The 116610-nt window shown below is 39.8% G+C and overlaps 1 protein-coding gene across 4 annotated transcripts; it reads left to right on the top strand.

Moving 5' to 3' along the window:
- The first annotated feature begins 1931 nt into the window (after nucleotides 1-1931).
- Nucleotides 1932-114256, top strand: LOC143880224 (TLC ATP/ADP transporter). Of its 4 annotated transcripts, XM_077383042.1 has the most exons (14): nucleotides 1934-2330; nucleotides 12453-12617; nucleotides 15697-15795; nucleotides 15900-16034; nucleotides 16176-16244; nucleotides 16321-16417; nucleotides 16529-16631; nucleotides 59938-60148; nucleotides 62494-62607; nucleotides 73418-73549; nucleotides 95781-95861; nucleotides 107113-107229; nucleotides 107382-107489; nucleotides 113691-114256. In XM_077383042.1, exons 1-13 carry the CDS (start codon nucleotides 2229-2231, stop codon nucleotides 107466-107468), a joined length of 1512 nt encoding a protein of 503 aa, XP_077239157.1. In that variant the 5' UTR covers nucleotides 1934-2228; the 3' UTR covers nucleotides 107469-107489; nucleotides 113691-114256. The 4 variants fall into 4 exon arrangements, with proteins under 4 accessions (XP_077239159.1, XP_077239158.1, XP_077239157.1 ...); XM_077383041.1 differs by lacking the exon at nucleotides 113691-114256 and having other exon boundaries at nucleotides 107382-107670; XM_077383044.1 differs by lacking the exons at nucleotides 62494-62607; nucleotides 113691-114256 and having other exon boundaries at nucleotides 1932-2330; nucleotides 107382-107670.
- Nucleotides 114257-116610: the final 2354 nt, after the last annotated feature.

Genomic DNA, 116610 nt, shown 5'->3' with positions numbered 1-116610 from the left:
ATCTTACACAGGCCTTGCCTCAAAAATCATCCCCCTATGATGATCCTAACCCTTTGAACCGTGGAGATATTTACGAAGTGTTGTCGTATTAGATTGGAGGGTTAGGATCATCCGATGGAGATGATTTTGTGGCACAACCTATATAGGTTGAGGCTCACAAATGAATTGTTTGGATCTTTCAACAAAGTGGCTCTAGTGAATTTCTAAAGAATATGTGTTATATGACGTATGTAGTGCCATATAATAGGGGGGCCTAGTGTTTATTACGTCCATTTGCAGGTGAGCCTATATTTTGGAAAATACAATGAAGCTGGCCTTGTTCTATGATCCATACCATTCAGGTGTTGGGCCCCATAGACTGTGCTGAAAGAATCATCTCCAGTGGATGATCCTAACCTTCTAATTTGTAGATAAACTATACCATATAGAAATCTCTGTAGATCAAAGTGTTAGAATCTGTTCAAACATCTAAACCGTAGTTGTTAGACTACAGTGTAAATGCATCGTCCCATGAAAATAATCTACATTGGATGATCCTAGTTCTTTGTTCTATAGAGATTTCTATATGGTATAGTTTATCTACAAATTAGAGGGTTAGGATCATACAAATAGAGAGGATTTTGGGGTACAGTCTAATAAGAAGCATTGGGCCCAACAACTAGGTGGTTTCAATCTTCGAACAAGGTGGGCTTCACTGTATTTTCCAAAATCTAGCCTCACCTACAAATTGATCGTAATACACACTGGCCCCACCTATTATATGTACACACAGGGGCGGAGCCAAGAATATGCTTTGTGGGGGTGCAAAAAATGGTAGTTGTAGCATGTTAGGGTCCACCATTTTGCACTTCCAATTTTGATAGATGGGCCCATCATCTCCCCTTAACCCACACTTAAGGTAGAGACAACAATTTTAACCCTCATATTTCAATGTAGCAGGGCCCACTATTTACACCTACTGTTTTGATGGGTGGGGCGCCACTATTTACATCTCATGTACCGTACTGAGTAAATCATCTCCATAGGATGATCCTAGCCATCTGATTGAACGGGTGATTCCATTTTAGATTGGAGGGTTAGGATCATCCTATGGAGATGATTTACGCGATGCATCCTATTTATGTTATGACCCAACAAATGAACAGTTCGGATCATCCTAGGAAGTGGGCCTGCAGTACTTTTTGAAAAATACTTGCATGTAATATATAAAATCTCATAGTTATGTATCTACCTAAGGTGGCATTATCTTAGCCGTTTATTTAGATTTTTAGTGAGAGAGAGAGTGAGAGAGATGGCTGGTTGCGAGGGTTAATTCCTATAATATAGGAGCTTTACACGATAGTGCTAATAGTATGAAGGATTAATTCCTGACTTTTAGGTATACACTTTACAAAAAGTTGCAAACCAACCTATTGACTTGGAAAAAATCCTCAATTTGAAGGGGCACCTTTAAGAAAATCCATAAATAACCTATCGACTAGGAAAAAAATCGGAATTTTAGGGGGGCAACTGCCCCCTATTGACCCCCTAATCCGCCCACTACACAGTTCATATAACGCATATTCTTTAGAGTGGGACCAAGGGCAATACACCGAGGTTGTGATGGCCAACAGTATCCACGGACAGATCACCATATGCGTGTGGTACCATCCCATTTTAGGTGATAGGTTTTTACTCCTTAGAAAAAAGTTCTTCAATTGATCAGATAAGATAATCTAAGAAGGGCAGTGATAAATTCACCCCCTGTTCACCTTTTAAAGCCCACAACAAGTTCTCTCTATCACAAACTGTACACACCCTCAAAACTTTGTGTCACAAATTTAACTTACCCTTACAACTCTATCTCTTCAGCCGGTTGTGAGCTTCACAACCGCTTAAAAGATACAAAGGGGGTGGGATAGGGAGGGAGGGAGGGCTTCACAATCAACCGGTTATACTGTTTACAGGAGGGTGAATTTATCCAAGAAAGGGGTGTAAATTTTGATTGTACGGTAGAGCCCACAAAATTTAAGGATCGAATCAAATTGCAGACCTTTGGCATGGACCCGGACTCTGCCTTCTCAGTACTTAGTGCAAGGCTCGAGACTTTGTTCAAATCCGTTCATTGACAAATGACAATGTCCTTCCTCCCCAATTGAGCCCTCTTTTTGCCAGCAGCAATGGAGGCCCCTGACAACAAAAAATTGGAATCGCCTTCTCTTTCCCGATCGAATTCTCCGTAGAGAAGAATGATAACACGATCTCGGGTGGAGGCGATCGTCTCCTCTATTGTGACCGTTCATCCTCACGAGATCTCCGCCCTAATCCATTCTTCTTCCTGCTTTTTCTTCGTAAGTCTCCTCTCCTTTCCGATTCTTTAATTTCTTCTTTCACTAATGCTATCTTCTCGACGAAGTTTCTGCTGAAGAAATTAATAGGCTTTTTATGCAAATGTGATTAATTTGTTTAGTCAGCTCAATTCCACGATTGACAACTAGAATTTTGCTTTTGTCCTTTCCCAATCCTTTTGTTTTGTTATTTTCTTTGCGTTTTGCATTTGATTCAGTTGAATGATTGAAGATTGCCACATCATTCAGTGACGTGGAAAGGTGCTACGCCGAAAATCAAGCTAGAGAGAGATGTTAGGAAACTAATTCGTTTCCTAACCTCCATTCTCATCTTTAAATATCAAGAGTTATCATTCCTAGATTATAGGATATCTTTTAGAAGTTTTATTTGTGGTAGGAATTAAATAAGGTAGTTGTCATTTACTGCTTCCTATTTTATAATATTTATTTGTAGTAAGAAGTCTTTTATTAGCAGGATTTTTAGGCATATAAACTTTTAAATAAACGGTTGAGAATCGGAAGAGGGGACGTTTTTGACTGAATAAAGAAATATTATGTTTTTATATGCAAAATAGGCCGTGAGCCTTCTTCTTTCCCTTTTGGGTTATGGTTTTATAAAAATTACAGATCAAAGGTGATAAAATTCTATTTGGTTTGTGGGTTTTGCGATTTCTTCTTCTTCTGCTCACATTAGTTTGGTATAAGAGCTCAGATTGACTCATGGCGTTTGTCGCAAAGAAGCGACTATCATGGCTCGTGGGCGTCATCAAGATCATCAAATCGATAGAGTTGAAGAATTAAGGATGCAAATCTATCAACTTGCGAAACGCGTAGCGCGTCTTGAAACTCGGAGAGGCTATAAGTCTCGGAAGATATCAATCCTTTTTATCAACGTGCTCCGCAGGGTGAGTCGTGTGAAAGGGAAATTCAGAACAGAACGGGTCCAAACTGAAGGTACGTAAATTTGGTCATCGAAGAATTTAACGAGTTAGTCGAATCGACAATTCTAAATGAACAACTGTGTTTTGACGACTACAATGATGATGAGGGTGACATGATCACTTGAAATGATTGTGGTGAAGCGTTGGTTACTCGACGTTCTACGAATAATCTTGTTATTGATAGGAGGAGTTGCGAGTATGTAGTGACACAAACGATGGATATTGTGTGCTATGAAACCACGAACGGAGAAGCAAAAGAAATTATATCTGACGGCATAGAGATCGAAGTGGAGGATAAATGGCAAAATATTAATTTTATTTCTTCATCAATTTTTGTGGATCCATTTTACTAGATTATACTTTGAAGACCACACTGGATGTTTATGACTTCAAGCCAGTTCAAGGTCAAGAAAAATTATCTTTTTGTCCTAAAGATTATGTAGAAGAATTTGATACTCTATATTTTCAAATGATTATCTAATGTGAGCGGAAAAAGAAGAAACCGCAAAACTCGCAAACCAAATAGAATTTTATCACCTTTGTCTATGATTTTTATAAAACCATAACCCAAAAGGGAAAGAAGAAGGCTCACGGCCTATATTTTGCATATAAAAACACAATATTTCTTTATTCAGTAAAAAACGTTCCCTCTTCCAATTCTCAATAGTCTATTTAAAAGTTTATATGCCTAAACCTGCTAATAAACGACTTCTAACTACTTCTAACTACTATAAAATAGGAAGCAGTAAATGACAACTACCTTATTTAATTAATACCACAAATAAAACTTCTAAAAAATATTCTATAATCTCGAGGGCAAAAAGATAATTTTTCTTGACCTTAAACTGGCTTGAAGTCATAAACATCCAGTGTAATCTTCAATTCATGATATAATAAAAATGGATCCACAAAAATTGATGAAGAATAAAATTAATATATCGCCATTTATCCCCACTTCGATCTCCATGCCATCAGATCTAAATTCTTTTACTTTTTCATTCGTGGTTTCATAGCACACAATAGCCATATCTTGTGTCATCACATCCTCACAACTTCCACTATCGAGGATAAGATTATTCGTACTACACCGACTAACCAACGCCTCGCCATGATCATTCCAAGTAATCATATCACCCTCATCATCATTACAGTAGTCAAAACACGGTTGTTCATTTAGAACCGTCGATTCAACCAACTCGTCAAACTCTTTGACCAAATCTAGATGTGCTTGTTCATCTAGAACCTTCAATGTAAACAACTCATCAAATTCCTTGTTGGGTTGATTAAGACCCATCCGATCTTGAACTTCCCATTTACCCGGCTCACCCGCAGAGCACGATGATCGAAAGGGTCAACACCTTTCGAGATGAGAGAGAATATTTTTATAGCCTCTCCGAGTTTCGAGACGTGCTACACGTTTCTTAAGTTGATGGATTTGCATTTAATTCTTCAACTTCATCGATTTGATGATCTTGATGAGGAGCACGAACACCTCTATCACGCCGACGATTGTTTGACATGGTAGTCGTCATTTCACACGACAAACGCCAAAATCAACCTTGGGCTTTGGTACCAAACTAATGCGAGCGGAAGAAGAAGAAATCGCAAATCCTACAAACCAAATAGAATTTTATCACCTTTGATCTATGATTTTTATAAAACCATAACCCAAAAGGGAAAGAGGAAGGCTCACGACCTATTTTGCATAAAAAAATATAATATTTTTTTATTTAGTAAAAAACGTCCCCTCTTCCGATTCTCAACCATCTATTTAAAAGTGTCCATGCCTAAAAGGCCTGCTAATAAAAGACTTCTAACTACTAATAAATACTATAAAATAGGAAGCAGTAAATGACAACTACCTTATTTAATTCCTACCACAAATAAAACTTCTAAAAGATATCCTATAATCTAGGAATGATAACTCTTTATATCTAGAAAGAAAAAGGAGGCGAAGTTGATTTTTTGGTCTTCTTCAGAGAGGCTCAACGCTTAGGGCTAGTAACTCATTCAGCATCCAAAAATTCTTCCGAGCCACTACATCCCTATCTGCACCTAGCTTCGGAAAATAAGAATGCGAGGGAGTCACTCGCTCGAAACTGTAAGGTAGGTATTAGAAGAAGCTCTGGATTATGGGGGGAGTGGCGCCTTAGGCCGTGCGCCTCACACCAGTCGGATTGGAAATGCCCAGGCCGCGAGTATAGAAATTTTGGAAATCGCTGCCTCTGTCAGAGGTGTTTGATGAGGCGAAAGGACGTAGCTCAAGGAAGGAGTCCCATAGAAGCTTCGTGTGATTTTACCCATATGATCGAACTTTATAGAGGCCCATCAGAAATTAGAATCCCGATGAAGCAGATTGAAGAGCGAACATTGGCTCTCAGAAGATGTTTGGTGGGATCAATGGCTAACAACAAATGGAGCCTGGAAAAGGTATGATAAGCGCCAAAAGTCTTTGGAATATGCCCCAATTACCAAAACCTTTCCACATTGGCCCATTTTTAGTCCGTTTCAGCTTTGAGTCGGAATCCCAAGCAAATTGGATTCTTGATAGAGGAAGCAACGTCTTTGGTGACTTCCTCTCTTTGTTGAAACCCTGGAACCCAATGCTCACATCTACTATGAAGGCTAGATGGATTAGATTCTACGATACCCCGCTACATGCATGGACCCCATCAACAACTGAGGCTTTGGGGAAGCAATTTGGGCAGGTAATCGAAGTTCAATTGACGGGCAACCACGATCATTGCATGAGTTATGCCTCTGCAAAAGTGTTATCCTCGAATGGAAATACCAGATTCCTTTCATCTGCCTTAAGGTAGGCTCAAGAAGCTTCATAATAAATATTGAGGAGGTAGAAGGGATGATAACTAATAAAAACCAGTGCCCATCAAACAAATAAGAAATTTCCAGTTTTCCTCAAGATGCAGAAGATAAGCTCAGTACCGGCATGCGATTGCCAAAGAATGATTTTGAGCAAAGGAAAAGCTTTTCCAGAAAAAGGAGTAAGAGAGGAAAAGAGCCGTTGGTGCAATCTTTTAAATTTGAACCAAGTTGGGTGTCACGGATCGAACCGCAGGAATCAAGGACTAGTACGAGGAGTCAAAAAAGAAAAACAGGAAAATCCAATCAAATGGATTTTCAGAGGGTATTAATACCCAGAATAGATGTCTTCCAAACGAAGGCTATCAGAATCGTTCCAAGGAAAGGAAATGATATGCAATCAGGACTTTTGATGGGCTCAAGGAAATTTAATGCGAGGCCCAAAAAGATAATAAGGAAAATTAATAGGGCCAAGGAGGACATGCGTCACTACCGAAGGAAACACGTCTCTTCGGTGTGGAATTCGATTAGTTGCCGTAACAGAGAAGTTTCTGTCTGGAGAGGTGGCATCCAACCACGGAAATATTGGCCTATTATTAGTCCTTTTCAGCTTTGAGTCGGAATCCCAAGCAAATTGGATTTTTGATCGAGGAAGCAACGTCTTTGTTGACTTCCTCTCTTCGTTGAAACTCTGAAACCCAATGCTCACCTCTACTATGAAGGCTAGATGGATTAGATTCTACGATATCCCGCTACATTCATGAACCCCATAAACAATTGAGGCTTTGGGGAAGCAATTTTAGCAGGTAATCGAAGTTCAATTGCATGAATTATGCCTCTACAAAAGTGTTCTCCTCGAAATGGAAATACCGGATTCCTTTCATCCGCCAAAGGTAGGCTCAAGAAGCTTCTTAATAAATACTGAGGAGGTGGAAGAAGGGATGATAACTAATGAAAATCAGTGCCCAACAAACAAAGAAGAAATTTCCAGTTTTCCTCAAGATGCGTAAGATAAGCTCAGTACCGGCATGCCATGGCCAAAGAAAAAATCATTCCGTGTGAGCAAAGGAAAAGCTTGTCCAGGAAAAGGAGTAAGGGAGGAAAAAGAGCGTTGGTGCAATCTTTTGAATTTGAACCAAGCTGGGTGTCACAGATCAAACCGTAGGAATCAGGGACTAGTACAGCGAGTCAAAAAAGAAAAACAGGAAAATCCAATCAAATGGATTTTCAGAGAGTATTAATACCCAGAATAAATGTCTTCCAAACGAAGGCTATCAGAATCGTTCCAAGGAAAGTAAAGGATATGCAATCAAGACTTTTGATGGGTTCGAGGAAATCTAATGAGAGCCCCAAAAAGATAATAATGAAAATTAATAGGGCTAAGGAGGGCATGCGTCACTACCGAAGGAAACGTGTCTCTTCAATGCAGAATTTGATTAGTTGCCGTAAAGGAGAAGTTTCCGTCTTGAGAGGTGGCATCCAACCCAAGAAATATTGGCCCATTATTAGTCCTTTTCAGCTTTGAGTTGGAATCCCAAGCAAATTGGATTCTTGATAGAGGAAGCAACGTCTTTGGTGACTTCCTCTCTTCGTTGAAACCCTGGAACCCAGGTAATCGAAGTTCAATTGACGGGCAAGCATGATCATTGCATGAATTATGCATTTGCAAAAGTGTTATCCTCGGAATGGAAATGGAAATACCAGATTCCTTTCATCCGCCTTAAGGTAGGCTCAAGAAGCTTCTTAATAAATACTGAGGAGGTAGAAGAAGGGATGATAACTAATGGAAACCAGTGCCCAGCAAACAAAGAAGAAATTTCCAGTTTTCCTCAAGATGCAGAATATAAGCTCAGTACCGGCATGCCCATAGTTGCCGGAAATTCCTTGGGCGGGTGGGAAACTCGTTTCCCTAAAACGCGTGTCTCGCGGGTGGGAAACTCGTTTCCCCTAAAACACGGGAAACGCGTTTCCGAAACATTTCAGAAACATGATAAAAAAATTGGACAAATATTTCCAAAATGCATGGGAAACATATGAGAAACTTCTGTAAATTATGTGTGAAACGCGTGATAAACGTATGGAACACTCGTAGAAAACGCATGTGAAATATGTAGGAAACATGTGTGGAACTTACAAAAATCATTTTGGAAAAAACACATCAAAAATTCTGGAATGGAAATTAAAAAAGAAAGCAATAGCAAATATTGTAATATAAATGAAAATAAGAAAAATTCAAATAGGTATTTGAAATTAACAAAATTTAAATATACAAAACCACGTATTTCGTATTTTCCTTGTGTTTAATGTGTGGTTTTTCTATCGTTTCTAAAACGCTTCTAATGTGTTTCCTAAGACGTTTCTCATATGATTTTCTATCGTTTTCTCGTTTCTCGTTTCCCCTGTATTCTTTTTCATGCGTTTCCCGTTTCCGTTTCACGTTTCGTTTCCCGAATTCGTTTCACACCCTGGTAACTATGGGCATGCCATTGCTAAAGAAAAAATCATTCCGTGTGAGCAAAGGAAAAGCTTTTCCAAGAAAAGGAGTAAGGGAGGAAAAAGAGCCGTTGGTGCAATTTTTTGAAATTGAACCAAGCCGGGTGTCATGGATCGAACCGCAAGAATCAGGGACTAGTACGGCGAGTCAAAAAGAAAAACAGGAAAATCCAATCAAATGGATTTTCAGAGAGTATTAATACCCAGAATAAAATGTCTTCCTAACGAAGGCTATTAGAATCGTTCTAAGGAAAGGAAAGGATATGCAATTTGGACTTTTGATGGGCTAAAGGAAATCTAATGAGAGCCCCAAAAAGATAATAAGGAAAATTAATAGGGCCAAGGAGGGCATGCGTCACTACTGAAGGAAACATGTCTCTTCGGTGCAGAATTCGATTAGTTGCTGTAAAGGAGAAGTTTCCGTCTTGAGAGGTGGCATCCAACCCGAGAAATGTCATCATTACCACAAACCTCCGTCGCTTCGGGCCACTAAAGGAGGTCTATCAATCTTTAAAAGGAAGCTTCTGGGTTGCCAAGAAACAGGAAAGAAGAAGAAAAAATTTCCTTCAATAGTTCAAAGTCTCATGGAAAACTCAAACTCTTCAGGTAAAGATAATGGGGAGGACAGAAAAGAGAAAAAGAAGATTGAATAAGGGAACCAGCAGACGAAAGTAAAAAATCACTTAGAATCAATGAGAGAAGGCCTTATGAAGGGACCCCAACACCAAGGGAAATAGAGATGGAAATCCTAAAGAAGGATTGGAAGCAATTCAAGGCAGACGCTGGAAAGAATATAGAAGAATTCTTTCTTCTAATTGGAATGAGAAATTTCAAAGAAATCTGTGTCCCAAAATACAAGCTTCCGTTTTTTTAAGAAAGCCTTAGAAGAAGAGAGAGGAAAGGAGGCAACGGTGGGTAGCCGAGCAAGGGGCGAGAGAGAGGGTTAAGGTAGTTTCTTTTGAGAAATTGATGATCTGCCGAGCTGAGGAGGATGTCAGCTCAATGGATGAGATGGCCGACTTTCTAGCAATAGGGGATGTTTTCGGGACAGGCCTAGAGGACCAACCCAACTCAACTCAACTCAACAAAGCCTTTGTCCCAAACTAGTTGGGGTCGGCTAAATGAATCCTGTAGAAAAATATCATGAAGAAGGTGAAAGGAATCTACTCGGCTCTAATCCTGGCTCTAGTTGGGTTCGTCTACGTGGAAGAACTAGCAGAGGAAAAAGGTAACAAAAAGGAAGAAGACAAAAGTCAGGGTCAGGAAAAGGGTGGGTCCCATGACCCCAGCAATTAGAAAATTTCCCCCCTCCTTTTGTTCTTGTAAATATCTTTTGGGTTTGGTCTTTTGTGCTTTATTTTGCTGTTTTTTGGCAATTCTATCTTTTGGTGAAAAATCCTCGCTGGGATCTTGAAGAGTTTCTTGATGGTTTTTGGGATTGGAAGGTTCAGACTACTGATTTTCTGAGGTGAAGGAGTTCCTCTGGAATAGAGGGAGTTTTTAGAAGGTTTGGTGTCTTTTTGTGAAGTTTCAATGCGATAGAATTTATTGGTTTCTTTCCATAGTCGAGGGGATGGATTTAGTTTTATTTAGAAGGTTTGATATTATCTGTAAGTTTTCCTCATCACAAGTCTAGAAGTCGTGCTTTAAAGTTCCCCAGGTAAAACCAATCGTTTTATTCCTTTATTGGCTTGAGAGACTCCGGTCTTTCGCTTGCGGAGGTACTTTTGCCTGGTGGCTTGTTTTTCTCTGATGGGCTGTGATGGAGCTCTGAAGTTTTCTCGATAGTTCGTTTTTATGTTCTGCTGTCTCATTGGTTCAGAAGGTCGATCTTTGTGCTTTCTAGGTGGGATGAATGATTGAGTCCTCTATAGGCTCTAGAAACCTTGGTCTTTTGCCTAGCGAGGTTTTTTTTCCAGAAAGCTTTCTAGCGGCTGTTTAAGTGGGAGCCTTAGTTCTTTTGTGAAGGAATATTTGGGTTGTTATTAGAATTTTTGGCAGTGACTTGTTAGCGAAGAAGGGGAGGTGAAGTTGGTTAGATGCTGTATGACATTATCCTGATCTTTTATTTTTGCTTGTCTTCATGGCTTAGAAGTATGATTCTAGCCATGCTTTATTGATGCTTTGTAACACTAGTCGGGACTTCTGGTCCCCAATGTACCTTTCACAATATCAATGAAAATTTTCTGTCAAATTTCAAAAAAAAAAAAAAAAAAAAACTCTTGATATCTAAAGACGAGAATGGAGATTAGGAAAGTAATTGGTTTCCTAACATCTCTCTCTAGCTTGATTTTCGGCATAGCACTTTTCCACGTCACTGAATGATGCGGCTGCGTCATTATCATTCTTCGATACTTCAAAAGTCGAGGAAGAGTTTTTCTGAATCATGGGAAAATGATGCTGACGAAAATAAGTAAGAACGTGCACTCTTTGAAGATTCAAATCCGAGGACGGATTTTCTCCAACCCGGGGAGTATGATGCAACCGCATCATTCAGGGCGAAAATCAAGCAAGAGAGAGATGTTAGGAAACCAATTCGCTTCCTTAATCTCCATTCTCATCTTTAGATATTAAGAGTTATCATTCCTAGAGTATAGGATATCTTTTAGAAGTTTTGTTTGTGGTAGGAATTAAATAAAGTAGTTGTCATTTACTGTTTCCTATTTTATAGTATTTATTAGTAGTTAGAAGTCTTTTATTAGCAGGACTTTTAGGCATGTAAACTTTTAAATAGACGGTTGGGAATTGGAAGAGGGGACGTTTTTAGCTGAATAAAAAAATATTGTGTTTTGGTATGCAAAATCAGCCGTAAGCCTTCTTCTTTCCCTTTGGGTTATGGTTTTATAAAAATCATAGATCAAAGGTGATAAAATTCTATTTTGTTTGTGGGTTTTGCGATTTCTTCTTCTTCCGCTTGCATTAAAGACAGTGGAATTGTATGAAAAAAATTGACCAGATGCTTCTTCTTGTATAATTGCTAAGAGCCTTATTACTAGTTGCTTTATGATTTTCACACCACTGCTATGGAACTTAATAGCTTCCCAGGCCTACTGAAATGCCAACTGAGTTTTTTCACTTTGGTCAATTATAATAGAGTCAGCTCTGGTTATCAGCACTATCCTTCAGTCGTATTATGCCAACTCAATTCTGAAATTTATCAAACTTGATATGGCAGCCTTTTTTGTTAATGTATAGAATCTTCTCCCTAATAAATGGTCATGCAACTCAATTTCAGCGGCTTGCATGTAAGGCCACCATCTTATCAATCAAAATTGATCTTTCAATAGCCAAGGATTGAAATGTCAAATTTTGTTGTTGGTTTCGGCCGAAATTATCCAACAGAGATAAAATTTCGGTTTTCATAAAATTTCCAGAAATTTCTGTTGAAATTTCAGTGATTTTGTTGGAAAATTTTCAAATTTTGGTTGGCATTTGTTAAATTTTGGTGGAAATTTTGTAAAAAGAATACCAAAATTTAATTTCAAGCAAAATTTTGCCGAAATCTTGTAATTTTCTGAATTCCGGTAAATTTCGTGTTGGCCGTGGCTGAAATCTGAAATTTTGTCCGACACGTTTCGCTTTTAAAACAATGTCAATAGCTACTTATTGTCCTACTTTTCAATCTTGATGTTGACATTGATGAGTAGATTGAATTTTTTGGAATTTCCTCTATGTAGATTTGCATTTGGTTAGCATGTTATGAGCTCTATCATTAGATTCATGTATTTCCTTTTGTGTTATTTCTTGATGAGTAATGTTCAGACTTTTATGATGTAACTGTGATGCTAGGTGTGGCTGCACCTTTTGTGGCCCATTGCTAATGAAATATTTTGCTTCATCTTTCCTTGTTTTTTGGGATTTCTTCCCACAGATTTTAAGTGCATACTTTGTCATCCTTCCATTACGGGATGAAGGCGCGATATCTTTAGGCCTAACCAACCTTCCTGAGCTCTTCGTGGGATCCTTGGTACTCACACTGATTGCTGCTCCTGTTTCAACAATCATCTTTTCACTGCCTAATCTTTCCAAAGGGAAGGTATGGCAAATAGTCTTTCTTGTTCTAAATTTTGTAAGTTGTGAATTGTGTGATATTCCATGAATTTGAAAGTTGATAGATTTATCCACATGATTTAGGTTTCTAGTTCACATGGTTGCATAGTTCTTGAAACAGTTCTAAACATGCAATTTTTTGAATCTATATTTTATTAAAAATCAAGGAAAGTACAAATGAAATTATGAGGCTCTTAGATAGGGCCATAAAAGGAAAAGGAAAGAAACAAAAACCACATAGATTACAAAATAGGCATGTAATGCTAAAATGCTCTTGCATACAGGAATGACCAAGGTTTTCTAATAAGCGTTCTCTTTATAACGAATGTGAGAATAAGGCATTAAGAAAACGCACAAATATAACGTCTATCTCATTAAACATGTAAAGAAACTTCAGGGACGGCTACGAGCTTTTTCTTTTCAACCAATTGATAGCTATCAAAGAATTGCCTTAAATCCAAGCCATTCAAGATGACATCAACCTCGAAATCAATCACTTGAACCTCACCACCAAAAATTGAAACTGCCAAAACCACAACCATAATTTTTTAATAATCAGAATAATCCCTCCAAATCCGGATTTCCGAGCTTCACCAAGGCCATCCATCACAAATAACTTCAATGCTTCTACCCAAATCTAGATGAAAGTCCTTAGAGGAGACCTGGCATCTAGTTATTTATATTCAAGACCATAATCTTAGCATACACCAATACTGCTACAAATGTTAATTTTTTAAGGTAATAGGAAAAATTCTATATTACTCCTCCCTCATATCATGGAGTCGTTTGCTCTATTTGCTGCTCCTTCATAAAGTTCTAAGCTCATGCCATGCTACTTTTGGTGAGATTCATTTTTATAATCCTCCAACCATATGGTCGTGAGATTAAGAGGGAGTCGTATGCCACTTATTAGATCTTTCCACCTCACATGAAGGCGGTGTCTAACAACACATGTCTTATGCAACCTTATGAGAAGCACTCTACTCAGCATAATCATAAGCTAGCATTGAATGTGCAACTTAGCACATCACCAATCGAGCCATTTGTAGAAGCTGTAACAAATGGAAGTAGATTGATGATATAAAAGAAGAGGTAGGTATTTTAAAAGATAGTAATGTTGTGGGATCCAAATGGGTGTATAAGACGAAGGTAAAATCTAATGGCACAATTGATAGATACAAAGCTAAAATAGTTATTAAGGATTATAACCAAGACTTAGTCTTAACTATGGAGAAACATTCAGTCCTATATTAATTATTGAAGGCCACTAAAATAAGATTAGTTTGCCATTTGTTAACTAATGTCATTGGTTGGAGGCATAATGAAATAGATGTTAAAAATGCATGGATACCTCAGGAACGAAGTTTACATGAACAACAAGAAGGATATGAGGAGGCACGCAGAGATACATATATGTGCAAAAGCCATTTATGGGTTGAAGGAAACCCCTAGAGCTTAGTTTGACAAGCTGAATCAAGCTGCTCATATAAGAGCATAATACGAGATAAGTGTATGTGACACTTCGTTATTTTCCAGGCATATCGAGTTTAGTTCTCATAGTAGTTTATGTTGATGATATTATCTTTGATGGGAATGATAATCTAAAAGTTTCTATGTTGAAAATTGGACTGAAAGAAAATTTTGATATGAAAGACTTGGGAGAACTTTACTATTTTCTTCATAATGAAGTGAAGAGAACAAAGAATGGAATGATTCTGACTTAGAAAAAAGTATGTTATGGTTCTACGTAGCAGATTTCAGATGTCTAAGTGCAAGTCCATTTCAATACCAACATTCTATAATATGAAGACTAGTAGTAGAGATGGTGAAAAGGTCGCATATCCTCATATGTAAATTAGTATGGTTGGTGCACTCCAGTACTTGATCTTTACCATGGTTTTAAATTTCGGCCGAAATACAGAAATTTTGTCTGGAAGTTTGGCCGGGACCAAAATTTAAAACCAAAACCGAAATTTAAAAATTTTAGCCGAAATTATAAGATTTACACCGAAATTTGCACAGAAATTTCGTTTTCGGCTGAGGCTGAAACCGAAATTTCAAACGTTGACCTTTATACAACCATCGCTTATTCAGTGAGTCAAGGGGTATTAGTTTATGCATAATTTGAGGCAAGAACATTTTCTAGCTGCAAAAAGAATTATGACGTAATTCATTCACTCTGTGTGAGAAGAAAGAAATCAAAGTAGAAGGATTCTAATATTGTGTGTGGGAGTTTGACTAATTCATTCACCTTTGTGTAAACACACTACTTTAAAGAAGTGCATTGAATGGTATCATTTTGTTTCTTTCCAATGACTCATTTTCCAACATTTATTTATCTTAAATTTGACACCTACTCCAAGACATTCATTTCTTTTCTTTTCATTTTTTGAAAAAAAAAACTGCATTTTTGTAACGATGCTTCTCCCTTGTCCTAAAAATGGGTAGGATCTGCACGTTTATCACTGATTTTGGATGCTTTAGCACTCAACTGAAGTTGCTTTGTCTCTCAATATTGTATATTCTCTAGTCTCTACTACTAGTCCAATAAAATATGAGAAGCAGCCCATCTCTTTCTGAAAGTAAAGTAATGCATAGAACTAATAATAAATGGGACGTTTGTTTGTCGTGAAGAATGGTTTCAGTCGCCCTTCATGTGGTTGGTTCTATTTATGACGTGTCCCCACTTTTATCTCCAATGTGGTTAGGGTAGTGAGCAATTTTTTTTTTTTTTTGGAAATGTTCCTAAGGTAGTGAACAATTGATCTATCAATTTGATCCTAGAATTAGAGAAAATCATTATATCTATTGTTTAAGATAACAATCACCTCTCAAACATGGTACCTTAGTTGCCTCTTTTATAATTATACTGAATAAAGTGAACATTTTTGAGAAGATCATTCTAGCTATTGTTTGAGATAACAATCAACTCTGAAACATGATAGTTTAGCTGCCTCTTTTATCATTATATTGAATAAAGTGAACAATTATAAGAGGATTCACTAACTGTTGCCACTGTGGATGTTGGTGTTTCATTGTGTGACTGGTGCTTCTGGAAATTTCAGGCTTTGGTTTTAATACACAGGTTTTTTAGTGTATCCCTTGTCGTATTTTTCATCCTATGGTATGCTTCCACAGCCGGCTATTCCCCTCTCACTTCCAAGGTAAGATTTGTATCTGGTGACGTATATGTTAGACTCAAGATTTTTTTTTGATCCATCCTTTGTGTGATAATTTCTTGTCATGTTCTGAATTTTGTGTGATATAGGATTCAGTTTCTCGCTCCTCCCTTGTTAAAGAGGACGGCAAGGTTGATGTTAGTGAAGGAAGTCCTGCCCATTCGGCAGGATGGGGTCAGCATGGGTGGTTTTATATTTCAGTTAGAATTGGTCTTTTCCTTTGGGTGCGACTCTATCATGCTTGACTGCTGAGTTATTCAGCATTTTACCATTTTCAATTGTCATTTTGATAATACCATTAAACAAAATATAGTCATTTTGATAATGTTGATCTTTTGACTCGAAATTTTTTTTCTCTTCTGAAGGTTGCGCTGCTTAATCTTATTACTATTTCTTCTACATGGGCTCGAATAATTGATGTAATGGACAATGAGGTTTGTATGCTGCCATATAGCATAAAGTGATAAAGAAATGGATTTCATGCAAAACTTAACTTTATTTTGTATGCAGTCTGGTTCAAGACTGTTTGGCTTTGTTGGTGCTGGTGCAACACTTGGGCAGCTTTTTGGATCATTATTTGCCGCAGGGATGGCTTGGTTAGGACCTTGTATGCGTGTTTTTTAATCAGAAGTTGTGATTTGTATAATATCTTTTGGTAATTGCTCCTTTAGGACATCCTGGTCAAGAGCAATTGATTTTAATATATACTTTCTCTCAGTTCTACTCGTCTTTGCTGCTCTCTTACTGTGGCTTGCCGCACAGTCATCAAAAGGAATTCGCCTCGATGTATGCCACGAGTTTGAAGAATTAGCTTTCATCAGGTACGTCTAAATGCTTACATTTAATTTGCAACATTTGGTCTTTAAAATGAACATAAATACCCGAGTGATATCTAAAATTTCTGCTTAATATAAATGAAGGGCAGGATTATTAGCAGACAGATTTATGGGGGTCATTTGCATCATTCTTTAGCTTTTTAATACTTCAAAGAATCAAACATCATAAAATGTAGTGCTCCTTCGGAACGAGGTCAATTTATCCTGTGATCCATGCACATCAGAGCATTTATGGTGAAAAGCGGGAAGCCTTTTTAGAACTGCCATGCCTATAATCTGGTGATAGGTATTAGTTAACAGGCGCGCTATGTGCAACAAAAGGCCTGCTGTGTGCAACAAAAGTGATTTTTCACAAGACTCACCAATCTGATTCATGTCATCTTTGGACTTTCAGACTTTGAATGAGTTATTACAATTAAGACTTAAATAACCTGCAGGAAAAGTTCAGCATATAATGATACAAGTTTGCACATTAGGCATGCAATTTGATATGTTCTGGATTTTTTAGCATTTTTCTTATCCAAAAGCAAAGATGATTCCTGTAAATAGTCATGCAGAAGAAACAATAATGATTTGTGTCAAACATTGAAACATTATATCAATGGGTATGAGCAAAAAGCCATGACATGGGCCTCAAGGTGGTAGGAATTTGGGTGCTGAGCCCAAGGAAGCAGGAATCTTTACTTGGATTGGGGAATCACGATTTCCTAGTTCTCGATTCGGAATCGGGAATCTTCTTGATTCCCCAAAAATTGGGAATCCCGATTCGAACGCGATTCCCACTCTATGGGAAACATATTTCCTATCTACCCTCCTTGTCTCTTGGTAGTCCTCTTCTCTTCTTTCTACCCTCTTTGTCTCTTGGCAGTCCTCTTTTATTTACATGTAAAGTTATTTAAAAGATTTATATTTAAATAAGGGAATACCCCCCCATTTGAATCTATTAAAAATAGTTTCAAGACCCAAATCTAAAAGGATAAAAAGTCAACTTTCCAGTTCTAGTACAAAATTCGAAAAAAACGGGTCGGGTCAAAATCTTAACTTCCAAACGATGGGGTATATATCCAATTTTAAAAATTCATAAATTCTATCATGTCCAGACATTATTAAATCTCAAAAGTCTGGTAAAAATCTCATAATTTGGTCTCTCGTTTTTTTTTATCTTGTCCGGCACTGGTCAACGCCACTGGTCAACACAGGCATTTCGGCTGATAGCGATTTTCCTTTAAGTAAATGTTGGATCTTTTAATAAAAAGAATTTTTTTTAATATTTGGTTGGTTCATATAATTATTTCTTATAGATTTTTAGTAATTTTTCATTTTTTTAAATATTTAACTATTACAAAAATTCTCCGACCCTTCACGCTTCCGGCCTCCGGCTTCCCATGTTCCTGAGAGCCTTCGCTTCCCGCTCTGGCAACCTTGGTTGAGCCCCTAATCTTTAGTCTTCTTATGAAAAACAACACATATGGTAAATAGTGCAAGGATATCACTTGTTAAAGTATAAAAGATAACTAACGCTTTTCTCCAACAACTTAAGCTTTTGGAGAAGTCGGTAAGTTTCTAACATGGTATCAGAGCCAAAGGTCTCGAGTTCAAACCTCCCGGATAGCAAAAATCCACATGCGATGGTTGGCCCAAAGTGGGACCACATGTGCCACGTGTTTGCCAAATGGGCCACACGTGCGGGGGAGTGTTAAAGTATAAAAGACCTTTCTCCAACAGCTTAAGCTTTTGGGGAAGTCGGTAAGTTTCAAACATCACTAAACAATTGATATCATCAGCTTGAAATCTAGATCTTTGGATGCTACATATCGCCTTTCTCCAACAGCTTAAGCTTTTGGAGAAGTCGGTAAGTTTCTAACATCGCTCAAACAATTGATATCATCAGCTTGAAATCTAGATCTTTTGATGCTGCTCTTATACCACTTTTAGATGTGCCAAGACCTTATGAAGAAAAAGTGACTAATTTTACCTCTACTAAATGTCACAAGAAAGGAAATCCATGCTTAATACCATCATAAAATGTTGTTTGGACAATAGGAGGATCTGAGAGTGAACAAACTTGAAGCGAAGGAATTAACCATCAATGGAAGTAATCATCATGCATAGATGTGCCGGCTGCAATAAGTGAGGGACTGTTATCAATAGTTTTCACATAAAATGCCATAACAGGAATGACTGGAGGGTATGAGACCCTAATGGCTATTTGATCTAACCTTAAAATTTTTTGTTGTATTATTCATGTTCCAATTATATTAGTTTTCATTTCTCTCTCTCTCTCTCTCTCTCTCTCTATATATATATATATATATATATATATATATATATATATATTGTAGAAAAACCGAGAAATACCTTCCCGACTATGGATCGAACACACGATGTGTTGCAAAAACGTCAAGAAACGATGCAAGAATTCAATTACACAAGAAACACAAGATTTTCGTGGTTTGGCAGTGCCTACGTCCACGGGGGGAAGATTTTCACAATTTTGGTCTAGTGTTACAAACTCTCTTCTTCGTGGCCAAGAAATACAAAGGAGAAAAAAACCCAAACCGTAACCCTAACTTGGTGCTTATATATCAATTCCACTATACGAAGAAATTTGCCGAAATACCCTTTAGAGGAAATCCGAAAATTAAATTTACTGAAATGCCTGCGTGTGCGTTGCTCACATTAGTCTGTTAGGGTCTTGCATAATGCCAGAATGCAAGACATCTGCACAACATATATGTATATATATAGGCACAACGATCACTAAGAAAATAAAAGAAAACTAAAAAATAAGAACCTTACTATCGATTTTCGAGATGCATCATTATATATATATATATATATATATATATATATATATATTATGTATATGTGTATGTACACACACACACACACACATACTGGTGGGACCACAATCACACGGGTTGAATGTTGATTTCTAAAATAAATAATGCAATAATCAAAATAAGAGTGGAAATATTAAAAATTGTATCTAAAATACAACAATTTCATTTCATCATAATAGAAAAAGTAGACATCGATGAATTACAAATTACAGGCTGAACCTCTAAGTTTGGAAAATACATGTGGTTGACATAAAAAAGGTACATGTCAACCAAAGGCAAAACTGAACCTCAAAAGTTTGGAAAATATCACATAAAAAATGAAAAAAACTACACATATAAGCAAAGCAAATAAAAAGCATCAAATTCTAACCAACCTTAAAAATTGGCTTTCTTGGGTTTGTGAGCCTAGTTGATCAGGGATTGGGATCCATGTTTACTCACCACAAAAGCATCACATTAATTTTCTCAACTGAACTGACAATGGAGAGAAACTGTTACCAAGATGAGCATGGAGATCAATGATCATCTTCTCCTCTGATTTTGATAATATTCAGCAAGAAATCTCCAAAAGGCTGTAGTTTTTTGTTTCCAAAGCCTTGAAATTCTCTGAGACGAAAGAAGTCTCCAAAAGATTGCCTTCCAGTTCCAGCTATATATCCCCCAACAATTATTATTATTTACTAACACATGTAACCACCCCCACTTCTAATCCATAAGTCTCTCAAACAAAGAAAGAAAAGAAGACAAACGATCATAACATGATTTCCTACAATGATAAGCTAAAACAATTGAACCAGACGGCACAGTGAACTATCCTTCCTCAAATTAGAGAGATAAATATGTTATTATTTAAAAAAATAACAACATAACTAACCCAAGAGAGAATACGAACTTACCATCAAGGATTCAGATAAAATTTTTGGAATGGAAATAGATGATCACAGAAAAAAGATAAAATGAATTGATATTTTGGGGCTAAGATATCATTATTGAAAGCAATTCCAAAAAAATACGAGTTAAATCAGAATTTTATAAATACATATAATTTTTGCAAAAAAGATCAAGCAAGCCAGAAAATAAAGAGATGGAAACTCAGGTATGGTTGCAAAAATGTTCAAGAAAGCAGGCGGTTGCAAAAAGGTTCTTTTTCCTTCAGAGTAGCCATTGAAATTCTGTGGTCTGGTTTGGGAGTGGGGAGTGGAGAGCGATTCTTCCTTTTTTGATCTGCTTGATTCACAACCATGAGAGAATTTGTAATGCAAAAAAACAAAACAAACGCACTAGCATCAATGAAGCTGCTGAATGCTATTCATATTGTTATCTGAAAAGAAGAAACGTAACTTACTAATTGTTGCTTCAGTCACTCACTTTCCTTGATACAATGATGATACTTCATCAGATGAGCCCCAAAATACCACTTTCACCATTATCTCTCTGAATCCCATAACATAGCAGTACCAAATCTATGGAAGCAGAGTGAAGGGATTTTTTTTAAAAAAAAAGAGGGAAAGAAAATCAAGCCATTGAAAAAAGGAGAAAGAAATCAACACATCAAAATCCCCCCAAGAGAAAAGAAGTTCCGAACGAAATTGAGTGAAAGGAAAATTCAATGATATAAGAAGAATACCAAGTGTCAAAATTACCAAAATGGTGCAGGATTTGTTGACCCTTTCATGATCTGCTGTGGGCATATTATTGAATGGCCGTCGGCCTCTTCACCTTCTCCGGCAATGTCGCCGGAGTTCCGGAATTGGGTCTTGAAATCCGGTCATTTCATCTTCTTCTCTACGCTCTCCATTGAAACCCTAACCCCATTTTCATCACTGCAAACCCTAACCCCATTTTTCATCGTTACAAACCCTATCTTCCTTAGCTATTAGATCTACCCTATACATCACTCCTCCATCCTCCGATCACCACCATACCTAACCTCCTCCACCATCCTCATCTCCTCTGCAATATCTTTCATTTCTCTTGCCAGCCACCATTAAAACCCACAATCTACATCAAACCCATTTTGATACCCTCCCATTTGTAGCCATTAAGACCCATCTTTCTATTAAATCCAGCCATTAAAACACTTCTTCTCCGGTAGATCTTTATTAAATGAAGTTCTTTTCATGTTTGTCTCCACGAATTTGGCTGCCAGGGTTCTAGCAAACGGCCTCGAGGCATGTGGAAGCCAGCTGCTATCTCTTTTTGCTTGGCATAAAGACTTTGTGTAGGGAGTGGAAGAAATTTGGGTTAATTTTTACTGAATTCTGTTACACGCTAGGGCTACCTCTACGGTGGAAGCTTTAGGAAAAATCTTTGGTCGGTTTTGGAAGTAAGAATGAAAGGAAGTCATGATCGTTGTATGAGCTTTGTGTCGGCTAAAATCCTAACCCCTAGATGGAAGTTATCTCACCCTTTTGAACAAATTCAGATATTGGGTGATTGCTTCACCATTCGAATTGAAATACCACAATTCTTAGAAAGCAATGAGCCCCAACTGGTTCAGCATAACACTGGCTCCCATAAAACGACAAGTTCGAACCCGATGAGTCCGTTGATTTTGCGGATTTTGGCTCCAGTGAGTGACCCACTTGTGGGCCAATCTCATGGTAGAAGGTTGCCGGTGATCCCGACAGTGGGAAATGGGTTACCGGCTGAGTGGAGGAATCCCTGCAGGTAGACCGTTGGGTCCTTGGGATCCTGCCATTCAAACTCAAATTTCAAATCCCCGTCAAAGAAAAAGGGCTGTGGTCCCAAGGCTCCCAAGGTTATGGATCCTTCAGGGGTTGATGATAAACTCTTGGGATCTGTATTAGCACCAAAAGGCGCGTGCGGGGAGGTGAGACCTTTTTATGATCAAGAATTAAAGCGAATTAGACAATCAAAATCTAATGGTCCTGATGGTTAGAAACCAAAGTGTAAGCCAAAGGGTTCCTATGGGTTAATCATTCACCTTACCTTCTTGTTTTGATGCTAGCAAACTAAATTGATTAGCATTTACGGACTAATGTGTTGCTTTGAGGTGTTGTGTTATATACATAATTTTCATGTCATAATCGTCATTACACAACTCTTCTCAACACATGGCTTGTGGATCAAGGATCAAAGGAACCAAGAGCTTGCACCTACATTGGAGACATCCTCATTTGAAGATGTTCAAGTTAAGAAGCTCATGATAAAGATCCCTCAAGCTACCTAGCAAGTGTCAAGAAGGAGCTTGGAGTTGAACATGCCATGGTGACTCCTCATGCACCTCTTAACATGATTTGAAGATTGGAGGAAGTCACAAGAGCCAAGACAAAGTTCAAGATGTTCACTCAAGCCGAAGAAGTCCATGGAAGTGCAAAGGAGTTGATACATTCCAAGAAGACTCATGGTATTCATTTTTAGAATGTATTTAGAGTCCTCTTGATTTTATGTTTAAATGCACTTTCAAAAGGTTTTCAAATGGTTTTAGCTTGATGTCTTCATGCCCCTCACCTCTGATGTTCATGTTCTCCGGCGTCAACGGGAACAGATTCGTGTCGTACACTATCTTGAGAGCCTAGGCCCAGAATTTACACATCTGCGCCATCAGATTCTTGGTTCTAGCGATATTCCTTCGTTGCGCGAGGTCTATTTTCGTGCCCAGCAGTGTGTTGGCGAGACCCCCTCCCGTCTTACTTCTGATAGTTCAGCTCTTGCCGCATATGATGGAGGTGGTGGTCCTCGTCCTTCCCGGGGTAGTGGTTCTTTTTCCTGGGCTCGTGGACGCAGTGGCCGTGGTGGTAGTGGGCATGGTCGTCCTTATTGCACCCACTGCCAGCGCAATGGCCATGTCATTGAGACTTATTATACGCTGCATCCAGAGCTTCGCCCGTCCCAATTAGCCCACCTCAGTGCCTCTGGTTCTTCTGACACAGTAGCCTCTACTTCTGCCTCTACTCCTGCTGACTCATTCTCCTTCACGAAGGTAGACTATGAGGAGCTCCAGTTTCTTCAACAGAGTGCCTCCCAGGTCACTGCAGGCTTTGCCCAGCCAGGTAGTTCACACACTATGTTACTCTCTAGCTCTGGGTCCTGGATTATTGACTCAGGAGCCTCAAACCATATGACTGGTAACTCATCACAGCTCTCTTCTTTTCGCTCCTTTCCATCTGAGTTTCAGTCTATTACTTTAGCTGATGGTTCCACTACGCCTATTACTGGTATTGGTACCACCTTTCCTTCACCTAATCTCCCTCTATCTGCAGTTTTGTGTGTACCTAAGTCTCCTTTTAGTTTATTATCTGTTAGCCAAATTACGAAAAATCTGTCGTGCTCTATCTCATTCTATCCTTCTTACTGTCTTTTTCAGGATCTTTCGACTGGGAGAACGATTGGATCGGGTCGTGAGGTGGATGGCCTGTACCATCTTGACTGCAACCCTTCTTCGTTAGCCTTACACAGTTCCGTGGATGCCTTTCAGTGGCACTGTCGACTGCGTCACCCCTCCCTTCAGCGTCTTCGACAGGCATCTTTAGTTCCTAGTTCTATTTCTCATTTTCATTTTCAGTCTTGTGAACTCGGGAAGCATTAGAGTGTCTTTCCCTTCCCGAGTCGCTACTAGGGTTGATAATTTATTTCAGTTAGTTCATTGCGATGTATGTGGACCTTCTCGGGTCGCGTCAAATAATGGATTCCAGTACTTTGTGGTTTTATTGATGATTACTCACGCATGACTTGGTTGTATCTTCTGAAAGACCCCTCTCAGGTCTTCTCTGCTTTTAAAATTTTCCATGATGAAATTAAAAATCAATTTAGTACTAATCTTAAATGCCTGCGTACTGATTATGCTCGTGAGTTTTTCTCTACAGCTGATGGCTTTTAGGACTATCTCTCTTCTCATGGCATCCTTCATCAATCATCCTGTGCATACACTTCGCAGCAGAATGGCGTCGCTGAAAGGAAACTGTGATATCTACTTGAGGTGGCTCGCACACTCTTTCAGATGCAGGTTCCTAAATTTTTTGGCCTGACGCCATTCTCACTGCTTGTTTCCTGTCCAACCGTCTTCCGTCTTCAGTGCTTCATGGTGATTCTCCATTTCACATAGTTTATCCACATCAGGACCCATTCCCAGTTACGCCGTGTGTCTTTGGCTGCGTGTGCTTTGTTCATCATTTGGGTCCTGGCCGGGATAAGCTGGATCCTCGTTCAGAACGGTGTGTTTTTCTGGGTTACTCTCGCACCTAGAAAGGATAACGTTGCTACAGTCCCCGTCTGCGCCGATGGTATGTATCAGCTGACGTCACATTTTCGAATCAGAACCATTATTTGGCTCTCCCTTTGGTCCTTCCCATGTCAGATCAGAACCTGAGGTGACTATTTCTCTTCCTGAGCTTTCTCCCATTCCTACTACTCCTATTGCACATCCTCCTGCTTGCCCTCCTGGACAGGTCGACTCGTGTGCTCCCAGGGTGGACCGTCCACCTGCTACAGTCCAATATAAACGTCGTCCACAGCAGTCACGTCCCTCGCACACCAAGAAATCGTCCTCACAGGCAGAGATCTTCTTACCCCCTCATCAGGTATCTGACTCTCCTATTGCTTCTCGTACTCTTTCCCATTCTACTGCTCACCTGCTTTCTAATTTCGTTTCTTATGATCGTCTAACTCTCCATTTTTAAAGCTTTGTCTTGTCTATGTCTTCTGCTGTGTTACCACAGTCTTTGGATGAGGCTCTCCTACACCCAGGCTGACGAGCTGCAATGGACCTTGAAATGGGCGCTCTTCAGTCCAACAGCACATGGGATCTTGTCTCTCTACCTGCCGGCGCTCGACCAATTGGCTGTCGATGGGTATTCTCCATTAAGTATCTTCCTGATGGCACGGTTGATCGACTGAAGGCACGTCTGGTGTTAAAGGGTTACACTCAGACATTCGGTGTAGACTACCATGAGACGTTTTTATCCAGTGGCGAAGATACCTTCTGTCCGTGTTCTACTCTCCCTCACCGTTAATAATGGTTGGCCTCTTCACCAACTAGATGTGAAGAACGCCTTTTTGCATGGCGACCTCCTTGAAGAGGTGTATATGGAGCAACCGCCAGGTTATGTTGCTCAGGGGGAGTTGTCCCCATCTGTCTGTCGCCTCAGAAAAGCGATTTATGGGTTAAAGCAGTCACCACGTGTTTGGTTTGGCAAATTTAGTGAGGCAGTTATGAGGTTTGGTCTCAAACAGTGTGCTGTAGATCACTCAGTATTCAGCTATCAGTCCTCAGCAGGATGCATTATGTTAATTGTATACGTCAATGACATCATTATTACAGGCAGTGACTCAGGGGGAATTCAAAAATTGAAAGTCTTATCTCTATCTCAGAGGAAGTATGTTCTTGATTTGCTAGAAGAGACAGGAAATCTTGGTGTGAAACCAGTAGCTGCACCCATGGATCCAAATGTGAAACTGGTTCCAGAAGAGGGTGATTTGTTGAAAGATCCTGGTAGGTATAGAAGACTTGTGGGCAAGCTCATATACCGTACTGTTACTCGTCCTGATATATCCTATGCCGTTGGGGTAGTTAGCCAGTACATGACCTCTCCTGGCACATCTCATTGGAACGCAGTGGTTCAAATTCTCAAGTATCTGAAGGGTGCTCCAGGGAAAGGATTACTATTCAAACGACATGGTCATACACAGATTGAGGGGTTCTCAAATGTTGATTGGGCTGGATCTCCTGCCGATAGGAGATCGACTACTGGGTATTGTACCTTTGTTGGAGGTAACCTGGTTTTGTGGAAAAGTAAGGAACATGATGTCATTGCGAAATCGAGTGCAGAGGCAAAATATAGAGCCATGGCGCATACTACGACTGAGATTATTTGGTTGAGGTCACTCTTAACTGAGATTGGTATTGGGTTTCCCTCTCCTTCACAGTTATATTGTGATAACAGGGCAGCCATCTATATTGCGACAAAACCTGTCTTCCATGAGAGAACTAAACATATCGAAGTCTACTGTCATTTCATTCGTCAGAGGATTCAGAAAGGGGAGATACGCGCTGTATTCACTCGTTCTGTAGAACAGTTGGCAGATATGTTACCAAAACCATTGAATAAATCCAAGCTGAGCGATATATGTAACAAGCTAGGAATGTATGATTTATACATTCCAGCTTGAGGGGGAGTGTTAGAATAAGCCTATAAGTCTATGGGCAGTTTGGTCATTGTACTTCTCTTTTCATTATTATTAATAAATGAGTGAGGGGGAGATGCCCAACTCACTTTCTCTTTCTCTTTCTCTCTAATTTCTCTTGCAACATGTATCATCAAAAGCGTTATCAAGTTCTCCCAAATTCGCTACAGGTTCTCCATTAAACAACTTATCGAAGTAACTTCTCCACCTCTCTTTAACCTCGTTTTCTTTTACTAACAATCTTTGATTCTCGTTTTGATTAACATTTTACATCTTTGATAACCGTACACACACCCAAAAATGTGTTTGAAAACCTATGACTTAAGCCCAAGACCATGGCCCAAAAGCCCCTAATTTTAAAGTTAAAAATGGAATTTCACACAGGGCCGGTCGACCGCGAGATAGAATCTGGAAGACTAGGACATCTCGAAATTTATCGGGCCAGTCGACTGCGAATTGATTTTCTTGTGATAGACTGAACCACTATAAATCTTGTCTTCATTATCTCTCTCTCTTCCTTTCCTTCTTTTGCACGTGTGGTGATTGGTAATCTCTAACCCTAACTTGTTTATGCTTTTAATGGAACAAGGGTTAGTAAATGCACTTGATTTAAATGTATAAACCCCAATTGCATTATAATATATATTTGAACAAGTTTAAGCTAAATGTGCATGGTTAGAAAGTCTAAACCCTAGCTCTTACTGATATACCTATTTGAACAAGGGTTAGACTAATTAGTGCTTAATTAAATTGATTAATTTTTAATCTTCCCTTAATTAACCCTAAAATTTCTAATTGACCAATTCACCCCCCTGTTGGGTTGTCACACCTGTATTTCATTTGATATCAAAGCTTAGGCTCTTAAAGTGATTTTTAACTTTAAAAATCTACAAGAGAAAAGATCTGTGACAATCCATATGGATTTTGAGAAAGGTCGATCCTCCCTAATTCCTCAATTCTTTGATGGAAGGAATTATGGAGCTTGGAAAGCACAAATGCTAGCCTATCTCAAATCCATAGATCATGACATTTTAGATGTCATTAAAGAGGGAATTTTTTTTTCAAGGAAATGCACTGAAGGTGAAATGAAATTATTTTCCTTGAACTCAATGGCAATGATTTTGTTGTGTTGTGGTTTAACTCCAAACATTTTTAACAATATTTCAAATTGCATCAATGCAAAAGATCTTTGGACTTCATTAGAAAACTTTTTTGAGAAAAATGTTTGTCTCTCTTCAAATGATAAATCTCTTAGTCTAAAAGAGACTTCAGAAAAATCTTTTGCAAAAGAAAGTTCTTTTAAACATTTTATTTCCGATTTGAAAATTCAAATTGAAAATTTGAAATTGGAAATAAATGTATGTTTGAAAAGAAATGAAAAATTTAATCAATTGAGCATATTTTTATTAAATAAAATTTTTGACTTATTTCAAAGACGCAATGCCTTTGAGGAAGAAATTAAAAGCCTTGAAATCACAAACATTGAATTAATTGAAAAATATAAACATGTTTGTGAAAATGAAGAACAAGAAAATAAAGAACTCTCAATTAAAAATCAAAGACTTCATGAAGAAAAAGATAACCATATTTCAAAGTCTTGTGATTCTAGTTGCTCATCATCTACCAATCATTACTCATGTAATTATTGTGGTAGATTTGGACATCACAATTATGAGTGTAAGCTTAGAATTGTGAAATCTAACAAGTTTGTTTGGATAAGAAAATGTTCACTCCCAGAAACAAACTTTGATGGAACCAAAGGGATTTGGGTTCCAAAAGAATCCCTCTAATCTAATTAGTGAATGAGTTAGTTTAGGGGCTTTGCTAAATGTTCATTTCATTCACATTCTTATTGGATACTTTAATTCACTGAATACTCTTTGTATCTAGTTTTCATGAGCTTAATGATATATCTTTTTATTTTTGAGCTTAGATACTCATCATCATTCATATTCTTAATAGTTTGTATCTTTGCTCTTTGTGCTTAAATGATCACATTTTTCTTTTTTTTGTGCTTTATTGAATATCTTTATTTGAAAAGCCTATCTAAGTGCAAATCACATCACTTGTGCACTTAACGTCCACAAAGTAAATCCACAATAGAAAATTCAATGTGAAAACCATATGTGTGCTTTCATGAAAATCAACCACCCTTTTTGCCCGTGAGTTCAATTTGATCTTTCAAGTTCATCACTTTCATTCTTGAACTCTATGTATGACAATTTTGGCATTTGCTAGATCTTGGTATATTTAACTTAGGTAGAATATCGTTTGTAGCAAGATTGAGTGTTAAAAGCCATGTTTAAAGAAATCTACTCAAATCCTTCTTAGACATCTCTTTGCCCTAGGTGAGTAAGTATGCTTATTACTATGCACCTAGTTGTTATTGTAACCCATTCTTATGTGCTTAATGATTATCATTAAATGGATAAAAAATCTTGATGGGTTAAATTGATGTGTTCTAAATATGCTTAAAATGAATATCCTCTCATGACTAAGATAAAACTATCTAGTCATGGTAGTTCATTTTGGAATGCATGTCTCCAAAGTGTTCATCACTTGACATTCCTTAGAAGTCCTTGGATTATTCTCTATTGTTCTAAATTAATATTTTTTTGTAGAGAATTGAAAATGTGTCTAGATTCAATTTATGAAACTCAGTTGAGTAAAATTGAAAATGTCTTAGGAATCTATTATCATTGTTGGGCAGCTACTCATTGTTGTGGTTATCATGTAACACATTGTGATGGGAACACTTGTATCCCACACATTTTGGTTTTCCATGGGCTTTTGCACTTTGTGCTTAAATGCCCTATCTTTATATGGTGGTTTGTGGATGTAGGCATAAATGTTTGGACCATGATTCTTGTGTCCAAACATGGTAGACTATCCATGAATGCTCTCACTTTCATGAGCCATGGATGTCTCACTTAGACATGGGATTCTATTGATCCCTCTTAAAATGTCTAAGTCCTATAGAAGTGTGCCTAAGTGATAATATATGTATATTCTATAGTTATTCTCTTTGTGATATTAGGTACATGGTAAAGATGATAAACTTAAATTTAAAAATCACTCAATTGGTACTCTTAGTCCTCTTACCTTGTAAGATGGAGAGTGTGCACTCATCTTTAATTAAAACACTATTTTCTTTGGCTTCTAGCCAACATCTTAACCATGATAAGCCATATGTGCTGTGTGTGTTATACATATATTATATGCACATATTTAGGGGGAGCATGGTTTGCTAGCTTGTCATCTCTTTTGGTATCATATGACTACCTATAGCAAATCATGCATTAGTGGCCCAAGGTTGTTTGAAAATCATTCACCTTTAAATCCCTTGGTGTCCCTTTGGTTGGATAGCCCTTTGGATTCATACACTGTATGAGTCACTTACAAAGGGTATGTCGTCCATCCATCTTATCATATGATGTTTGATGTGCATCACATATGATAAGTACACTCATGTGGAGTCACATTGCTCCATATGTGTTGTAGTTGTGATTTGTCTTATGCTTACATTTTGAGATCATCTCTCATTTTTGACAAAATCCCTTTGGCTGTGCCTCATTGCCATATCTTCTCTGGCCTTATACTTATCTTGGATAGACTTATATGTTTCTATCTCTGCTAATGATAAGTATCTTGTTCTAGAGTTTGAAAAATCTCTAGAACTCTTCTTCATTGGACAATGCTTGAGATGATCATCTCATTGTCTATGAAGTAATCTCTTATCATGTATTTTTTAATGAAAATATATTATCATGATAAGTTCCAACGGCTGTGCATTTTTCATTCATATCTAAGCCATTGTATATTGTCAGGCCTTGCATTATAAGAATTATCAAAGGCTGATGACAATCTCTTGGGAGAGAGAATTGATTCTTTGAGCTTATCATGTCCCATCATCTCTTCCAAGATTTTAGCTTCGGAGGACTTCTTTCAGCTCATAGGTCATTCGTAGCTTGTCTTTGGTACTTGTATCATTCCATCATGCCAAATGTAATAAGATGGTAAATGTACTTAATTTTTCTCTGTCCAACTCTACATTCTTTCACAGTGAAGGATGAACAGAGACTAAGAAAATTGAAGATTCATAACTAAAGGCTGGCATGTGCACTTCATGTTCATCCTCTCAAGGATGACCTTTTGACGAAGGAGAAGACTTAAAACAAGTACCCAATCTCTCAATTCGGGAAGAACTTTTAAAAATGCTACCTTTACATGGAAGAAAGGGTTAAACATTGATCTAAGCTCTTCTGGACATTCATCAGTAATCTTGTATCACATTCATCTGTAAAAGAGTTCCGGATAGATTCTTTCGAGAGATTTCCAAATACCACTTTTATCATTTAAGAAACATTAATTGAAGTGTGGTATCAATCTTCCGTCATTTGATCATGTATAAAGAGCATTATAAGTTTCATCTATATATGCATGATCTTTGGTTGCTATGGATATGTACCTCATTGATTTCATTCTCTTATTCATATGTTTATTAGACCATCTGCTTTAAACTCATATCCTCTATCTGATAATCATCCATTCATATTCAAAGTGTGATTGTTTTATGAATGGAGCAATTCGAATGGTTAAAGGTGATTAAACTTGAATCATTGGCCTATGTGCTTGGAACTCTAACATTTAGATTAGATGCACATAGATAGGGGGAGCTTTCGCTTTAATATGTGTGAATCTCTATAAGCAAGAAACAAGTAATCTCAAAAATATGTCTGCTTATTGTCAAGAGATCCCCTACATAATGCAACTTATGAACTTAAAAGTTATGTTTAAGACTTGAGCATATCCTTGCTCAGGTAGAGACTTATCTGCTTCAAAAGTTGCAAATGGAGCCTAAGTATTCAAATCACTCACCTTTCAACCATTTTGCCTTGTCATGCCCTAACATAGGTTTCACGTAGGGCCAATGACAAATAAATAGGGAAGAGCTACATAGTCATATACTCATGATTATATAGATCATTATGATATGTTTAAATGATCTATTGCCCCCATACCTGTGCTTAACTTACATATCTTTTGAAAAAAAAAAACTGCTTATCATGCATTTTACTTTATTTTCGTTGTGATAAGCATCATAAGAGCTTAAATGCAATATCATATACTTGGTATATAGCTTATATAAGCTATCATTTATCTTGACACTCCACTTGCACTTTCACTTTCATATCCTTCATTTTTGCTGTTACCAAAAGGGGGAGAGTTTTTGGGAATTGATTAGGTAGTCCATATTTTGTATGCACCAGATGCTTTAAATTCATTTATTACTCTTGCGCATATAGTGAGGGGGAGCATTGCTTAATTGTTTGTTGTATTTAATGCCTATTCATCTATTTGTTTAATATCTCTTGCCTCCCTAATCAATTTGTTTGCCATCATAAAAAAGGGAGGGAATGTAAGCCCAAGGGTTCCCATTGGGTTAATCATTCACCTTACCTTGTTTTGATGCTAGCAAACTAAATTGATTAGCATTTATGGACTGATGTGTTGCTTTGAGGTGTTGTGTTGTATACAGGATTTTCATGTCATAATCGCCATTACACAACTCTTCTCAACACATGGCTTGTGGATCACGGATCAAAGGAACTAAGAGCTTACATCTACATTGGAGACATTCTCATTTGAAGATGTTCAAGTTAAGAAGCTTAAGATAAAGATCCCTCAAGCTACCTAGCAAGTGTCAAGAAGGAGCTTGGAGTTGAACATGCCATGGTGACTCCTCATGCACCTCTCAACTTGATTTGAAGATTGGAGGAAGTCACAAGAGCGAAGACAAAGTTCAAGATGTTCACTCAAGCCGAAGAAGTCCAAGGAAGTGCAAAGGAGCTGTTACATTCCAAGAAGACTCATGGTTCTTATTTTTATAATGTATTTAGAGTCCTCTTGATTTTATGTTTAAATGCACTTTCAAAAGGTTTTCAAATGGTTTTCATACTTAACTTTTTACATCTTTGAAAACCATACACACACCCAAAAATGTGTTTGAAAACCTAGGACTTAAGCCCAAGACCATGGCCCAAAAGCCCCTGATTTTTAAAGTTAAAAATGGAATTTCACACAGGGCCGGTCCACCGGGCTTTGCCGGGTGACCGCGAGATTGAACCTGGAAGTCCAAGACATCTTGAAATTTATCGGGCTGGTCAATCGCGGATTGATTTTTTGGAAATCCAGAAAATATCCAGGTTGGGCTTGGTGGACGACCGCAATGGGACGGCCGACCGCCGATAGGTTTTTGAGTCGAATTTTTAAGCTAACAGGTTAGCCTCGCCGGATGACCGCACGGTAAGAAATTTGAAAATATAAAAAGGGGCCTGATAGGGGTGGGCGACTGCGGTTGCTCGGTCGACTGCGACGGTCGGGCAAATTAGCCATTGGGGTGTTTTCTGCTTGACTTTTCATACCAGTTATTTATAGTTATACCCCAAACGGTCATATTTTCAAATACACTATATGTACATGATTAAAACCTATCTCTGCAAGCTTTTGAACATTTGAGAAATAAAAAATCCCATTTCTCTTTGAGCTTCAAGTTTCCATTCAAAAGCAAAAACCACTTTGAGCTTGCATTTCTATATCTTGTCAAGAGGCACTCCATAGGGCTTTTATTTGTTTATTTCTTTGGAGTGATTGTGAGCTTAAACTTTGTAATCCGCCTAATAAGAGGCATTAGAGTTTTTATTTTCTTTGTTCTTGATGTGAGGGTCTTCTCTTCGGCCCGTTACGAATTGTGAAGATGAGGGTCTTCTCTTCGGCCCGTTAAGAATTGTGAAGATGAGGGTCTCCTCTTCGGCCCGTTAAGAAAGGTGAAGACGGCATATGAGGGTTTGTCCTCATGCCGAAGGCTTCGTGCAGATGGGTTTCGCTTTAGCCCTTGAGAATGGAAAAGCTTGGTCATGTAATGGCTCATTAATCCGGCCTTGAAGGAGGATCGAGATAGTGGAACTCGCGCGTGGACGTGAAGAGTGGAGTAGGTCTTGTGATAGACCGAACCACTATAAATCTTGTGTTCATTGTCTCTCTCTCTCTTCCTTTCGTTCTCTTGCACGTGTGGTGATTGAAAATCTCTAACCCTAACTTGTTTATGCTTTTAATGGAACAAGGGTTAGTAAATGCACTTGATTTAAATGTATAAACCCCAATTGCATTATAATATATATTTGAACAAGGGTAAGCTAAATGTGCATGATTAGAAAGTCTAAACCCTAGCTTTTATTGATGTACCTATTTGAACACGGGTTAGACTAATTAGTGCTTAATTAAATGGATTAATTTTTAATCTTCCCTTAATTAAGCCTAAAATTTCTAATTGACCAATTCACCCCCCTTCTTGGGTTGTCACACCTGGATTTCACAAAGCCAAAGAAGACTCTGGGCATTCTAAAAAAAAGGGATCATCGGATCGCGTCTTTCTGGCATGATTCTCAAGTCTCTGGATTTTGTTTCCTGCTCTTGTTGGAAAACAGAAAGCCGGTCTTGGAGGTTCTCAAAGGCATCCTGGGAGTTGTTCCCTCAATAAAAAATTCAAAAACAAAACGAATTACTCTATAAGCCATCTTCAGGAAGCCTTTCGAAGGAAAGGGAGATTGAGTGGATTCCTAATAATCCGAAAACTTCCCAATCTATCTCTGGGGCATGCGTCGCGCTGGGGTAATTCGGTGCTTTTGAAACCCCCTTGCTTTTGCCTCGATGGAAGCTGGATGTAAGGCTACTTCTCGGGGTTTGGGAGCGTTAATGGTTTCTCTGATAGTCTTAGTGTTACTATTAGTGCTAAGTTGAAAGGATTGTTTGGTTTAGGAGGGTCTCCCTACTGTAAGAGATGGAATTAAGCAGAAAATGCATTCTTTAACAAAACATAGCTGCTTGAAGTAGGGGTGGACATGGTTCCGGTTCAACCCGAAGAACCTATTTGGTTCGTTCGGTTCTAGGATTTCGTGGTTCTGTTCCGGTTGTAGGTTCTTGGAACCGTGAGAATGCGGTTCGGTTCTGGGTTTGGGATCCTGGAACCGAGAACCGAGTAGGATCATATGTTCCCCCCCCCAATCGGATAAAATCACCCCCTAATACGGTTTCCGTGAGAAAAAAATGCTTTAGACTTTACACTTACTGCGATAAATTCACCCCCCTTGAACGTTTTGCTTTGCCTTTTAAAGTTTTAATCATAAGTTATTAAAAACGAATAAAATCTCAATCGTTATGCGGAAAAAAATTGTAAAATAAAGGTTGGGTAAACCCAGAACCGAACCGAACTGATCAAGTTCGGTTCGGTTCCAAAGATATATGGTTCGGTTCTGGTTCCAAATTCTGGGAACCGCTTGCCGAACCGAACTGATCAAGTTCGGTTCTGGTTCGGTTCGGTTCTGGTTCCAAATTCTGGGAACCGATTGCATATGGTTCGGTTCTGGATATAACCTGGACCCGAATCGAACCGAACCATGTCCACCCCTAGCTTGAAGAGACATTTGGATGGGAAAGGGCTTGGAGTGAAGTTATTACCTTTTCATTGAAAATGGAAATTGGAAGCGGTGGCACCTGTGAATGGGATGTTAATCATGAATGGATCGTAGAGTTGGAAATTCTGTTGGGGTGTGTAGTATGTGAAGTGAACGGGGAAAGGGGAAAGTTTTTGTATTTTTGGTCTTCCAGGGACATGGAGTTATCTCCTAAGTCATCATGCGATGTACTTACTAAGAGACTCCTTGTCCCTGCACTATGTAATTTTCGTATGAATTTAATATATATCTGTCAATTTAAAAAAATAAATAAATACCAGATCTCTGGAAGTTATCTCCTTCCTCCCTCCCTTTCAAATGGCATCTAATTAAACCGGACCAATAGCTGTCAAAAAAAGAGGGAAAGAAAATCAAGCTATACAAAAAAGAGAAAAAATCAACACCTCAAAATCCTCCCGGGGGAAAACAAGTTCCGAACAAAATTGAGAGAAAGTAAAAATCAATGATATAAATAGAATACCAAGTGTCAAAATTACCAGATCAGATCCATATGCATAGTCAAATAAGAGGATAGATAGAGGTGCAATTGTATTGGCTTAAGCATCCGATTTTGTCCATGAGGAGGAAGAATACCGGGTTTTGAATCCCCTGCTGTTAGCAAGAAAAGGAGCTCTCAAAACCTTGCAACCGAGAAAGCAGGAAACACCGCTAGGGGAAAGAGAACTACAAGAAGTTTACTCTTTTTTTATATGCGGAAGTCTAAGAAGGATGAACCTTTAGCAAACTTGAAGCATTTTGCACATAAGGGCGTTTAGGGCACGTAAAGGTTTTGAAGCAAGCTACGGCTTCTTTAAAGCCCCATATCACGACATACTAATAAGGGCGTTTAGTATCTAATAAAGTTGCGAGTAGGGCGGTAAGGAGACTGGGGAAGCGTGGCCACCTTCCTCATCATATCGAAAGAAAGAGAGACAAAGTCGGACACTGATTCTAACCTTCCCCGTTGTTGCCGAGTGAAATGAGGGAACATACTCATAGCTCTCCCCCCAAAGTCCACAAAAGCATAGGGGGGAGAGCATAGAGGGAGTGACCGAACGCAACGATCTGGAAGTTATCTCCTTCCTCCCTCCTTCTCAAATGGCATCTAATTAAGCCCGAACGATAGTTGTCGATGAGATCTGGCATAATGAAATGAAGTTCCCATAATGGGCCTCAAGTGACATGTCGCCACGACGGAGCCGCATCTACTCAGAGTAAGTAGAGCAGATGCGAGTGAGGTTCTCAGCCCCAGAATACGTCACGGCCGTGTGATCCTAGAACTCCTTCGCAGTCGGAAGAAGAATCATTGTAGAATAAATGTCTGGAGTCATACTCTGCCATAGGAGACTCTGAATCAGCGCATCTTCCTGTTCCCAACGTGTATACAGAGGATCCTTTAGCGAGGGAGGATCCTCGTGAAGAAAGCGTACTTTACCCCGACAAAGAAGGTATGTCTCAATCGCAACCTTCCAGGGTAAGTAGTTGGTTCCATCAAACTTGGCAATATTCAACTGTGGATAGGAATTTTCCATAGGTGCCAATTGAGAAGACGAAGAAGAAGCCGAGGGTGTGGATGAAGCACTGACCTCAGTGGTCATGCCAATAGAAGGATCAACAATGATGGGAAGATCCATAACGACAGGAAATTTAGACAAACAGAAAAACCACTACCCACAACAAAAAAAAGATGAGAGACGAATAGACAAAACCAATTAATCCAGAGAGATGATCATATGACAATATCCCAAGTGAAGGACAAGAAACTAGAGAAGCCCATAAAGGAACAGGAAGAGTCTAGGCGAGAACGAAAGACAAAAAGAAAAAGTCTTCAGCACATAGATCGGTGGAGGCTTACCTGGAAACCCAGGAATTGAGGGGCCAGAAATTTTTTTTCCAACCTGGAATTTTTTTTTTTTTTTTGGGGGTGGGGGAGGTCACGGGCAGAGGAAGGGGTCGCGGCCAAGGAGGATGTGAAGAGGGTAGTGCTCGGGTTGGGGCGGGGTTGAGAGAGAGAGAGAGAGAGGATTAGGGTTTGGGTTTTTCGGGGAAGATGACGGAGAGAAAATGAGGGTTAGGGTTAGGGCTGTCAGGGAGATGGAGAAGATGGAGGCAGAAACCCTAGGGCTCTGATACCATGTTGCAAGAGAAATTAGATAGAAAGAGAAAGTGAGTTGGGCATCTCCCCCTCACTCATTTATTAATAATAATGAAAAGAGAAGTACAATTACCAAACTGCCCGTAGACTTATAGGCTATTCTAATAATACAAATCGGAGGTTTGTTCGTAGAATCCAAACATCAGAGGTAAGAGTAGCTATGAAAAATATGAAATTAGGTAAGGCTAGGGGGCCTTACGATATTCCTATTGAGACTTGGAGATGCTTGGGTGATGTGGGTTTGGTTTGGTTAACTAGATTATTTAACAATATTTTGAAGACTAAGAAGATGCTTGATGAGTGGAGGAAGTGTACATTAGTACCTATTTATAAGAATAAAGGGGATATTCAGAGTTGCACCAATTACCGGAGAATTAAGCTAATGAGTCACACGATGAAGCTTTGGGAGAAGGTAATTGAGCATAGACTAAGAAAAGAGACTAAGGTGTCAGAGAATCAGTTTGGCTTCATTCCCGGACGATCGACTATGGAAGCTATCTTCTTGATTAGGCAGTTAATAGAGAGATTTAGAGAAAATAAAAAGGACCTTCATATGGTTTTCATTGATTTGGAGAAAGCGTATGATAGGGTTCCCAGGAGTGTTATGTGGTGGGTCCTTGAAAGGAAAACAGTGCCTACTAAATATGTTGATGTGATTAAGGATATGTATGATGGAGCAGTAACTAGTGAACCACGGATGGAACGTCTAATGAGTTTCCAATTACATTAGGACTGCACCAAGGATCAGCTCTAAGCCCTTATCTTTTTACGCTAGTTATGGATGAGCTTACGGAGGGTATCAAGGATGAGGTGCCGTGGTGTATGTTATTTGCAGATGACCTAGTATTAATCGACGAAACCAAAGCAGGAGTGAATGCTAAATTAGAGTTATGGAGAACTATTTTGCAATCTAAAGGTTTTAAACTGAGTAGGACTAAGACAAAATATATGGAATGCAACTTTAGTAATGTAAGGAGGCGGGACGAGGATGAAGTAAATATGACTGGACAAGAGGTACCTAAGAAGGATATCTTTCGCTATCTTGGTTCAATTCTACATAAGGAAGGAGAGATTGAAGAGGATGTTAACCACAGAATAAAAGCAGGTTTGTTGAAGTGGAAGCTTGCCTCAGGAGTTCTTTGCGACCGTAAAATCCCTACCAAGTTGAAGGGAAAGTTTTATAAGACAGCTGTGAGGCCAGCGATGCTGTACGGCTCAGAATGTTGGGCCACCAAGAAGCAGCATGTGCATAAGATGAGTGTAGCGGAGATTCGAATGCTTAGATGGATGTGCGGCCACACAAGGCTAGATAGAATTAAAAATGAAGACATTCGTAAAAAGGTGGGGGTGGCTCCAATTGAGGAAAAGATGAGAGAGCACCGCTTAAGATGGTTTGGACATATCCAACGTAGGCCTTTGGATGCTCCGGTGAGAAGAGGCGACTCGTGCTAAATTGATGGAGTAAAAGGAGGCAGGGGCAGACCGAAAACAACTTGGGTAGAAACAGTGATGAAAGACTTGATAGCTAAGAACATAACAGAGAACATGACCTTGGATAGGATAGAATGGAAGAAAATGATCCATGTAGAAGAACCCAACTAGAACTAGGATTAGAGCCGGGTAGATTCCTTTTACCTTCTTCATGATTTTTTTCGTAAGGATTCATTTAGCTGACCCCAACTAGTTTGGGACAAAGTCTTAGTTGAGTTGAGTTTCATTATAATTGTTTGTGAGTAGTAGAATGTGGTCCACATTTGTAATTTTTTTTCCTTTCGGTATTACATGAAGCATTTATGGGAGTTGTGGGGTTAGACCATAACCCACCAACTACATTTTCCCCGTATTCTATATTTTCTTTTTTTATTCTTTTCCTTCTCTCTTCTTCACTACATCTCCCACAATTTGGGTGGTCTGCTCTACGGAGTTCTTTCTTTTCACCGTAACACGGTATCAAAGCCTTGATCCATAGCTGCCTTGGTCTGATATCTATGTTTTTCCTCCTTGAAACAAACTGATGGCGCCGTCTCTCGTTTTGTTTCCTTGAATCCCTTTTGCCGAGCAAATCTTAGGGTTTACTCTCTTTTTGTTCACAAAATACCCACAAGGTTTCTGTTTTTGCACCCTAGTATGTACTGTGAAGGTTGTCGGGCGTGTTCTCTCCTTCTTGGCAGTTACTTTTATCTTACATATATATGATTTTCGTGTGTGAGGGGGAGACAACTCTCTCACATATTCTTCCTCTCATCTTCTATCTCTTCTCTTCTCTTCTCCTCACTCTCCAATTTAGAAGATGACATGGTTTCAGAGCCCCTCCTTAAAGGTACCTTGTCTCATAGTTCCTCCATCTTCTTCTCTTTTTTCCTTTTCTCCTTCTTGATCCTCAACCCTAGCCAACCAACCGCTTCTTTTTTTTTGGGTTTTTCCATAAACCCTAACCCTATTCCACTTTCCCCAAGCCCCTACCACATCCTAACCTTAACGCTTTCCCTAACTCTATCCACCGCCAATCAACCTTAACCCTAGCCTGCAACTCTCTTTTTTTGGGTTTTTCAAACCTCCCTCTCACTGCCCCTATCCTACACCCTCTAACTCTAACTGCACATCCTAATACCCCTCCCATTCATTTTCGCGCCCTACCACTGTTTTTCTCTTCCAAAACCCTAAACCTAGACATTCTATATGTGATTTTCTTTGAACCCTAGCCCTAGACAACCCTACCAAACCCCTTTTTTCTCATCCTTGTGTTGAATCCTATCCTTAAACTCGAGTTTTGTTTCAAATCAGTCCCTAATCACCCTTTATTTTTGGTCTAAACCACTTTTTCCTTCCCCTTTTATCCCGTTGTTGGTTCCAGGATGTTGATTGGCAGCCCCCGTTGTCTTAATCACATGTTTGGGTGGTATTATAGATCATGTGTTTGTCCTGGAGCTGAATGTTGATGTCTCCGTCCGTGTCTGTTGGTGGGTTTGTTGGTGGATGGTTTTCTACATGGTTTGTGGCCTCATTGTTGTTGGTTGTTGTTAGTGCTGTTGTGGTGGTTGACTTGGTTGTTTGGTTGACTTGTTGGAGGTTGTGGTTGGTGCCGTTGTCGTGGTTGCCTTGGTTGTTGGTTGACTTGTTTGAAGTTGTTCTTGGTACCGTTGTTGTTGGTTGACTTGTTGGTGGTCTTATTGGAGATTCTTGGCTTTTCATTGTGTTTGCGACTGTTAGTGCTGTTGTTATTGTCGTTTGATCTCTATTATGGATTTTGTGGAGTCCTCCTCTCAGCAAATACCCTCTCTCAAGGTTGATGAGGCCACCCCTCCTTCGTACACTCGACACTCTAGTTATTCTCCTATCTAGGCTCCCTTCAGATGAATTCCATAAAGCTTGATGGGACAAATTCCCTCCTTGGAGGTGGCCGTTCAAACATATCTCCTCGGACATGGTAAAGTTAGTTTTCTTGAGCGTGCACCTCCAGCCACCATTGATCGGTCATATGATAAGTGGCGCCAAGACAATACTGCGATCAGATCATTCTTGTGGGGTTGTATGGAACCCCAATTTGTTGCTGCCATGATGTGTCTTTAGTCTTCTAAAGAAATCTGGGAGCATGCGAAGACTTTGTATTCTGGGGTAGATAATCTTACTCGTATCTATAAGCCTCTTTTCTGAGTGGTTTAGTCTCCACTGGGGACAAGTTGGTGACGAACCATTAAGGTGATTGTGTTGCTCTGTCAGCAGTTTGACTTACTCCCCTTCACTATTGATCCTGTCGTTCTTGCCAAGCATTAGGAGGAGTTGCGGGTTGTTCGCTCTTGATTCATTGGTCCCTGATTATCTCTAGATACGACAGCACATTGTTAGCTTTGGGTCCATCACCACTCTTGCAGATTTCTTCTCTTGAGTACAACGTATGAGAGTTGTTCAGCACAGTGACCCTGGCGTTGATAGATCCGCTCTTGCGACATATGTTGAGGGTGATCGTGGTCGTAGTGGTGGTAGGCTGGCCATGGCCGAGATGGTAGTGGCCGTGGAGGTGGCCGTGATTTAGGGGGAGGTTGTGGATGTGGGTCTCGCTACTGTACCTACTGTTGTATGGATTGCCACAATGTTGATTATTGCTATGATTTATATCCTTAGCTTTGCCCCTATAGGCTTGCGAGTGCTTCAGCTGCTGCTTCTGATAGTCCTTCTCCTGCTCCAACCCCATCGATCTCTACTGACTCCTTGCTTTTCCCTCGCGCTGAATACGATGAACTTGTGCGTCTACGGGGCAAAGGAAAGCAATCCACTGCCACATTTGCTCAACAAGGTAGCCCCTCATGTTTTCTTACTAGTACGACTTTTGAATCATGACTCATTGATTAAGGAACATTTGATCACATGACTGATAATTCTAATATTCTCTCTTCTTTCTAGTCATTTCCCTCCATGGGCCCTCGTACCGTAACATTAGCTGATGGGACAACATCCCCCTGTCTCAACGGGTCTTCATTTATCTTCAGTTCTTTGTGTCCCATCATTTCCTGTTAGTTTACTATATGTTAGTTAGTTTACTAAATCTCTTAACAGTTCTGTTTCCTTTTTTCCTTCTTACTGTACTTTTCAAGATCTGAAGACTGGAACGATGACTGGTTTGGGACTTGATATTGATGCCCTCCACTACCTAGATCAGACCAGTGCCGGTGTAGCACTCCGTACCTCTGTTGATGCCTATCAGTGGCATTGTCGTTTGGGCCACCCACCTGCTGACAAGCTTCGGAAGTCCTCTTTTGTGTCGAGTCTTGTCCCATCTTTTACTTATGAGTCCTGAGAGTTGGGAAAACATCATCGTGTGTCTCTCTTCTCGTGGTAGTAGTCGTGTGTCGCGTGTTTTGAACTTATTCATTCTAATGTATGGGGTCCATCTCGCACTCCTTCCTTAGATGGTTTTTAGATACTTTGTCATATTTGTTGATGATTATTCACGGGCTACTTGGTTATTTCTGCTTAAAGATCGTTTTCAAGTTTTTAATGCCTTATATACGTTTTATTTTGAGGTTGCTAATCAATTTAAATGCCTATTAATTGTTTGCGTACTGATAATGCAATGGAATATTTTTCTCTGGGTAACGAGTTTCATCATTTTCTTCATTCTCGTGGCATCATTCATCAATTTTCTTGTGCATATACATCACAGCAGAATGGAGTTGTTGACTGGAAAATTCGCTACTTGCTTGATATGACTCGCACTCTCTTGCTTTAAATGACAGTTCCCAAGATATATTGGCGTGATGCGGCTCTCACAGCTTGCTTCTTAGGGGACCGTCTCCCTTCCTCAGTTTTGTCGGGTGAGACCCCCTTTTCTGTCCTATATCCATTGGGTGGCCCTTTTCTCTTGTACCATGTGTCTTCCGTTGTACCTACTTTGTTTAGCAGTTGACTCGCGGTCTTTGACAAGTTGGATCCACGGGCGGAGAAGTGTATCTTTTTGGGTTACTCTCGTAAAGAGAAAGGTTATAAGTGTTATAGTCCTCGGTTTTGGAAAACCTTTTTTTCTGCAGATGTCAACTTCTTTGAAAGCACTCCTTATTCTTCCATTCCTCCTCCCACCCTGTTGAGATGCCCAATCTGCCCCTTCCGCTCCTTTCGAGTCCTCTGGAGCCCCCTATTGCTACTCTTCCAGAGCTTACTAAGGGACCTACAGAGGAGACTACTACTTCTGAGATGAAAACTTATACTTGTGGACCTCGACAGATTGTTCATCCTATTACCGAGTCATCATCTTCACCTGCTGATCCTCTTCCACAGTCAGACGATCCTCCTTCAGGTACTTCTCCTATATATATTGCTTCCAGCACTCGTTCTCGCACTGTTGCGCACCCCATTTCACACTTTGTTTCTTATGAGCATCTCTCACCTTCATTTTGCTCATTTGTTTCTAGTATGTCTTCAATTACCGTGCCTAAGTCAGTTTCAGATGCTCTGGTTCATCCTGGATGGCGGGCTGCCATGGATGCTTAGATGGCTGCCCTTCACTCCAATAAAACGTGGCATTTGGTTCCCCTTCCATCTGTAGCTCAACCTGTTGGTGTCGATGGCTTCGCTATAAAGTATCTTCCAGATGGGTCTATAGAACGCCTGAAAGCTTGCGATGTTGCAAAAGGGTAAACTCAGACATTTGGGGTTGATTATCACTTATGGCCTAGATACCTTCCGTCCGTGCCGATTTCCCTAGCTGTTAATCGTGGATGGCTGCTATATCTTCTGGATGTTAAGAATGTGTTACTTCATGGCGATCTTGCAGAGGAGGTGCATATGGAAAAACCTCCTGGGTATGTTGCTCAAGAGGAGATGTGCTCCTCAGTCTGTCGCCTTCGTAAAGCTATTTATGGTCTGAAGCAATCCCCTAGGGCATGATTTGGAAGGTTAAGTGATGCCGTCTTGTGCTTCGGCACGAAGCAATGTGCCGTCGATCAGTGAATTTTCATCTACAAGTCCGCTGCTGGATATATCCTTTCATAATGTATGTGGATGACAAAACTGGCATACAAAGGGTGAAGACCTTCCTCTGAGGAGAATTTTCCACTAAAGATTTGGGTCATCATCCTGCAAATTGAGGTAGCATACTCCCGTTATGGGGTCTCTTTGTCGCAAAGGAATTATGTGTTGGATATTTTAGAGGAGACACGTTCAATGGGGATAAAACCTGCATCTACTCCCATGTATCCAAATGTTAAACTTTTTCCAGATCAAGGAGATTTGTTGGATATTCCTGGTTAATACATGAGGTTAGTTGGGAAGTTGATCTATATGACCCTCACCCATCCAAACTTCTCATTTGACGTAAGTATGGTCAGTCGTTTCATGAGTTCTCCACGTACCTCCCACTGGGCTGCTTTAATTCTGATCATTAAGTATTTGAAGGGTACTCCGACCTAAGGCTTGTGTTTTAAAAAATATGGCCATGAGAAAATAGAAGGATTCACTAACGCAGATTGGGCGGGATCTCCAACAGACGAGAGATCAACTACTGGATTTTGTACATTTGTTGGAGTTAATTTGGTATCTTGGAGAAGTAAGAATCAAGATGTTGCTAAGCCGAGTGTAGAGGCAGAATATCGGGCCATGTCCTATTCAAGTGGAGAGCTAATTTGGCTTCGCTCCTTATCAGAGATTGGTATTTCGTCTACATCTCCAGCACAATTGTATTGTGACGATAGGGCTACAATTCATATCGCTACAAATCTAGTGCTCCATGAGCGAGCTAAGCACATTGAGGTGGATTGTCACTTTAATTGTCAGCGGATTCAGAAAGGTGAAATTTGCACAGGGCTTACTCAATCTGCAGATCGGCTTGCAGATATGTTGACCAAACCGTTGGGGCCTTCTAAGTTGAAAGATGCTTGTAACAAGCTTGGAATGTACAATATATACATTTGAGCTCGAGGGGGAGTGTTGGGCGTGTTCTCTCATTAATGGTATTCTTGTAATTTACTTTTATCTAATGTGTGATTTTCGTGTGTGAGGGGGAGACAACTCTCTCACATATTCTTCCTCTCATTCTCTATCTCTTCTCTTACCCTCTCCTCACTCTCCAATGTAGAAGATAACAAAGGTATTCCTCTTTCATTGATAAATCAAGGAGGGTGTACTGCAAGTAGGGTATGCAGTTTCTATGCAAAGAAGGATTTTGCTACCCTTACGTCAATTGGTGAAATACTGCCCTCATTTGTTCTGAAATTATTTTCGTGTGGATTGGATTATTATTTTGCTTTTTGGGACCTACTTTATGTGGATTTCCTTCAACTGTTGTGTAGTCACTCTGTGGTTCAGTTAATGTGATGCCATAAGTTGTGCTCGTTCTGCCTTCGGGTAAAGTAGCTGTTTTTTTGCCCTAATTTGTGTATGTGTTTCCCTTTTGAGTATTGTCTAGTGTGGTGTCTTGCTCCCTATTTGTGATTGTGCTACCTTCCCGAGGACTTTGCTTCTTGTTGCTTTGTTTTGTGGTCATGCTGCCGTCATGTGGATTATGCTACCTTACTAACCTATTTGCTAATCGAGGGTTTAAGGCTGGTGTTGATCATTAGGTGTCCTATTTGTGAATCCCCATAATAAATTAAAATAAACTCAATTTTTGAAATGCAAGGGCCTGTCAACGTAAATGGACCAAATTACCTTCTATGGGATCAATCTTTGAAGGTAGCCATTTGGGGTAAAGGAAAAATTAAAATTGTGTCCAAAAATGGATCTAGTGGCTCAAAGAGAACTATCAAATTATGAGTTTGCTATGGAATAGTATGGAACCAAAAATTAATGCAAACTTGATGTTCCTTGACATGGTCGAAGAGGTATGGGAAACTATACATGTGACATATTTCTGTAATGAAAATATATCACTTGTGTATGAGTTTTTTAAGAACATATTCTTTTTCAGAAGGAAACTAGAATTTGACTTTCCAAGTACACTTTGTTGTATGTGGGAAGAGGGCAATGTGTACCAACCTCTCACATTTGAATTGGAGCTGTTAAAAAAGAAACAAAATGAGTTTAAGGTGGCTAAATTTTTTTCTAGGATGGGTCCAGAATATCATTTAGTTCGTGGGTAGATTTTTACTAGCAAAGCACTTTCATATTTGAATAGACTTTATTCCCAAACTTCAACACGTTGGAATATCTAAGTCCTCTTCACATCTTAGTATTTGAGAGGATTTCACCTTGAAAACTTCAATATGCATATGTGATGGTTTTAGAGGACATACTGGTTTTTGATGAGGGAAAAAGGGAAACAAACACAAAATGCAAATTGCTTTGGATTTTCGAATTCCAATCCAATTTCAAGTATGGATCCGATGTAAAAATGAGTTGTAAGCAATGGATCAACTCGAAAATTGCTGCAAACACCATGATAGAACAATTCACAATCTGAATTTCAAATTTCCAAAAAAAAATAAAATCGAACAATATGCAATGCTATGTTCTCTCGTCGGGAAAGGAAAGGAAAGGGAAGAGAAGGGAAGGAAACTGATGTGGCAGAAAGGAAAGTGAAGGAAAAGAAACCTGACAGAAACCTGTCAGATGAGCGCTTCGTTGCACAGAAACCTCACAAAAACTAACAGAAACTACAGAAATATGCGTTTCGTTGCAGGGAAATTCAATAGAAACCTGTTAAATAGAAATTGTGACAAACTGATATGCAGAATGATGCCAACATAGAATCTAGTCTAAAATAAGTGGGTCTAACCCTCTGAAGTCAATCAAAATAAGAAAACCATGACAAACAGAAGTTGAACAATAACAATGCCAATCAAATTGTCACAAATATAGAGCTGCCAAGATATAAATCAGGCAACCAACATAGACTTGACAAAAAATTGTCACAAATATAGAATTGCCAAGAAGAAGCAGACCGTAATATCGCATAACAAAAAGACCAAGCCAAGTCCTTACATCTATAAGTCCAAGCCAACTAACAAAAATAGTACATAAACATGTTCACCGAAAAGAACAGACAAGCCAACCAAAAAAAAGATCATGTCCAAATGAAGTCCACATCTAGAACCATCCAACAACCACATGTTTATGTACGTCCACATCTACATCCACAATCACTCAGAATTCAAGGTTTTCCATTTTCCTCCACATGTAGCGCTCCCTCCTTTCTACGGTGTACTTCATAAAAGCACGAACCTCCGTAGGGTTACGGTTGAGGTACTCATAAGCCCTCTCCAAGATTTCCTCCTCGAATCCTTGTAACCCAAACACGGCATCATGAAGCTCGTCATTGTCAAAAGGTTCCTTCGATAGATCCTTGATTGCATCTGCAACCTTCTCCAAAGTTGAAGTAAACCCTTCCATCAAATTCATATATTTTGCTGCACCACGCTTCATCCCCCTCTGACCTTCATCGCTTCTTGCAAAATCTCTAACCGGAGATGAAGTTCTAGGCCCAGGTCCCCTACTGCTCTCACCCACCATAGGAGACTCTGAAATTGTTTCAGTCTCAGGGGTATCGTCAATCCCCAAGTCATCTATATGCGGAGCTGAACTCTGCACCTCCTGACTAGGGGCAACGTCATCCCTACTCCACCCACCCGTGGCATAGTCTTCGCCAAAAATGTGACGAAAATCATCTATCAACACATTTTCTCTGTAAAATATTTCTTATGTTCAGGGTGAACTTACAAGAAATTCGGAAAAATAGTTATAAATATTACGAGCCAGAGTAATTAACAAATGAAACAAAGATGTCACTTTGTACTCACAGCGACCCAAGCATTGTAGACATCTTCCGTCACTTCGATCTTCTTATTGACGTCATCCTAGCCAAATCCGCTTGTGTTTATTATAGTGTTGACGGCCACGGATTTCTTTTTTAGGGTCTTGACTTGATTTTTGATATGCTCTTTCGTCATATCTTTCCTATATCGACTATTCATTGCTCTGCTTGCCGCCGTGTTTGCGACATCTTTAAAGCCATTGGGTATCTTGTGCCCTTCCGATACTTGTTCCAATAACGCATCCACCAACACCTTGTCCATCTCAGTATTCCAGTAATGGTTCCTACCCACGTGACTTGCAGCCATCCTATATGAATTGAAACAATAACGAGAAACTCATGAAACCATACAACAACGAGAAACTCATGAGACCATACATAAAACTCATGAGACCATACAATACAAGTTTATTGTTTTTTAAAAACAAGCTACAAACAAGCCATAAACATTTAAAAAAAGGCGATACATAACTCAACGTTGAAAGTCATTCCACATATTCGTGGTCAATTCATTTCTAATCCTAGTCCCCTCTCGTGCATCATCGGCCCTACTAAGTGGAACATATGGGACAGGCTCTTCTTCCTCGGGCGGGACCACTGCTCGTAACTCTAGATCTATGTCATCAAGAAGATCATCATCTGCCATCTCCCTCCGAATGAAATTGTGGACACAACAACAAGCTAGAACAATATCAATCTGTTTTTCGTATGAGTACATCGGTTCCTCGTTTAAAATTCTATAGCGCTTCTTGAGGACGCCGAATGCACGTTCCACTACATTCCGGAGCGATGAATGTCTGTGATTAAAGAGTTCCTCTGGCGTTCGTGGTCTTCGACCCCTGATTTCATTTAAATGATACGCTATGCCTCGGTGCAGTGTTATAAAACTACGAAGTAAAGGATAGCCACCATCGCTGAGATAAAACTTCCCTACAACGAAGAAAGTATTGTCTCAGTATCGCCATTGTCTATTCGTAACCGACATAATAAGTAGAAGGAAAGATAAAGGATACCTGGAAGGCAAGGAAGCCCATTAGGTCGTGATGTTGCATTTCCTAATATCCTTGAGTCGGATGCCGATCCTTCCCACCCAGCCAAAATGTAATTGAACTTTACATCGAAGTCACAAACTGCCAACACATTTTGAGAAGGATAACCTTTTCGATTAATAAACCGAGGCTTATATTCGGCTCTCACTTTAGCAGGAATATGAGTTCCGTCTATCGCACCAATGCAATCCTAGCATAGAAAGGTTAAAATATATCAGTTAGTATCTTGAAATAAGGCCAGAATCTTAGTATTTGAGGTTACCTTGAAATAAGGCCAGAATCTTGGATTAGTGCGAATGACTTCTGGTATCTCACTCGTCGGAGGTTTTATAAACTCGGATTTCAAGCTTAGAATAGTTTTCAAGACCTTGTTGAAATAACGAGAAACCGTGGAACCTGATCGTTGTGTGAAGGCTCTAATTGACCGGTTCCGTTGATTGTGAGATACAATATGTAAGAACATTGCAACCTGCTCGTCAATGTTACAATGTATTGTATCTTGAAGTTCGCCGGTGCTTCTAATCAGTCGAACAAATCGTTCGAAGCACCTGACGTTCGTCCTAAGTAAGTGCTTGCAATGTTCGTCTGACGTCACGGCACGCGTAATAAATTCCCGATCTGTGAAGTAGTTGTTTTCGTATGGAGCTCTTCGTAGGTATTCGTCGTAATACTGTTGGAAGAATACGAGTGCAGTGGTTGCTGCGCTCACTATTGTCGCAACAGCACTCACAATCAACTTTGCCCTCTTTGTGGGGCGACCATCCTCGGTTCTAAGTCTCCTATCGTCCATCTAACAACAAGTGGATAGTACTAAAAAACAAATCATGAGTTAACAATAACAATTAAAACGTGAACAGTTAAAACCCAATTAAAACATGAATCATGAGTTAACAATTATGTGGTTTAACACAGCAAAAACACGGAGTACACGACAGAAGAGTGCTAGAACATAAAGAAAATAAATGCCATAACACTCTATAATACCCTATGTACTTAAGTCTTTTTTAGTATCATTCACCTATCTCCACTCTCTTTTGCTAAACTTTCTAGGGCTGACTACCTAACCCTCCATAACACTGATTAAAATATCCAACTCGTGAAGCCCATTAAAACTGATTTCATAACATGGCAATTCAGAGCAACCCTAGATTTATTACCATGAATCAAAGATTATCAAAGGGATAAAGAGGAAACACTTGTGGTAAAGTAAAAATGGGTGAAAATGAAATAGAAATTTGGGTTTCATTCTAACCAATCTATAAAATCAGAAATAGTTGTAAAATGCAAAGGGAAAACAATGGCAGTAATTATAAAACAAAACCCAAATCAACATCAAGAACATGGATGTAGCAATAAAAAAAAAAGGAAAAAAATGAAACACAGAGAGAGAGAGAGAGAGAGAGAGAGAGAGAGAGAGAGAGAGTACCTGGTTTGGGAATGGAGGTTTGAGATCGTGGAGACGATGGAGGCGACGATTGAAACAGAGAGCAGCAACTTCTTCTTCTTCTCACGGAAAGGGAAGGGAAAGCTAGGGTTTCCGATAGTTTATATCGGAAACTAAAGAGAAGAAAAGTTGAGGGAACCCATTTTCCACGTAATTAATTTTATTTTCCACGTTTGAAAAAAAAGTTTCCGAGGAAAGTAAAAGAACACGTTAATTTTTAGTTTTCGTGGAAAATAAGGCTGGTTTCTGTGGAAACCAGCGTAAGAGAACTGAGCACAAGGAGTTTTCAAGCATGTCCGTAGATCTGCCAATTCGGTGGCAAATGATCTAGCCAGAGAAGGAGTTTCAAAGGAATCTTTGGTGCTTTTTGATTCTCTTCCGCTTTGATTTCTTTTGTTTTTTGTTTTTTGTTGTTAGACTTCCTTTGTTTTTGTTTTTGGTATTTCTTGCATATTGACCATCTTGGTTCTCCTTGTTTGCAATAAAATTGGCTATCATTCTAAAAAAAAAAAAAAGATGCAAGAATTTTGTCCAAGATCGCAAGAAAGAAATTGGAATTTCTCTCAACGAGGCTCTGATACCAAATTTGATGTAGATTTGGTCTAGGAAAATGCAAATCTTGATCAAGAAACCGTCAAGAACAAAGGAAGATCATAAAAAACAGTAAAACAATGCTGAAATTCAACAAGAACAGCCCTTCTTTCTTTCTTGGTATATGTAATATTCTTTGTATTGACCATCTAGGTCTCTTCTATTCTTAATGAATTATCTTTGCCATTAAAAAAAAAGAACGTCCCAAAACTGTTATTTCTATTCAAAACACTTCATGAATAGTAATGTGCTATAATTAAGCAAGAATTGATGAGAAAAACAAGAAATGATGAACAAGAACAAGGAAAGATAGATGGAAACTGAAATTTATTAGAAATGTGATAGAAATCAACAAGATACTTAGCTCAGTATTGAACTCAAGCTGGGAAGAAGAGATGGAAGGCTATCAAATTCCAGGAATTCTTCTCTAACTTCATGCAAAGCTCTAATTACAAATCAACAAATCCTCTCCAAACTGTTAGAAACCAGAAATTTCCCCAATCTTTTATCAAAAGTCATCAAAACTCAAATGAAAGAAGTTCTCTCCTCTATATAGTGAATGATTTCTTTCCTAATTTTAAAATTTGAATTTCCCCCCCAATTACCAAAGACCTCATTACATGCCCGCTCAATTGTATTATTGTTACAAGTATACCCCTACAATTAAAACCTACAAAAGCATGAAAAGTACAATCGTTTTCCATTGAGGCCTATTACAATTATGCCACCCACAATATTCCTACTAGAGTAGACCCTTTTAAAGAACAAATTTTAAGGTTTAGGATTACGACGAAACAGCCAAAACCTGGAATTTTCAATGCAGAGTTGAATATAGTCAACTAAAGGTTTAAGGGGCTTTGTTAACTCATTTTACTTTACAACATATAAAAAGCAAAAAAAAAAAGAAAAAGAAAAAAAGAAAATCTAAACATAGTTCATTGTTGTTGGTCGCAATTGTGTGAATTCGAGTCTAACATAATTGTATGGGTCGAGATAGAATCATAACATTCACTAATGAGCCATAGGATTTATTTAATATGGGATTTAAAGTAGGGATTTGAGAATATCACTGGGTTTTGAGAACATTGATTTGAAGCCAACCAAACAATGGATTTGCAAGTCATGTAAAAAACCCTTGAAACTCTACACGTACTGTAATGTTGGGATGGTAGGCGGATTTTTCAGCCTTATGGTTGATAAAGCTAGATCAAAATTCGTATAGGGAACAAACAGAACAATTAAATCGAAGCTTGATAACTGTTCTCTTTATTTGTTGTTGTTACATTTACACAAGTGCACTTCAAAACTCTAGAAAACTACATTAACATAACCATGGTTTTAAATTTCGGTTTCGGTTTGGACTCAGCCGAAACCGAAATTTCGGCCAAAATTCGGTACAAAGATTCCAAATTTCAATTTTTGGGCCGAAATTCAGTAAAAAAAATAAAAAATAAGCATTTTATCAAAATTTCGGCCAGAATTTCCGAAATTTCCAAAATCTCAACCAAAATTTGGTCAATTTCTGGAATTTTGGTTTCGGGAAATTTCACGAAATCAAAATTTAAAACCATGAACATTGTTAGACGCACCTCATTAAGGGTATCCATGTAATATATGTTAGAAGCCACCAAAGAGGGAGAAAGAAAGAGGAAGAAGAGAAGGAGTGAGTTAGGGATCCCCCCCCTCACTTATGTATTTATTGGAAAGAGAACATACAAAAGACTACTATGCCCTTATTACACATTCCCAGCTTGTTACAGATGTCATTTAATTTTTCATTACTAAGGGATTTAGTGAAAACATCCGCTAGTTGGTCCACAGACCAATTGAAGGAAACATGAATCTCGCCTCTATGAATTCGCTGGTGAATGAAGTGACAATCAACCTCTATGTGCTTGGTTCTCTCATGGAAGACATGATTGGTAGCTATATGAATCGTAGCTTTATTATCGCAACAAAGCTAAGCTGGAGAAGATGGGGAGAAACCAATCTCAGATAGGAGTGAACGTAACCAAAGGAGTTCTCCACTAGTATGAGACATAGCTCGGTACTCTGCCTCGGCCCTAGACTTGGAAACAATGTCTTGTTTCTTACTCTTCCATGACACTAAATTGCCGCAAACAAAAGTACAATTTTCGGTGGTGGATCTCCTATCTGCAAGAGATCCTGCCCAGTCTGCATTGCAAAATCCTTCCAACCTGATATGCCCAGGTGCCCCTTTCAAGTAGCGAATAATCTAAATCACTGTGGCTAGGTGGGAAGTACGGGGTGAGCTCATATGTTGGCTAACAATACCAATAGCATATGATATATCTGGATGAGTGACTGTAAGATATATTAGCTTACCCACTAGCCTCCTGTATCTGCCAGGATCATCTAACAAATCCCCTTCTTCTGGAAGAAGCTTCACATTTGGGTCCATTGGAACTGAGGTAGCTTTCACTCCAAGGTAACCTGTCTCCTCAAGAAGATCCAACACATATTTTCTCTGCGAGAGAGAGATACCTCTAGTAGAATGGGCAACCTCAATGCCAAGAAAGTATCTAAGATGTCCCAAATCTTTGGTTGAGAACTCTTTTTGCAAGAATGTCTTCAGTTTGTGTATCCCCACTAAATCACTGCCTGTAATGATAATGTCATCAACATACACTATCAATAGAACACAACCAGCACCCGACTGATAACTGAAAACAGAGTGATCAACATCACATTGCTTCATGCCAAAGCGCATGATAGCATCGCTAAACCGGCCAAACCAAGCTCTAGGGGACTGCTTCAGGCCATATATAGATCGCCGCAACCGACACACTGAGGAGGACATCTCCCTCTGAGCAACATACCCAGGAGGTTGCTCCATATACACCTCCTCAATAAGCTCTCCATGTAAGAAGGCATTCTTCACATCTAACTGATGTAGGGGCCAACAGTTTTTAACTACAAGTGAGAGGAGAACGATGACAGATGGTATTTTGGCAACCGGGGAAAATGTCTCCTGGTAATCAACTCCAAAGGTTTGAGTATAACTTTTGGCAACTAGGTGCGCCTTAAGGTGCTCAACTATCCCGTCATCTTAGTGTTTGACGGCATAAATCCAGCGGCACCGACGGGCCGAGCTCCAGGTGGAAGGGGAACCAAATCCCATGTATGATTGGCCTGAAGGGCCTCCATCTCAAGGTCCATAGCCGCACGCCAACCAGGATGATCAAGAGCTGCTGGCAAGGACTGTGGCGTAGAAACAGAAGACAAAGAAATGCAAAACTCTGAAACATAGGGTTCAGAGAGTCATAGGAAACAACTGAGGAAATAGGATGTGAGAACAAGTACGTGAGACAATGGAAGAATCTGCAGGTACCTGAGTAGAGGTAGTCGTGATCTCCGGCTGAGATGTCGATGGCACAGGAGGAGGCTGATGGGCTGTAGACTTCGACTTATGTTGATATGTCTTCGTAGGAGCTGGGGGGGAGGAGCCTCTGAAGCCTGTAATGAAGAGGAGGGCTCATAAATAGTGCTAGATGAAGGAACCGGCAAAGGAGGAGCCGAGGAAGGATAAGGTATGCAAGACTCAGGGACCAGCAAAGGAGGAGACGAGGAAGGAGAAGCTATGGGGTCTGGAAGAGCTAGACGAGGAAGTGGGATGTCTGAATCAAGAACTGCGGGACGATCCTCATGAGAAGTGAGAAAGTAAGACTCGTACTCAAAAAAGGTGACATCGACAGAGACAAATGACCTACGTAAGCGAGGACTGTAACATCGATAACCTTTCTGGGTCCGAGAATACCAAAGAAAGATACATCGCTTAGCGCGAGGGTCCAATTTATCTAATCCATGGCCGAGGTTGTGGACAAAGCACACACATCCAAAGACCCGAGGGGTGAGAAGAAAAGGGTCATGCTATGGATGTAACAACGCGAATTAGGATGAACCACCAAGGACAGAAGAAGGAAGCCTATTGGCAAGGAAGCAGGCTGTAAGGAGGGCATCACCCCAATAGGTCTTAGGGACCCGCATTTGAATGAGAAGAGTGCGGGTCCCATCCAGTAAAGATCTCAACCTACGTTCTGCCACACCATTTTGTTGGGAGGTGTGAGCACATGAAGATTGGTGGATGATGCCACGAGTAGAGAGGAATTCTTGGAAGCCATTAGATTGTGAAAAGTACTCTCGAGCGTTATCTGTACGCAAACATTGGATTGAACGACCAAACTAATTTGTAACCTCGGCATGAAAGGTGCGAAAGGCAGAGAAAACCGCCGAGCGGTCTTTAAGCAGATAAAGCCAAGTCATGCAAGAAAAGTTATCAATGAAGACAATGAAATATCGGTATCCAGAAAGAGAGGTAGTCCGCGGGGGACCCCACACATCAGTGTATTAACTCGAAAGGGTGCGAGATTCTACTAACAAGTCTAGGAGGAAATGACACACGATAGTGTTTGCCAAGCTCACAGGCCTCGCATTGAAACGGCTAAATGGGGGTAGGAACAATGGAGGTCTGCTGTAGACGCTCGAGGCAAGGATGACCAAGGCGACAGTGCCACTGATAGACATCGATGGAGTTGGCAAAACTGTACTAGAAGGGCCACAGTCGAGACGATAAAGCCCATCCACCTCACGCCCCGAACCAATCGTTTTCCCAGTCGAGAGATCCTGAAACAAACAATAAGATGGATAAAATGAGATAGAGCAATGAAGATGTTTGGTAAACTGACTAACTGAAAGTAGGCTAAAAGGGGACTTGGGAACACATAAGACAGAGGATAAGGTAAGGCTATGGCGTGGAGAAATACTGCCAATACCAGAGATAGAAGTAATACTCCCATCAGCAAGAGTAATAGATTGCGAGGATAGGGGCCGAAAGGAACTAAGAGATGAAGAAGTACCTGTCATCTGGTTTGATGCCCCAGAATTAATGATCCAGGAGTTGGAGCTAGAAAGAAAAGAGGCAGGGAAACTACCTGGCTGGGCAAAGATGGCACTTTGCGGGCGACGGGATAATCGAAGGCGCTGGAACTCATCATAGTCAGTTCGAGAGACAAAGAAGCCCTCAGAAGGGGCGGCTGTACTGTGCTGTGAAGAGGAAGCCAATATAGTTGAAGGAGCAGAAGCCAAATGGTGTATAGAGAACGATGCGAGGCGGATGGAGCTCGGGATGAAGAGCATAACAAGTGTTAAGATAAGGTCCCTCCCGCCGACAATGAGAGTAATATGGACGGAGACGACCACCAGTATCACGGCTGCCAGTAAGATCCCGGCCACCAACACGTACACTACGGCGACAACCACAGCCAAAGGTACCGCCACCATGGGTAGCACGATCACTAGTGCTATAGGAAGCAATAATAGAGCCATCAAAGGAATCAGAATGAGTAGAGGTGCTAACGAGGCACCGCTCAGCGTTCGAATAGTCCTCCATGAGAGAGGGCACTTAATGAGGTGGGAATGAACCATCCACCAATGAAGAAGAGCTAGGTAAAGAGGAAGCTGAAGATAATGTAGAGGAACGAACCGAAAAGGTCAGGCTAAGAGAGGGATACGCAATAAATGGAGGATCCATGAAGAGAAAGACAGAAGGAGATCAAGCACTACAATTGCAGATCCCGAAAAGAAGAGAGGCCACTAGATGGGCCAAGAGAGAATACCACGGCTTCGATGACAACCACTACAACCGAGAGAGACGGGAGGCATGATAAGGCCTCAAAGAGAGAGACATAAATATACAAAGGAATCGGAGCCGCGGAAAGAGTTATGGGGACTAAAATGTTTAGGCCATGAAGGAAAGGGACAAAAAGAAAGGAAAAAGGAAGAAAAAGAGAAGAGGACTAGGATTTTAGAATATGTAGGGCATCAAGTGGTGGAGGTTGGGGTGGAGGAGGTGGTGGTGGTGGTGGAATTGTAGCGGGTACTGTAGCAGGGAGTGGAGGAGAGGAGATGGGAGGAGGAAGGAGGCTTGCAAGGTGGTCTCTAGGGCCTCAAACCCTAGGGCTTTGATACATGTGTGTGTGTATTTTTTGTTGGCTTTGGTAGTGATCGGTTGGGCCTCGTTACTTGTGTTGTTGGTGGTGATTGCTTTGTAGTAGGTACTGGTGTGACATAATCTCCTGGGTCTTCCATTGGTGATCTCGTGGTGGATATATGTTGATTTGTTGTTGGTGATTTGATTTTATGGTCTTGGTGGTTCATTGGTGGTTCGTTTCTTCTGCGCTTTGTTGGTTGGTTGCTTCCCACTTGGTTGGTCGTGGTGCTCGATGGTTGGTGTTGGTGGTGGATTGGTTGATGATTGTTGATAGTGGTGTTGGTTCTTTGTGATTGTTGGGTGGTTATGATTATTGTTGGTGATTTTTGGTGATGGTGTTGGTTGTGGATTTGTTAGTGATTGTGGATTGGTTGATGCTTGTTGCTGATCATTGGTCATTTTTGGAGGAGGAACTATGTGTTTTTGGGATCTCCGCGCTTATATTCCAGGTTGTTTGCTGTTAGTTGTTCTTGGCATTATTCTTGTGGTTGCCAGTGGTTGTTGTTATGGATCGTGGCCTTGGCCGTGGTCGTGATTTAGGGGGATGTTGTGGTCGTGGGTCTCGATATTATACCCACTGTCGTATGGATGGCCACAGTGTTGACTAATGTTATGATTTACATCCAGAGCTTCGCCCATACCGCTCTACTACCTCTTCTGTTGCTACTTCTGAGGGTTCCCCCTTGCTCTTATTGCGCACCTGCTACATCGGGCGCTACAGACTCTATGCTTGTCAATTGTGCTGAATATGAGGAGCTTGTCCGCCTACGTTATAGAGACAAATAGCCCACTGACACATTTGCCCAGCCAGGTAGTTCGTCTTGTTTTATTTCTAGATCTTCTATTAGATCATGGCTCATTGATTCAGGAGCATCTCATCATATGACTGGTAATTTTAATCTCCTTACTTCTTTCTAGTCCGCTTCTTCTAGTGCTCCTCATTTTGTTACATTAGCAGATGGAACTACATCTCCTGTCTCTGCGGTTGGTGTGGTCTCCTTCTCTAATGGCCTTTGTTTATCTGCTGTTCTTTATGTTCCTTCATTTCTTGTTAGTCTATTGTTCGTGCGTCAATTGACAAAAACTCTAAATTGTTCAGTTTCTTTCTTTTCCTCTTATTGCACCTTTTAGGATCTGAAGATTGGGACGAGGATTGGTTTGGGTCATGAGATTGGTGGCTTACACTATCTTGATTCGAGACCTTAGGTGCTGCTCTTTGTACTTCCGTTGATGCTTATCAGTGGTACTGTCATTTGGGCCACCCTCCTGTTGAGAAGCTTCGAAAATCTCCTTTTATTACTAGTTTTATTGAGTCATTTTCTTGTGAGTCTTGTGAGTTAGGAAAGCACCATCGAGTCTCTTTTCCTTCACGTAGTATTCATCGTTCGTTGCGTCCTTTTGAACTTGTTCATTCCGACGTATGGGGTCCTTCACGTACCGTCTCTTTATATGGTTTTCGATATTTTGTTATATTTGTGGATAGTTTCTCGCAAGCTACATGAGTACATGGTTGTTTCTACTTATGGATAGATGTGAAGTTTTTAATGCATTTCGTCGTTCTTTGAAATTACTATTCAATTTAAATGTTCTATTTCTTACTTACTCACTTATAATGTCGAGGAATATTTCTCTACCTGTAATGGTTTTTAGCAATTTCTTGACTCACGTGTCCATGAGTCTTCCTGTACTTATACCTCGCAGCAGAATGGTGTCGTCGAGAGGAAGATACGATACTTATTGGATATGAGTCGCACTATCATGTTCCAAATGCGTGTTCCCAATTGTTATTGAGGAGATGCATTCTTACCCTGCCCTGAAAAAGCAAGGTCACACCTGTAATGGTTTTCAGCAATTTCTTGAGTCACGTGGCATCATCCATGAGGTTTCCTGTGCTTATTCCTCACAACAGAATGGTGTCGCCGAGAGGAAGATACGATACTTATTGGATATGAGTCGCACTAACATGTTCCAGATGCGTGTTCCCAAGTGTTATTGGGGAGATGCAGCTCCTACGGCTTGCTTTGTAGCGAATCGTCTTCCCTCTTCTGGGTTGTCTGGTCAGACACCATTTTTTGCCCTATATCCTTTAGGTGGGTGCGTGTTCCCAAGTGTATATTGGGGAGATGCAGCTCTTACGGCTTGCTTTCTAGTGAATCGTCTTTCCTCTGTGAGAGTTCCAAGGTGGGTGGAGTTCCAAGGTGCATTCCTGCATTAATGCTGCAAGTCCGTTTTTGAACCTGATTTTTGGACCTCTAAATGGCAGAATTATGGAAAGTGGTAAACTACAAAGTTGTAGGTCGTTTTGAGATCTTTCCGACAAGTTTTTTTGCTCTAAAATTGGACAAGTGGTTAGAAAGTTATGGCATTTTTAGTGGACTGTGTCTGTGGGCTCCCAAACCAGTCAAAGTTAGTGAGTTCCAATGCAATTAATGTTATGATAGTCCCTAAGTTAGCTAGTGGAGGAGCTTGAACGAATTTTCTCTTGCTGTCTTTCATTTAAATAGACAGAAATCAGATGCAGAAGGGGATTTTGGATGTTGATAAACTTACGTAATTGAGGGAATATGAATTGGGCTGAGCATTGCTCCCATTTTCTTCTTCTCTTGGATGTGTTCTTGTGTTCTTATTTCTCTTCTTCTTCCCTCTCAAGCACCCCGCATTAACGTGGATTAGATAGGCTTATTGGAAGCCTGTTTCCATGGGAGCTCATGTGGGAAACCAAGCCCTCTAATAATTTGAGGCATTATTACGGGGAGCATAAGGAAAACTCTGATTCTTGGGCATAAATGACTAATGAAACAGATTTAATATCTCTGGAGAGATTAAGCAACTCCTTTTACTGGGAACTTTCCTTTTGCTTTTACTTTATTGAAACCTGTCATAGAGAGTGTGAAAATGAGATTGCTGAATCTCTCTCTTAAGTGTATTGAGGTCATCACTTTGTCCTGGGGATTTACTGCTCATGTTTTTATACCTTTTTACAATCTTAAATTCTTAACTACAAAAAAGCAAAAGGAGAACAACATTTTGATCCTCAATTTCGGTATGATGAAATGTTTCTTTTGGATTAGTTTAATTACATTCATTTTCAGTGAGTCATAACCCCATGACACGAAAATAGTATCCTTCATTTCAATGTGAACCTATGTATATTATCTCTTCTTCCTTTTAGACATATATGTGCAAACACAATTCACATGCGACCAGTTTTGCTGTACTTTCTTGTGGGTAATTTATTTGTTATTAAGGTTTATACATGACAGAAGTGTGACATGGTGACTTGGGTTTTTTCTCCTCCAGAGAAACTCCTCCAGATCTTCATGCTGAGGCCAATGGACAAATAAGACATTCTCCTACGGGATCTTCCCCTAAATCTCCTACTTTTGCAGTGAAACCTCGACTCTGTGTCATGTTAGATGGACTGCAACTGATAATGTCATCAAGCTACCTACTTTATGTGTCTCTATTCCTATGGCTGAGTGCAGTTGTCTCATCCTTCTTTTACTTTCAGGTATATATTGATGTATTTCTTTCTGGGATTTGCAAGGGACAATCGCAGAAGGTATTTCGTGGACCGACTGTTGCATGAGAGAGCAGCCACATAGGCTACTTTTCAACAGATTTTGTCTTATTCATTTAATTCATCTGAGGTGGCTGCTTTCTCATGAAACAGCCGGTCTGCGAAATGCCTTATGCGATGGTCCCTAGCAAATCCCTTTCATTCTTTTGTAGATATGTTGAGATTGCAAATCAATTCCTTGATTTAAACTGTTATTACTAATTCACAAAGGTATAAGAGTATTTTCTATTTAACTTGACAGCATTACCATAGTGAATGCAATCCACTGATAATGCAGAAATACGTAATTGTTTTAGGCTTGATGTTCTAAAAACTGGAATTCATTTGATACTTGCGAAGACAAGTTTTCTCATTCGTAGGCCAAAATAGGAAACAAGTTGACAGAGCAGAAATATATGAACTGGGGAAAACTAGAGACTATCCATGCAGTACAGAATTTTGTGGTCCTATCAAGTATGTTGGGTGTTCCTAATGCAAAACTTGGCACAGCTATTGTTTAATATTTCGTCCGGGTCCGAAATCTGAAAATTCGGATTTCGGTAGGGACCGAAACCGAAACTGAAATTTAAATCCATGGTCACAACTAATTGACAATAGAGTCGATGGGTTAAGCTGGGCTAGTGATATGGGCAAACTAGGCAACCTTTTGATTTGTTTCTTAGGATGCAAAGGTTGTTCATGATGAAAGGTATAAAAAAATACATAATTTCCAATAGGCATTGTAACGACAGGCTCTCCATCGCATGATGTTGTAACATGTAGTTCCTCCCCATGAATTAAATGCCGTATCACAACACTAGCAACAATGTTACAAATAATATAATAGCACTAAGGAATTGGACATTGGTGTTGAAGGATGTGTCAGTGAGGTTTGCTTTGGAACCACGAAGGAATTGGGGTTAGAATTGGAATATAAACAAGTGACACCAGTTGTTTAGGAAGTGAGAACATGGGTGAATAAATTAGAATCTTCTAGTATAGGCATCAACATTCTTCTCCTTGATGGGTATTTATCTCTATCTGTGTTGACATTTTGAGACCCGTAGCTTTGAGGTTTTCAATATCATTTTCGCATGAGACTCATTTATTATTATTTTGTATTTATCTCTTCTTCTCCTCTCTTTTATCTTTTTGAGATAGTTCTTTCTCAGTGTTCCATGGTAGTCAATAGCCTTCTCTTTCCCATGGTTTTAAATTTCGGCTGAAATATTTCACTTCGGCAGAAATGATTCATTTCAGCCAAAATATTTCTATTTCAGCCATGGCCGAAACGGAATCCATTTGGATTCAGAAAATGCCAGATTTCGCCCAAAATTGCGATCGAAATATGCAAAACATGCAACTTTTCGTATAAGAAACGAAATTTTTTTGTCGAAATGTCAACATTTCAACAGAAACCCTCACAAAAATCAAGTCCACTTACAGAAAAGAGAAGAAAAAGAGATTCGTTTAAGATATTTCTAAAATAAACAATAAAAAATAAAAAGAATTACTCATGGTGAACAATCTTAGCTGGATTCCGGCCATTATTTCGTACCGAAATGTTTACGTGATTTTACAATATTTTGGCGAAATTTCATATTGAAACCGAACTGTTTCGGTTTTGCTCATGACTGAAACCGAGATTTAAAAACTCTCTTTCCTTCCTAGAGTCATCATATTTTTCCAAAATGTGACAAAGTAAGGAAATGTCGTCAGTGATGAACACAAAAAACAGGAGTGGCCCGCCCACTAGTAAAAGGAGGTGACAAGATGGGTGAGATTTTCTTTTATTTATTTTTTAATATTAAAGGAGGGGTTCTTTTGTTATTTGTATTAACTATTAAGTAGTCAACTAGAATAATTGAAATTTGTTATGGTTTTATGTAACCTAGGTTTTCCATTATATAGAGCATGCACTTTCCTTTTTTCGTTTTTTTATAACCTAGGTGTGATTTTATTGCAACCTAGGTTTTCCATTATATAGAGCATGCGTATTCCTATTTTTCATATAGTTTATTATTGGTGATTATCCTGTTTTAATTAGGATTATAATTTGGGTAAAGAGTTTTTTATTAGGTTTTTCTGTAATATGAGACTTGGCCTTAAACAATTAGTACAAATTTGGTTTATATAGTTCGTTTTTTCTTCTTTGTGTTTTACTTTCTAAATCTTCCCTGCATAACTGTTATATCTCTTTAATATTTCTAGCTTCCCAATATATTTCATTAATGGATGAAAGAAAAATTCTTATGATATATAAGACTTTTTGTCCTGATGACTGTCCACAATTGCAGAAAGTAACTATAATTGCCATGACTGTTGCAAGCCCTCTTGGCAGAAGAAGATTGTTTGCAGAGATCAATAGCTTTATTGCTGTGTTTATCCTTGTTGGTCAACTTACTATGACGGTATGTTCTTTATATTTAATCTTTCTTGCAAGAGATGTCATTATTTTATTTTTATCTTGACCTTCTTAACACATTATGTACAATTACACTGCATATGTTTTATATAAGTAAAGTTTTTCATTAAAAAATAAAAAACTAGAAATTCTATTCTGAAAATAGTTTATGCAGAATAATTGCCATTGTCATACTGTCCTACCTTTTTATAACAATGGGAAAAAGTGTTATCATCCTATTAATTCGTCCTCGAGCAAATTAATAAGAATTTTTTTTGACAATTTGATCTTTGACCTATACAATTCAGATTGAATTTCCCTATAGCCACTTTTCCTATATCAATGCTTACATCAAACCATAAGTTCTCTAGATTTAGATAATCAATCTTGTGATCTATGAAAGGTCAACCAGTTCCTGGTTGTTCAATCGATCTTTCCAAGCATTTGATATAGCAGGTGCATTGATGTCTCTAGCAAGCCATCCACCTCCTAGAAACCCCATTTTTTAGCAATCACCTGTATCCATAAACTATCTTCCCCAAATATAAACAACCGTTTTCCAAAAGGGCTGAATTTATTTCTCATTCTCTGAATCCCAATATCCATTTCTTCCTTATGGTTGGAAAAATACTACTCACGACATGGTATTTCCTGCAATATTCTGACATTCAACTAGTTTGTGACAAAGGCTTTGTTGTGTTGAGTATTCTGACATTCCAACAAAATTTCTTTTCCAGCATATCCATTATGTTGTTGACACTGGTCGGGCAGTCGGAAAGAAACATGTAGTAGGCAGAGAGATTCACCACAACTGATTATGCAAGAACAATTCTTCCACCTAAGGAAAGAAAGAATTAGTTAATGGTTTATGGCATCACTTAGCAAATACAAGCTAGTTCACATCATCATAACACCAGAAAAAAAGTAAAATGAAGTCTAGAATTTACATACCAAAGGCTAATGATTTACATTAATAAGTATTAGTTGATAGTTTTTTGGCCTAAAGTTTGTTTATACTTGCTCACATCATAACACCTAAAAATAATGAAGTCTTTGATTTCTCAAGAATCTTCACCTTTGTTATTAATTCCCATCACCGTATCCATAGGGACATCCATGTACGGGATGCCTCACTGTCTTTGTCCTTTTCATTTTTGCCTTCTTGATCATTTTCTTTCTCTTTGGCTAAGAAACACGGGTACGGGTACGACACGACACGGGTACGCGGGTACATGATTTTCCAAAAAACCCGGGTGCGGGTACGGTCAAGTACGTTAAATATAATAATATTTTTTATTATTTTATTATATATTTATAAAAATTAAGAACAATCAAATTACAATTAACATCACCAAAATAGGAAAATCTAATATTACTCCATATTTCATAAGTTCCAACTTTAAGTACAAGATGTTACGATCGCATCATTCATTAGATACAATGTCCGTCGCTTCATCTCCAATATCATCATCGGTAAAAACAACGGCTTCCAAATCCGGCTCATCGAGTGAAAGGCTAGCAACTTCAAGCACCCCAACATCCTCAAAAGAGTCAAATGAATCTCCACCTATGTCCCACATCCTCGTCTCTCTCTGTGCATACTGTGGAGATCGTCTTGATAGAAGACGAAGATTACTATGAACAAAAACCAAGTCCTGAGCCGGTTGTGGAGTTATCTTGTTCCTTCTCAAAGAATGCACAAAGGAGTAAGTGCTCCAATTCCTCTCGGCACAAGATGAAGACGAAGGCTGCATAAGAAGCTTCAAAGCTAAGCTTTGAAGCATAGGAGCGCACGTACCGTGGACAGCCCACCAATCATGAGGCTCTAACGTAGCTCGGTCATTGATGGAATTAACGTCATTAAATAATCCAGACTTCATAGAGAAGTAGGCAAACTCCACATTAGCCTTCGTGCGATCTGCTGAATTGGGAAAGTATCTTTTGAGGCACTTTACCCTCTCTGCATAAATCTCTGTATCCTTATGTGGAGGAACACGATTTGAACCGGCACTAAGCCATTCTTCGCTGTAATACCTTCAAGAATAGAAAAAATAATTTAGTTTCATGTTAAAAGTAGGAAATAAAGTTCACAATGAATATAACTATTAATCTAAATAAAATTTGAAGTCACCTAACCTTGGATTCAATGAATGAGCCAAGCAATGAAGCGAAGTGTTGCTCTTGTTCCAACGATCAAAAAGAATTTCTTGCACCACTTCATAAAAGCTAGACTCTTCTTCTTTTCTCTTTGCTTCCTTCCTATAGATTGTCGTCTTCACTTTCTCAATCATCGTGTCCCACATATCATAAACCAAATGAAGACAAGGCTTATCCGTGTCACACTCTCTTAGCATGCCATACATAGGAGATGTAAAAGAGAGTATGTAATCGATAGAATCCCACTAAATGTCATCCAACACCTTCTCTTTCACAAACTTTGCTTTTCCTACATCATCATCTCGATAACAATTCCATTTGTCACTAATCACCATCGATTGTAGACCTTGCTTTAAGAGTTTAAATCTCTTAAGCATCACAATAACACTTGCAAAGCGAGTCTCGGCAACGGAAAGCAACTTCAAACTATTGAAGTCGTTGAATATGGCCAATCTCATCGAATGATTCATGATGAAATTCTTCACTAGCATGACGTCTCCCGCAATATCCGAGATCCAACTACATTCTCCATAGGCAATTTGATTTACTTCCACATTCTTTGCCGCACAAATGTTCTTCAAAGCAAGATTGAGTGTGTGCACCACACACGGGGTCCAAAATATGGAAGGAAATTGAGCTTCAATAAGTTGTCCGACTGCCTTGCAATTTGGAGCATTATCGGTAACTACTTGGACAACCTTATCATGTCCAACCTCATTAATGACTTCCTTCAATAAGTTAGCAATGAAATGCTTGTCTTTTGTCTCCCCCGAAAAATCTATCGCCTTAAGAAACATAGCTCTACCTTCTGATACTGCCATGAAGTTAATGAGAGGCCTCCTCTGTGAGTCGCTCCATCCATCACTAACAATGCTCACGCCTTTCTCCCTCCACGTGTCTCTAATAAGTTGCAACAACCTATCAATATTAGTCCTCTCTCTTTGAAGTAGAGTTGTCCTAAGCAAGTTGTACCCCGGAGGCAAATAACCCGAAAGTGCATTGTTGGCGGCAAAAGTGTAGGAACTAGCATAGTATGGGTTTCTTGCTAGGTGAAAGGGCAAGCCACCGGAGTAAAACATCCTAGCAATCTCGGCATGTAGTTGATCACAGGCCGCCATGTTGAAAGCTTTTTCAAGTGCATTCACATTTCCACTTGTCTTTCTCTTCTTCAAATCATAACTTGGAGCCACAAACATACTTGTGCAACCCAATGATCCAGTACTCGACGATGGCGGCAATGGCACTTTCTTGGGAGCATTTTGCTTTATAATCTCCTTGCCCTCTTCCTCCATCCTTTGCATAGCAACTAGATCACTCGTCTTCACTTTAGGACATGCTCCGATTCCTTGTCTGGCTATCTTTAACAAGTGTGCCCTAACCCTTGTGTACGAGCTACTAAAATTCTTCTGACAATAATTGCACTGCCACTTCACATTCCCTCCACCTTTAGGATCTTTATCAAATCTCGACACATGCTTCCACAAAGGCTTCGAGACATCTTCATCGGTAGGTGGTGTCACACTAGCACCGGATGAAGACATTCTTAAATCTATTAAAAGAACAATGAACAGATTATTGGAATAAAATATACAACAAATTATTGAATAGATATATAATAAAATATCTATTCAATGAACAATGAACAAACTATGCCTTGAATCCATATCAAATGAACATGACGTAAATGTAATTCTGAGCTCCAAACAGATTATTGGACTCAAAATTAAACAAAATTTTGAATCCAATAATCAGTTTTGGACTCTCAACAGGTATTACACCCCAAAAACAGATTATTGCACCCAAAAAACAAATAGACAAACAATTAGTTTTGAATCCAATAGATTATTGCACCAAAAATAGCATTTACGCCCTGTTTGTTTCGGATTTTGAGAACAGATTGTGAGTCCGAAGCTGATTCTTGGACTCAAAATTAGACTCAACAGATTGTGAGTCCAAAAATCTGCTTTGGACTCACAATCTGTCCTCAAAATCCAAAAGAAAGAGGGCCTAATAATTTGTTTTTGGACTCAAAATCGATTCACAAAATCCCCAAAAAAAAGATTCACAAAATCCCCAAAAAAAGAGAGAGAGAGACAGAGATACACATATTTAAGGCCCTGTTCGTTTCAGATTTTGACAACCGATTGTGCTCCCAAAAGGGAAAAAGCCCAAAACCTATTTGGAGATTATGACAACTGATTGTCAGCCCTAAATAGATTTGATTAAAATTTAAAAACAATCAGTTGCCAAAATCTCAAACGAAAAGGGCCTAAGTTTGGAGATTATGACAACTGATTGTCAGCCCTAAACCTATTAATCTGAGGAAATAGGTTTGGGGAACACAATCAGTTGCAATAATCTGAGGAAGGAAAAAGAAAAAAAAAATGGGAGGAATAGAGAGAGAGAGAGAGAGAGAGAGAGAGAGAGAGAGAAATATCGGAGGTTCCGTCGGAGGGAGAGCCGGAGGGAGAGGGATAGGAAGAGGGAGAGAGAGAGAGAGATATGTTAGGGTTTTAAAAAAACCCAAATCGTGCTTTTATACTTTTATTAAAGTTTTTAAACCCCCCCCCCCCTTTTACTCCACACACACCCCTTAACTTAAGTTTTGTTTTTTTAAAAAAAACTTAAACGTGTCAGGTGCGTCGGGTGCGCACCCCTAACGCACCCGACATGCACCCGAATCACAAAAGTTTCTTTTTTTTTTAATTTTCTAGGGTGCGTACCCGGGACGTACCCGAGCGTACCTGCACCCCATACGTGTGGGGTACGGGTACGGGACCCCCGAGAGAGTACCCGTGCTTCATAGCTCTTTGGTTATGAGAGTGGCTTGTAGTGTTTCCTTAATCCTTAACTTTACCTATACCTTTACATTATGCATATGAAAATCAACACTAGAAGTTAAAACTTCACGTCTACGAAGTTGACTTAAGATCTAGACATAAAAATATACTTTGAAGGACACTATTCTTTCTCTACTAGCCTTAGAAGAGAAATTGGTAGTCCTATGTATTGACAGTGGTTGCAATGCTTCACTTGATTGTTAAGGATGGACTGGGACTAGGCTTGATGGCAGTAACTTAATATGCCGCCTTGATGGCGGTAACTTTATGCCATGTTGTCATCATAAAGACAATATGGATTATGAGGAATAAGATCTTTCTCCACAATACACTCAGTGTCTGAATTGATTTGTTCCACCAAGATCAAACTATTCTTTTCCGTTCTTTTTTTAATTGGTTCCCGTAACTTTGTGGCCCACATGGTATAAACTAGTGCATTTGGCCTTTTTTATCTACCTAGTTCTTAATTTTTTGCACTTATCATTGGCATAAATTGTTAGTTCATTGAAATGAATGACAATTTTATACTTCAACTTGAATACCTAACTAAGATGCCTGAAAAAATTAAAGACCACATAAATGTAATCCGATTCCTTCGCTGCCCAAACGTAAACTGTGTTTTATCTTGATGCGAGATGTGGATGTTTATCCCTCAAATGCCTTTGGAAATAGTGACCGGGGGTACAGTCAGTGATTATTATCAACTTGTGGGGTTGATGATATCCAAGATAATAGTATGAAAAGAAGTTTGAGTACTTGATGAAATATGTTCTGGTTTGATAATGTGGGTAACCTTTTTTTCCCATGCCATCAGATGCACCTCTACTACTCTTGCAGCTTTTATAGAACCTAGTGCTGTAAATGATATATTATTCACAAGTAAAATTTTCAAAACTGGAAGGGGGGCGTAGATGATAGTTTCGAACTTTCTCATATCCTGACTTTGTTTTGTAATGCTTATGAGATTCTCTAAGAAAACTTATCTTTTAACTTCCCTTTCTCTTTAAATTTCGGCCGAATTCCGAAATTTTCCGAAATATTTCGGTTTCGGCCATATCCTGACTTTGTTTTGTAATGCTTATGAAATTCTCTAAGAAAACTTATCTTTTAACTTCCCTTTCTCTTTAAATTTCGGCCGAAATCCGAAATTTTCCGAAATATTTCGGTTTCGGCCAAGACCGAAAAGAAATTCACGATGAATCATATTTTACAGGATTTCGCTGAAATTCCGAAATTTCGGTGAAATTTGAGTTTCACCCTTATTTACAAGATGTCCACCAAAATTTTAAAGATGTCCACTGAAATTTAAAGATTTCCACTATAATTTCTACCAAAATTGCCGAAATTTCCACCGAAACCGAAATATTTCAGTTTCGGTGGTGGCCACCGACACCGAAACCAAAATTAAAACCTTGTCTCCAATATGTTGTCTGTGATTGCTTAAGCATATTTCACCTTATCAGCTCCGCTCTTCCTGTCAAGTATCTGGGTTTTCTTATGTTTCCATGGTCTGCATCTTGTAGAAGATCTCATGTGTTGATTGGAAGACATAGGTGGTTAACACCTGTTTCATTAGTATAGCAGTCTTCCATTAAGCACCCGTGGAAACCCTATAACCAAGAAACTGGCAGATTTACTCAGGATAGGACTTGGTGACCATATGTACATAAATGATCCCCGTCACTTCCGGAAACCTGACTGATATTCTAAATGTTTATAATAAGAGCTTATTTCCTCCTGAGGTAAGAAATATGAAATCCTAGCAACACGATTGTGAAATGACCAATTACTCCAAAAGCTTAAGCTGTTGGAGATGGCGTTATTTGATCTTTTTTATGCTTTAACACTCCTCACGTGTGGCTCCTCTTTTAGGGTTGGCCTACATGTGGCACATGTGGCCCCTCTTTTGGGTTAGCCCTTACATGTGGATTTTTTTATACTAGGGAGGTTTGGACTCGGGACCTTTTGCTCTGATACGATGTGAAACAACCGGTTACTCCAAATGCTTAAGCTGTTGTAGATGGCGTTATTTAATATTTTTTATGTTTTAACAGCGATGAAATTTTAAAAACAGTAACCTTCTTACTCATTTTGTTCTCTATATGGTGCTTTTGAAGACTAGAGTTCCTCCACAACCCTATTACTATTTTTTCATAATCCATCTATTAGGACTAAAACCATTGTAGAATCCCAAAAGATGGTTCCAATTCGCGATATCCGAGGTGCATTCCTTGCGTATCTATGCATCAAAGAATAAACTTCAAATAGTGGGTTCTGAAAAAATTGCAATACTCTAGTCTGATTAGAAGAATGAAGTCAATCATCTCTACATCAATTTGTTTACTCGACCCATTCTTGTGGAGCTGACTGGCAATCTGCTTCCATTTAGCAACTGCCTAGTGAGGGGAGAGGGATGAAAACTTGGACACTTGAGATTTATGACATATCCTCTTATAGATATCATCCAACAGGATAAGAGGTAGTCAGGGACGTCTTGAAAAATGCTCTTGAAAAATGACTATCAAGGACGTCTTCAGAAGTCGCCGGAATATCCCTCCAGGAGGTTCTGTTTTTCAACAATCGTTGGATTTTCTCTATGTGTGGTTCAAACCTTGAGCGACTATCAGAGCCTTTTCTGTCATGTTTAGATGGAGGCTATTCTACTATGGAAGTCTTTGAATCCCGTGGGATTTTTAACCTATGCTGCAGAAGATCCCTTTTTTCACTTGGGCAAGAAGCCAATGCAGAAAGATCTCACTGGCCTTAATGGCCCCCATCGCGCTCGCAAGTGGGTTCTTTGGGAAGTTTGGAAGATTGGGATACCAGGGGAAGAAGGTTGGAGTTTGGAGCTAGGAAGGCTCCTAGTCGCAGAGTAGTGGAATCAAATCGAAGGCCATTATCGAATGGGAGTGATTGCCTTTGCTTAAAATGCAAACACATGAATTTTGGCTCTCGTACCATTTGCAGGAAATGCTTGAAACCTCGAATTAGAGAGCACCTAACTTAGTTTGGAGACCTAAAGAGATCCAAGTCGCCAGTCTTGATGACGATCGATGTTTGGACGTTCCAGGTTCAGTAGTGGAAGATAGAAAAAGAAATTTTAAAAGCTGTCTTATTGGAACTTTAAAATCTGGATCTTAGCTTTTAGAAGATGTTTGGGCTTGGTCTAAACATTTCTGGGACCTTCAAGAGTTGGATAAACCCTTTGCTATTAGCACAGTGGATATTCTATTTCATTTCGACTCTGAGGTTCAGGCTACCTCTATTCTCCGACGTGGAGGTGAGGGTTTTGGGGGATATCTCTCTTCCCTCCAGCCCTGGTTCCCTGCTTACAATACAGGCGCTAGAACATTTTGGCTGAGGTTTTATGATATTCCACTCCATGCATGGCCTGCTACCACGGTGGAGATTCTTGGTTCACATCTGGATTAGGTCCTCGAAACCCAACTTTTTGGGAATCATTCTCACTGTTTGGCTTTTGCCTCTGCCTTGGTTATATCCCCTTTGTGTAAATCCATCCCTCAATCCATTAATTTAAGGGTAGATTCTACCATTTATTCAGTGGGAGTTAAGGTGATGTCTGAGGATAGTATAAATTCTCTGGCAATGTCGGTGGTGGGAGATGCCAATAGTAAAGACAATTTGCCACTTTTTGAGGGATCCGATCAGATTCCCATTGATAAAGGCTCACCGGTGGCGGTCTATCCATCGGAAAAGGTGGCAGAGGCTACTGGGAGTTGATCGGAGCCGGTGGTGGTCTCCATTTCAAATTTTGAATTTCCCACCTACCCGCCTGTCCCCTCTGAGATCATCCCTGTCTCGTTAGAAAGTAGGGAGGCTAGGTTGAGGGGGCCTGTGAGTCTGCCAAATGTAAGGAAATCAGTAGCTCCACGTGGCACAAAAGGGAAGGCGAGTAGAAAGATGTCGTAGACTCTTTTAGCCTAAAGTCGGCAAAGGAGCTGAAGGCGTTAAAATTAAAGAATAGGTTTCTCAAGGATGGAAAAAGTGTCGATGCGAAAGGTACACGCTTGGGTAAAGGAAAATTCAGGAGAGTCCTTCGGAAGGATGCTCGTATCTTAGCTACACGTGGTGGGTTGTCAGTACTTAATAAAAAGATTAAGTGTCTGTATCGAAAAAAGGAAGTTAGAAAGAAAGATCATCATCCGAAAATCAGCATTACCTTCAAAATTTGCAAAAATCGCCTAGTTCAAGTATGTCTGGCAATGATCGATATGAGGACACAGGCAATGTAGTCAAGGGTTAATTACCCTGGTGGATGGAGACCTGGATCTCCTAAAAAACCTTAAATATAATGAAAAGCCAGCAAGGAAGGAATCGCCTACACCTGGTGAGGTGTTACTCTCTCCTCTTAAGAAACAATGGATGAAGGAAAGGGCAGCAAGTGGTCGAAACTCGGGATCGTCTCCTTCACAGACCACCTTGAATAGCGAGGAAGAACTTCACACGCCCCTTCGTAATTTGCCCATTTTCAACAAGATTTTGGAAATGGAAACGCGAACCCGAAGGCGTCTGTGGGAGGAGGAGAAGCAAATGACGATCTCAAGTTTGGAAATTAGGCGTGAGGGCCTGGGCGCTGTCCCGGATCAAGGGCAAGGGTCCCCAGTGGTGGAAGAGGGTCGGCGATTAATGCAGTTTAGTGAATCCAGTAGAAATGGTAAAGGAAAGAGTGTCTAGTTACCCCCGATTCCCGACGAACCTGGGCTCCCAGAACTGGAGGGTTTTAATGATTTCTTAGCAACGGGAGATGTTTTTGGGATCTCTTGAGAATCTAGGCAGGACCAGAGAAATGTTCCTTGCAGTGCAATCTAGAGTGGCAGAGGAAAAAATAGGGAGAGACAAGGTGGCTGAAACAGAACCTGAATTGTGAGAGTAAGAGAACTTATCTCGAGAAGTTGCTATGATTGGCTGTTCCAGGGAGCTTGCATTGTCTACTAAAGATCTTATGTAAGGGGAATCTGTTAATTGTGGATCTGTTTACCCAATTTTTGGTGGAACACTATTTAGTCATGAAGATTATGTTTCATATAAGTAATAGAACCTGGGAGGGAAGAGGAAGGTCGCAGGAAGCCGGGAACTTAGTTTGGGGGTGGTGGAATTTGTTATCTCAGTATCAGTCCTATAGGTTGTGGGTAAGGTAACTTGCTGTAATGAATGTGTTGCAGGAGTCAATCTCTGCGGTAGGTAATTCTAAATCATAGATGTGTTGGAAAAAGATTTAGTTCCTCCATAGCTTGAGAGACTATGTTCTTTCGCCAGCCGAGGCTTTTTGGGCTGGGAGTCTTTCTTACTGTTTTAGTTAAGAAAGGAATAGACAACGGAATAGATGAAAGATTTATGTGCAGATTAGAATCAGGTGTAGTTCAAGAATCATGCGTAGTACAATTCAGGAAAGGAATAGTTGGTTTTTATTTTTTTTGCTACTTTTATATTGGTTTCGGGTATGCCCTTGCCAATTCAACCAAATATTTTGTACTGCAGGATGGGACTCCTGGTCCCGAATGCTTTCTGAATATTAATGAGATTTGTCATCTTTCAAAAAAAAAAATTAAACATAGTCAAAAGAATCCACTTGTTTGAGCTACGAGAGATATTTCTTGTAACCTTATAATAGTATTTTGTTAGCCTAAACTCGATGGTATACGGAATCCATGTGATGGGTTTTAATATGGTCCTAACTTCATGGTGGGGCCATGTCACATTTATATCACTGGCCTAGGTGAGAAAGAGATTCCACCCTACATTTACTGTACTGGTTATCTATTTAGTCTATTGTTTATTTTTCAATCCAACCTTTTACAGGGACGCATTCTTACGGTTGCTGGGGTTACTGCAGCTATCTGTTCAGCTCCATTTGTTGCCTTTTCAAATATGGTTGTTCTTGCTCTATGGCCGACGTGGATCATGGTGGCCATCTCTGAGACTCTACGAAAGGTTCGTGTTTTGGACATTATTTTCATCCGGGTTGAAGGTTGTTTCAATTTCGGCTGTTTTTATTCTCTTTTGTTAGCTTGAAAGTGATATCTTAGGATGCGGGTACATTTTTTGTTTGTCTATTAAAACTTTACATTTCCGTGACAAGTACTTTTCTTGCCATTCTCATGCCAACACCTGGAGACTTTTTGATGATAAAATGCTTTAGCTCGTAAAAGATGACCCATTTTAAATATTTTCTGCCAATTGTTTTGGATATAAGCTCTTATCATTACATTTTGTAGAGCACTGAAAGTTAGATACTGTATCGCAATTGGAGGGTTTAATTCTTTTGGATTGATTGCAAACTGTTTAGGTCTTATCCAGCCCTTTGTCTGCAAAACCTTTGGTCTAACAGAGTCCTTGTTTCAAATACTCGAAACAAAAATGGAGTTTACTATGCATTCCAAATAAATCTGAGCTGCACAGTGGCGAGATTCTAAGGCTTTCGCTTAACATGATACAGAACCCTTGGGAATAGTTGATCAAGAGCTTATCTCCATTCGAATCTTATATTTTCTCCAAGATGTCCAGGTACCTCTTTTCTTTCTACGCTTTTGTCTTGATCTCATCTTCATTTTCTGGTTCTTTCTCTTTTCAAACCCTAGCTTCCACAATGTCTTATCTGAATTTTTCTTCAAAGTTCACCCTATTCTTCACCAATGACCCCAATCATCCATTACTTTCTCTGACCAAAATTATCTTTTTTTTTATTTGATCTTTCTTCCATTCCATAATTTTCACTCGTCTTTGCTAACTTGCACCTTGACTTAAGTTTGGTGCATGTCAGAAACTTAATATTTAGGTTTCTTTCATTCTTTCTTTTTTATAAACAATACCGAAATTATGATAGAAAAAGAAATTAGAAACACAAACTGACAAGATGGAAATTACAAATACAAAATAAGAGAGAAGTTCAAAAGTCAAGGAACCATGACACAGTTCCTTTCATTAAATTCAAGGTTCTAACGATGTACATCAGCAGCAAGTTTGTAGTCTATATTGGTGAGGGACATACATCTTAGGGGGTAGAGGGATAGGTCAATGGGTTGGTGAGGGCTGATCGCCTGATCCATGAACACTCTCTAAGGGACTCTTACCAAAAGACCAATTAACCAAACTATTGTATGCAAACTCAACAGTAGGCAATAGCAAATCCCATGTACCTGGACGGCTGCCTACCAAACACTTCAACAAGTCACCTAGACTTTGATTAACGACCTCAATTTGACCATCGATCCAAGGATGAAACGCCAAGGGAAACTTCAGTTGGGTTCCAAAGAGTTTCCACAGTGTCTTCCAAAAATAACTTACAAATTTAACATTCAAGTCTAACAAAATGGAAGTGGGTAACCTAACTCTGATACCACTTGTTGCTGAAGGGGAGAGAAGTGGAAATAGGAAGAAGAGAGAATAGGAGGTAGGAGGGAGCTCATAAGAGGAGAAGAAACTTGCAAGCTAATTGCTTATTCCAAAAACTGACTTCCAATACATTAGGCCTCCATATATATAGGCAACCCTAAATTGAAAGGTAATAAATAAAATAAAATCTCTAAAGAGCAATTATGCCACTTATTGGGCCGGCCCTCCACTTATGATGTGATCCTGCCATTGGATCATCCTTTTCTTTTCTTGAACTAGTTTATTTTACTTTTATTGGGGATTATTGGACTTATTTTATGTTTATTTGATATGCCTACATATGGGGAATGCCCACATCATCTAGGGCCCACCTTTGCACACACCACTCTACCCTTATTTCTTTTGTTTAGCTTGTTTTCCCTATTATGCCCTTATGTTATTTATTTTTCTTCTTTATGTTTAGGGGCACTGAAGTCTTTTCCACTTCACTCAAGTATGCTAGCAAAGTGCCCACTAAGACAGGAAGTATAAAGAGAACAAGTGGGGAGGACGAACCCTAGTTTTTGATAAAAATTGTGAAGAACAGAGGACAAGAGAAGGAGCTGCACGTCTCCCTACCTCCATGCCTTAGGCGTCCCCCCCCCCCCCCCCCTCCCCTCCTCTCTGCTACCTCGAGGTTGATCCCTCTTCTCTACCTCATCTTCTCTACCTCTCCCTCTCTCATCTCTCTCTCTCTCTCTCTCTCTCTCTCTCTCTCTCTCTCTCTCTCATCCCCGTCTCTCTCTACTTCACCCTCTTCTCATACCTCTCTCTATCCCTCTCTCGTTCCCTCTCTCTCTCTCTCTCTTCGACCTCCTTGCGCCCTTTCTTCTCTCTCTCTCTCTCTTCGACCTCCTTGCCCCCTTTCTTCTCTCTCTCTCTCTCTCTCTCTCCCCTCTGTCTTCTCGCAAACTCTCTCTCCTCCTCTTTTCCTTGCCACCCCTCTCTGTCCCTTTCTCTTCTCTCGCACCCTCTCTTCTTTTCTCATCTCTCACACCCTCTCTCTATTTCGTACCCCATTCTCTCACGTCTCCTCTCTAACTCCTCCATCTTCTCTTCTCTCATCTTATTCCTCTTCTCTATTCCTTGGCTTCTTGTTACAACTCAAATACCTTGTTTCGCAAGGGGCTGCTGCTGCCCGGTTATTTGGACCACACCCACGAGCTTCTCTGCCACTTTCTTGGACCTTTGCTAGCACGGATTTGAGGTGGAAAGGCTGCTGCATTTATTGGGTGAGATTTTTCCATTTTTTCAGCCCTTTTCTTGAGTTTTTGCCTTTCGAAATCCTTCGGAACCTTACCAATAAATTTACCCTAGCCTATTTTAGTGATTTTATCACCTTACTACGTAATTTTGGGCCATAGATCATTATTTTATTGCACGGACAGCAGTTAAAAATGAATAAATTCCAATATTTCAGCCTCACATTCTCATATCCTTTTGTGTTAATTGAATTGTCATATGCAATACTGTTTTATATAGCATCTTTTCTCATTGATGTTCTATCTTTAAGGCTATCATGAATTGGATTCTTTGCTGAAATTAATCAACTTTTGCTGTTTATTTAATGTGGGTTTGGATATGGCCATACGGATGTGAAAGTTTGGTTCCATAGAGCTCCTAGATTCCTGGTAGTTATTCGCGAGCCTCTGGGTTTGCACCAACTTATCAAGCCCAAGTTTGCAATCGTGCGTAGAGTAAGTCTGAAACAGGCGCTTAAGATCCCCGTAAGGGGGTGATGGAGTGTTTATGTTTTGAAATCGGCAAGAAGACTACAATGACAATGAGAACCATGAAAGCACGCACAATAAGGTTAGGACTGTTGCCATCAGGAAAAAAATAGAAGGAAAAGAAGGAAGGACGGACTAGAACTAGAAATCAATTTTGGGAAACAAAACAAGAGAGAAGTTCAAAAGTCAAGGATACGTTATTTAGAATGTATTCTTTCCTTTTGCTATTGTGCACCTCACGTTAAGGCTCATATTAGCACCTGACTTAGGTGAAATCTCGATATAGAAAAGGACCCATCCTTATACCCTAAGTCAAGGTGCAAGTTATTTTTTTTGAAAGGTTAGTCCAGGAGCAAGTTAGCACCTCAGTAGTTGGTGCAAGTCAGTCTCCTCTCAACTCCCACTCTTTTCTTAGAAAAGAAACCAAAACCCAACCCCTCCTTATGCAATCTAGGGTTTTCCAAGCCCTACATAAATCCTTGTCATTTTTCCTTTACCACTTCCTTTGATTCGAATTTCCTCTATCTTCTGATTTTTTTCTTCTCTAGTTCTTCCATCTTTCTACATCCCTGCTTGTTATTCTAATTTTAGGTGTCTAACTTGATCATATTATCATGTTGTTTGGAGATTTTGAGGAAGTCATGACCAAGTCGCGAGATCTTTGGGTAGGGATATCTTGTCCATGGGTAGGTTGGTGATTGTTTTGAAATTAAGATGGGTTAAAAAAAACAAAAATAGCTTGTAAGGGATTCTTTTCATCAAATCAATGAGAGAGTTATCATTACGAACTGCATTTTTTTTTTGGTTGAGGTTTCTTGAACAGGAACTTTCTGCCGTAGAATTTTAGAGTTTGTCCGCTCAAAAATTTCAGCAATGAATAGATAATCTTTCTGCACATTCAGTGATAAGAAAACACTAGTAAACTGGTTAAAATTCTATTTGCCACAATATTGTGAAAAAAATAGCACGTGAACGTGCCCGTATGCTGGGAATTGACATGAAAAAACTGAGAAAAAGTAAACGAAAAGGTGATTGAATCGACAATATTTACAGTTGCACAGCAGGTTGATTCAATAAGTAAACATAGTAGAAGAAATAATGAAAAGAAATCAGAAAAGTACCCAAAGAATCCACCTTAGGGCTCCAGTAATCCACCTAGAAAACATGCAATGAATCCAAATGGCAAAGTAGAGCTAAAAGCTCTATTCTTTATTTCTTAAATTTGTAATTGTAATGTTTACAAGCCAAAGCCCCTTTAAATAAAGTAAAACTAGAAAGAATCATACTAGAACTAAAGTTTTAATCGTATTAGAACTTGGAGTTGTGAATCTCAAGTCTCCTAACTAAAATCAATAACTATTTAAGTAATAAACCCATGAAAACTATACCCCATTTTGTATAATTCGTAATGCATCCGTAGGTCCTATTTAAAGCACCCTTAAACTTAAGTGGCTTAAGTGGTTTAGATAGAAAAAGACTCTATTGTCCCTATTGAGTTAAAGTAACATAAAATCCTTAGTTAAAACCCTATTACTAAAAAACCGACATCTTAACACTAATGTTGGACGCCTCTAGTCTATCTAACTTATTCTTGACTCTATTAAAGGGTGGCCCCCATCAAAATCAGTACAAACATGCAGCAGAATTATTCCCTGAAACTAAACTAAAGGGACATTTTATCTGAGACCAAAAATTAGAGACACGAACTATGATTTAGTCGACACATTGAATTTATTGTTGACATCTGTGTCCAGTCGTGTCCAACACGACACGTGTCCACACGTATTGACACTCCTTTGGACACTTTTAAATGTATTGCTAGAATTGTTCAACTTACTGTTGGTGTGTGGACACATTTTTGTGCCGTCTCAAGTGTGACATTCTATTTTATTCTAGAATATTGTGTTGACCTCTTGTATTTTTAACTCTTCTTTTATTATAAACTCTTCTTTAACTAATATTTGTTGCTATATCCCCTCCACTAAACCTAAAACTCTAAACAAACTCTTATTCCAATACTATATTTATTGTATCATATTGGTCTCCCTTTCTCGCCGTATATTGGAGACGAAAGGGAACTAGATTTAATTGGTGAATACGTTCTTATTTGATCATCTCATTTTTGTTTTAGATTATAGTTGATTAATTCTAAGATTTATTAGTTTGTTAAATGAATACCATATTTATATTGTTACAAATTATGATAGTTTTTATATTAAATGATGGAGATTATAGAGATAAAGAAGAGAGAGAAGAGATACAAGATAGTTTGGTAAGGAAGCGTGAATGAGAGTCAATCAACCGACTCTCCCACATGAGATATGATATATATATATATATATATATATATATATATATATATATATATATATATAGAGAGAGAGGAAACTGTTGGTGAGCTTAAGCTCACCAAACTTATGGTGAGCTAGCTTGCCCAATCACATGGGTCCCACATTTTGGGGAGTGATCCAAACCATTCATTTGCAAGGCCTTATCATAGATAGGGGAGGGGGTGTACCAAAAATCAGCTCCATAGGATCATCCTAACCCCTCCATTTGTGGAGGACAAAAATGGGGCAGATTTGTGTCTGTCCATTTTTGTCCTCCACAAATGGAGGGGTTAGGATGATCCTATGGAGCTGATTTTTGGTACACCCCCCATCTATGTAAGGGACTTTCAAATGAATGGTTTGGATCATCCTAACAGAGTGGGCCCCCATGTGATTGGGCAAGCTAGCTCACCATAAGTTTGGTGAGCTTAAGCTCACCAACAGTTTCCTCATATATATATATGAGAAAACGGTTCCTACACATATGTGTAGATAAGTTATCTACACACTAGCTTAAAATACAGTGGGGGCCACATTATTTGGGTGATCCAAACCATTCATTTTTAAGGCCCTCACATAGATAGGGTGTCCACAAAAAATCAGATCCATAGGATCATCCTAACCATTCGAACTGTGGAGGCAAAAAATAAACTAATTTGTGAAGGTTTAAAGACATCCATTTTACCTCCACAAATCGTAGGGTTGGGATGATCCTATGGATCTGATTTTTTGTAGACACCCTATCTATGTGAGGGCCTTTAAAATGGATGGCTTGGATCACCCAAACAATGTGGGCCTCCACTGTATTTTAAGCTAGTGTGTAGACAACTCTCTACACATATGTGTAGGAACCGTTTTCTCTCTCTCTCTATATATATATATATATATATATATATTATATATATATATATATGTGTGTGTGTCTATGTGTGTGTGTGGTGATATAGGGTAACACAAAATGACTAAACTACCTGTAGACCAATGCAAATCACTCTTAACACTCCCCCTCAAGCTGGAGTGTATATATCATATATTCCCAGCTTCTTACATAACTCACTCTCTCACTCTGTTTAAAGGTTTCGTAAACATATCTGCAACTTGATCATTTGATCTGGTGAACACTGTGCAAATCTCCCCTTTTTGAATCCTGTGACGTATAAAATGGCAGTCCATTTCTCTGTGTTTATTCCTCTCATAGAAGACTGGGTTCTGTGCTATGTCAATGGCAGACTTGTTATCACAGTGAAGTGAAGCAGGAGATGAGTAAGGAAGCCCTATACTCTGCTTCTGCAGTTGATCTTGATACAACATCCTGTTTCTTGCTCTTTCAAGACACCAAATTTTCTCCACCAAAAGTACAGTAACCGGTAGTCGATCTCCTATCTGCAGGAGATCCTGCCCAATCTGCATCTGAATATCCTTCAATTCGAATATGCTTGCCTTTTTTGAAGATCAATCCTTTACTAGGAGCTTTCTTCAGGTATCTCATAATATGAGTGACTGCTGACCAGTGTGATATGTGTGGTGTATTCATAAACTGGCTGGCAACACCAACAACATAGGATATGTCTGGGCGTGTGACAGTGAGATAAATCAACTTCCCAACTAAACATTTGTATCTCCTAGGTTCTCCAGAGTTCTCCCTAATCAGGAGAAAACTTGACGTTGGGATCCATGGGTGTCTCAACCGGCTTTGCACCTAGTAGACCGGTCTCCTCTAGTATATCAAGCACATATTTTTTTTGTGACAGAGACAGCCCTTCATGTGAGTAGGCTACCTCTATCCCTAAGAAATATCCGAGGCAACCAAGGTCTTTGGTGCTGAACTCTTGCTGAAGGAAATCCTTCAGGCTCTATATAGCTGCACTATCACCCCACTAATAATGATGTCATCAACATAGACAACAAGAAAAATCCGACTATCCTTAGATTAAGAGCTGAATAAAGAATGATCCATAGTGCACTGAGTCATCCCAAACCTTACAACCGCTTGACTAAATCTCCCAAACTAGGCACAGGGAGATTGCTTTAGGCCATACAAAGCCTTCGTCAACTTACAGACAACAGTCTTCATCTCCCTTGAGCAACATACCCAGGAGGTTGCTCAATTTAAACCTTCTGCGGATTAGCATGCAGGAATGCATTTTTGACATCTAACTGAAAGAGCGGCCACGACATATTAATAGCAAGCAAGGTTTTAAATTTCGGTTTCGGTGACGGTTTCGGCCACCACCGAAACCGAAACGTGACGTTTCGGTTTCGGACCGAAATTTTGGCCGAAATCATATAAAAATATGATTATGATTCCATTTTTTTTTTAATTCCGACAGAAATGTCTAAAATTTCGGTGTCAATTTCTGCTATTTTGGTGGAAATTTCATAAATTTCGGTGGAAATTATAACATTTCGACATTCATTTTTAAAATTTCGGAGGAAATTTTGTAAAAAAAAGTCCAAAAATGATTTCAAAAATCTTGTAAAGAAACGACTTCATGTGAATCGTTTCGGTTTGTGCCAAAACCGAAATATTTCGGACAAAACGAAACGTTTCGGCCGAAATTTAAAACCATGACAACAAGTGAGAACGTATCTGTATAATAAATTCCATATTTTTGTGTGTATCCTTTTGCCACCAGTCTTGCCTTCAGTCTCTCCACCGTACCATCTGGTAAATATTTCACTGTGAACACCCACTCACAACCTACCGCCTGTGCCCCATGAGGAAGGGAAACCAACTGCCATTTATGATTAATCTGCAAAGCACCCATCTCAGCATCAATCGCTGCTTTCCAACCAGGATGTGCTAAAGCCTCTGCAAGTGAACGAGGTATAGAGACAGAGGAAACAGATGACAAAAAGGAGGTAAAAGTAGATGACATTCGAGCATAAGAAACCACGTCAGAAATAGAGTGTTGTGTCGAACGAGAATGCATACGAGATGACACATGAGCATCATCAGGCACAGTACAGTCGATGGAACAATTACCTCAGTAGCAATGGGTGGATCAGCAGGCAGTGGAGGAGGTGGCTCACATGATGGGCCGTCAGCACACTTGGCTAATGCAGCCTGTCAAGGACGACTGGAATAAGTTTTCACTTCAGGCGACAAAGAGGGTACAGGAGGAACAAGAGCAGGTAGCGAAAGTGGAAGTTCAGGTAAGGGTTGTGTAGAGGGCTCTGTAAAGTATGGTGTGTCCTTGAAAAAAGTGACATCAGCAGCGACATAAACACGACAAAGTTGAGGACTATAGCACCTGCAGCCTTTCTGAGTGCGAGAATAGCCTAGAAAGATGCTCTTGATGGCACGTGGAGCAAGCTTATCGAGGCCAGGTGCTAGATTATGACCAAAACATGTACAACCAAACACTTTAGGAACTAAAGGAAAGGGATTCCCCGATGGATATAAGATGGAAAATGGAGACCTATTTTGGAGGACAGAGGAGGGTAGACGGTTCACTAGAAAACATGAAGTACAACGTCATTCCAATAAGTCTTTGAAACATGCGTCTGGAATAAGAGAGTGTGTCATATCAACCAAATATCTAAGCTTCCTCTCAGCAACACCATTTTGTTGAGAAGTATGGGCACATGATGATTGATGTAAATTCCATGACTAGAGAGAAACTGCTGAAATCCACTAGAGGTAGAAAAATACTCATGGACAATATTTGTGCGCAAGCATTTTATGGAACAAGAGTATTTTGTAGAGATCTCGAGATAAAATGAACAAAACACATCAAAAACTTATGAACGATCTTTTATTACATATAACCAAGTCATTCGTGAATAATCGTCCACAAATACAATAAAATAACGATGTCCAAATAATGAAGGAGTTCTACAAGGACCCCAAATGTCCGAATGAGCAAGCTTAAATGGACTAGACACCCGACTGACAGACCTAGACGGAAAGGAAACACGATGGTGTTTTCCATACTGACACGACTCACACTGAAAAGAACTAATAGGGCGAGACACAACTATGGAATACTGAAAGCGATCTGCTGGAAAGTGACCAAGGCGACAATGCCACATGAATGAATCAAATGAAGCGCTCAATGCCGAGAATGAAGATGCACTGTCAAAATAGTAGAGGCCTATGAAGCACGGGTGCGGGGTGTGGGTGCGACACGACACGGGTACGCGGGTACGTGATTTTCCAAAAAACTTGGGTGCGGATGCGTTCGGGTGCGTTGAATATAATAATATTTTTTATTAAAATTTTTTTTAAAAAAAAGGAAAGCAATCAAATAACAATAACATCACCATTCACCAAAATGGAAAATTCTAATATTACTCTTCATTTCATACGTGATTAAGTTCATCATTAAAACACCAAAATAACATAAAGCATCAATGCATCATCAATCCTAGAAGTCAGTCGCTTCAGGCTTCAGCTCCAATATCGACAACATCGTCCTCTACGTCGTCGGTAAAAACAATGGACTCCAACTCCGGCTCATCCATAGAAAGACTAGCAACTTCAAGTACCCCTACATCCTCGAAGGAATCAAATGTATCTCCACCTATGTCCCACATCTTTGTCTCTCCTTGCTTATATTGTGGAGTTTGTCTTGAGAGAAGCTGAAGATTGCTATGAACGAAAACCAAATCTTCAGCTCGTTGTGGAGTCATCTTGTTCCTCTTGAGAGAATGCACAAAAGAGTAAGTGCTCCAATTCCTCTCGGCACAAGATGACGATGAAGGTTGCATAAGAATCTTCAAAGCTATGCTTTGAAGCATAGGGGCACATGTACCATGGATGGCCCACCACTCATGAGGCTTGATAGTGAACCGTTCATTGATGGAATCAACATCATTGAATAATCCGGACTTCATGGAAAATTGCGCGAACTCCACATTAGCTCTTGTGCGGTTCGAGGAATTGGTGAAGTACCTCTTGAAGCACTTCATCCTCTCAGTATAAATTTCGGCATCCTTATGTGGAGGCACCTGAATTGAATCTTCACTAAGCCATTGCTCACTATAATACCTTTAAGAAAGAAAAAACTAATTTAGTTTCAAATTTCAAGTCAAAAGTTAGAACTTAGAAATAAACATAACTAACTAATAATCCAAATAAATTTAAAGTCACCTAACCTTGGATTCAATGAATGAGCCAAGCAATGAAGTGGAGTGTTGCTCTTGTTCCAACGAGCAACAAGAATCTCGTGCACCACGTCAAAAAATTTGGACTCCTCTTCTTTCCTCTTTCCTTCCTTCCTATATATTGCCGCCCTTACTTTCTCTATCATGGTATCCCACAAATCATAAACCAAGTGAAGGCAAGGCATATCCGTGTCACAGTCTCTAAGCATGTCATAGATGGGGGATGTAAATGCGAGTATGTAGTCGATAGAATCCCACCATACATCATCTAACACCTTCTCTTTTACAAACCTCGATTTTCCCATGTCATCCTCCCTATAATAAGTCCATTTGTCGCTAATAACCATTGCTTGAAGACCTTGCTTTAAGAGTTTCAATCTCTTAAGCATAACAATAACACTCGCAAATCGAGTCTCCGCCACGGCAAGCAACTTCAAAGTGTTGAACTCGTTGAATATGGCTAGTCTCATGGAATGATTCATTATGAAATTCTTAGTGATGCTAGCATCTCCCGAAACATCCGTTATCCAACTGCATTCGTCATATGTAACTTGATTTGCTTCCACATTCTTCGCCGCACATATGTTCTTCAAAGCAAGGTTAAGGGTGTGCACCACACATGGGGTCCAAAAGATGGAAGGAAACTGTGCCTCAATAAGTTGCCCGGCCGCCTTGCAATTTGCGGCGTTGTCGGTAATTACTTGGACAATATTTTCATGCCCAACTTCCATACCTCCTTCAACAAGTTGGCAATGAAATGTTTGTCCTTTGTCTCCCCCGAACAATCTACCGCCTTGAGAAACATAGGCCTACCTTCGGTTACCGCCATAAAGTTAATGAGAGGCCGCCTTTGTGAGTCACTCCATCCATCACTAACAATGCTCACCCCTTTATCCTTCCATGTCTCTCTAAGGGGTTGCAACAACCTATCAACATTTGCCCTCTCTTTTTGTAGTAGAGTCGTTCTTAGCAAGTTGTACCCCGGAGGCAAATAACCGGAAATTGGATTGTTGGCCGCACAAGAGTATGAACTCGCATAGTGTGGGTTCCTTACTAGGTGAAATGGCAAGCAACCGGAGTAAAACATCCGAGCAATCTCGCCATGTACTTGATCGCGGGCCGCCATGTTAAATGCCTTTTCAATAGCACTCACACTTCCACTTGGACCACTTGTCTTCCTCCTCTTTAGATCAAAACTTGGAGGGACAAACATACTACTTGGGCAACTCAATGATCCACTACTTGATGATGGCGGCAATGGCACTCTCTTGGGAGCATTTTGCTTCATAGCCTCCTTGCATTCTTCCTCCAACCTTTGCATTCCGAGTAGGTCATTTGCTTTCACCTTAGGACACGCTCTGATTCCTTGTCCTGATATCTTCAACAAGTGCGCTCTAACCCTTGTGTAGGAGCTATTCCAACTCTTATGACAAAAATTACATTCCCATCTCACATTCTCTCCACCCTTAGGATCTTTATCAAATCTAGTGGCATACCTCCATAAGGGCTTCGAGAGGTCTTCATTAGTAGAAGTAGAAGGTGGTGCATTTGTGACTTGGGTGGCGCTACTAGCCCCGGATGAAGACATTCTATTAAAAGAACAAACACAAATTTAGTTTTGGGATTCAAAATTAAACATAATTTTTTACTCCTAAAATCAGTTTTGGGCTCCCAATTGATTGTCACAATCTTAAATTAACATGGCCCTAAAGGGTTAAGGCCTTTAAATGAGCCCAAAACGGATTTTGGGGGTCAAAATTAAACATAATTTTTTACTCCTAAAATCAGTTTTGGGCTCCCAATCGATTGTCACAATCTTAAATTAACATGGCCCTAAAGGGTAAAGGCTAAATCCCTAACGACCTAACCCCTCTAATTGAGCCCAAAACGGATTTTGGAGGTCAAAATTAAACATAATTTTTGACTCCTAAAATCAGTTTTGGGCTCCCAATCGATTGTCATAATCTTAAATTAACATGCCCTAAAGGGTAAAGGGCTAAAGGCTAAAGCCCTAATGACCTAACCCCTCTAATTGAGCCCTAAAGGGCTCCCAATTGAATGTCACAATCTCAAATTAACATGGCCTGAAAGCTCGCAATTGGAAATTTGGGATTTAGGGCTTTAGGCCCCAAAGCCCTAAATCCCAAATTCTCAATTGTGACCTCCAAACTGAAAATCAGTTTAGGGCTTCAAAATCACAATCCATTTTAAGATTATGCCAACCGATTGTGAGCTCCAAATTGATTTTTATGTGACTCACAATCGGTTAGGGCTTTAGGCTATTTTTTAGGGCAAATCACAAATAAAATAATGCAAATCGCAAATAAAAATAAAGGAGAGAGAGAAAGAGAGTAGAGATAATAATAATAAAAAAAGAGTAGAGAGAGATACAAAGAGGAGAGAAGTAGAGAGAGAGAGTACCTTTGTAGGGTTAGGTTAGGGCTCCGACGACCGACGGTGGCGGAGGCGGCGGTAGTAGTTGCAGGGAGAGAGAGGAGAAACCGAGAGGGAGAGGAGAAAATGAGAGAAGCCCGGGCGAGAGAGAGTGAGAGAGGAGAGTTGCAGAGAGAGAGAGAGAGAGAGAGAGAGAGAGAGTTGCAGACGAGAGACGAGAGACAAGACAGAGAGGGTGAGGGAGAGAGTGAGTGAGTGAGGGTTTTGGGTTTTAAAACCCTTTTATATATAACTTAAACCCCCTCCAAATTGCTATTGGCACCCTTTTTTTTGTTTTTTTTTTAAAACACTTAAAAACGTGTCGGGTGCGTCGGGGTGCGCACCCCAACCGCACCCGACCGTAAAATTAGAAAAAAAAAAGTTTTTTAATCGGGTGCGCACCCGACACGCACCCGAGATGCACCCGAGCGCACCCGTGTCGGATATGCACCCGATACGGGTACACGGGCCATTTTGAAGCACCCGTGCTTCACAGGTAGAGGCCACCTGCCTCATGGCCCGAGCCAATCCTCCTCCCAGTCGCAAGATCCTGAAAGACACATTAGAATGGAAAAAATATTACAAAACATCATAGATAGCAAGTAATTGGACTAACAGAAAGTAAACTACAAGAAAAACTAGGAACACATAGGGGATGGAAGAAAGAGAAAAATCAGGGCCAAGAGATGTGTCCCCTGTACCATAAATAGGACACATCGTTCCATTTACCAGGGTGATAGAAGTACTTGCAGAATTAGGTGCAAAGCAACTAAGGAGGCTATTGTTACCAGTCATATGATGAGAGGCTCCAAAGTCAATAAGTCGAGAATTTGAACGGCTGAGAGAGCAGGATGGGGTGCTACCTTCCTTAGCAACAGTGGCAGTGACCGGTTTTCCCTGATCCTCTGAGTGCAAAAGTGCCTCATATGCAGTGTGTCAGAAGTAGGCTTCGAAGGCGCCTCAATAGATGTAGAGGGAGTAACTCTAGAAACATGATGAGCAGCACGTGAGGGTCGCATCTCAGGATGTAAATCATAGCAAAAGTCTATGGTATGGCCCTCATAGCCACAATGTGTACAATAACGTGATCCACGGCCACCAAATCCACGACCTCCTCCTGAATCTCTATTGTTAGAATAAGCCTAGCCTAGTATGGGCATTCTTGTCATTGTACTAATTCTCTCATTATATAAATTTTTAGTGAGGGGGAGTCTAACTCTCACTCGCTTTTTCTCATTCTTTAATCTCCTTTAACATGGTATCAGAGCCCTAGGGTTTCTGATCCCTAGGGACAACCATTAGCCATTAGCCTTCACCTGCTCCATCTCCAATCCTAACCCTAGCCCTAATCCTAACTCTATCCATCTTCCCCTCCTCCATCTCCTTCATCTCTACCTCTTACCCTAACTCAACCCCTCAAAATCCTAATCCATACCATCGAAACCCTAGCCCAACCCATCCCGCCACCTCCTCCTCCCCTCCCGCACCTCCTTGTGCATCGAAACCCTAGCCCAACCCATTCCGCCACCTCCTCCTCCCCTCCTGCACCTCTCTGTGCATCTGACCCTGCCTCCCCCACGCCCCTGTGCATCGCCGCCTCCCCCACACCTCCCTTGTAAATCATAACAAACCCCCCCCCCTCTCCTGCACATCGTAGCACACCCCGCCACCTGTCGAGGGTACTTACCCACAATTGAACACTTCCAGACTTGATGGAACTAACTACTTATCCTGGAAAGTAGCGATTGAGACATACCTCCTTGGACGGGGCAAAGTCAGCTTTCTTGATCAGGATCCTCCTCTGCAAAAGGATCCTTCGTATATTCACTGGAAACAGGAGGATGCTTTCAGGCTCTCCTCTGGCAGAGCATGACCCCTGCCATTTCTTCTACTATGATTCTCCTCCCGACTGCAAAGGAGATTTGGGACCACACTGCATTGACATATTCCGGAGTTGAGAATCTCACACGCATTTGTGCCACGTATTCTGAGTGGATGCGTCTACGCCATGGCGACATGTCTCTTGAGGCCCACTATGGCCAGTTTGTCTCTTTCTGTCAGCATCTTGACATTTTCATGCCCCTTACATCTGATGTTAACGTCCTCCGTCGGCAGCGGGAACAGATTCGAGTGGTGTACTCATGGTTTTAAATTTCATTTCGGTCGAAATATTTCGGTTTCGGCACAACCAGAAACGAAATTCACATGAAGTCATTTTCTTACAAGATTTCGCCGAAATGTCGATTGAAATTTCAGTTTTGGACTTTTTTTACAAAATTTCCATTGATGTTATAATTTCCACCGAAATTTATGAAATTTCCACTGAAATAGCCGAAATTTTAACCAAAACCGCCGAAATTGACACCGAAATTTTAGACATTTCAGTCGAAATTAAAAAAATAAACAAAATCATAATCACATTTTTACATGATTTCGGCCGAAATTTCGGCTCGTAACCGAAACATTTCCATTTCGATGGTGGCCGAAACCGACACCGAAACCGAAATTTAAAACCTTGGGTCCACTACCTTGAGAGCCTAGTTCCAGAGTTCACTCATTTGGGTCATCAGATTCTCGGGTCCGGCAACATTCCATCGTTGCGAGAGGCCTATTCACGTGCACATCAGTTCCTTGTCGAGTCTTCGTCTCGGCTGACAGTTCTGCTCTAGCCATATGATGGTGGTACTCGCCCTGCAGGGGTGGGGGTACTTTCTCCCGAGCTCGTGGCCGTGACGGGGGTGGTGGATGTGTTGATGCTGGACGTGATCGCCCTTACTGTACCTACTGTCAGCGTGATGGCCACCAGATATAGACTTCCTGTACACTTCACCCTGAGCTTCGTCTGCCTTGCTCATCACATCACACGACAACTAGCCCTTCTGAGACAGTTGCCTCTGGATCTGCTCCTATGCCTGTTGATGATTCCTTCAGTTTTACTCGAGTAGATTATGAGGAGTTACGGCATTTTCGAGAGAGTGCTCACCATCCCACTGCAGTCTTTGCTCAGCCAGGTAGTTCACCCACGACCTTACTCTCTAGCTCAGGGTCCTGGATCATTGACTCAAGAGCCTCAAATCATATGACTGGTAACTCGTCTCAGCTCTTTTCTTTTCATTCATTTCCATCTGATTTTCAGTCTATTATTCTAGCTGATGATTCCACTACTACACCACTTGTCCTTCCCCTCACCTGCCATTATTATCTGTATTATGTGTCCCTAAGTCTCCCTTCAGTTTACTTTCTGTGAGTTAACTTACGAAAAATCTCGCTTGCTCCATCTCAATTTTCCCTTCTTATTGTGTGTTTCAGGATCTTTCGACTGGGAGGACGATTGGATTGAGACATGAGGTGGATGGCCTTTTCCACCTTGACTGCAGCCCTTCTACTGCTTTACATAGTTCCGTGGATGCTTTTCAGTGGCACTGTCGACTTGGTCACCCATCACTTCAGCCCCTCCGACAGACATCTTTATTTCCTGCTTCTGTTTCTCCTTTTCAGTGTGCGTCTTGTGAACTCGAGAAGCATCACAGAGTGTCTTTCCCTTCCCGGGCCGTTAGTCGAGTCGATAGTCTGTTTCAGTTGGTTAATTCGGATGTATGGGGACCTTCTAGGGTCGCGTCAAATAAAGGATTCAAGTATTTAATTGTCTTTATTGATGATTATTCACGTATGACATGGGTGTATTTACTGAAGGACCGCGCTCAGGTTTTTTCTGCCTTTAAAACTTCCCATGCTGAAATAAAGAATCAATTTGGTTGAAGTCTTAAATGTCTTCATACAGATAACGCTCGTGAGTTTTTCTCTGGTACTCATGGTTTTCAGTACTACCTCTCCTCTAATGGCATTACACATCAATCCTCCTGTGCTTACATCTCGCAACAAAATAGTGTAGTCGAAAGGAAATTGCGATATCTCCTTGAGGTGGCCCATACTCTACTCTTTCAAATGCAGGTTCCTAAATCCTTTTGGGGGAAGCCATTCTTACTGCATGTTTTTCAGCGAATCGCCTCCCATCCTCTGTGCTGAGTAGCGATTCTCCATATCACACATTATACCCACAGCAGGACCCTTTTCTACTTACGGGCCCCGTATCTTTGGATGCGTATGCTTTGTTCATCATTTGGGTCCTGACCGCGACAAACTCGACCCTCTGTCAGAACAGTGTCTTTCTGGGCTATTCTCGTACCTAGAAAGGATATCGCTGCTACAGTCCCCGTCTGCGTGGTGGTTTGTATCGACCGATATTACATTCTTTGAGTCAGAACCCTTCTTCGGTTCTGGTTCCATCACTAGCTCCAGGTTGGAGCCTGAGGTGTCCATTTCTCTTCCTGTCCTTCCGGACATTGCTCCGGCATCTTTACCATCGGCTTCTGATTGTCCTGCTCATCAAGTCGAATCATGTGTTCCCAGATTGGCTCCAACACCTTTACCATCAGCCTCTGACTGTCTTGCTGGTCAAGTCGACTCCTACGTTCCCAGAGTGGCTCCTCTAGCTACTAAAATACATTATCAACGTCGTCAGCAGCAAGCACGTCAGCCTCCATCTCACCTCGACAAATCGTCTTCACAGGTAGAGATCCCCTTACCCTCTACTCAGGTATCCTCCCTTCTCCTACAGTTGTATCTGACTCGCCTATTGCTTCGCGTACTTGCTCTCATTCTACTGCACACTCTATATCTAACTTTCTTTCCTATGATCGTCTAACTCCTACTTTCAAAAGTTTTGTGCTCTCTCTGTCTTCTGTTGGGTTACCACAGTCTTTGAATGAGGCTCTAGGTCACACAGGGTGGCGCGCTGTCATGGACCTTGAGATGGGTGCTTTACATTCTAACCAGATGTGGGATCTAGTTTCTCTACCTACTGGTGCTCGACCTGTTGGTTGCTGCTGGGTGTTCTCCATTAAATATCTACCAGATGATACTGTTGAGCAACTGAAGGCTCGTCTCGTGGCTAAAGGATATACTCAGACATTTGGACTTGATTACAATGAGACATTTTCTCTAGTTGCAAAGATACCTTATGTCCGTGTTCTACTATCTCTTGTTGTCAATCATGGTTGGCACCTTCACCAATTAGATGTGAAAAATGCTTTTCTACATGGGGACCTACATGAAGAGGTGTATATAGGGCAACCTCCAGGATATGTTGCTCAAGGAGAGATGTCCTCTACTGTATGTCGCCTAAGAAAATCTCTATATGGACTGAAGCAGTCTCCACGAGCATGGTTTGGCAGATTCAGTGAGGCAGTTATGAGGTTTGGTTTGAGACAATGTGATGTAAATCATTCAGTATTCAGTCATCAGTCCTCAGTAGGGTGCATTCTATTGACTGTATACGTCAATGATATCATCATCACAGGTAGTAACTCAGGGGGAATCTAGAAACTAAAGACCTTATAAAAAGAGTTCGCTACAAAAAACTTGGGACGTCTCAGATATTTTCTTGGGATAGAAGTGGCATACTCCTCTCGTGGTTTGTCTTTATCACAGAGGAAGTATGTTTTAGATTTGTTGGAGGGGACAGGGAATCTTGGCGTCAAACCTGTGTCAGCACCTATGGATCCTAATGTAAAACTACTTCTAGAAGAAGGAGACTTGTTGGAGGACCCTAACAGGTATAGAAGACTTGTGGGCATGCTCATATTCCTTACTGTCACTCGTCCTGATATATCCTATGCTGCTGGGGTAGTCAGTTAGTACATGAGCTCTCCACAAACTTCACACTGGAGTGCAGTGGTTCAAATTCTTAAAACCTGAAGGGTGCACCCGGAAAGGGCTTACTATTCAAGAAACATGGTCATATGCAGATTGAGGGATTCTCTGATGCTGATTGGGCTGGATCTCCTGCAGATAGGAGATCAACTACCGGGTATTGTACCTTTGTAAGAGGTAACCTGGTATCCTGGAAAAGTAAGAAGCAGGAAGTCATTGCAAAGTCGAGTGTTGAGGTAGAATACAGAGCTATGGTACACACGAGTACAGAGTTCTGGTTGAGATCACTCCTGTCTGAGATTGGCATTGTGTCTTCTTCACCTTCACAGTTGTACTGTGACAACAAGGCCGTCATTTATATTGCAACAGACCCAGTCTTCCATGAACGAACAAAGCACATTGAAGTCGACTGTCACTTCATTCGTCAAAGAATTCGGAAGGGGGAGATATGTACTGTATTCACCCAATCTGCAGATCAGTTGGCTGATATGTTCACCAAGCCATTGAATAAAGCAAAGTTGAGCGATATTTGTAACAAGCTAGGAATGTATAACTTATACATTCCAGATTGAGGGGGAGTGTTAGAATAAGCCTAGAATAAGCCTAGCCTAGTATGGACATTCTTGCCATTGTACTTAATCTCTCGTTATATAAATACTTAGTGAGGGGGAGTCTAACTCTAACTCACTTTTTCTCATTCCTTAATCTCCTTTAACATCTACCACCACGTCCACGATGGCCACGACCACGGCTTCCACGTGTACCACGACCTGCACCAGTATGTACTGCATGAGCGGAACGCTCGACAGAAGAATCATCAGGAACCTTTATCCTCATGGCACGCTGAACACGAGAGAATGTCTTTGTGAGCGAAGGTAAAGACTCCTGCCCAATAATCTGCTGGCGAATCGGTAAAAAATCACAGCTCAAACCATCGAGGAACTGAACAACTCGCAAGTCACTTTTCTGCTTGCCCAAGACGGCAAGGTCTGTAGAAAAGGGCTGGAATGTGTCAAGTTGCTCACGAAGAGAACAAACTCTGAATAGTTATCAGATACAGCACTATCACCACGCTCCAGACGTCGTAAAGCTGAGTGTCACAAATCCTTGTCAGATTGTTTTCACCCAAATACAATGTTTTAGCATGATCCCAGATCTCTTTGGCTGTGTCAAGGAACATCATGTGTTTAGCAATCTGTGGCTCCATGCTATGAAATCGGAGAGTCTGAATAAGTGATCTTCTTGGTGCCACTGAACATGGTCCTTATTTTCTGATGAAGGAGGAGCCGATGTAAGATAACTAGTTTTATCTTGGGCTCTATGGTAAATCTGAACAGATCGAAACCATGCAGGATAGTTCTTGCCATTCAATCTGACAGAAGTCATCGGAACCACAGGGAGGGTCGTAGAAGACCCAAAAGTCACCGTCGACGTGGAAGGGGTCGTCATACTGAGTCTCCACAACTACGACGAACAATACAAGGATTATGTACAAGGTTTTAAATCTCGGTTTCGGTACGAAATTTCGGACGAAATCTTGTAAAAATTTCACCGACGGAAATTTCCGAAACGTTTCACCGAAATTTTACCGAAACGAAACGTTTAGGCCGAAATTTCCGAAATGTTTCGGCGAAGTTTGGTACTTTTCCGACTCACTGTGAATTTCGTTTCGTTTTCCACCGAAACCGAAATATTTCGGCCGAAACATAACGTTTCGGCCGAAATTTAAAACCATGATTATATATCACCAATCACTACTGAAACTAATCAACTAACAAACCACATGAACCCCACCAACCACTCCACGAAATCTAAGAAGAGGGCAACAAAGCATCAAACAGCACCGCATCCACTACGAACATAATATCAACTACGAACGGTACCGAACAAAAACAAGCCACCAACAACCAACCAATTTCACCAACCACCAATATCACCAAACCCAACAATATCACCAACAACGACAACCAACATCAAATCACGAAAAGGCTACTGACGAAGAACATCCACAGATGTTCTCTCACACATTACTACACGGTTCTGAGATAGAAATGTGCAACACTACACAAAAGTACACCACCAACATAAGAAAAACGCGAAAGAAGTACCCGGAACCAACCACAAGATGATAAAAATTGAAGAATAGTTGTTTAGAACATGAAGAGAAAGAGATGGAAAGAGATTAAAAATTGGTTAGGGTTAAGATTTAAAGGTTAAGGTAGGTTTAATGAAGGTAGAACAAGTTTAGGGTCGAAGGGGTGGGAAAATAGTGGGTGTGAGTGGTCTGGAGGATATATAAAAAATTTGGGTGGTGCGGATTAGGACTTGGATAATTCGATTAGGGTTTAGATAATGTAAAATCACAAACAATAGGTTTCTAGGACATGCGCCTGTGGACTTGGGGTTTTTAGGGTATGCGCATATGCCTAGGTATGCGCATAAATATTTTGGGATTGAGGATTTAATGTTTGTCACTTCTAGTGGTGGTTGTTATGGGTTTGGGGATTTAGGGATTTGGGTTTGGAGATTTGGAAAGGGTACAAATAGGGTTAGGGTTAGGATTAGGGAGAAGAACTAAGGGAGAAGAATCTTGATACCAACCTTCATGGAGGGAATTCTTGATCTTCACCATGTAGCTCTGATACCATGTTACATTAGATGATGGAGATTGCAGAGATTAAGAAGAGAGATAAGAGATACTAGATAGTTTGGGTAGGAAGCGTGAATGAGAGAGTCAATCAACCAACTCTCCCACACAAGATATGATATATATATATGTGGTGATATAGGGTAACACAAAATGACTAAACTGACCCCGTAGACCAATACACACTATTCTTAACAATAGTAATCAGTAATTTTATATCTACGTACTTGTCACCGTTTCTAGATTTTGAGATGTTGCCATGTCAGACAGCTCGTATTCGTGTCGAAACTCAACACATCAATCCGTATCAACAAATTATGATTATTTATACTTTCCATTTTAGCTGTGTCCCCGTTTCTAAGTTTTGGGGGTTTGTGTCCACAAATCATAGGACACAAGCATGTCTTCATGTGCTTGAAAAGAGAAAGGATTCTAAAGGACAGATGGTCTTTCTCATCTTCTTCACCTCAAAGGCTGAAACAAAATCCAAATACTGATTTTATAGATTTGTATAATTTTACAGTCCATCGGCTATAAAATAAGCCAATCCAAACCAATCAAACTGTTGGTTTACTGCATTACTGTGCATTGATTGCTTCAAATCTTATGTGTTGCATCTTTGTGGACTTTGTATTTTTGCGACTCACCAGTTAATCTTTAAAGCAACTTGTCATACAAATTTGATAGATCTCCATTTGGAATTTAGAGAAATTTATTTATACATAACCATTCTAATAAAATTTCATCTGAACATGGGATGACTATTATAAGGACTGTGAGTCAGGTGGTGCTATTAAGAAGATCGTCATTTTGCATTTGTTGCTTTGCAGGTAGTCACATATGTTGTAACCCGACCTGGAAGGGAACTCCTATTCACTGTTGTCTCACAGGATGAGAAATACAAAGCCAAGGTAGCATCCCCTTAAATAGAAATCCGTCTTTCTCTAATGCTTTAAAAAACTTAAAATGAGATTAGAAGTCTTTTTGAACCAGCTCAGCCGGGCCCATGTAATCATGTTTTACAACAAAAGGTTTTGAACTATATTACTTTACATGCTTTTACAATTAAGAGGAATGATAAGGTATGACATATCTGACCAAAAAACAAAATAAATGCCATTTGCGAGCAAGCTGCCCACATACAACAAAAACAGTTGATTCATGTGAGTTGGGGCCCTCTTGTACAATTGGTGATTGATGTTCTTGATGTTCGCATAGGTATGATTTTTTGAAATACTGCATCATGTTCATTATTTATTTAAAGCAAATTGGTGTCCCATTCCCTTTCATTTGTCTTTTATTGAAAGTGACGTTTTGAGGAAATAACAAACAATAGGGGGTGGGAATACTGGGAATGGCCAGATACGGATATGGATACAGTTTGACTCTCTTCTGCCGTGAATCTTTATCATGTGTACTCTTCTTTCATTGTATTCCCTTACTATGGATGTATCTTGACCACTTCAGTTTTTTATTAATACTGTTAGCCGAAAGTTTAAACAGAGAAAATAAAATGAGTTAAGGTTATCTCCCCCTGACTCATATCTTTATACTAAAACATAAAGGGATGTACAAAGTCCTAAATGCCCTTAGGCAAGTTACATATTCCAACACTCCCTCTCAAGCTGGAATGTAGATATCATACATTCCTAGCTTGTTACATATATCACTCAATTTTGACTTATTTAAGAACTTTGTAAACATATCTGCTAATTGGTCCCCTGACCAAGTAAACACAGTGCAAATCTCTCTTTTCTGGATTCTTTGACGGATAAAATGACAATCCACTTCAATATGCTTGGTGCGCTCATAGAAGACTGGATTGTTGGCAATGTATATTGCAGCTTTGTTGTCGCAATAAAGCTGCGAAGGAGAAGATGAAATGAAGCCAATTTCAGAAAGAAGTGAACGTAGCCAAATAAGTTCCGTGCTTGTCTGTGCCATTGCCCTGTATTCAGCCTCTGCACTGTACTTAGCTATAACATCCTGCTTCTTACTCTTCCATGAAACAAGATTGCCACCTACAAATGTACAATACCCAGTGGTGGACCGTCTATCTGCTGGGGATCCAGCCCAATCTGCATCAGAGAAGCCTTCAACTTTCATATGGCCATGTCTTTTGTCAATCCCTTCCTTGGAGCCCCTTTCAAATACTTGAGAATCTGTGTCACCGCAGCCCAGTGAGAAGTACGTGGAGAGATCATATACTGACTGACAACTCCAACATCATATGAAATATCTGGCCGAGTAACCGTGAGATATATAAGTTTACCGACAAGCCTGCGATACCTGCCAGGATCCTCCAACAACTCTCCTTCTTCTTGAACGAGTTTCACATTAGGATCCATGGGTGCGGAAGCTGGTTTAACTCCAAGATTGCATGTTTCTTTTAGCAAGTCCAAGACATACTTTCTCTGTGATAGGAACAAGCCTCTAGAAGAACGAGCAACCTCTATCCCCAAGAAATACCTGAGCTGACTCAAATCCTTAGTAGAGAATTCCTTTTGCAAGAAGGTTTTCAAACGTTGTATACCTTGTGAATTGCTCCCTGTGATGATTATGTCATCCACATAAACTATCAACAAAATACACCCAGCTGAAGAGTGATAACTGAAGACTGAGTGATCCACTGCGCATTGTTTCATGCCAAAGCGCATGACTGCCTCACCGAATCTCCCAAACCACGCACGTGGAGATTGTTTGAGGCCATAGAGTGACTTGCGTAGGCGACACACGTAGGAGGAAGTCTCCCCCTGAGCAACAAACCCTGGTGGTTGCTCTATATACACCTCCTCAGTCAGGTCGCCATGGAGGAAGGCATTCTTCACATCCAGCTGATGAAGGGGCCAGCTATGATTAACAGCAAGAGACAGGAGCACACGGACAAAGAGAATTTTCGCAACGGGACTGAAGGTCTGAGTGTAGTCAACACCAAAAGTCTGAGTGTATCTTTTCGCGACTAACCGTGCTTTTAAGCGCTCGACAGTACCATCAGGGAGGTATTTGATGGAGAAAACCCACCAACAATCAACAGGACGGGCACCAGGGGATAGAGAAACCAGATCCCATGTATCATTACTATGAAGAGCGCCCATTTCTAGGTTCATAGCATCACGCCAGCCGGGATGGTCAAGAGCCTCAGCCACTGACTGTGGTAAAGACATAGAAGACAAGGAGGAAACAAAGCTCTGGAAGGTACTTGTGAGCTTATCATAAGAAACAAAATTCGAAATAGGATGTGCAGTGGAACAGGATCTCGTACGAGATGCAATAGGAGAATCAGAAACAACAGAGGAAGGCGGAAGAGAAGGTACCTGAGAGCGGGAGAGAGGGATCATTGGCTCAGAAGATGATTGTGTGAGAAGAGGTAGAAGAGACTTATCTGTAACTTGGCGCCGCTGATACTGCTGTGTAATTTTAGGTGGAGCTGGCTTCTCCAACGTGGCAGAAGAAGTAGAAGCTGCAGAAGCTAGCTGCACGGAAATAGGAGATGACGGAAGAGAAGCAGGTAGGTCAGGTAAGGGAAGCGAGACCTCGGACTCGAGAGAAGGGGTGAAAGATGCCGCATCATGTTGGAAGAATGCCTCAGACTCAAAGAACGTAATATCGCCTGAGACAAACCAGCGACGCAGACGAGGGTTATAGCAACGATAGCCTTTCTGCGTACGGGAATACCCCAGAAAGACACACCCCAGAAAGACACAACGCTCAGACCAGGGATCAAGTTTGTCACGGCCAGGTCCAAGGTGATGAACAAAACAAACGCATCCAAATACACGAGGTGTCGGAGGAAACTGTTCCTTACTAGGAGATAAAATCTCGAAAGAAGAGGCACCCTCTAAGACAGAGGAAGGAAGGCGATTTGCTAAGAAACACGCCGTGAGAAGGGCATCACTCCAGTATGCCTTAGGAACACTCATCTGAAAAAGAAGAGTGCGACCTACTTCAAGCAAATAACGAAGTTTCCTCTCAGCAACACCATTCTGTTGAGAGGTGTACGCACATGAAGACTGATGTAAAATCCCATGTTGGGAGAGATAGGATTGAAAGCCATTAGTATCAGAAAAATATTCTCTAGCATTGTCACTACGAAGACATTTAATATTGTAATTATATTGATTCTTAATTTCAGAATGAAATGTGCGAAAAGCAAAGAACACGTCGGATCGACTCTTCAATAAATATAACCAGGTCATGCGTGAGAAGTTATCAATAAACATAATAAAATACCGAAAGCCAGTAGTAGACGCGACCATAGAGGGTCCCCATACATCAGAATGGACTAATTCAAATGGACTAGACACTCGACTAATGATCCGGGACGAAAACAACACACGACGGTGCTTCCCGAGTTCACAGGACTCGCACTGAAAACTAGAAAAAGGTCCGGGAACCAGAGAAGTCTGCTGCAGCCGCTGAAGTGAAGGATGCCCCAGGCGATAATGCCACTGAAATGTATCCACAGAGCTATGTAAGACAGTAGGCGGCCGGCAGTCAAGACGATAGAGTCCATCTACCTCACGCCCCGTTCCAATCGTCTTCCCAGTCGAGAGACCTGAAATAAACAGTAAGATGGGAAAAATGAGACAGAACAGTGAAGAGATTTAGTAATTTGACTAACTGAAAGTAAACTAAATGGTGATTTTGGTACACATAAAACAGAAGATAAGGTAAGAGCAGGATGAGGGGAGATATGACCAACACCAGTGATAGGTGTAGTGGACCCATCAGCAAGGGTGATAGACTGAGAGGGAGACGAGAAAGAGCGAAAAGAATGAAGCTGAGAAGAGTTACCAGTTAGGTGATTGGAGGCGCCAGAGTCAATGATCCATGACCCTGAGCTAGATAGAAGAGTAGTGGGTGAACTACCTGGCTGGGCAAAACCTGCAGAGGGAGGACGAGAACTGAGCAGCAGACGCTGGAACTCCTCATAATCGGCACGGAATAATGTATAGGTGGAATCAGCTAGTGCAGGAACAGAAGCAGAGGGAGCGCAATCTGAAGCCGAAGCAGTAGTAGCACCCATGTGAGCCGAGCGTGCTTGACGAAGCTCGGGATGCAGGGTATAGCAATGGTCAATATAATGTCCCTCACGCTGACAGTGAGTGCAAAAAGAACGGCCACGGCCACCACCAGAACGACCACCACCACGGCCGGCACGGCCACGGCCACGACCAGAGGAGGCTCCACCACGAGGCGGGCGAGTACTGCCATCATAGGTCGCGAGAGCAGAACCATCAATAGGAACAGATAGCACTAGATCACCAGGAGAGCACTGCTGGACGCGGGAGTAAACCTCAGTAAGGGAAGGAATAGCGCCAGAACCGATAATCTGCTGATGAAGATACATGTACTCTGGACCCAAACTCTCAAGGTACTGCACAACACGGATCTGATCCCTCTGACGGGCAGCCTCTGTGAGATCCGTGGTAAACGGCATGTAAACATCAAGCTGCTGACAGAGGCCAACGAATTAGCTGTAATGGGTGGCAAGAGGAAGATCACCACGGCGGAAACGCACCCACTCAGAATAGGTAGAGCAGATCCGACTAATGTTTGCCACGCCAGAGTAAAGAAGAGTAACCTGATCCCAGATCCGTTTCGCAGTAGGCAGAAGCATCAAGGGCCCAGAGACGTGAGGGGCCATACTCTACCACAGAAGGGTACAAACAAGAGCATCCTCCTGTTCCCAGCGATCAAAGGTGGGATCCGTCGTAGGAGGAGGATCACGACGAATGATGTGGGCTTTCCCACGGGCAATAAGATACTTCTCGACGGCTGCTTTCCAAGTAACGTAGTTTGCCCCATCCAACTTAACTGTAGTGATATGTGGGAATGATCCATCCACAGAGAGAGATGATGACGAAGAAGACGCCAAAGAGGGTGTCGGACGAACACCAGGAGGCACTCCTGTGGAAGGATTGTCAAGCACCTCCTCCATAACAACAAGCAAGAAAGAAACAGACAATCCAAACCAAGACGAATAACAGGTGATAACAGAATAGGTGGGCAAATTGGGATACGCCAAGAAAGCTAGACGCGGCTCCAAGAATGACGGGTATCGACGAAGCCTGACAAGAGGGAAGCCATGAGGCACTGAGGGGAGCCGCAAAGACAAACTAGAATCAAAGTAGGGTAAGAGATGAAGATCTAACACATAATAACAAGGAGAAAAGAGTGGTAGGGTTTACCAAAGATACAAGTCGCATTATAACAGTTGTCTTACGATTAGTCATTTCAACAACGGTAATATAAAAAGTGAAACTAAATAAGAACCAGGCGAAATAGTTATTTCAAATATGAAGTAATATGGAAAAGAAAGATGCAAGTGCATGAATTATCATCACAAATGCAGTCATTTATCCCCAGTGATTATATAGCAATATCCCATTTTCTTTCTCATTTTACGGTAGCCTTTGGCCTAGCGTTGGCTTTCGAGCCTGGCCGTCAATCACTGACCATCAACGATTATCCACTTCCTAATGAAGTGTAATCCTTTCTAGGATTTCGTTTGGGTCACCCTGTACGGGCCCACCTGAATATGCATCACCAGCCCTAGGTCGTACGCTCTCAGTCGGGGTAGCTTTTGGCGCTATGCCCAAGGTTGGCTCCAAGGGGTCTCCCTTTCTGGGCCTCCCACAATTACCATGCATGCAATCTTGCTTTTTATATGTACCTTCTCTCCCCTTTTGGTGAGAGTTTTATCTCATTTGCGTGCATGATTAGTCTTTAACAATCTCTACTATTTTCTTCAACCATTTATTAAGAGAGAGCATGCTACAATTCTCTAACAATTAATAGAAAATGTAAAAGCAAAAGATAAATCATATGAAATACAATCATAATTACAACTCTACTCTTGGAAGCCATTAATATGAAAGTCACTATCACTTGCCTTATAGTTTGAATGTAGAATGAGATGTGAGGCTCTATGTATCAATCGGAAAGGAAACTTTAAGGATTACATATCAAAGTGTCAATTGATTATTCCAAGTGTTACAATTTCTTTGCTAACTTAATTTATTTCTTCTCAATCCTATTCATTCTCCCTTTTTATAATTTATCCTAAGTTATTACTATGTATAAACCTAAGTAATACCCTTTACCCTAAAAGTCCCTTTTTTCATAGCTATATAGTATTTATATTTTATCCTTATAAAAATCTATCAAAACTTAATTTTTATAACTTAAGTGCTAATTTTCTAAAGGATGTAAGTTAGAAAATAAAATCTTGCACTGAATAGGACTCTCTTCACATAAATAATTAGTATGCTTCATATTACACATATACAAAAGTGTTATTCCATAAGATCTTTAACCACCTATAAATAACACAGACGTAAGGGGCTGTTTTTATAAAAATACTTAACAAGGTGTATTAAACATGTACAAATAGTGCTGATTTTGATTAAAATAATACCCCAAAACTTGCAGATTATATATATACACACACACACACACACACACACACACACACACACACATCATCCCTTCTTTGAAAAACAATATTTACACCTTACATAACAATTTTATAAGAGGGATTACTTAAAACAGTCCTTAGAATCAATGATACTTGCTGATTTTCTTAGGAATTAGCCCCTTGAAAGTTTAGAAATATCCTATATATGACATATACTTCACATACGGCAATACCTATAACTTGTACAATACATAAGAAAAGAAATCGACACAAAACAGCCCATATTCACACTTTTTATATGCTGATTTTTAGGAAAATATACTCTTTAAAACCCTTATGACACACTAACATATCAAAATCTCTATAAATAGCAACATATCTACACTATACATCGAATATGTGGTGAATTTCTTTGAAAAACAGCAGTTATTATATGCTGATTTTCTTGTAAAAACCGTGGAAATCATTCAAGAAAACACATGCATAGATTTTTGCCACCCAAAAATAATTTTCCAACACTTAAACAAGATTATTACACCAGAAACCCTAAAAAGAGACATCAAAGTTCCTTTCTTGATGCAAAAGAAAACCCAAAATCGGCAAGAAACTACCACTAGAACCCTGGTTTGAACAATCAAGAACAAATAAAAGCGAAAACATCCAATTCGAACAAGAAATACGAAAAACAAGTTTTTTTTAGCACTTACTCAAGAAGAAAATCAATTCGATGTAAAACCTTTCTTCTTCCTTTCTTTTTCTCTCTCTCTCGGTTTTGGGATGGCGTGCGCAAGGGGTGAAGTCCCACGATTTGGTTTTTTTTATAAAACCCACCTTTGTGGTGTTTTAGGTTGTTCCTAATTAGGACTCCTAATTCTAGTATTTCCTATTCTAATCCATCCACCAACAAGTAAGAGTCCATTTTAATTTAGGTCTCTTTAATTCTTATCTTATTACTTAAGTTAACTAAAAAGAAAAATACTAAATATTAATATTGGCACTCCTAAAAATTACCTAATAAGACAAAACTCGTAACTATGCCTAACCCTAATAGAAAAAGGGTCATAACTTACTCCAATCACGTCCGAATTGCTAAATCTTGGGTCCGTTGGATAGGTATTCGAAATACCCATCTACTGGGACCAAAATCATGTCGAACGAACAAGATTTGATGCCCCAAAAATAGGTTATAATAAAAGTGACGAAAATACACTATGACCGTCGATTTTTAAGATCGTTTAATGCGGAATAGGAAATACACAAGAATCTTAGAGATTAGGGATCGATCCAATATCTAATTTACGTATCCTACGGTCCAAAAATACAAAATTGAAGATCTAGCCGTAAATCTTTGATTGAAAGATCTACGGCCTAGATTTAATTAGAATTTGTATCTTTATAGGCCCTTGGTGGGAGCTGGTCATTACATTCTACCCCCCTTAAAGGAATTTCGGGATGAAATTCGACTCCCTAAATTCCCTTAAGTTAACAATTTTCATGTATTAAAGTTACAAGGCTAATGTGATATGCAAACATCACAATCAATGGAGTGTACAAATAACATCTAAAATTCATTTGTTCTGTGTGAGTTTTAAGCAAACAACATATTATTGAATTTAATTATTACACAAACAACGTATTATAATATGACTTTGGTCCATTATTTGTATTATAAAATGTGATTAGGTAACGTATATTAATGTTGTATTTTCCTTTAAGTGTATTATGAGAATCATGAGGGAGGTGCGTAGATTTTATTAAGTTCAATCAACTACCATTTCCTAAGACGTACCCATACGGCCATACTCACAACATATCACTTTTTCTTGGAAACCTAAAACAGCTCACTTTATTATGTGGGTTCTTACAATCCAATCCCCTTTAGGGCCCAACACCTTCGTTGGCACATATAACCGTAGGAGAGACACTCTGAATTTATCTGAGACTACTAAATTGCCCTTGGAGCTCACAGCTAGCTTTCTTGACTTTTGCTAACATAACTCGCTCACATATCGAACCAGGCGTCCCCGATGCACGTGAGTCTGTCATGTGGTTCTTCTACAACACAACTAAATTCTGTACCCGGCCGGCACACACGAATTTATTGTGTTGTTTCCTATGTGCTCCTTGCCTAGTGTTTACACATCTCACAACTTTGTTAGATACTAGCCCTAGGGACCTAGTGCCTATGCTCCGATACCAAGTGTAATGACCCGAATTTGGGGCAGTTTTTTTGACATAATTTTTTTTTTCCAAATTCCAAAACCCGAATCGCTACCCCAAAAGGGAAACAAGCTGGCACACTACAAGAGGAACAAGATAAACTCACCATATTAATTCCATGGGACTGAAAAAATTCATTACTACAATTCTCGAAAATAAAGAATCACCTACTACTACGGGATGTGATGGAATCGTCTTTTTCAACATTCACTCAAACTCTACGACTACGCTCCCCAAGCCTGTGATGTTGTTCTAGGTTTGTTCATCTGCAACGGCTCCTTCCTTGCTTTCCTCGAAACCTGTAGAGGTATTGGGGTCAGCAAACGCTGAGCAAAATCATTTAGTGGCTCACATAGTACGAGTCCATTTTAATTTAGGTCTCTTTAATTCTTTTCTTATTAGTTAAGTTAACTAAAAAGGAAAATACTAAAGATTAATATTGGCACTCCTAAAAATTGCCTAATAAGATAAAACTCATAACTATGCCTCACCCTAATAGAAAAAGAGTCATAACTTACTCAAATCACGTCCGAATCCTTAAATCTTTGGTCCGTTGGATAGGTTTCGAAATACCCGTCTACTGGGACCAAAATCATATCGAACGGACAAGATTTGATGCCCCAAAAATAGGTTATAATTAAAGTGACGAAAATACACTATGACCGTCGATTTTTAAGATCGTTTAATGCGGAATAGGAAATACATAAGAACTTAAAGATTGGGAATCGATCCAATATCTAATTTACATATCCTACGGTCCAAAAACTCAAAATTGAAGATCTAGCCGTTAATCTTTGGTCGAAAGATCTACGGCCTAGATTTAATTAGGATTTGTATCTTTGTAGGCCCTTGGTGGGACCGGGTCATTACAGTAGATTTTTGCTAATTTATATCAATTGGAAATATATTGATGTGTTTTTTCCAAATTTATTTTTTGTTGCACCATTTATCAATTTTATTGTGTGGAAGTATTCTGTCTCGATTTTCATGGTGCATGTGATACACACTTTACAGATCAAAAGTGGTACTGATTAAGTCACATGTATTTTTTTTTTTGGAGTGAGGTGTGTCTGACCGTGCCATGTTTCGGAAGTGGAAACATGACGTTTCTTTCCTTTTTTATTCATTTTACCCTATAATGTTTTTAAATTTTGATTTTTTTATTAAATAATAAATATTCATTTGTGGTCGTTAATTTCTTAATTTATTAATTATAAGAAGATGAAAAATAAAAGAACTATATATTTAAAGCCTCCTTTTTTCCCATATCAATTTTTCTTTCATTTTTTATTTTTTGAATATTGATTAACTTATTCTTAGTTGATTAGGACAAGAAAATAAAGAAGACAAATCAAGAAAGATGAGAAGAACAAAGAGTTGATTTTAGTTGATACTTTGATTAAATTACAATACTAAATTAATCATTTAACACTTCAATACTTTAATGTTCATTTTAGTATGTGTGACTATTTTTGTTTAGTATGTGTACGACTATAATCCATAGTGTCAAAACTCCACCACGTCATCGTGGACTCCCTCGATTTGACCCCCTTTTGCCTTGGCCGCATTCCGCATTGCCACATTCCACGTTTTTCCTTACAAAGTCAATAAAAACTCCTTTGACTCTCCTGAGTTATAACATGTCGATCGAGCACTCAGCCGCGTTAGCCACGTTCATAATCTATGCATGTTATTATTGTTCGCAATTCATATATGAGATAAGTTGATACTTCAATTTACTGCGTATGTATTGTTGATTTTGTATTGTACTTACGTACTTGTATGCTAGTAACTGTATAGATGTAACTTATCCCTCTGGAACACTTCATTTTGGTGTATATGTACTGCTGATATGTAAATGTAGTTATGTTCGATTAACTAGAAAATTGATGTTACTTAGTTTCTTCATTTAGGCGATTAATCATTTAATCATTAAGTGATTAATCGTTTAATTCTCCATTTTAGACTCGAGAAAATTTTGCATTAATTTTTTTTTTTGAATGGTTTTGCATTAATTTTGATACTTGATATTTTGATTAATGGTTGGAGAATCGGATTTGCGTGTAAATTAGTTATGTTAGTTGTAATTAGGAGTTCATGTTAGTTGGAATTTTGATTCATGTATGGTGTTTGTATTGGATTTGCTTATGTTGCTAGGAAAATTGAATTCATTTTCTTTATAGTTTGCAAACATTGAAAAAATAGATTATTATAACTTATTTCTAGTTGTTACTAATTTAGTAATTTTTCACTTCTTGCACTTCTTGTTCGCTTCCCTTGCACTTTCCTTTATGCTTTCCCAAAGGTTTCCCGTTGCTTCCCCAATCCTTGTTGCTTCCCCCCGCTTCCACCGTTCTCTAGAGCCCTCACTTTCTGCTTTGGCTTCTTTCTTTCCTTCCTGCACTTATAACCATGGTCTAACTATATCAATCCTGTTACACTTACTTTTAATGTATCAAATTGTGTGTCTACATTTTGGAGTATTTGGGAGAAGTAGATTTCAGTTAAAAATATTGGTGCAGGTATGCATAGATGTAATTGTTCAAAGGCTTGGAGATGCAACGGCAGCAGGCATATACAAGTTGCTTTTCAGCAACCTTAATTTGAAAGCCGCGGATGTTTCTCTCTACGCGTTACCTGTATGTATAAAATGCTCTTTTCCTTAGTTTATTATTTGATAGATAAAACTGTACAAATGCATCGGGCCCTAAGAAATCGGCAGTTAGTGTTTGTTCCATGGTGGTTGTCAAGCTTTTAAATGAATCTAAATTGGTGTAGCTTGTTCTTTCAGGTGTGCTTGGTGTGGCTGGCCACAGCATTCCATTTGGGAAGACGTCAAGTTCAGCTTGCCAAGCTCCAAACCATTTCCGGTTCCTAGATTCCTTAAGAGTTATAAGAGGTGAGTTGTATTATTGTTGCTTATTTTGCATTCTTCTCCCTTAGTTTGCAGAATCAAATCGAGCCTCTTAAAGTCAAGGAAGGGCGAAATGCACATTCTATTCATTATATTATCTTTTGGCCATCTCAAAAGCTATGAAAAGTTTTTTCTTTAAGGAAGGGTGAAATGCACATTATATGCAGGATAGTCTTTCTTTTTTTGTTTTTTCCTTTTCTTGTTACTTGAAGAAGTTAATGGGCTCTACTCAAATAGGTTCTTCAAGGATGGCTTTTTTCCTATTTACCGAAATTTGCAGGTATTCTGCCATTTCCAAAATCTAGAGAACTTGTTTCTTCTTTTTATTTCCCCAAAATTTACCTATGCCATTGAAATCATATTGCATGGCATTTCGTAAATGGCACCTTTTCTTGTGGGATTTTTAGCTATAAATCCCTAATATATTAAATTTCCAATTCATAAAAAAACATGATTTAAGGCATCTTTGGCTTCCAAATAAATCATTGCTTGCTTTCGAATGAGATTTTCTTAAGTTAATCTTATCTGAAACTGGGACATTAAGGCCTGTTTAACAGTCATTAACTATATAATTTCTAAAAGTGTTGCTTTAGAAAAACCAAGGTTGGGAACTAGTGTATGACCAATCAAATCATCTCTTTCCACATCATTTAGGGAAACTGGAAACCTGATCTTTTTTGGTCGGTTTGCATTTGAAACTAGGGAACCTTCTCTAATGTGGATGATGAGTGTCTAGGGATCACTAATTTGCAGTTTTGATGGTATGTGACCTAAGAAAGCAATCTAAACAATCTCTATGTAAACATGGGTTCAAATCTGGATTGAGTTGGCTGTAGAAAAAGGCTGAATTTAGATAATTTACGACTATTACGACAGGTATTAAGGAAATGACAGATATGGACTCTTAATAAGATTTGTCAGTTTCACTGGCTAAATAGTTCAGAAAATAATATAGTAAAGACTTATGATATATCTAGATGAATCAGGAATCAAGAACTATTAAAATAAAACAATTTGTAACATATATTAATTGATAACATATCATCCAAGGATAGAAAATAGAGATCTAAGTAGACACCCACACACACACGGGTGGGGTTAAGATTCTGAACAATAAATCTATAACAGAAAACACCAAGAATAGAACAATTCCAACTTCTGTAAATAATTTTTGGGAAAACATGAATATTAATTTTTACAATTAATAATGGGTTACAGGTTTCTGGGCCTGGAACATGCCCTAGGAGGCACGTTTCAGGAACTGCGGAAGATGAGAATTTCTGTAAGGGCGTGTTTGGATGGCTGGAATCGGCAATTAGAATCAGAGTCCTAAACAATTCCAACTTCTGTAAATAATTTTTGGGAAAACATGAATATTAATTTTTGCAATTAATAATGGGTTACAGGTTTCTGGGCCTGGAACATGGCCTAGGAGGCCCGTGTCAAGAACTGCAGAAGATGAGAATTTCTGTAAGGGCGTGTTTGGATGGCTGGAATCAGCAAATAGAATCGGAGTCCTATTCCAATTAAACTGATACCAATGTTTGGTTTTGTTTTGATAAAAGGAATGAAGGGCGGAGTCAGTGGGGGCCACATTGTTTGGGTGATGCAAACCATTCATTTGATGGGCCCTCACATAAATAGGGTGTGCCCAAAAAATCAGCTCCATAGGATCATCCCAACCCTTTCGATTTGTGGAGGTAAAAATGGACGGGTATAAACCTTCACAAATCTGTCCATTATTTGCCTCCACAGTTCGAAGGGTTGGAATGATCCTATGGAGCTGATTTTTTGGGCACACCTAGACCTGGCAAAAGTGACCCGTGCCCGCGGGTCGACCCGGCCCACCCGCAAATTTGCGGGCACGGGTCTAAGTTTCCGTGACCCGTCAAAAACCAACCCGCAGGTGACCCAACCCGCAAAAACACGGGTCGGGTCGGGTCAACCCGCGGGCACCCGCATTTTTACAGTATTTTTTAATCTTTTTGAGAATGTTATCATCACTGCTGTTTGTTTTTTATGAGTAACTCCTCACTTTATAAAAAGTACGGTATGTCCTGCACCGTAGGATTATCCAAAGTTCCAAACCGTCCATTAGATGGGCCATACCCTAAATAGGTTATGCCCCAAAATTATTTCCATCGGTTGATTCTAACCCTCCGATCTATAGAGGGTTAGGATCAACCCTCTAACATTCAGATTGGAGGGATAGGATCATCCTATGGAAATGATTTTTGGAGCATAACCTATTTAGGCTATGGCCCAACTAATGGACGGTTTGGATCATCCTATGGTGTGGGCCATACATAAAGTGAGAGTGCCCGGGAGTGTTGATAACATTTAAATGTGGTTTTTATTTTATTAGAATTTGCTATCAAGCTTCTCCTTTGGCAATTTCTCGGCAAGTGGCCTTTGTGTATGCAAAGATGCGCGCATCCAAATGTTGCTAAAATGTTCCTAGAAAATATGTAAAAAAGTAATCATTACACCACAAAAAGTAAATTAGCTAAATTATAAATTATAAAGTTTTGAATGAAAAATTACCTAGAAAGGGTTATAAAATTTTAAAATTACGAAAAAAATAGCAAATCACATATTGGAGGTTATGACAATTACGGGCAAATACAGGCTGTCAAATCAAAATAATTATTACAATCCCATATTTGCGGCATATTTGCAGGTGACCCGCGGGTTGACCCGGCCCACCCGCGGGCCGCGCGGGTCACGTAAATTTTGACCAGCCAAAATGCGGGTCATTTTCTCACCCGACCCGTGGACCCGCACCCGCATCACCCGCGGGTTGACCCGGCCCGTCCCACCCGTTTGCCAGGTCTAGGCACACCCTATCTATGTGAGGGCCCATCAATGAATGTTTTGGATCACCCAAACAATGTGCCCCCACTGTATTTTAAACCTAGGGAGTAGATAAATTATCTACTCTAGGGAGTAGGAACTCTTTTCTTATATGTGTGTGTGTGTGTGTGTGTATAGAGAGAGAGAAAAAAGTGTAGCTAGACATACGTCTAGCTAACTTAGCTACACCGACGGCTTAAATTACAGTGGGCCCCACATTGTTTGGGTGATGCAAACCATTCATTTGATGGGCCCTCACATACATAGGGTGTGCCCAAAAAATCAACTCCATAGGATCATCCCAACCCTACGATTTGTGGAGGCAAAAATGGACGTGTAAAAACCTTCACAAATCTGTCCAGTTTTGCCTCCACAGTTTGAAGGGTTGGGATCATCCAATGGAGTTGATTTTTTTAGCACACCCTATCAATGTGAGGGCCTATCAAATGAATGGTTCGGATCACCCAAACAATGTGGGCCCACTGTATTTAAAGCCGTCGGTGTAGCTAAGTTAGCTACACGTATGTGTAGCTTCGCTTAACTCATATATATATATATATATATATATATATATATATAGAGAAAACATTTCCTACACACTTGTGTAGGTAAGTTACCTACACACTAGCTTAAAATATAGTGGGGGCCCACATTGTTTGGGTGATCCAAACCATTCATTTGAATGGTCCTCACAGAGATAGGGTGTCCACAAAAAATCAGATCCATAGGATCATCCCAACCCTACGATTTGTGGAGGTAAAATGGACGTGTATAAACCTTCACAAATTAGTCCATTTTTTGCCTCCATAGTTTGAATGGTTAGGATGATCCTATGGATCTGATTTTTTTGTGGACACCCTATCTATGTGAGGACCATTCAAATGAATGGTTTGGATCACCCAAACAGTGTGGGCCCCCACTGTATTTTAAGGTAGTGTGTAGGTAACTTACCTACACAAGTGTGTAGGAAATGTTCTCTCATATATATATATATATATATATATATATATATATATATATATATATATATATATATATATAGAGAGAGAGAGAGAGAGAGAGAGAGAGAAAACGGTTCCTACACATATGTGTAGATAAGTTCTCTACACACTAGCTTAAAATACAGTGGGGGCCACATTATTTGGGTGATCCAAACCATTCATTTTTAAGGCCCTCACATAGATAGGGTGTCCATAAGAAATCAGATCCATAGGATCATCCTAACCATTCGAACTGTGGAGGCAAAAAATGGACTAATTTGTGAAGGTTTAAAGACATCCATTTTACCTCCACAAATCGTAGGGTTGGGATGATCCTATGGATCTGATTTTTTGTAGACACCCTATCTATGTGAGGGCCTTTAAAATGGATGGCTTGGATCACCCAAACAATGTGGGCCCCCACTGTATTTTAAGCTAGTGGTAGAGAACTCTCTACACATGTGTAGGAACCGTTTTCTCATATATATATATATATATATATATATATATATATATATATATATATATATATATGCTAGAATAGGGTTAGATAAAAAGACCAAAATGCCCCTACATTAAGGGGTGTCCAATATGCCACTCTCAACAGAAGGTATAGAGAGGGGACATGGATGCCACATCCCTAGACATTTGATAATTACATTTGAAACTTGTCTGGTAGTCTCCAGGGATTTCGATGTTACATTGCAGCTAAACAAGAGATTTTGTTGATGCGGCATCCAAATGCAAAGCAATACCCCTAAAATATCTTGGCTTTTGTGCAACCAAACACACCCTAAAGGGAATTTGCAGTTGAAAAGGTTGATAGGCTGTCGTATAGGGGTATGTGGAGGGCTTAAATATGTGAAACTATGAATTATAGCTAGTTGAAGGCTACGGAGGTTGATGGCTTTGGTTACAGGCACAGGCTATGAGCTGTTATGGAATTAAGGTTGGTGATCGTAGTTGCAGGTTTATGGAAATAAAGAAAATAAACCCTATGAGCTGTTATGGAATTAAGTTTGGTGATCGTAGTTGCAGGTTTATGGAAAAAAGAAAGAAAGAAAGGAAAAGATTTGGTGATAGAAAATGACTTGGAATCACACTAGGGGTCTCCTAGGCATCACACCATAGAATCAAAAGGCATCACATCTTAGGACAAGAGCATCACACCCCGGTGCATGTAGAAAGGTTCAATTTTTATTCATAACTCTCCATTTAGGCCTTACATATTTATAGGCATAGTAAAACATACAAAAATTAAAAATAACTCCTAATCTTATGACCTAACAACCATTAGTCTTTGTTGCAAAAAACTACTGATCCTACTTACAGACAAATTATAATAAACTATGAATATTTTCGCTTAATAGGAAATTGACTTATGAAATTGTTCTAAAGGATTCATTTAGCCGAGCCCAACTAGTTCGGGACAAAGGCTTTGTTGAGTTGAGTTGAGAATAGGAAATTGACATGTGTCCGAAGACATAATCTTTCGAAATTTAAACTTCTCATCTTACCATTACAAGAACACTTTATTAATCCCTGTTGGATATACATATGTGCGTATGTAATGCCATAAGGGCATAGTAGTCTTTTCTATTATTTCTCTTTAATATAAATACTTGAGCGAAGGGGAAGACCCTAACTCATTCCATTCTCCCATCTCCTCTTGCAACATGGTATCAGAGCCCTAAGGTTTGTGTGCCCTAGGGAACACCCTTGGAGAACCTTCACCTCTCCATCTTCTTCCTCTTCTTTCTCCCCACCATCAACCCTCCCTATCGTCTTCTTCTTCTTCATTTTTTTCCTTTTTTTTTCTCCCTCCATCAGCTCCCCTCCCCTTCTCTCTGCCCCTCAGCCCTCTCACCCACCCTCCCCTGCTTCTCTTTCACTCCCTCTGCCTCTCGCCTCTCTGCCTCACCTCACCCCCACTCTGCAACCCCCCTCTCCCCCCCACCCACCCCCACGCCAACTCTGTTGAGCTAAAGTAGTGGTACTGCAAATACTGCTGAGCTTGAAATGTTCAGCTTTCTCAGTCGTGGTCAGGGTACATCTAGATAAGCGATGACCTTCCCACGATACCAAATATTTCCAGCATAGTAGGTACATCTGGAGGAAGAGGCCATATCCTTTGATGAGCACAATCCAAATGTTGAATTCAATTTCAATATAAACTTTGAGCTTTGCGACTGTATGTGAAATAAATGGATTCGTATTTATTTCCGCAACATCATCGACGTCATTTGTCTCATCTAAAGCACCTACTGTCAAATAAGTCATCTTCCAGGTGTGCTAGATAATAATTATTGCCCTCTTGATCTTCATATAATGTGCACAAGCTAATTTTTGGCAGAACCAACTTTCAAAGATGATGGTCATTTCTTCGTAATTTACGTGAGCGAACCACATATTGTCGGAATCTACTGTGGATACAAGTGCAACACATGTCTGTCACTTGAAGTCAAGCACTCTTTGCACTTTCAATCTTCGTACACAATCCTAGATACGAATAGTTGAAGTAATTTGTCTCTTGTATGCTTATGACCCGGTACATTTGCCAAGTTCCTGGATCCTTAGACTAGCAGATTGCTTCACAATATGAGCCTTGGATTTATTTTCTCAAATCCTTTTGGAACGTTGCCTTTCGTATCTTTGAAGAGTACTTGGCACAAATATTTCCAGCAACTGGCCCTGTATGTCTCCAATAAATGATGGGTGGGTTTTTCTTTAGGTTTTTTTTTTCCTACACTATCGCCTCCTTCCATTCTTTGGCACGCCCGACCAAAGATATCCTTGCAACACTGATCATTTGGTTACTGTTCATTTTGTGCTCCACAAAACAGTCTAGTGCGCCTACCCAATCAATGCACGCTCATTCATCTTCGCTCAAATGAAACCTGATCATTTCATATTTGTGCTGTACCTCCTGCTATTTACATTGATCATTTGCCTATATTTGTTAGACCAACGTGTTGAATGTATTACAGGGCAATCATCTTTTCTACTGTTTTTCTTCATCACTGTACATTGGGCTTCAGTGATTCTTCCTTCTGATTGTCATGGTCTGTGTATCCATTTTCAACTAATTTCCAAATGTCGTAAGAGAAAAACAATGTTTTCATTTTAGAGAACTTATTTGATGCCCGACCGTGAGATTATAAAGGGCAGAGAGAGAAAACCATCTCTCCCTTGGTTTTTAATCCAAGAGAAAGCCCTTTTTTTAGCAGGTTTTATCTCTTACCACCCTTTACATTCTCACGGTGGGGCATCATATAAGTTCTCTTCATTTTAATTCTATTAAACTTGCAGTTTTCACTTTTCACCTTTAAAACGAAGAATCCGTTGTCGAGAACTCTAACATGAAGATGTCATACTTCCACAACCTGCTTTGATACCAAGCTTTGTTGGGCCTTTTCTCATTTAAGATTCGACCCATAAGAAAGTAAGACTTTTTCAAACTAAGGAAGAAAATAGAAGTAACGTAACTTTTCATTAATTGAAGCCATGGAGCATAACTGCATAAGCCATTGGAAAGATGTTTTTGTGCCAACTCACATTTTTCCATTAGTTTTACACCACCCCCAACCTCCTTTAATAAAGGTAGTTGACATTAAAGTGACATAAGGTCATGATAGAACCAGATAGCTGATAAAATAGGAATTTATAAAGCAACCTAATCTCTTCCACAAAAGCACCAAAATAACAAGAAAAATAAAGAGATAAAAAAAAGGGGAGTGATAACCGACCCTCATATATCTTAAATCGACCCCATATGTGTCCATCTCTCTCCTCCAACCCAGAGGAGAGAGAAAGACACATAGGGGGTTGATTTAATGTATTTTGGGGGTCGATTTATCACTGCCCTAAAAAAAAAAAAAATAAGGAAGCCATAGCCCAAAATTGTTTAGAATATTTAAAATAACTTCTTGTGCACACTTCGGCTTTGTTTATTCGATGATCCAAATGATTGTCATAAGTCTGGCTGCATGGGATGGGACTAGATCATGTGCGTGAAACATGTGACGATCTATAAGATCAATGGTCCTGGTTTCACATACAACTCCCCTGTGATTTTTCTAAAAAGAAATATCTATAGAGCTATCAATTAATGGGCAATCAATGTTTCAACACAAATCCCAAAAAAGAACATACTGCCTCCACGAATTTTAATCCTACTATGCATGCAAAACATGGTAGAACGAGAACAATTATGCGAAAATCATTATTTCCTCTTGCTTGGCTTGGTATCATCTTTAGCCTTTGTAGTTTTTTGGCATTTTCAAAAGTAATATATCAGATCAAACCTATTAATTTTTTGAAATTGCTCTTTATTTCTGAAATAATGGGTGGACAGTGATTGATGTTCGTTGCACAAACGTAAGCCTTTCATACAGTTCAAAAGAATTTGTTGCCGTCAAGTGCATGTAAAACATAGAAATAGGGTTTATATGTTTTCTCCTTCTCCAAACATGCCCATTTCCTTCGTTGGAGCCAAGTTCGTCTGCACCCTTGACTAGCCGATGGACGTTGTCCTTGGCAGAAGAGGAAGAGGAAGAGGAAAAAGGAAAAGAAGAATAGACTGAAAAATGAAAAATGAAAAAAGAGGAAGAAGAAGACGAAAAAAAGAAGTTTCAGCATCGAAAAAATGAAAGATGCCGAAAAAATGAAAAAAAAGTTGACAAAGGAAAGTTGAGGTTGTTTAAAAAAGTTTTGAACTTTGTCCGACATGACCCAAACGTTTCCCACATAACCTCAACTTTTCCTACTCAACCCAAACTTTCTCTTTCTTCCTCTTTTTTCCATTTTCTCGATGTCTTCCATTGTTTCCGGCGTTGATTCTTCTTTTTCTTCTTTTTTCCATTTTTTTGGACGTTTTATTTTTTCTTGTGTTTTCCATTTTTTTCCGGTGTCGATCCATTTTTACCTCATTTGTCATCTTTTTCTTCCTCTTCTTAATCTTCTTCCTCTTTTGAATTACAGCTATGGTCGTCGGTGTTGGTGAAGAAGAAAAATAGGAAAAAAATTAAAAACAAAGAGGGCATTTTTGTCTTTCTTATCATACGGCGCTAGATGGATGTGAAATTAAATAGAACCAGGAAGAGAAAGAGCGCATTTTGGTCTTTTTTATCGTATGCAGTATGTGAAATCGAATAAAACAAAGAACAGTGCATTTTGGTCTTTTTTCATCGTATGTAGTATGTGAAATAGAAAGAAATGAATAAGAGTGCATTTTGGTCTTTTTATCATATGGTGCCAAATGGACATAAAATCAA

The sequence above is a fragment of the Tasmannia lanceolata genome, unplaced genomic scaffold, assembly GCF_043159265.1.
Source record: "Tasmannia lanceolata isolate RefF3 unplaced genomic scaffold, GAP_Taslan_0.1 ptg000006l, whole genome shotgun sequence".
In the NCBI taxonomy this organism is placed as follows: domain Eukaryota; kingdom Viridiplantae; phylum Streptophyta; class Magnoliopsida; order Canellales; family Winteraceae; genus Tasmannia; species Tasmannia lanceolata.
This window is presented reverse-complemented; position numbering and strand designations above follow the sequence as displayed.

What these genes read in the sequence shown, in the direction of transcription:
- LOC143880224 (XM_077383042.1), top strand. Translation starts at nt 2,229, where the DNA reads ATGATAACACGATCTCGGGTGGAGGCGATCGTCTCCTCTATTGTGACC. An exon ending in GAATTGGTCTTTTCCTTTGG is followed by an intron (nt 16,035 to 16,175) that starts GTGCGACTCTAT and finishes TCTCTTCTGAAG; the next exon opens with GTTGCGCTGCTTAATCTTAT. An exon ending in CATCCTTCTTTTACTTTCAG is followed by an intron (nt 60,149 to 62,493) that starts GTATATATTGAT and finishes CCACAATTGCAG; the next exon opens with AAAGTAACTATAATTGCCAT.